The sequence below is a fragment of the Toxorhynchites rutilus genome, chromosome 3, assembly GCF_029784135.1.
Source record: "Toxorhynchites rutilus septentrionalis strain SRP chromosome 3, ASM2978413v1, whole genome shotgun sequence".
Taxonomy (NCBI): domain Eukaryota; kingdom Metazoa; phylum Arthropoda; class Insecta; order Diptera; family Culicidae; genus Toxorhynchites; species Toxorhynchites rutilus.
In genome coordinates, this window is record NC_073746.1 from 203790591 (window position 1) to 203893889 (window position 103299).

General features: G+C 40.3%; 2 protein-coding genes and 1 long non-coding RNA gene across 3 annotated transcripts; 2 read left to right on the top strand and 1 right to left on the bottom strand.

Moving 5' to 3' along the window:
- Positions 1–2927: 2927 nt before the first annotated feature.
- LOC129779473 (uncharacterized) lies at positions 2928–4687 on the bottom strand. Its single transcript, XM_055786957.1, has 3 exons — positions 4163–4687; positions 3762–4096; positions 2928–3598 (listed from the first exon to the last, which is right to left on the bottom strand). The coding sequence occupies exons 1-3, from the start codon at positions 4319–4321 to the stop codon at positions 3190–3192; spliced, it is 903 nt and encodes a 300-aa protein (XP_055642932.1). The 5' UTR covers positions 4322–4687; the 3' UTR covers positions 2928–3189.
- A 10427-nt stretch (positions 4688–15114) lies between these two features.
- Positions 15115–17099, top strand: LOC129779474 (uncharacterized). Its single transcript, XR_008743673.1, has 4 exons — positions 15115–16199; positions 16261–16392; positions 16462–16656; positions 16718–17099. It is a non-coding gene; the product is annotated as an uncharacterized LOC129779474 (long non-coding RNA).
- A 1739-nt stretch (positions 17100–18838) lies between these two features.
- LOC129776927 (uncharacterized) lies at positions 18839–96496 on the top strand. Its single transcript, XM_055782872.1, has 11 exons — positions 18839–19077; positions 19132–19542; positions 19600–19857; positions 19921–20088; positions 67492–68419; positions 68483–68644; positions 68700–68761; positions 68825–69078; positions 69150–69364; positions 93530–93660; positions 93726–96496. The coding sequence occupies exons 1-11, from the start codon at positions 19060–19062 to the stop codon at positions 96351–96353; spliced, it is 5235 nt and encodes a 1744-aa protein (XP_055638847.1). The 5' UTR covers positions 18839–19059; the 3' UTR covers positions 96354–96496.
- The last annotated feature ends 6803 nt before the right edge of the window (positions 96497–103299 follow it).

Genomic DNA, 103299 nt, shown 5'->3' on the forward strand with positions numbered 1-103299 from the left:
CTCTGAATAACTTTCAAATCTTTAGAAGACTGTTTCCTAAGTATTAGGGGCGTCTATTTACCTGTATGACAACGAGAGCAATACATCTTAAGTTAGCGCAAGATATGAGTTCGGATTCTTTCATTATATGTTTCCGCAATTTGCAAAATTATGGCCCAGATAGGGAAATTATTACCGTAGATCAAAACTATAAACTCTCTAATATAGAGGTTGGAAAGTTTGTTTTTCAACGTTTGTAATATGTTGATATTCTTTATATCTATATAAAGTATAGAAAATCTTAAGCTAGATAAAATATAAAGACGAAAATCTTAAAATGGAAATTTAACAAAACTGTTAACTGAATTAATTAGAAAATATTTTTAGGCAAATGATTTGCTTGAAGTTCAGCAAGTGAGCTGCTGAAAGACTTTAATACAATTTAAGATACAATTGTTTCGTTATAAAATGGACCCAATAAAATGATAACTTGTAAGGTCCAAAATATCAATTAGAGCAAAAAAGAAGAGACTGTCTGGTCAAGCGTCAAGCATTTGGAATGCTCAAAACATTACTCTGATGGGTTAAAAGTATAGCAAGTATTCTGCTGAAAAATATACATTGACCACTAAAGAAAAAATTATGGCGCAGCAAGTGATATGCTGAAGCCAGTTTCTATACGAATGATTGGCTCAAAGCTCAGTAAGTGAATTGCTGAAAGGAGCGATATCAACTGTAAATTAGTTGATGGTAGAAAAAATTAAAAATACAGCTATGAAGAATTTGGAAGACTGATTTGTTAGCAAGTGGATTGCTTAACCTTCAGCAAGTGATTTGCTGAAGGGGTCAAAACCAAAAGTTTCTTTTTTAAGCAAGTGAATTGCTTAAAACTCAGCAAGTGGATTGCTGAGAGTAACAACATCACCAGTAAGTCGGTTGATGAAATACAGCATGTGAGATGCTGAAGAAAGATTTTTTAAACAAGTGGTTTGCGAAGCTCAGCATGTGAGTTGCTGAGAATATGATCAATGCATTATTCAAATGAATATTAAAAGCATAGCTTCCAGTCTTAACTGAGGGAAAGATTGGAGATGGTTAACTATACAATGTAGATGACATTATGAGTTATTTGAATACAAGTAACAGGAAAAAAAAATTGAATGAAATTTTTAAATGTATTTCAAAGTATATCACACTATGAGAGCATGAGTTGCATGCATAAAGAAAACGACTTGAAAAAGTTTATGTGAGCTACGATCAGTCGTATTATATGATTAGTCGGAACAGTTACATGAGAACTGAGGCTTTAAAATTGGATTTAGTATTCAGAGACAAACTTTAATGTTAATACTTGCTGAAGGAACGGTAATTGTACTACCAAAAGATTAGCACATTGACTAATTATTTCAAAAGGATGTTTTGAGAAAAACAATATCAGCAATGTAACAAGACAACTAGCAAAGGGATGTTGGATTCAAGATTCCTTTCTTGGCAACGAGATAACTTAGCATTAAAATGGAACGTTGTGTTTGATGAAAGAAAATCTTATAAGAGAAAAGAAAAATGTAATTTGCATTTCCTTTAATGGAAAATATTATATAACACTGAACCTCAATGAATAATTTTCCAAAAAGAAACTTGAAGTTAGTTTATATAATTAACGGTTATATCAAATTACTAGTGAGAGCAATTATTCGAAATTTACGAATGTTTACGATTAGTTTGCATAACTGTATGCAGAATAAAAATGAAACAAAAAATACTATTATTAATAAAACAAATAATAAGTTATGTTTTCTAGTATAAACTTGTAAGTGTAAGTGTAAGGAAAAGATAATAATGTGAGTGAAATCAAATCACACAATAAAACACAGAATAAAGCGATACAGCTACAGATGGAAATATGTTCAAGCAAATGTATATGATTTAGAACATGTAGAACGACTATCAAAAATTTAAATTAAAATGTAGAAAAGAATGATAATACTGAAGAATTTGGTAAATCTATGTAGTAGATTTACGGAGTCCGGAATGTTACGGACAGCTGAGGCTTATCGCGAATCGAGTTAGAGATCCATAAGATAAGCACTATTTGAGATTATATTTAGAAAAGACCTCCAAGCGAGGTATAGAAACGTTCAGAAAGGACCAATGTAAGGCAATTAAAAGATGTAAGAGCTCAAGTGTTTTGTTAGGCTAGAAAACGCTTGTAGTTCGAAATTATTGCCGGTCATAAATTCCGAATGGACGAATATTTAAATAGCGTCCGGTAAACAATTTAATGCATGCATCATTTAGGATGCATTTTTATTACCCTTTTCCATCCCTAGCTGCGCTCAGCCAGATACACCAGCAGGGTGTAATAAAATAAAAGGATGTTATTTAGAGCGAAGGATGGAAAGGGGAAATCCAAGAATAAGATAGGCGCACCGACGAGGTGCTATAAACTTAAGGTATTTTCTTAGGGTAGTGCAGCCGTCTCAGACTGCACGTTACCATACGCTAGAAGAAGGGACAAGGAAGGTAGATGATCTAAACGAAACCGATATGTTATCGGTTTTCAAGAGAGAGAGAGGAGATGTTCCTCGTCAATCTTAGTTTAAGGAACCATGTATATATTGTGAAACTTTTGAATAAATTTTTTAGTATTGTAACAGAACTCACGCGAAAGCGTTAAAATTTTTCTTTCAATAGAGAAATTTTTCAAGGATAGACAAATAGGGATCAGGTAGAACACATGGCAGGGATAACTAGAATGACGCAGGCAAAAGAGTCTGGTACCAGACAAATGAGAAAAGGCAACTCTCATTTGTCTGGTACCAGACACTCTCACGCGCCAATAGGTAGAGAAATCTTCACAAAAACAAAGGGTCTAAAATGTTTAGTCACCAGATAGGACCTTAAATATGTTGACGACAGCTCATACAAAAGATTGTTTTTGTTGTTCAGGCAGCTTATCGTTATGCGTGGCGAGGGTAGAATTAAGAACTAGGAATAAGTTTTGTATAAAAATCCGAGATAGCACAAGAATAAACTCACTCTCAATTCGCCCGAAGTGGAAGCTTCTTTATTTGTGAATTTCACCAGAGGAGCCGAATCAGGTGACTCTAAATAGGGTTCATTCCCTATTTAATACATGGTTTTCTGCGTTACAGCATCATGAAATTGTTAATTTGCAGATTGCTCTCGAGCATTTTGATATCGGTGCTCTCAAAAATTCAAATTGGCAGTACTGTCAATTTGAGGATTCCGTGATCTTACAACAACCAAAAACCATTTGCAAAAAAACGTATAGATCTTACCGCTGTCAAAATGTATTTCTTGAATCCTTCGCACTAACGTACGGACACTTGGTAGTGCTACATACGGCAGTTTAAGCAACTGTTCGTATCCAGCCCCGCAAGCAAACCGCATCCGTAATCCTTCCGTAATGGTTTCATTAGACCACTCTTTCACCTGTTTCACCTTCCCTGTTACTTTGGAGATCTGATCCGGTCGAAATTTCCCTTTTAGTACTTCTTCGGTATCAACTGCTTCCTCCAAAGCACGAAACTTGGCTTTCCATGACAACGCTTCTTTCTTCCACTTGATTGCAAGTCCTTTCCAATTCTTCGCATATCTGATGAAAAATTTCATAAGTGCGTTATGCAGGACATTGATTTTTTAAATATTAATAATGTTTTTAATATATTCCGTTACCGACTTTTCTAGACAGTGCTTCAAAAAATTACCATATTTTTTTAAACACCGTCCAAGGGATCGGTAACGGAAAGATTAATCACCTGTTACTGATCGATCGCTTCCTGACTCTTTTGGTTTTGTGGACGAGACTAATCGGTTCACCTTCACTACCAATCAATTCGATTGAACCTTCAGTTGTACTACTGCCTTGATTAGCGACTTGCATGGCACATTTCAAATTTGCATATGAATGGTCCACCAGCGATGGGCAGGAGTATAACGGCAAGTACGTCGAAAGACTGATAGGATCATTGTCATCGCCATCCGAATCCCGATCGCTGTCTATTAAAAATGCAGACACAGTTGGTACGGCATCCGTTTTTCTCAACCTATTATTATTTCCATCGTGTACAAAAGCACTTTCCTCAAAATGCACCTGTAAGAAATCAATGTTGGCACATTTCATTGGCGGATTAACGCTTACTCTATGTATTCTACATACGCTGTATATTCGCATTGCTCCAGATATAATCCAGTCGTCCCCCACATTGCAAAAATCGATCCACTGAGCTTGCAGCAATAAATCAACCGGGAATCGGTGAAATGATATGTTGGGGTGAGATTTCTTGCTCCTGCCACATTTCCTCACTTGACATTTCATCTTCGCTGTACCGAATTAAATGTCGGATCACAAAAGGCAAACACTAATCGAAACTGTCCGATTACGATCACGAAAAACCAAATCGCGGATTAAATAGCACAAATTATCTCACAAACAAAGTTTCACGTCAAGTTTGAACAATTTTTCTGAAAATGAACGACAACAAACCGAATGACAAACGGAGCTGCTAACTTGATTGAAATTGTCCGATTAGAATTTTTATGATGAAAACCCGTAAGAAGAATAAGAAGAAAACAAACTATCTGTCAAATCAGCTGGCTCCTCTCTCAGGTGAAAACTATAAAAATGTTGACAACGGTTGAATTAAAGAAGGAAATTCGAGAGCACAATCAAACACAAGTAGAAAAATGCACGATTCCTGCATGTGAGAACTACCTTCGAAAGCGCGGAAGTAAAATATACGTGATTTGTTTTTGAGTTTTAGGTTACATTAGCATCATTTTCTTAAGGCCCATTTATACGTTGCTAGTAGCTGACTTGAGAATTAGTAGCTACTGACCCGGTGAACTCGCTTGACAATTGGTTGACTCGCCTTGTCCGTTCACACAGTGTGAGATGCTGACGCGAAACTAGATACTGCAGCATTGGCTTACCAGGGATGCCAGATGATTTTTGAAATGTCCATCAAATAGTCAGAAACAGCAATCAGGTCCGAATTTGACAGATGATTGATCTGAATTCGACTTCTCTATAGGCAGTATTCGTCTCAGGTTTTCAGATGAATATATTTTATTTAGTTGCACAATTTTATAATAAAAATACTTTGTGCTGAATTTCTTCGAACTGAAGGTACTATCCGAAAAAGCAGAAAGGCGAAATGATTTGGGCCAGGAATTGAATGCAAGGAAAAGGAGCAATAAAAAAAATATGGAAGGAACTCTTTGATGATGATCCTCTGGAGTACAGAGCAGTGTTGAGAAAAACACCTGAATTAGAGGAAACACTGTTGGATTCCATTGGTCCAAAAATACAACGCCAAGATACACTCATGAGGGATGCTATACCTGCAAGAGTGAAATTAAAAAACGACATTGATGTGCCTTGCTTCTGGAATATCGTTCAGATTGTTGTCGATATTTTTTAGAATCTCGAAAGCATTCATAGCTAAGATAATTCCGGAAGTATGTGATGCTATAAATGACAACCTAAAAGATTTTTTTTAAATTTTATTTAGTTTGCCTTGCCAGCAGCTTCGTGTACCAATTTTTGAAATAAAAATGATGGTAGATTTGCAGGTGGAATAAATACGCGTCAAAATTGAAATAATGAATGAAAATGTACTTTTTAAAATCGGATGTGTATTATGTTTTTAGAACAATACTTTCTTTGCAAGTTGTGAGTAAATTTTGAATTAAAATTATGCCTGATAATGATTCTATATTAGAGATTCTCAAGAAAGCTATCTCAAAAAGAAAGCGTGCCCAGCCAGCGTGCATATCAAAATAACAACGATTTCGTTTAGAAACTATGAGGGTTTTATTTGTTTTTCCAATAATTTTCAAGTCTATAAATATCTTCGCATATTTTCAAATACCTTAAAAATAGAGACATGTCTTTACATTTGGCATCCCTGATTCGGAGGCTAAATTCTGTTTTTGACGTTTTGAGAGTTGCGAGTGCGAGTGAATTCAAAAAACTTTGAAGTAGCTCGCACGCCGGATTACACATGACACTAACTGGCATGATGTGTTCACACGGTGTGAGTAGCTGCACTGCAGTAACTGACTAGACCTACTCGTATGCTTACTCGCACCGTCTGAACCCGGCTTTAGTTCAAAAACAAAATCCAAATGTCTCACCAATCGTTTACGTTTTGCGTTAGGTCGCCAATTGACGAATTTACGTTGGATTTACAACCAAATGGCGCAGCGAGTAAAATGAGGATGTTTTGTTTTTTTGGTATGAAATTCGTTCAAATTTTCTAGAAAAATCAGAATTTATCTTCAAATTTCCCGGTTTCATGTATTCTTTCCTCGCTGAAAAGGTTAGAAAATCATCATTTTACAAAGTGCTATATATATTACGAGGAATGGCTTGTTATAAGTATTGTAACTTTAATTTTTTTTCAACTAAGTAAACGATGAATAGGGTGTTTTGTGCTAAAAATACTGCAAATCGTTCTCGTATCGGCCCCTACATAATCAATGATATCAGCCAATTTGATATGATATCGATTTCATCGCAATTATCCATAGTATCAATAACCGGTATGCATTGTCAAACTTAAAATTTTCGAAAATTATTTATGACTTTGGTCAAATCGCGTGTTGAAACCATCGTAAATATACAAAACTCCAACTTTCTTACCATATACTGACGACATTCAATGGCTGAAATGAATCTAAATTGAAATAAAATAAATAATCACCACCGAAACTTGCTTTTCAGTGCGTAAAATAAACATACACCCTCACTTTTGTGGTTCTGAGCTCTAATGTAGATGTCGCATGAGCTGATTCAGCTTTGCGTAAATTCGTCGTTTTGCGTTAGATCGTCAATTGACGAATTTACGTTGGGTTTACAACCAGATGGCGCAGCGAGTAAAATGAGGATGTTTTGTTTTTTTGGTATGAAATTCGTTCGAATTTTCTAGAAAAATCAGAATTTATCTTCAAATTTCCCGGTTTCACTTTTTCTTTCCACGCCGATAAGGTTAGAAAATCATCATTTTACAATATGCTATATATATTACGAGGAATGGCTTGTTATAAGTATTGTAACTTTAATTTTTTCCAAATAAGTAAACGATGAATAGGGTGTTTTGCGCTAAAAATACTGCAAATCCTTCTCGTATTGGCCCCTACATAATCAATGATATCAGCCAATTTGATATGATATCGATTTCATCGCAATTATCCATAGTATCAATAACCGGTATGCATCATCAAACCTAAAATTTCCGAAGATTATCTATGACTTTGGTAAAATTGCTTGTTGAAACCATCGGAAATATACAAAACAATAATTTTCTAACCGTATACTGACGACATTTAGTGGCTGAAATGAATCTAAATAAAAATAAAATTAATAATTACGACCGAATCGCGCTTTTCAGTGCGTAAAATAAACAAACACCCTCACTTTTGTAGTTCTGAGCTTTAATGTAGGTGTCGCATGAGCTGATTCAGCTTTGCGTAAATTCGTCAATTCAGTTGGGTCGGTTTTTGCACCAGAAGGCCGACCTGACCAAACTGTTGGTTGACAGAAAGTCAGATATGATAAAATGTCTTCATTTTGTAAACACTTGAATTGTGAGATCGTTCTTAATCTGTGAACATGGTAAATGGAAAGCCCTTAACGTAACGGTTTCATTATATGCATTATGTAAATTAGAATGAAGTTATATGATTTATCGAACAAAACGAAAATAATACGTTAACAACTCAATTTTTATTTTCATTCGACGAGTTCGATTGTGAAGATATTTATGAAAATTATCTGGCAACCATCATTTGCGTTAATTCGCGCCAAAACACTCAACAAACAGTTTCGCCGCATTGAGATCCGCATCGCATTGCATTTACTATGTCAGGTCAGGGCAATTTACATCTGATTTCCGCTTTCGTGAACGATAAAGCTTTCCCGCAAACGAGTCAGCGCACGCGCCCGCATCGCATCGCGTTCACTATATCCTCGGCCTCACAGTTAGGGTAAGGTGACATTGCCTAGGAGTACGCACGAAAATATGATTGTACGAATAGAAACAAACAATTTTGTTCGATAGAAGCACTGGATGCAGAAAAGTGATCGTACGAATTGTATGCAATAGTGAAGCTAAACAACCACATTGAGTTGTATTGGTGTGGTTACATTGCTTCTTCCTTGCTTCGTTCGTATTCGTCAGCTTCTATCGAACAAAATTGTTTGTTTCTATTCGTACAATCAAATTTTCGTGCGTACTCCTATCCAAAGTAACCTTAGCCTTAGGCGACCATACGACCACACCTCCTACCCAAGGCGCCTAGAAGTATATCCTAAGGTGCGGCCGTTTCGTCACTAGGTGGGTTAGGGAAGCGGTATATGAAAACAGTACAGAAGAAAGCAGGAGAATTATTTGCTTGAAGCGTGAAAGAGACAGACTGATCACGAGCGAGCTTCGGCACTAGCATATTGTGTTTTGTTTACAAACAAAACATAGTAGACTTCCAGAATGGCTGAAGAGTGGTTTCAGCAAGTTGGCCCACCTTAGGATATACTTCTAGGCACCTTGCTCCTACCATGTATCAATCAAGGCACCTGAAACAATCATATGAAATGCACTTTCAGCCATATTAAAATTGCTGTCGGTATTATTTATAAACAGCTCTGGTAAAAATCTCTACCCGGTCGGAAGAACAGGAAAATCATCAGAACGCTGCCGGCGGCTCTCTACAAACTGCTACGAGGCTTATTTGAACGATGCCTACTGTGTTCAGCTTTCGCGTATTTATGTGAAAAAGAAGGGACGATTTTGTAGAATTTCATGCTTATCCAGTTCATCCACTACTCTCGCATGTGAAAATGCAAAAAATGTGTATCCTAGCAATAACAAAACAAACAACCCCCGCTCCACAAACCGTAATCCTCTTCTTATTGAAGTGATGATGTTGCTTTACCTGTTATACATTGATATAAGCGCCTTGGTACCAATCTTGGTCCATAGGAATCTAGTACTTGACGCGTCCGTTCGCATATCCGCGTTGGCGGCATTGAGCTTCGTATTAGGCAAGGCGCAAATTGAGACGCATATAGCGCGAGTAACTTGGCGCGATATAGCACCTGTTTTTGTGGCTAATGAAAACAGATAGAACGGCGCAAATTGGCCAGATGACGCGAGAGCACTCGTGAGACACGACTTGCGCGACGCTGTGGCTGAACCACAGTTTCTCGTGCTGGTCATGCCGGTTGTGGTAGTTGTGTTGGTGAACAATCATATAGCGCCGTGGGTTTGACACTGGATGGCTGTACTGGTCGGGTGATTGTGTTAGTAAATAAATATATCGCGCAACTCTGTGTTAATCAGTCATTGTATGCGAGTGGCATGTTATTTACACCAAACTGCGACTCAATATGCGCTCCACCACGCTACGTTTGTGGCACGTATGAGTCGTGTTGGTAGTCTCACGCTCGCTTACGAGCGCTATACGCTTCTCAATTTGCGCCTAGCCTTACGGAATGGGGGAGTTGGCATGACAATAAGGGTTTGCAGAAGAAACGAACACACTTTAAAAATAAAAATTATGAATGAAAATATTTTTTCCCAAATTAAATTAGTATTCTATATAAATGAAAATCACTTTTGCTTGAAAGTAGTGAAAATATCATACAAAAATAGTGTCTAAAGATAATTTTATATTAGGCTGTCAAAAAAGTCCTGCGGTATTTCCGCGAGGTGTCGTTGTAAGCACGTAGTTCTAGTTGTATTCATTTTATCGAGTCATACTATAGCTTGTTGGAAAGGTATTTGTTTGGTGTTTTGTTTGGTTAAGTCGTTCGCGAGTTATAGTGTCGCAAATATGGAGCAAAATAAAGAGAAAATCCGACATATTTTACAGTACTACTATGACAAAAACAAAAATGCATCTCAAGCTGCCAATAAAATTTGTGCAGTTTATGGACCCGATACAGTTTCCATTTCCACCACATAACGATGGTTTCAACGTTTTCGTTCTGGTGTAGAGGTCGTCGAAGATGCGCCACGCTCCGGAAGGCCTGTCGTCGAAAATTGCGACAAAATCGCTTAATTAGCCGAGAAAGACCGGCATAGTAGCAGCCGTAGCATCGGCCAAGAGCTGGGGATAAGTCATCAAACCGTTATTAACCATTTGAAGAAGCTTGGATTCACAAAGAAGCTCGATGTATGGGTGCCACACACGTTGACGCAAAAAACATCTTTGACCGTATCGACGCATGTGAATCGCTGCTGAATCGCAACAAAATCGACCCGTTTCTGAAGCGGATGGTGACTGGCGATGAAAAGTGGGTCACTTACGACAACGTGAAGCGCAAACGGTCGTGGTCGAAGCCCGCTGAAGCGGCTCAGACGGTGGCCAAGCCCTCATTAACGGCCAGGAAGGTTCTGCTGTGTGTTTGGTGGGATTGTCAAGGAATAATCTATTATGAGCTGCTTCCCTATGGCCAAACGCTCAATTCGGACCTGTACTGCCAACAACTGGACCGCTTGAAGGTAGCACTCATGAAGAAGAGGCCATCTTTGATAAACAGAGGCCGCATTATCTTCCATCAGGACAACGTCAGGCCACACAATTCTTTGGTGACGCGCCAGAAGCTCCGGGAGCTCGGATGGGAGGTTCTTTTGCATCCGCCGTATAGTCCGGACCTTGCACCAAGTGACTACCACCTGTTTTTGTCCATGGCGAACGAGCTAGGTAGTCAGAAGTTAGCCACAAAAGAGGCCTGTGAAAATTGGCTATCCGAGTTTTTTGCCAATAAGGAAGCGAGCTTCTAGGGGTATTATGAAGTTGGCATCTCGTTGGGAACAAGTCATCGAACAAAACGGCGCATATTTGACTTAAAACAGATGATTGTAACTAATTTTATGAACAAACAAAAAGTCAAAAAAAATACCGCAGGACTTTTTTGACAGCCTAATATTCTAATGGAAAGTTTTGGTGAGAATATTTGAAAATTCATAGAAAATACTTTAAATTGGGGTCAGAAAAACGTACTTGGTAGGTAAATAACGCCAAGAAAAAATTCTCATACACATTTTAGCAATTTAAAACTGTCTTAGGACCGACTAATCTGATAGAGAATAGTTGGCTTCATACAAACTAATGTTGTATCCAAGGCGCCTCTATATATACCAGGTGAAACAATCATATGAAATGCACTTTCAGCCATATTGGAATTCCTGTCGGTATTGTTTACAAACAGCTGCCGGCGGCTCTCTACAAACTGCCACGACGCTTATTCGAACGATGCCTACTATGTTCAGCTTTCGCGAATTTATGTGAAAAAGAAGGGATGATTTTATAGAATTTCATTCTCATTCCCACTACTCCCGCATGTGGAAATGCAAAAATGGCGTATCCTAGCAATAACAAAACAAACAACCCCCACTCCACAAACCGTAATCCCCTTCTTATTGAAGTGATGATGTTGCTTCACCTGTTATACATTGATATAAGCGCCTTGGTCGTATCCAGACGTCGACACCATTCCGCCGTCAACGCGAATAGTATTGGGCCAAGGAAAGTGAAGTGGAAGGTAAAACGTAATGTTAGAATTGCCGTTCGGACGTATCCCGTAAGTTTGAACTTATTTATTTTTATTTATTTATTTATTGTCCAGTAGTATAAAGAATACCTTTTTAAATCACTACTTCCGATGGCAATACTGTGATGAAACATAAACAAGACTTATACAATAAAATTCAATCTAACTAAACTATTCATTCATAAACTATTCCAGTAGCGTGAACAGTCTCCTAAAAATTGCTTCCGATGTTGAACGCTTTAACTCGGATGGTAACATATTCCAGTTTACAACCCCTCTGATGAACAAAGAATTAGCATAAACAGATGTATTGTTTGCAGGGATAACCATGTTTTGCACACGACGACCTCGGAACGGAATCAGTCTCTGATGCAGAGTAATTTGCGTACAGTTTGTCAAAATCTTCCTGATGAACATGCAAGAGCGATATGCATACAATCGTTCAAACGGGCAACCCACAAGGTTTTGTTCCAAATGACTCACTCTAGAGTAACGGTTTAAACCATAAACGAATCGTACACAACAGTTTAGTGCAACGCGCAGCCTATCCAATGATCCTACACTCGGATTTACATGAAACACATCACCAAACAAAAAATGCGGAAGAATCAGGTTCTTAAAAAGTTTCAGGCGCGTTGTGATGGGAGCACATGATGCACTGCTGTACAACGTTCGCAAACTACTATAAATTTTACCGCATTGCTGGCGTATGAGTCCATCCCATTGAAGATCATTCTGGAATACGAAGCCGAGGTTGCTTGCTTTATCGGTCCACTGAATCACTTGTCCATCCATAATTATATTCGGCAACAAACTGAGCTGTGATATGCTTCGTGATCTTGTCCTGATCAACAGAACCTTACATTTAGCATGGTTGACATATAATCCATTACGCTGGGTCCACTGCGATATTCTTCCAAGGTCTTCATTTATCATTCTAATCATCTCACGGGTACTCGGGCCTAAGTGGCTAATGTAAAGCTGAACATCATCTGCGTATAGTTGTATGGAACAGTGTTGGAGAACGTTCGGGAGGTCGTTGATGTAGCAACAAAATAACAGTGGTCCTAGCACGGAACCTTGAGGTACATCTGAAGTTACATCAGCACTACTGGAGCGTCGGTCACCGCAGAAAACAGTTTGCTTCCTCTCAGCAAGGTACGAGCAAATAAGTCTTGCTGCGCCAGAAGAGAAGTTGAACTGCGTTTCCAGCTTACTGCACAATCTGTGGTGTGGAATTGTATCAAACGCTTTTGAGAAATCAAGAAGCAGCAAAATAGATCCTCTTTTCTATCAAATGCTACCGCCAGGTCGTCATATACACGTATGACTGCTGTTTTAATACTATGGCCCTTCCGGAAACCAGCTTGATACTCCGATAGCAAGTTGTTTTCTGTTATGTAGTTTGACATTTGCTTCTCGATGAGTTTTTCGAAAACTTTTGATAATGAACAGAGAACACTAATCGGCCTCAGGTTGGTAAGCGCATTCAAATGTGGCTGTTTTCGAATTGGCAGTATTTTTGCATGTTTCCAGCATCGAGGAAAAACACTGTTCCTTATCAAGAAATTGAACTTATATGTGATATCATCAGCAACTAATGGTAAAACTGTTTGAATAAATTTGATCGTCAAACCATCCAACCCAACTGCATTAGATGTTACATCGTAAATGGCATTTACAACTTCCCAATACTCTAAAGGTCGGAATGAGAAACAGATCGATGAATACAACTGCGTGTGTCCAGTTCTCCAGACATTATCCATTTGAGCAAAGTTTGACACAAACATTCGATTCACTTCATCAGGATCAAAACCACAACCAGAAGACGTCTTCTTTTTACCAACGCCTAAATTTTTGATACGTTTCCATAGGACTTTGGGAGGAATACGACTGTCCAGAAAACGACTCATATACTCCTCTTTAGCACTCGATATCAACGTGTTAGTTCGATTTCTTAGCCTCTTGTACTGTTGCCATGTCTGATTCTTGCGTTCTGAAGGAGCTCTACGCCAGTCTCGATAGGCCATGTCCCTTTCTATTATAGACCTGCGTACGTCGAAATTAAACCATGCGTTCGATGCTCTTCTCCTCTCCACCGTACGAAGTGGGAAATATTCGTTGTGGATATTTGTCATATGACTATTGAAAAACTCCGCAAGCTCATTGGGATGACCAAAAGTGTAAAACTGATGCCAAGGAATAGAGTTGATTTCACTAGCAACAGCTTGTGCGTTAAAGTTAACGTAGTCCCGATATGTGTGAAGTATCTCCTCAGATGTAACGTCGAAATCCAATGTGCCAAAAATCAAATCATGCTGAGAAAGTCCAGGGAAACTGACTTGGTTGAAGCATAACACTTTTTCACGGCCGCTAGTAACAAGTAAGTCCAGCTGAGAGCAACCATCCCGATAGAAAAATGTAGGTTCCACTCCAATAGACGTGAGTGACAAGCCTAGTTTGAAACTGGGATCGTTTTCTGCTCGGTCGAGATAAGTCGGTGTTGAAGTCTCCTATGAGAAATATGCTTTCGTATCGAACAGCGAAATTTGTAAGCTTCTCGTACAAAAAGTTTGAGCAATCATTTTCTGGAGGATTGTAAACACACATGAACAAGACTCGTTCACTACCTAATCGAAGTTCAACAGCCAGGCACTCAGTTAGATCATCGGACGCTGATGACAGTTCGGTACTAAACACCTTTGAGCAGTGCAAACCTTCCTTGATATATGTGACTATTCCTCCTCCACGTCTATAAACTCGATCATTGCGAAACGCGGTGTACCCGGGAATAACAATAGCTCGACTACTAGTTTTAGATGTCAACCACGATTCAGTCAAACACGCCAGACTAACTTTAGAATCTTTCAAGACCACCTTTATACTTCATCCAACTTGCTGAACCTACTTGCACAGAGACTTTGAGCATTTCCGTGACAAACATTCAACTTCCCTGAAATCAGCGCTGCGTTCAATACTGCACCTGGGATGTTCATCGAGGTGTAACTGGCCAAGGAAGCCATCAAATAAAAAAAGGAAAGCAATTTTTGGAGAGCTGTTTCGACAGAGAGAGATGACAACTATTGATCCTTATCATTATATTATAATTTCAATCACGGCGTGTACTATTTTATAAAAATTACAATAACAATCAAACATAAGACAAACAATCTTCAAAAAATGGAGTTTTACAAATATTAATATTTACGGAACTATGTGAGATCATTCAGTAGATGTTCGGTGTGGACTGCAACGATCGGCCCTCCAGTTGTTGTTTTCACGTAGACAGTTCCTAGTTTGGTAAATACCGATGACAACTTGCCCTCTTTCTTCTTACGCAGCGCTGCTGCTTTAACTTTGCACGCTGAAGACGTCAAATTTTCGTTAACATAAACTCTGCGCGTTGAATTTATTCCGATGTGGTTCAATATTAGATTCCGATCACGTAGGTAGGCACTGTAGAACCGATCTCGGACATTCTTCAAGCCAAACTGCACCACGACCAAACTTTCATCGCCATCCTTTAGTGTTCCAGATTTCATACGCCTTATGTCGACCAGTGGAGTTACGGAATCGCCGAAGCCTAATTGGCTGCAAATCGCCCTGAAGTACGCGCCCAAATCTTCACCATTCATAAACGGAATTCCGCTGATTATCAACTCATTACGGTTCTCAAGATTGTCGACAGCCGAAGAGATCCTGTCAACCCGCTCATTCAGCACGTTCAGAGCCACATCGTTGTCATTGAATTTCGAAGCATGCTCCGTCCTGAGCGTATGAATTTCCTGTGATACAGCATCCAGCCTACCGTTCATCTCGCACTTCATGGAATCAATTTTGTTATGCAAGTCATTACGCAGCACATCAAACATGCCTTTGATTTCGGTGAACTGATTCATAAGAAGTTGTACAGCAGAATCCAACGACAGAGCACTTCCACTCACTTCATCATCCACTCGTGATCGTTTGGATACGGTTGTTTGGGTTGTTTTGATAAGCCCAGACCTAGGGGGGGTTCTCGCTAAACTTGACATTACGATAAGAAACGACAGAGTGCAAGTTATCCGTGTATAGGTGTTGAGAGCGAAAACAATCGTTTTATAGCGTTGAGACGTGTTACAATAAACCGACGATATAATGGATGGTCCAGACTAAAACTTTCGATCTCAAAATCTACCGATCAACGACAAGATCACTTCGGATAACACGTACAGCGTAGCGGTGGATGGTCAAATTCACGATATCGATAGTTCCATCGATGAAGATGAGGGATAAACTCCAATTACGAAGCTTGTTTTTACGCTCCACAAACGACGCACTCCAGTCTCATCATCACTTTATAGCACGAACTTATTTACATAGATGGTATCCGAACAACACTAAACACCCAGATTCCTATATTTTCGAGCGGTTATAAGCACAGTGTCGACCGAGTGACGAAAAGTGCTACAAAAGTGCCGGAATTTTACCCCGCTTTGCCACCCGCAGGCAGCACTGCCCTAAGCTTCTGCTATAATCACAATAAAACTACACGAATTGAGCGATTCGCCATCACAGCAGCCTATTTTCTCACACTGGACTGTCACTCATATAAATAAAAGCGAGAGAAGTGAACGGAGTAAACAATTTTCTTGAGCAAGTAATTCTTCCCCAATTTACAATTATATATCATATTTAACGCCTTTTTCTTCGAATTTCAGTTGACACTGATGTGAGGGATGCGAAACAATGGACAGACTTTAAGGATAACAGTACCAACGACTGCTGCAATGTACTATCCACGCACTAGGAGGGAAGTTCCAGTTATGTGTGTTGAAAACCGGCGATTAAACGTGAGTCAATAGCAGCTAAATTTGTATATCAATTTAATAATTTGTTAGATAAAATGCATTTAATTTCAGAGTATGTCGCAGTTGTGGAAGAACGTCTGATACCATGCATTCAAGGGTCCATCGCAACAGTTACCGATCCTCAAATTGGCACCTCCTTCATCGGCAGCTGGTATTGGACCCGTATTTACATTTAACGATTGCATCGAACACATCAATCGGTGATGCTATCAACATCCCAGAATTTAGCTGGATAGGGTTGTTCAGGTAATACTCAATTGCACAATTCATAGCAATCAAAGTATTTATGTCTGCATATACATTTCAGTTAAAATGTTATTCGTCCACATCAGCGAAATGCTGCATAACATTGCGTCATCTGAAATGAAGCTGTACTCTAGCCGTACCTGATAGTTCTACAGCATATACGCCATTTTGTCAGTGTTAGTAATCTGCATTGTAAATAAATGAAATAATTTCTAGCGACGGTGTTTTTTAATGTTTATTTCAACTTTTATGAGAACAAATGATGCTATAAACAGAGCCGAGCAGTTTTTCAATCGGTCGACGCGGTGCCAGATTGGCACAGTGTTGGCTCGTAAATGGTAATCGAATACGAACTGTAGGTCGACATAATCATTGCAAAATGGCACGACATCGGCACCGTTGTCGACACCATTTTTTGGAACCGATTTGACACAACAAAGTAGACTGGGTATACATTTCAGTTAAAATGTTATTCGTCCACATCAGCGAAATGCTGCATAACATTGCGTCATCTGAAATGAAGCTGTACTCTAGCCGTACCTGATAGTTCTACAGCATATACGCCATTTTGTCAGTGTTAGTAATCTGCATTGTAAATAAATGAAATAATTTCTAGCGACGGTGTTTTTTAATGTTTATTTCAACTTTTATGAGAACAAATGATGCTATAAACAGAGCCGAGCAGTTTTTCAATCGATCGACGCGGTGCCAGATTGGCACAGTGTTGGCTCGTAAATGGTAATCGAATACGAACTGTAGGTCGACATAATCATTGCAAAATGGCACGACATCGGCACCGTTGTCGACACCATTTTTTGGAACCGATTTGACACAACAAAGTAGACTGGGCATTGACTGCAGTTTCGCCGGCACGGTTGATTGCCGTTATGAACCAGCACAAAAAACAGCTGCAAATTATGTGCCAGAGGCGGTACCACGATCAAAGCATCATATTAGCCGAGCCAGCTGGCGGAAGCATATGCATAAAGGTTACTAGGTTACTATTTTCAACGACAACTGTTTATTTATTATACTGCTTCGAATACCTTCGACGAAATCAAATGTAACCATACCAACGTAAGTAATAACATAAACAAATTCAAACTTTTCGTCTTGCCATCCATCATACGTCTTTTCTAAATAGTGTAAATTACGAGCCACCTGTTAACTCCACCATCTGGGTATTGGGCTACGTTCTCAAACGCGAATTCCGCATTTCATGATTTCTAGCCGGTAGAGGATCGCATTGAAACTTGTTGAAGATTGTGTTACCCTGATAGCGAATGTATAATTCAATGTGGGTTTTGTCATTATTGTTGTAGCATTATATTCAACTCTTGCAGTGACTAGTGATCCCCGATTTTTGAAATTAATCGTTCATCCACTAATCGAATACTTCTCAGCAGTTTGTTATTCGATACGATTAATCGCCCCAAATAATCGATTAATCGATTAATCGTCATACTGAGAGAAATAATTAGTTAGACTAATATTTCTCAATTGTTAGAAAGCCATTTGGAATCAAAAAAGTATTCATCATCGCCTGAAAATCAATTATTATCTTCTACACTTCCCTAAACTCGTAAACGAAGCTCAACTCGCGTTGACGGCCTTGAGCTTCGTTTAGGAGTTTAGAGGAGTGTCAAAGATAATGATTGATTTTCAGGATAAAACCACAGCAGCCGTACGTTTCTTTGCTCTGGGTTTGGATCGATTAATCGACGTAAATTATTCGTTCGCTTCGATTATTGGTTGTGTAAGGGTGCTCATACACTGTTTGACCGAAGCCAAATATTTGACTTTTTTTGACAGATAAAATTTGGTCAACGTGTACTGATCAAATATATTCTACACAAAACACGACAAGCAAATATTCAATTATTGGATGCCTAAAATATTTTTTCAGTCTGTTCTTCGAACCTGTCGGTACATGGTTAGGTTATCTTGAATATTTCAGTTGATTTTTTCCATGTTCGGTGTTTGATATTGTTAACTACTGTTGAAAATTGAAGAGTGGCAAACAAAATAGTGTTTGTGCACATATCAAATCAAACCTTATCTGTCAAAAAATAACAAATATTTGACCTCCGGGCAAACAGTGTACGGCCACCTTAATATTCGTTCGATTAATAATCGATTTCTGTAGGAAGCATTCGATTAATCGATTAATCGAACGATTATAGGGGATCACTAGCAGTGACATCCGAACAGCTTATAAACAAAGTGTGATTGCACATAGTTTTCCTTCAGATATTTCGCGGTGGAAAGTGTTAAAATATAAAAATAATAATTTTATTCGTTGTAACAAGGATATTTAGCGACATGTACATGTGAGCACTGCAAAAGCGTTCAAAATATCGTTCGTTGCAAAAGGCACAGCGAATAAGTAGATTGTATGCCAAGATGTCATCCAAGCCAAAAGTAAGTAATTAAAGTATTGAAGTTCGGCTGTCAATTGTAAATTTTGGTATTCAGGAACATCCACATGAACTCATGCAAAAGATGCATCAAGACATTCAAAAGAAAATGAGTAAAATCAACCAGTATTCTGAAATGGAATCAACGAAAGGCGCATTGTCCGTTCAACAGCAATCGTATCAAACGCCGGGCAGAAATCCCCATAAATCGCATCCAATTGTTCCACCCATTAGACCACAACCGATTGAGAAAAAAACATTCGAGCAAGCGTATCGAGAAGCGGTTGAGCGCCTGAATGCGGCTGCAATGGGCAGATCCGGATCGAATCAAAACTCAAACAGTTACCACAAAGAAAATACTTCAATTCAGCGGATGTCCACGAATCCAAGTGCTGGTTCAAATAACGCAAAGTCAACTCATTCGTACGTAAATCCTCTTAGTTCTCCATCTACGTCATCTACACTCCAGGTTTTTAAACTGTTTATTTTTCCTAGAATAATGTTCTAATGTTTTGTTTGTTCACAGAATCAATATAAAACTACAGTCTACAATATAAATACGATTAACCTGGCAGAATTGCTGAAAGGACAAGGGAGAACATCGGAGTCTCCTTCCGGAAGGTCCAATTCGAACCTACCAAATACGTACCTGACCGACAGCAACATGCAAATGGCAAACAGCAACGCTGCTCGCATAATGATCGAAAATAACAAATATCAGCAAACATTTTCCAATGCCTACGCCAATCATTTACTGCAAATGACGAAGAGCGCCGTAAAAAAAGTATGTTGGGTGTGATTTCACCGGTAAAACTTGACATTAAAAAAAATATTTTCTTTTTCTTAGACTACTGAAAAACAGATGCCTGTGAGCAATCAGCGGGGGCCACCGGCAGCGAAGAAAGCAAGAAAAAATTGTCCTCCTGACTATTTGATGAATAATGAGGCGAACGGTAACGCTAACCACGAGGGAATGGCACCGTCCACCTCTAGGAAAACTAATGGCAATGTTTTGGTAAGTATTAAATAGTGAGGGACCTATTAAGGATTTTTTTGTTGTGATTTAGTTTGAACCATTACACCGATATTTCTATGGAAGGGTGTCCTTGTAGTCAAACGGTTGCGAGTTGTGTTCGAGTGAACGATCGTGAGTTTGAGTCTCAGAACCCTCCATTAATTTATCCTATGACCTTTTTCAAGGCATTTTGCAGTGAACAGCCTTTATACCAAAGTTTCCACTTAGGGTTTTATTGCGTGAGTGAACTTATAGGAGCGGGTAGATTCAGCTGATTCATTCTCAAATGTGAATCAGTCTCAAATATGGGTTTCGGTTAAAAAAAAAGCTGAAATTCGGTCTTACCTCGTAATCTGTTGACAAGATCGTGGACGTGAGATATAGGGTATCAGCCAAGGATTGTACCAAGCGCCGACAAACGCCCACACATCTCACTTTTTTTCACTTTTTTTTAACAATGAAAAGGGATTGTCCAGCTGCTACCCGAGGGGGACATATTTCTACTTCACGGATGATTTGGAATTCGTTTCTTGCTGCTTGATTTTTTTTTATTGAAATGGATTGTTTCCGGAATCTAATGAAGATCAATAATTTGTAAGGGAACGAGATGTGACCTTCATCAATATTGAATAGCACTGTTTTCTCTGAGAGTTTTGGAGGCAATAAATTTAGAAAAGTTAAATTTCTTCCATGCGAACTCTTATATCTGATTTGACCATTACTATATTTCTTTATTCTTTATTTGAGAGGTTTTCAGCCTCCTGGGCTGGTTTGCCACTTCATTGACGGCATTGCCGCAAGTTATGAGAACAAATTACTGCACATAAAATTATTACATAAAAATTGGACTTTAAATGACACAAAAAATTAAACACGTATAAAAACAATTTTTTTAAACATAATTTACCAAAAAAATTTGCTGTTTGCTTGCTGGACCAGATGGCAAAGATGTCCTCGGACCATTGAGGACTATTGGGCCGTTGAAGATGCCGAAGTGTTCGTATCGTGGAGGGGAAGGAACAAGGATCTTCTTGACTGATCCATTGTTCAGACACTAAATCTTGAAAAATAGTTCGACATCTTTTAAGTTGCAGAAAAGCGCCGCTACTCTCGCTGAATCTTCGCTCAAGACATCTCGTATACTCCCGCTAATTCCATGGAGATTTCGCAGATCATCACATTTGGCAGTAGTCGCCTCCATGATGATTTTGTTAAAAGTGGCAATGGTGGTTGGATTGTCCCTAGACAGTAAACAGGGATGATTTTTGGGTCCTCCAAGCCTGTTAACGCCTCAAGCAGCTTCCATTGTAGTTCCGGGTTCGATATGATGCAGTTCCCACGCAGTCCCTCGAGGAACAGACGTTACCGCCCTTGTGCGTCACGATTTTTGGAGCTGGTCCCACGTGGTCCTTCGGGGAACAGGCGTTGCCACCCTTGTGCGTCCCGAGTTCAGGTACAATTCCAACATAGTTCGTCGGGGAACAGGTGTTGCCACCCTTGTGCGCCCTGAAAGCTGGTTTATAGAATACTGCATCTCCCTAGCGCCGGGGGTAGTTCGCCAGTACCGAACGTCCGCACTGACGGTGCCTTGACTACCAGGAACTATCGCTGGGTTCCGTTTTTCATCGATGTTGGTTTATCTCTTCGTCCGCAGGCTCGGACGAGGTTGTCCAGCAGTTCCGGTGCTAGGGCCCTACTGTTTCGGTCAGCAACAGTTCGCGGCGAGGGATGCCGGAGGTTGTCCGTCGATTCCGGTGGGGCTGTAGCGTCCGCATCTACGGGGCCTCGACTATCCCTACCGGATCCCTACCTGATCGGTGGAGTAGTGGCTGACGACAGGCGAGGTTGGAATAGGACGAAACACTATTTGGGTTGTCGGTCCTTACCATTGGTCGGCAGTGGGTAAAGAGAGTCTAATCATCTCTGACGGATGTCCTTCGGTGGTTGGGTAAGCGGGGATTCGGGTTTTCTTTTATTCGAGGGTGTTGCATTTTTTTTTTATCCAAAATATATATTTTTATTAAGGCTCATATGGCGTGAGCCTTATGGGTGTTGCATTTGTAGTGGTTCGATTTCCAGGCTGGACGGTATGTCGTACTGATGTAGGCGGAGAGGGTGTTTTCGTAAGCGTGTCGTTTAGTTCGTTGGATTCTATGTCGGAGTCGGAGGAAACGATCAAGCTGGAGTTTTGTAGTTTCCTTTCCTTCGGTGCGGTTTGTGGAGATGAAGTGAATTTGGCCGGTCGGGAGGATGTAGAGGTATTTATCATGGAGGTGTGGCTGGAATGAGCGTATTGTGTTACCCCGGATGTTTCGACACTTTTTGTTTGGGATAATGATGACCTGGCTTTAGATATCTCCTTATGCTGTAGATTTATGATTTTGTCCTTCTGTGCCAATCGTTACTCCATGGCAGCTAGAGACCAGAGACTTGAACATTTCCGTGTTTTTCAACGCCTCGATGCGTTGTGACTCCATTGAAGCGGCCATGTTCGCGATGGTGAGGTCTTTTTCTCCTATTTTTTTAACTAGGTCATTTTGTCTTCGATCCGGGGCTGCCTCCTTGTTTAGTATGTGGTCGGGTGCTCGCTCTTCTCTGTTGGCATTTGGGACCTTCCGCCGGAATCACATGGTTTACGGAACAATTACCACAGGTTGGCGAGTTTTGTCTACACTTCGTTTTTGTGTGACCGAACGCCCAGCATTGGAAGCATTGCATGGGCGACGGATAATATGGCCTTGTCCTGACTCGAAGATAGCCGAAATAAATGAATTCTGGTGTACATGTGCCATTCATTATCAGGATTAACACGGGAGTGTTTTCTACCGTTTCTAGACCGGCCAGCCGCTGTTACTTTTTGATCTTTGAGGCAGTCCACAATGTCCTCCTCCGACATATTAGTTGTCTGTGCGCAGCTGACAACAAACTTGGTGCTGTTCAAGTGTTTGTGGTAGGTGACCTTGACGTTTGCTCCATCAGTTAGATGTGTCAGCTGTAACAGAGCCTCTGCTTTTTTTTTTATTTCGAACCTTAAGAGCATAAACCGCCCCATTACTCTCAGGGAAACTTGTGTACGGCACTGTAACCGCACTGGCGCTAGCTACATAACAAACGTGAACAGTTGTTCACAATGCTACCGGTACACACGATATTCGCGACGGATGAACGGAGAGTACGAACACAAATTCACGACGGTAAAACTCACTTCAACGGCCTGCGTAGTGCCCCGTGAATTTACACGTACAATACTAAACAACGTTAGACAAAGTAAACGTAAACAACGATTATTCGCAGCGGGAGAAACAGCTATGTCTACTCGCTTGCGATATAACAATGGCGAGGATGATTACTATATTTCTGTTTCTAAGCAGTATTCAGAATGAAATGGTATTGGCGATCTAACGTACAAATCTACACCTAGGCGGCGCTGCAGTGAAAGTGATGATGATTTTTAATTTTGCCATGTGAGCTTATGGAAGGTTTGTAGTTCTTTCCATAAATTACAATGTTGTAATCATAAAAGATTATTTTATTGCGATGAGTTTGGAGGAAATTTAATTCTGCGCAATTTTATATATACCATGTTATTTTATTACCTCTTTCAGTAGTGAAAACTGTACAAATGTTGACAATGGTTGAATGAAAAAAGGAAATGCGAGGGCACAATCAAAAACAAGTTGAAAAATGCATGGTTCCTGCATGTGAGAACTACCTTGGAAAGCCCGGAAGTAAAATATACGTGATTTGTTTTTGAGTTTTAGGTTACATTATCATCATTTTCTTAGTTCAAAAACAAAATCCAGATGTCTCACCGATCGTTTACGTTTTGCGTTAGATCGCCAATTACAATCTATATTTTTCTTTTGTTTGTATGTTGCTATGGAAACTTTTCTTGCTACTAACTTGTGTATGCGTACCCTAGGCTTGCTATGTGGTGCAAGCGCGCCTGCAGCCAGGTGGCAGCTAACGATGAGTTTTCTCGGTTATCATCTCAGGTTTCCCAAAGATGACTTTCCGCCGTCGCGGGAAGATTTCTATAAAACATAGGCGCGATGAATAACTGAACAGCGGCGGGACGATTGGTTTTAGTGTTCTCTCGTTTGCCTTCTCAGGTTTCCCAAACATAACCCTCCGTCGCTGCGATTGAATACAGAAACGTGCATTGAATAATATACACTGACATCGCTTTTTACGCGGTTGTTTTTATACGCCGTTTTTTTACGCGGTTTCGTTTTACGCGGATTTCGGAATTTAAGCGGATTTGCTAATTTACGCGGTTTCTCTTACGCGGCAGTTTTTTTGAAAATCGACAAACCACCCCAGGGGGGGAGTAAAGGAAATCGGGGTTTCGAAAAAAAACAGGAAGTGGGTTATATCTATGGTATAACCGCAAGGATGACGTAGGACTCTCGTTGATATAGAGATCATTTGTATGAAGTTGAATCTGAATTCATTCTGAATGAATGAATATTTGGAGAACTTCGAAAACGAGAGCGTTACGTTGGAGGCACAAGGTTTTATGCATCCAATATTGGATACGGAAATATCCTACTGATGGGGAAGAATAATCTTCAGAAGCTATCCTGTTGATTGCGATTGATTGAAAAACCACAAAACCAAATGTATTTGGTCACAGTGTTACATGGATAGAAAATATTCAATTAAACTCTTTCACATGAATATATTTTGAAAATTCCCAGAGATTGGCAGATTATTTTCAGTAACGATTAGTTATTTCCACATTTTCCTCGATACTGGAAGCCCACCAGTGGTTAATACCAACTCGATAACCACCTGTTAATAGCACTTGATTGAAACATATTTGGTCACAGTGTAACATGGATAGAAAACATTCAATTAAACTCTTTCACATGAATATATTTTGAAAATTCCCAGAGGAACTGGCAGATTATTTTCAGTAACGATTAGTTATTTCCACATTTTCCTCGATACTGGAAGCCCACCAGTGGTTAATGCCAACTCGATAACCACCTGTTAATAGCACTTGATTGAAACATATTTGGTCACAGTGTTACATGGATAGAAAACATTCAATTAAATTCTTTCACATGAATATATTTTGAAAATTCCCAGAGGAACTGGCAGATTATTTTCAGTAACGATTAGATATTTCCACATTTTCCTCGATACTGGAAGCCCACCAGTGGTTAATGCCAACTCGATAACCACCTGTTAATAGCACTTGATTGAAACATATTTGGTCACAGTGTTACATGGATAGAAAACATTCAATTAAACTCTTTCACATGAATATATTTTGAAAATTCCCAGAGGAACTGGCAGATTATTTTCAGTAACGATTAGATATTTCCACATTTTCCTCGATACTGGAAGCCCACCAGTGGTTAATGCCAACTCGATAACCACCTGTTAATAGCACTTGGTTGAAACATATTTGGTCACAGTGTAACATTGATAGAAAACATTCAATTAAACTCTTTCACATGAATATATTTCGAAAATTCCCAAAGGAACTGGCAGATTATTTTCCAGCAATGATTAGATCTTTCCGGAACTTTCTCGATGCTGAATGGCATCCTAACGGAAAGAGTTCTGCGCGTGTATGTGTCGATCCTTCGCCGTCCACCTCCTCCAGCACGTTAGGCAACGATGTTGTCTTGTCGATGTCCTCACGAAAAATTAATGTGTCTCACCACCAGAATATCGCTTAAGTATGCTTTTTGTGTGTGATTGAATCGAGAGAAGGTGTGGTTTACGATGGCAATTTGGAAGGCAAACTAGAGGGGAATGAACTCTCTGAGCTCGGAACTTTCGGCGACTGAGCAATAATCGATTGCGGGCGCATACAATATTGGATACGGAAATATCCTACTGATGGGGAAGAATAATCTTCTGAAGCTATCCTGTTAATTGCGATTGATTGAAAAACCACAAAACCAAATGTATTTGGTCACAGTGTTACATGGATAGAAAACATTCAATTAAACTCTTTCACATGAATATATTTTGAAAATTCCCAGAGGAACTGGCAGATTATTCCCAGTAACGATTAGATATTTCCACATTTTCCTCGATACTGGAAGCCCACCAGTGGTTAATGCCAACTCGATAACCACCTGTTAATAGCCGCGCGTGTATGTGTGTGTAGCGATGTCTTCCCAGGGAACCGTTTGTGGCATCACTCTCCTCCTGATAGATTCCCTTCTGGCCTAGGGTGCACAAACAGGCTCTTGGTGACACCGTTCATCCGCGCTTTCATGATAAATAAAGAGCTTCACCGCAACAGCGACAACATGCTCCAATCGCTGTTCAATTAGAACTGAGTGGATTTCCGAGCGGCGCTCGCTTATATACCGATTGGTGATTTCAATAGCCTGTTTTGAAAGCAATTTTAAGACTATTGAAACAAGTTTTTGGATCAGAAGGTAACAAGTATAGAACGCGTAGACATTTTATCTATCGAATGAAGTGTTTATCATACCATTTCGTTCAGTTGTTTAGGAGCTATTAACGATCAAAATCTCGGTCTCCGGCGTAACGCTTTCGTTTTCGAAACTTTGATTTTACACCCCGGTATAGAAATGAAAGACGTAGTCCTACGTCAAAAAAATAATGCCAAATGTTGTTTGAACTTTTCTTTCTGAGTTCCTTGAAGCTACTCGTTTCTTTTCAGGTGAGATTAGCTCAAAACTGGAATGTTTATTTTCAATATTGAGTACAAAATTCAGGTTATATCAATAAATTACTCACAATTCGTCTCATTCATAGATAAATACATTCTCTATCGGTTTCCAAATTAAATATAAATTTTAGCTGATTTTGTCTTAAATCAGCTGTAAGTTTAGTGAGTCTAATAATCAGGAAATATAATTCAATTCACCTCAAAGATTCGAATTCACGCTTTTCATCAAATGATAGCAATTCTATTTTTTGATTTGTTGCTCTTATCGCTATCTATTGACAATTCTCCTCATACGTTATCTACGCCTACCAATTCTGCCGTATTTACTTTATGGCTGTACAAGGGGTCTTTGAGCGGAATGTTTCACCGCAACATCCTCCCCCTCGTGACGCTCGGACCATGGTTCGAGGTCACCATCTCTGCCAACCTCTGCTTTGACTGCATTGTCTTCATGGTCTCCTGCCTCAACACCATCTTCTCCACGAACATCGAGAACTGCAAGCTTACAGACGGGCCTCTGCATAATTCCGCCAGATGTCTCCACGTCTGCTGGCCGAACCACTCCATCTTTCCCTGGATATGTGCGGATTACACGACGGATCCACTGATTGCGAACTCTTTCGTCCACTATCAAAACCAGTGCATTCTCTTTGACCACTGGGACGTCTTGGAACCATGCAGTCCTCCGCGAGATTATTGGCAAATATTCCATTATCCATCGACGCCAGAACTGGTCCAGCATATGTTGAATCATGTTCCAGCTCTCTCCCACGGCTTTCTTGGCATCCACCGGATCCTTCACCAGTTATCGAACTCCGCTAGAGTTGAGCAGCAGAAAATGATTCGGTGTCAGCGACTCTTTTTCTCTATTATCCAGCGGTAGATATGTTAATGGCCGTGAGTTGACCATATGTTCTGCTTCACCCAACAACGTCATGAATGACTCGTCGTCCAATTTCCGTAACGTAGGCATTTCTCATAGCGCTGTTTTCACTGATCGTACCATACGTTCCCAACATCCTCCCATGTGTGGAGCAGCAGGTGGATTGAACCGCCTTTTGGTGTTAGCATCAGTGAAGGTGCTACTCATCTTGATGCTGATTTCCCGTATCTGGCCTTCTACCTCTCTGCTTGCGCCAACAAAATTCGTTCCGTTGTCCGTATATATTTCCTGTGGCGCTCCTCTGCGAGCGATAAACCGCCGTATGGCCTTCTTGCACGAATCCGTTGTCAAACTGTAGACTAGCTCCAGATGTATTGCGCGAACTGTCAGGCAAGTAAAGACCGCAACCCAGCGATTGACTGAGGCTCGTCCGACCGTTACGAAGTAGGGGCCAAAATAGCCGATTCCTACAAACGTGAACGGTCGTAGGAACGGCGTCAATCGGCATAATAGATGTATACCCATTTTTGGCGATTCTGGTTTGGTTTTATACACACAGCACCATAGGCACCGATATTCTGCAGCTCGTACTTGAGTTCTGAGCTGAGGAATGCGGAATCTCTGCCGAACTTCGTTGACAATGGTCTCGTAATTGCCGTGACGAAATTTGCGGTGGTACCAATCCAGCAATAAATTGGTTACCGGATGTTTGCGCGGCAGAATTATAAGGTATCTTGTGTCGTACGTCAAGTAGTCTGCAGTCGAGATGCGGCTGTCCATCCGAAGAATTCCGTATTCATCGAGTATAGGAGACAGAGTAGCTATCGAACTGCTTCTCTCTAGTGCCTTCTGCTTTTCTGGTCCCACACGTGCATTTTGATTCAGTGTGACTATTTCGTCCGGATAGCTCTCTGATTGTGCTAGTCGCCACATGCTTCGCTCTGCTCTTACCAACTCTTCACTGGTGACATTGACCTCACCATTCTTCGGCTGTTTTTCGATACGTTGCAACAACTTTCCGGGGGTCTTCGTAGCCACTTGGTTACGCGTTCGCTTACCAAGCGATCGATCGTGAGTTCAAACTCAGGGCCCTCAATTGACCATATTTGTGTTGTTATAGAATAACTACGTCCACGCAACCATCATCAGCGATGGAGAACGATCCACGGTCGAAATAAGATCGATTCATCCATACAACTGCTCTGCTCTGCAAGAAACATCGGGCTGCTGTTCTATAAATAACCCAACAATGATCAATATCAACTGTCTCCGCTGTCCGGTCTGCTGAACAATGGAAGGACAGATAGAATACCCTTACGCCTAAATGGCTACTACAGTGTAATTTACCATAATGTAATGGAACAGAAAAACCTAAAAACGCCTAAATGGCTACTACTACTACTATGTAATTTACAATTTATAGAAACATAAACATATGTACATGTACACGATAAAAACCCGGCTCTGTTACAGATAAAATGCTAATTAGCCTGAGAAATAAATAAATGGGATAAAAAAAACAACTTTCCAACGAACCGGTACACATACGCCATGCTCCGCAACAACCGCTCATATTTCGAGAATCGTGACACGTCTACTAACGGCACTGATATGAAGTGACTGCAGACATATGCCACACGCAGCTCTACTTCGGCTCTACTCGCCGTCGTGGCTTTGTTTGTCGGCCAATCATTCTTCTCCTGGTATAGAAAGGCGGGTTCACGCATCCATCTGCTGTCAGGTTTGCAGTTCGGACCTTTACCCCACATCGTAGCTTCATCGGCAACGTTTATCTTTGATCCCAGCCATCGCCATTCATTGGTTTTTGACAGAGATAGAATTTCGTTGAATCTGAATGCCACGTATTGTCGATATCGTCGAGTATCCGACTTGATCCACGAGATTCCGGTGCTAAAGGGTGTGTTACATCAAATTGCATCACGGAAAAAACGCTGTAGAAATTTAATTTTTAGGAATTATATCTTCAGCTTTCGCTTATAATCAGATAAGAGTGTATAGATCACGTTGGCCATGCTTCACTGTCAATTTTTCGTAAATTTGGAAAAATGTCGTCGAACGAAAAAGAGCGTCGTGAATTAATCCTGTGCACTCATTTCGAGAATCCGGAGTTGTCACATCGGGACATCGGTAAGATGCTGGGAATCGTCCAATCCACGGTCAGCAGAGTACTAAAACGATACTTCGAGAACCTAACCATCGACCGGAAGGTGAAGAACGGCAAAAATGGATGCTCCGTCAGTGAAAAAGATCACAAGCGCGTAGTTAAGCAGTTTAGACGTGATCCGAGAAGTTCGGTCCGGGATGTCGCCAATAAGCTGAATTTGTCAAGTTCATTCGTCCAGCGGACCAAGCAGCGGGAGGGCCTGCGTACATACAAGGTTCAGAAGGCTCCTAACCGCGACGAAAGGCAAAACATGGTGGGGAAGACGCGAGCCCGGAAGCTGTACACCGAAATGCTGACGAAGCCGCATTGCCTGGTAATGGACGACGAAACCTACGTCAAAGCGGACTTTCGTCAGCTGCCGGGCCTGTTGTTCTTCTCCGCAGAGGACAAATTCAACGTTCCGGAGGAGATTCGCAAGCAGAAACTATCCATGTTTGCCAAAAAGTACATGGTGTGGCAAGCGATCTGCTCATGCGGAAAGCGGAGCGCCCCCTTCGTGATGACCGGCACGGTAAACGGGCAGGTTTACCTTAAGGAGTGTCTACAGAAGCGCTTACTACCACTATTGAAGCAGCACGAGGGCCCGACCATCTTCTGGCCGGATCTCGCTTCGTGCCACTATTCAAAGGACGTGTTGGAGTGGTACGAAGCCAACGGGGTCACCTTCGTGCCAAAGGAAATGAACCCGCCCAACGCGCCGGAGCTTCGCCCAATAGAGAAATATTGGGCGATTATGAAGCAGGCCCTCCGGAAGAACCCAAAAGTTGTCAAATCGGAGGCGGACTTCAAGAGAAAATGGATTTCTGTTCAAAAAAACAGGAAGTGGGTTATATCTATGGTATAACCGCAAGGATGACGTAGGACTCTCGTTGATATAGAGATCATTTGTATGAAGTTGAATCTGAATTCATTCTGAATGAATGAATATTTGGAGAACTTCGAAAACGAGAGCGTTACGTTGGAGGCACAAGGTTTTATGCATCCAATATTGGATACGGAAATATCCTACTGATGGGGAAGAATAATCTTCAGAAGCTATCCTGTTGATTGCGATTGATTGAAAAACCACAAAACCAAATGTATTTGGTCACAGTGTTACATGGATAGAAAATATTCAATTAAACTCTTTCACATGAATATATTTTGAAAATTCCCAGAGATTGGCAGATTATTTTCAGTAACGATTAGTTATTTCCACATTTTCCTCGATACTGGAAGCCCACCAGTGGTTAATACCAACTCGATAACCACCTGTTAATAGCACTTGATTGAAACATATTTGGTCACAGTGTAACATGGATAGAAAACATTCAATTAAACTCTTTCACATGAATATATTTTGAAAATTCCCAGAGGAACTGGCAGATTATTTTCAGTAACGATTAGTTATTTCCACATTTTCCTCGATACTGGAAGCCCACCAGTGGTTAATGCCAACTCGATAACCACCTGTTAATAGCACTTGATTGAAACATATTTGGTCACAGTGTTACATGGATAGAAAACATTCAATTAAATTCTTTCACATGAATATATTTTGAAAATTCCCAGAGGAACTGGCAGATTATTTTCAGTAACGATTAGATATTTCCACATTTTCCTCGATACTGGAAGCCCACCAGTGGTTAATGCCAACTCGATAACCACCTGTTAATAGCACTTGATTGAAACATATTTGGTCACAGTGTTACATGGATAGAAAACATTCAATTAAACTCTTTCACATGAATATATTTTGAAAATTCCCAGAGGAACTGGCAGATTATTTTCAGTAACGATTAGATATTTCCACATTTTCCTCGATACTGGAAGCCCACCAGTGGTTAATGCCAACTCGATAACCACCTGTTAATAGCACTTGGTTGAAACATATTTGGTCACAGTGTAACATTGATAGAAAACATTCAATTAAACTCTTTCACATGAATATATTTCGAAAATTCCCAAAGGAACTGGCAGATTATTTTCCAGCAATGATTAGATCTTTCCGGAACTTTCTCGATGCTGAATGGCATCCTAACGGAAAGAGTTCTGCGCGTGTATGTGTCGATCCTTCGCCGTCCACCTCCTCCAGCACGTTAGGCAACGATGTTGTCTTGTCGATGTCCTCACGAAAAATTAATGTGTCTCACCACCAGAATATCGCTTAAGTATGCTTTTTGTGTGTGATTGAATCGAGAGAAGGTGTGGTTTACGATGGCAATTTGGAAGGCAAACTAGAGGGGAATGAACTCTCTGAGCTCGGAACTTTCGGCGACTGAGCAATAATCGATTGCGGGCGCATACAATATTGGATACGGAAATATCCTACTGATGGGGAAGAATAATCTTCTGAAGCTATCCTGTTAATTGCGATTGATTGAAAAACCACAAAACCAAATGTATTTGGTCACAGTGTTACATGGATAGAAAACATTCAATTAAACTCTTTCACATGAATATATTTTGAAAATTCCCAGAGGAACTGGCAGATTATTCCCAGTAACGATTAGATATTTCCACATTTTCCTCGATACTGGAAGCCCACCAGTGGTTAATGCCAACTCGATAACCACCTGTTAATAGCCGCGCGTGTATGTGTGTGTAGCGATGTCTTCCCAGGGAACCGTTTGTGGCATCACTCTCCTCCTGATAGATTCCCTTCTGGCCTAGGGTGCACAAACAGGCTCTTGGTGACACCGTTCATCCGCGCTTTCATGATAAATAAAGAGCTTCACCGCAACAGCGACAACATGCTCCAATCGCTGTTCAATTAGAACTGAGTGGATTTCCGAGCGGCGCTCGCTTATATACCGATTGGTGATTTCAATAGCCTGTTTTGAAAGCAATTTTAAGACTATTGAAACAAGTTTTTGGATCAGAAGGTAACAAGTATAGAACGCGTAGACATTTTATCTATCGAATGAAGTGTTTATCATACCATTTCGTTCAGTTGTTTAGGAGCTATTAACGATCAAAATCTCGGTCTCCGGCGTAACGCTTTCGTTTTCGAAACTTTGATTTTACACCCCGGTATAGAAATGAAAGACGTAGTCCTACGTCAAAAACTACAACCTGACGTTGTACAGAACCTTATGGACGGAGTAAAGAGGAAGGTGCGAGCATACGGGCTTGGGCTCGAAGTATGAATAAAAAGAAAATGCCAAAAGATGTTGTTGCGGAGCAACAGATGAAACAGATTTCCGAATTTTTTTTAAATTAATTTTAATAATAATTAAAATTTTCCTGCAGGTTTACAATAATAGGTTAGGTTACATTGAATAATTAGTTTGTATCAGGACTCACGTTTGTGGGTTTCTCGTGACTTCGTACCCAAACTGGATAATGTAATTACCGCGATCCCTTAATATTTCCTAAATACAAATATTATATAAGTATGGCCTTCAATCGTGATATCTACGATAACTACCTTTCAGCGTATTATATATATATATATATATATATATATATATATATATATATATATATATATATATATATATATATATATATATATATATATATATATAGTACAAAGTTAGATTACACAGAGTTTATCAAGTGAGTAGAGATAACGTTTCTTCAGGATAGTTCAACTTGCATTGTCCTTTTCCGATCAAAAGAAGAAGAAGTTGAGCTGTTTTAGGAAACGTCAAAAAAGGCTTTTCAAGAACCTGAACAAGGTGGATTTCAAAGCTCTCGCAGTTCAAACGTCAGCGCGTTGCTTCTCATCAGGGATGTACGCAACAGCCCCCCCCCGGTGGCCGGATCCTTATCCGGTTCACTCTTCTCTGTGCTGACGTCCAACACAGCTAATCTAACCGCTGGTCGTTCGTACACTCCGGAATTGGTTTGTACCGTAGCGGACCTTACCTGACCGTCATTGGAAGGTTTCGTGACGATCACGCGACCTCTTGGCCAGCAATTCCTTGGAAAGTTCGAATCAATGATGATTACTTCATCACCTACCTGAATTGGGCGTGCTGGTTTGAACCACTTTGACCGTCGCGTAATTTCGGGGAGATACTCAGCTAACCATCTCTTCCAGAAGATATTGGCTAACACTTGTGATGATTTCCACGCTGCTCGAAAGGCCGATCCACTGTCGTCGTAGGTTACCAATGGTTTTAATCCGTTTGATGAACCTACTAGGATGTCATTGGGCGTTAAGGCAGGGGAACTTTCATTGTCGACGGCAACGTACGTCAGCGGACGAGAGTTTATGATATTTTCGATCTCGACCAGGGTGTTTCGGAGAACTTCATCTGTTGGGTGATGCGATGTTGGAAGGATTTGAATCAGGATCTTCTTTACGGACTGAATCAATCTTTCCCAACTCCCTCCCATATGGGGGGAAGCTGGGGGATTAAACGACCATCTCGTTTCTTCGGTTGTGAATTCGGACATTAGGCGATTTTCGTCCACCTGTTCCAATGCTTTCTTTAGCTCTTTGCTCGTCCCGACCAGATTTGTCCCACGGTCACTAATTATTTCGATTGGGACTCCGCGTCGAGACATGATGTTCCGCAAAATCATAATGCAAGAAGCCGTCGTCAGAGTATGTGCTAACTCAATGTGCACTGCACGGGTTGTGAGGCAAGTGGCTAAAACACCCCAACGCTTTTCCACACGGCGTCCGACAGTGACTTGCATGGGTTCGAAATAGTCAAGGCCCATGTATGAAAATGGCCTGATGAACGCTGCTAAACGAGCTCTCGGTAAGTCGGCCATCGCTGGTAGATCCGGCTTGGCGAGAAGTATCTGGCATTCCTGACAGTTTCGTCGCACTTTTCCGTAGACTACGCGTAGACGAGGGACGTCAAACTTGCTTCTAATTTCATTGAGCACGGTTTGATGGCATTGGTGGTGGAAATCCTCATGTACCTGTTTAACCACCAGATGAGTAACCAGATGCTGCCGTGGTAGAATGATGGGATGTTTCTGGGTTTCATCAATGAGGTTGCACGCGCTCAGGCGACCTCAAAGCCGTAATACACCTTCATCGTCGACAAATGGTTCTAGCTTGAACAGTGGACTTTTCTTAGGGAGAACTTTTTTAGCATTATCTGGTTTAGAGTATGTGAGTAGCCTCCATTCTTCCGGATAGATGTCTTCCTGCGCTTCCCGATAGAGATAGTTTGCTGCTTCACGTAGATCATCACGTGTTACGGGTCGTTCTCCGAACTACGTACTGCTACTGTGCCTTTGGAAGATCGTAGCGCACGAGCAGTAGCCTGTAAAAGCGTTTTCCATTGAGTGTAATCATTCAGCGTCACAATGCATTGTTTTTTTCTTCTGTGTGATGAAGCAGCTTCGGACGAAGTTCTTCATTTGTGGGTCCCAACGATGGAAATTCTGGCCATCGGTCTTCAGATTGCCACAGAAAATCTGGTGCTTTAAACCACCGACTGTCGAAGTCCAAATTTGGCACTCGCTTCCACTTCGTGGCTTCATCTGCCACATTCAAACGAGTGGGAACCCACCGCCATTCGGAAAATTCAGTTGACTCTAGCAGCTCACTAACGCGGAAGGCCACAAACGGACTGTATCGTCGATGGTCGGACTTGAGCCAGCATAGGACATCGCGAGCATCCGTCCAAAAATAGCGTTTGTTGATATTATACGTGTGACCTTGTTGGATATTGCTCGCCAATCGGGAACCAACAACAGCAACAGAGGAGCGACTCGACTTTTTGCTCCAATTAGAGCACATTCCACTTGACCGCGTTCCTCGAACCGGAAGTAGCACACTGCAGCGTAGCCTTCTTCACTGGCATCTACGAAAGTGTGGAGTTGGATGTTGGTGCAAAGACCAATTGAGAGAGACAGCCGATAGCAGCGTGGGATCTGCAACGATTCCAGGTTCGGGAAGAAGCGCAGCCAAGTTTGCCACTTTTCCCATTCTCGATCCGTTATACACTCGTCCCAGGACACGCCTGATCTCCACACGTCCTGAAGGAGTACTTTCACGAACATTAGGTAATGTGCAATCATTCCCAGGGGATCATAAATTGACATCATGGTCCGCAGCAATTCACGCTTCGTTGGACGCTTTCCTTCCAGAAGAATTTTCTCATTGCGTTGTGTAAACATTTTGTATGTGAAAGTATCTGAGCTCGTTGACCACCACATACCCAAGACCTTTTCGTTGGCCATCTCAGAGGCGATATCCATGGATTTCTCCGAAACTTGCTCTTCGCCCATGGCTTTGAGTACTTTGCGGGAGTTAGAAACCCAGTTTCGCATTTCGAAACCCGCATGAGAGTGAATTTGTTTCACTTGTTGGGCCAGTTCGATTGCGTCATCTTCCGTCTCTACGCTGGTAAGCATGTCATCCACGTAGTGGGCTTTCTGGATAACATCAACTGCTGCTGGGAACTGCGATCGAAACCTCTCGGCATTCTCGTTCTTAACGAACTGAGCACAGCTTGGAGAACGTGTGGCTCCGAACGACATCACGGCTAGAACGTAAACATCAGGCTCATCTTGCGCATCCTCGGTGCGCCAGAGAAAGCGTAGACAATGTTGATCGTCTTCAATCATCTGCACCTGGTGGAACATCTCTCGGATGTCCCCACCAATGGCCACCTGGTGCTCGCGAAACTTATACAATACTGATGGGAGCTCGGTCAACTGATCGGGACCTTTAAGAAGAAACGCATTCAGCGATACAAACTATCCGCAACTTGCCGGGCTTGTTCGGGTTGAACACCGGAAAGATCGGTAAATACCAAATCTGATTGCGTGGCTGCTCCAGTTCTTCAAAGGTCAACTTTCGAGCGTATCCCTTTTCCACATAGTCGTTCATCTTATGACGGAGCGCCTTAGCTAGCTCTGGCTCCCGTGCCATCCTCCGCTCTAAGCAAAGAAGTCGTTTCATCGCCATGCTCTTACTGTTCGGCATCCTCACGTCGTCATACTTCCATAGCATGCCCGTCCGGTAGCGGTCTTCTCCTAGCGTGGTTAACGAACGCATCATGTATAAAGCACGCTCGTCGTCACGGCTGATTATTGGTTTTTCGGACTTGATGATCCCCAAACTATCCAAAGAAAAGAACTCCTTTACAGATTTGTGCAAGTCTTCATCAGTTTTAGAGGAGCCACAATTTATGTGGTAGCTGTAATGTACTGAAACCGGATAACGACCACTAGAACACGTTCCGAATACCATCCAGCCCAAGCGTGTCTTCGCTGCGATGGGTTCCGCTTCTTTTCCCTCTTTGCCTTCGAGTACGTGACCAACACGCCAGTTGTTGATCCCAATGAGAATTCTTGGTCGTACGTTTTGGTAAGAATCAACGGGGAGCCCCTTTAGGTAGCGATACTTTTCCGATAATTCGTCGAAAGCGAGAGTTTGCGATGGAAGCTTCAACTGCTTAACGGTGTGCACATCTGATAGAGCAAACTTTGCTTCCTTGTTTCGAATGCTGGATATCATGATCGAAACCCGACGGGATGAATCTTCATAACGACATTTGTCACCCGTCCACTGAAGGCAGATTGGATGAGGACTTCCTTCGAGGTTTAACTCGTTTGTCAAGGCATCCTCCAGCAGAGTCAGGGAAGACCCATCATCCAAAAAGGCATGTGTGTGCACCTTGGTTCCTTGGCCGTATAAGACAACGGGCACATATCGAAACAGCACAGATTTACAACTGCTACGGTGAGTATGGCAATTGTGCCCACGAGATGACCCAGCTTCCGGAATATTCTGTTCCTCGGTCGACTTGGGAGAGGTTAGTGGATTTGGTGGCTTCGGAGTAGATGCAACGGATGAATATTCGGGACCTGATGTATTGGTTGGGGGTTTAGCCAAGGGATTATGCAGCAGGCGATGGTGCTTGAACGAGCATCCATTAACTCCACAAGCTGATGAGGATCTGCAAGCACCACGATGATTTTTTAAACAGCGTCGACAGAGTTTACGGTCTCATCGACCAACGTCCAGCGTGGTCCAATTCGAGGAACTTATTGCACTTTTCCACTTTGTTACACGTCCCCTCACACACACAGCAAGCGTTGGGACAGGAATCAACAGCGGACTTCCTTTCCGGTGGTGGAGATTGTTCACGGTGTGCGTTTAAGTACCCATCGTCTTTCTTGCCACGATGTTGCTTGTGATCAGCTGAAAAAGTGGATGGAATACTCACGGAGCTTGCAGCTTCCGCCACGGAATACAACCAGTCACTGAATGAACTCAGGGTAACACGAGTATTGGCAACCTGGCGATGCATGGCCCAATTGAGTTTTATCATCGCTGGTAAACGATCGACTAGCTCCTGCAACAGCGACACGTTGTACAGATAATCGTCGAGTTCGCAAGCTTGTACGGTTGCCACCATGTTCCGGACCGCCACGGCAAAGTCGATCAATGATCCTAGTTTGTCCACCTTCGGGGCTGGCAGCGCTTGGATCTTCCGAATGAGAGAATGAATCACAATCTCCGGACGTCCGAAAAGCATTTTGAGGGTGGCGATGACACTGTTCACGTTCCCAGGGTACAGCAGCTGACTTCGTACAGAATCCTTCGCTTTCCCACGCAGGCACTTCTGTAGCCTGACCGCATTCTCTTCTGGGGTGTACCCGCACATCCTAGTGGTACTTTCGAATGTGGCAAAAAATAGCGGCCACTCTTCGGGGTCCCCATCGAAATAGGGTAGTTCCCTGGAAACAGCTTGCCTCGCTGCTATTTGGCTCCTGTTTAACAGCGTTTGATAAAAACCGCTCTGCTCTAAATCAATGGCCTGCTGGCTAGGTCGCGGATGGAATTCCTGCGCGTCAGGACGGAGCGGTGTGTGCGGAGACGAATGGTAATGAGGACGCCCAGGTGAGTTTATTTCACCTTCAGGAAAACAACTTGCGTTGGTTTCCATCAGGATCTGGCGCCGTCTCGCCATATACTTCATTTGGAGAGCGTGCTCCTCCTCAAGAAACTTCAGCTTCATTTTCTGCGCCAGGGTGAGATTATCACTACCGGATGATTCTCTTATCGCGTTCGACGTCTGTTCCTGGGAAGTTCCCTCATGTGCATCGGGGGCCACCGCACTGTTTGCGGGTGGATCTTGTGGCTCGTAACTCTGTTGTGCTGCTTGGGTAGCGGTGACATTTGTTGTGGATATCAATACAGTTCGTGCTGATGTGGTCGGTTGTGGCGATTTTGACCTGGATTTGGCTGCTCTGGCTAGTACGCACTTCTTACAGCTCCAGTCTATTTCCTCCACGTCTTGTGACACACCCACGCATTCGTAGTGGTACCAAGTATCACACTCGTCACATGCGACCATGCGACTGTTGTCCATGGACTGACAGGCAGCGCAACTTGACTGCGGTGGCGGATCTTTTTTTCCTTCTCTCGGGTCCTTCGGCATCTTCACGGATAGATCCAGTCCAGGAAACGAAAATTTTAAATAGTTGCGGAGCAACAGATGAAACAGATTTCCGAAATTTTAATATTTATTCACGGATGATTAAAATTTTCCTGCAGGTTTACAATAATAGGTTAGGTTACATTGAATAATTAGTTTGTATCAGGACTCACGTTTGTGGGTTTCTCGTGACTTCGTACCCAAACTGGATAATATAATTACCGCGATCCCTTAATATTTCCTAAATACAAATATTATATAAGTATGGCCTTCAATCGTGATATCTACGTGAACTTCCTTTCAGCGTATTTATATATATATAGTACAAAGTTAGATTAGATTACACAGAGTTTATCAAGTGAGTAGAGATAACGTTTCTTCAGGATAGTTCAACTTGCATTGTCCTTTTCCGATCAAAAGAAGAAGAAGTTGAGCTGTTTTAGGAAACGTCAAAAAAGGCTTTTCAAGAACCTGAACAAGGTGGATTTCAAAGCTCTCGCAGTTCAAACGTCAGCGCGTTGCTTCTCATCAGGGATGTACGCAACAGATGTTTAATAGTTTTTATTTTACTGTCTAAAATTTTCAAAAGGATCGGTCTACTGGGCGAATTTCTACAGCGTTTTTTCCGTGATGCAATTTGATGTGACACACCCTTTACCTTCGTCTTGGAGGAAACCAGCGCGCATCGTATATGTCCTCGATCTCGAACACGGAAGTACGCTGCCGCAGAGTAAGCTTGTTCACTGCCGCCCACAAATATGTGAAGCTCCAAATCATCGTAACAGGCAGGATCATACCCCGGAAAGTAGCACCGGGGTATCCGAACATTTTCGAGTTCTTTCAGAACTTGCAGCCACTGCTTCCAACGTACCAACAGGTCCTCAGGTATGCGATCGTCCCAGTCAAGCCTTGCTCTCCAAACGTCCTGAAGAAGGATCTTACCCTGGATCACTAGTGAGCCTATCAACCCCAGGGGATCGTAGATTTTCATGACGAAGCTCAGCATCGTCCTTTTCGTTGGCACGAAGTTACTGCCTACTAGCGATTTCAGCTCATCTTGCGCATTAATCGTAAAGGAGAAGAAATCTTCACTTTTAACCCAGAATGAACCTAGAACACGTTCCAAACCACCATGACTATTCATCGATAGGTCATTCACTGCAGCCGGGCTCACTTCTCCGACAGCTTTTAGAACCGAGAATCGGTTTGAAACCCAGTTGCGAATACGGAAGCCTGCTGTTCGGTGAACTTCCGCCACTTCCAGAGCCAGTTCAATTGCCTCTTCCTCTGTATCGACACTGTCCAAGTAATCATCGACGTAGTGCTTCTTCTTTATTGCCGCCGCTGCTCTTGGATACTCTGCTTCATGTTCCGTTGCATTCAGGTTCTTGACGTACTGAGCCTGCGCTGGAGAACAGGAAGCCCCGAAGATTGCAACATCAGATACCATCGTAACCATAGGTTCAGACGGCGAGTTACGGAATAAAAATAAAAGCGCACTCCAGTCCTCGAATCTGATTCCTAGCTGCAGGAACATTTCCTGGACATCACCAGAAAAAGCCACTTCACGTTCACGGAACTTGTACATAACAGAAAGTTGAGGAGTCAGCAAATCAAGGCCTTTCAGCAACATCGAGTTTAATGAGATCCCATCAACCTTAGCAGCTGCGTCCCAAATCACCCTTATTTTTCCAGGCTTATTGGGATTTACGACTACTCCAAGAGGAAGGTACCATATACGGTTTGGATCGAAAGCAGCCATTTCCGATTCTGTTACGGCGTGGATATAGCCTTTGGCCACAAACTCTGCGATTTGTTTTCGTACGCCTTCGTAAAGTGCTGGATTCTTCTCAAGACGCTTCTCGAGACATTTCAGTCGAAGTTCAGCCATTGACCTGCTATTTGGGAAAACGATTGAGTCTTGTTTCCACAGGAGCCCAGTCTCGAACCTTCCGCTTGGCGTCCTTACCGTCGTTTCTTTGAGAATCCGACGAGCTCTCTGATCATCACTTCCTGCCATATTTGGTGCTACCGAACTCCTAAGCTTTCTACAGAGAAGAATTCACGCACGTAATCGTGCAGATCAACCTCCGCTACTTCTGCGCACATGTGCATCTGCCGATGTTGGAATTGAATATCTCCCCCTCGTAGGCTTCCGCAGATTACCCATCCGATCCGAGTTTTTGTAGCGATGGGCTCTTGTTCCTCTCCTTCACGAAGCTTCGATGTTGCCAAGAGATGAGAGTTGTTTAACCCGATTAGCAGTCCGGGTGTGGCTTTTTGGAAACTTTTGACTGGCAGGTGCCGGAGATGCTTGAACTGCTCTTTCATGTTATCGAAATCCATCGATTGCTCCGGTAACCCCAAGTTTTCGACTGTGTATACCTCCGTGACATCGTACCGCTTTCTGGAACCAAGTCCCGAAACTTCTAGTTTTGGTAATAGTGTGCTTACAATCTTTTTGTTGATCCCGCTGGTCTATTGAATGCACTAGGACTGCGGCTTTCCTCCAGTTCCAAGTTTGTCTGCTATTCCCTTCTCTATCAAGGTAACCGATGATCCATCATCCAAAAAAGCGTAGGTATTAACGGAACCATTTTTACCGTACAACGTTACCGGCAATATTTTGAATAAAGTTTTGGACACAGGCTGTCTGTGAATGGTGACGATAGCGTTGGTGGTTGCCCCGGATTGTTCGGAGGCAGGCTCATAATGTAGAAGTTTGTGATGTCGTTTCTGACATCCGTTGATGCCGCAAGCTTCACCTTCACATGGCCATCGAATGTGTGACACGAGACATCTGCGACACAGCTTGTTCTCTTTCACCACCTTCCAGCGCTCGTCCAATGATAGTTTCTTGAACGATGGACAGCTAGCAACGATATGATCTCCAGCTTTACACGCTGAACAGCGCTTATCTCCATCGCCTTCTTTTCCCCTGCTGTTCGCCGGTAACTCCTTACGTAAACCTTTCGGTTGATTACTGGATACTCCATCACTCTTCCGGTCGTATGCAGCATGCGCGTTGATGTACGCCTTTCCCTTCTGTTTCGGTTTCTCGTCTTTCGGACACCTTGCTGTCATACATAGGTTAGTGACCCCACTGGTAGTGGATGTCACTTTAGCCATGTACTCTCCGAGGGTGTTCAAGTCAACGTTCGGTATATGCTCTTGATTGAGTGCCCAGCTAAATTTAATGGCTGCTGGCAGCTTATCGACGAGCTCCTGCAGCAAGATGGAAAATCATCTCCATTCCGACTGCCTTTAGATGCCCGCATAAATTTTGAACGACTAATCCAAACTGAACTAATGTTTCGAGTCTCTCCGCCTTCGGCGCTGGAGTCGCAAGAACTTTGCTCACCATGTTGTGTACAATTTGTTCTGGCCTTCCATACAAAGTTTGTAGCGTTGAAATAATTTGTGGAACCGTCGAAGGGTGAAGAAGAAAACTACTGACCGATTCCTTTGCCGTGCCTTTGAGAGAACGTTGCAATCGCAGCAGATTTTCAGAATCTGAATAGCCGCAAGCTTCACTGGAGTGCTTGTAGCTACTTATAAAGAGTGGCCAGTCTATTGGATCCCCGGAGAAAACGGGGAGTTCTTTCGGAATAACCTGCCTGGCAGCCAAATGTTGCTGCGTTGGACCGTACAGTACTGGTGGGAACTGAACCGGTGGAATAAACCCCGGAGGGTGATACTGATTGATTTGCGGTTGGCCCTGCGGACCTACTTGATACGGACCTAATGGATTGAACTGAGGCTGACCTTGCTGCCCTACGAAATTGAGTGGTAGTTGATTCTGTGACCCTACATGAGAGTTGCCTAACGAGTTGTATTGCAACTGATTCTGTGTTTCTAATTCCGGGGGTACAGGGAACAAATGAGGGGTGTTCACTCTGTTGATCGAACTACCAACGTTGTGACAGGGTGTTGGAAACGAAACGTATTCATTTATTCCATCAAACCCTACCTGAGGAGCACGATTCGTACTCACATGTGGAATCGACTGATTCGACGCCACTGGTGTAACTTGTTGCGGCTCTGTCGCTTGATGTGAACAAGTCTGTTCTCGTTGACGTTGAAGTGCTTCCTGGCATTTGGACACTTCTAGCTCCAATGACCGGATTCGTTGACGATCGTCATCTCTTTTTGCTTGCTCTTGTTGTCTCGCCGCCTTCAGGTCCTGGTACAATTGACGACTCATTTCAAGCTGGTGTTGCAAATCCTTTTCCACCGTAAGTAATCGGTTCTTCTCTTTCGCATGTTGCTGTTCTATCTGTTTCAATTTGTTGACAAGGTCCACTTCACGTTGACGCTGCAGGTTGTTCTCTTCCTGATGCTTCAGCGTTAGATCACGTTGCTTCCGCAAGACGTCTTCCAACTGCAGCAGCCGCCGTCGTTCCACGTCACGTTCCTCTTCCACAGGCTTGAGGCGATCTTCCAGCTCACGCTCATGCTGCTCGTGACGCTTCAGTTCAATTTCATGCTGACGTTGTAACTCAAGACATTGTTGCTTCCTCCGCTCATTGGTTTCCTGTCTCCAAGCTTCGTATGGAGGATGATTCGTAGGCTTAGGAAGGATCTTCGGTATCGTCCCAGTTTTGGACTCACTTTTCAACGGAGCGGAACTAGAATCCTCCAGCAGGCGCCTGTACGGTTCCATGTTTAGCAATAGTAGCAATAGTTTTGAAGAAATCAGCTTGTTCGACGAAGTCGGATATGGATTATTCTCGGAATCTAATTCATTTTCCATACCTTCTCCGATGATTACGCTGGTACGAGAAACGGAAACATCATCTCCGTTAATCTCCGATATACCGCTGGTCATCAATGGAGTTGACGTTCCGGCTGGTTTCGATCCCGTTTGTACGATGCTACTAGAGTCAACTTCATTCGCTTCCACACCGACTTGGTCCCCTGTAGCAGGCTTAACATGCTCCTGAACCCATGCTTCTACCTTCTGGATACTATTACGGCTACTGTGTTTACTTCCTGCAGACGATCTTTCCTCGTCATGCTGCCGTAGAAGCTTACGAGTTTACGAGCGATATACTCCTTTTCTCGATCCATCTTGTCCTTCATCGCTTTATCGACCAACAGCTTCTCAATCCATAGTCGTTCTTCCTGTACTTTCTCCTGTGCCCGTTTTTCCTTCTCCAATTGTTCTAGCTCTCGGGCTATTTGAGCTCGCCGTAAGCTAGAAACACTGGACCGTCCAGTAACAGAACTCGCAGGTGGGGAAGGCAGCTTAGTGGAACATTGCACACAGGAAAAATCATTACGCGAACAGCGTCCGCATTGGACCATATACAGCTCGGCATTGTTGGGCCGTTCACACACCGCACAACCATGGTCACCTCCGTGCTCCAAATCGATCGCCGACGGTACGAAGCTATCATGCGTTGTCGTGTCCGGATCATCCATCGTCACACAAGCGCCGTCGCCAGATTGTTTGCGATTTCCAGCAGCCTCTTGAGTAGCCCTGATTTTAGAGCGGGTCTGACGGACAAATGAACGGTTCATTCTGACGATAATTCTTTGAGAATGTTGTTTGAACATTTCTTTCTGAGTTCCTTGAAGCTACTCGTTTCTTTTCAGGTGAGATTAGCTCAAAACTGGAATGTTTATTTTCAATATTGAGTACAAAATTCAGGTTATATCAATAAATTACTCTCAATTAGTCTCATTCATAGATAAATACATTCTCTATCGGTCTCCAAATTAAATATAAACCTGGCCAGGTAAGGGAGTGAAAAGTGCCCCCAAACCAAATCACTAGCTGTATGGTAAATATTGTAAAGGATATTAAATAAGAAATTTTGGTGGTTTATTTGAACCCCTATGTGGTTTGACGTAGGATCTATAGTGAAAAACGTACTCTTTCGATTATTTCACGCCATCCTCAAAAGATCCGAGGTAAAAATTTGAAAAAAATACTGAATGTGCATCTTACTACGGTGTATCAAAAAAAAATTATCAAAAATTTTAGTACTATTGAAAATATTGAAATTTAGAAAATTTTTTTTTTTGGGATCTAGAGATTCAGTACTACTCTAATTCATATTTTAATGTATTTCTACGGCTTTTCTAGATATGTGTGATTTTTTCAGATTTTTTTCAGTGTTGCGCAGTATCAAAAAATATTTTTTTTATATTTCCAAAGAGTGGTTAGGTAAGGGAGTAAAAAGTGCCCGAAAACCAAATCACTAGCTGTATGGCAAATATTGTAAAGGATATTAAATAAGAAATTTTATCGGTTTATTTGAACCCCTATGTGGTTTGACGTAGGATCTATAGTGGAAAACGTACTTTTTCGTTTATTTCACGCCATCCTCAATAGAACAGAGATAAAAATTTGAAAAAAATACTGAATGTGCATCTTACCACGGTGTATCAAGAAAAATTATTAAAAAAATATTTCATCAAAAATTTTAGTACTAAAAAAATATTTAAGTTTTGAAATTTTTTTTTGGGATTTAGAGATTCAGTACTACTCTAATTCATATTTAAATGTGCTCTTACGGCTTTTCTAGATTGATAAATATCTTCAAACTGTTTTTTTCAACTATCTAATAATAAAAAAAATAATACACAGTACAAAAAAATGTTATAGATTTTCTGGCATTTCGAAATTTTGAAAAAAAATATAACTTTGTGACCACAAATCCGATTTGTTTTTTTTATTTTAATCTTTCAATTGAAAACCACGAATACAATAAAATAATCGATTTCAAAAAAAATAAAATAATAATGGAGACGATGAAGAAAATTATTTTTGTGTCACACAATGCTCTTAAAAATTCAGGAAAAATTACGCCACATGTAGAAAAAAGACACATACGAACGCATTTAAATAAAAATTTGAGCAGGAGTGGGTCTCAATGTTATTTTTTTCAAAATTTCGAAATGCCAGAAAATCTATAACATTTTTTGTACTGTGTATTTTTTTAATTTTTTTTTAATTTTAATTATTAGATATTTGAAAAAAAACAGTTTGAAGATATTTATCAATCTAGAAAAGCCGTAAGAGCACACTTAAATATAAATTAGAGTAGTACTGAATCTCTAAATCCCAAAAAAAAATTTCAGATTTAAATATTTTTTTTAGTACTAACATTTTTGATGAAAATAATTTGGTTTGGGGGCATTTTTTACTCCCTTACCCGGCCAGGCCCTTTTAGCTGATTTTGTCTGAAATCAGCTGTAAGTTTAGTAAGTCTAATAATCAGGAAATATAATGTAATTCACCTCAAAGATTCACGCTTTTCATCAAATGATAGCAATTCTATTTTTTGATTTGTTCCTCTTATCGCTATCTATTGGCAATTCTCCTCATACGTTATCTACGCCTACCTATTCTGCCGTATTTGCTTTATGGCTGTACAAGAGGTCTTTGAGCGGAATGTTTCACCGCAACACCAAATGTCTTAAATGTCTTGATTTTCGGTGATTTTTCGTTTTTCAAAAAAACTCAAATTTTAACGTTTGAGACACCAGTAAATGAAGTCTGAATAAGTCAATATTTTGCATAGGGTATATTATCGAGCAAATCAACATTTCGTAGCAAGTTCCGAATGAAAAATCGAGATAAGGGGCTGTCCACATATCACGTGGACAACTTTAGGGGGGGTAGGGGTTATGAAAATGTCCACGCTTGCCCACGTAGAGGGGGGAGGGGGTATAGACTTTGTCCACGTGGAAACGAATAACAAATACTTTTACAAATATGATCACCGGTACATTCTAAATTAAATAAAAACTGTTCCATATTCAAGACTATTCCGCCAAACCTGAGTATTCCGTATTTATCAATGAACGGATTGAGCTGCTTGAGAGTGCTTCATATAATTTTACTAATATCATTTTTCTTAATTGAAATACATATTCTGAAAATAACTCACGTAAACTGTGAACGACCCAGCAATTTCCTATGATCCTATGACTTTTATAGATAAGGGTTATGCTTTAACGTTCATAGTCCAAAACTATAAAAATTAAACGATTCCATTATGGTTGAGTTTTCATGCTATTACGCATGTGGCTTTTTTCATCAAATATGATTTTATTTTATATTTTGTTCTATCTCGAGAACAGTTGGTCTTAAGATAATAATGTCTGTATAGTTTTTCGTGTAAAGTCATTTTTTTTGTATTTCTTTTTTCGAAAAGTTGCAATTTTTCGAGGTAATTTTCTGCCAAAAATATATGATAAGCTTGTTTGTTTCTATCAACAAAATGAAGCTCTTTCCCGCAAAATTTTCTCATCTTTCAAATGAATGCCATTAAAATAGTTCTAAGCAACGTACTTTTTAATTTGGGTCAATTTAAGACATAAAAATAGGTCGCAAGAAATGTTCAATAATTCTTCCATAGTTGAGATTTGAGCTTGATTTCATAGTTGGAAATGAATGAATGATAAGTTGTCTGATGTCACTTTTCCCCGGGAGCACTTTGAAAGTCATCACAAAGCAGAATGTTCGATAAGGACCCTTAGAAAATTTTCCGAATTATGGCGGAAAAGGTTTCGTATTGTGCTACCGACTAAAGGTGAAGCGGAGATACAGAGTGAATATGTCAAAGCAATGACTGGATATTGTATAGAACATAATCATCATAATCAATCTAAAATCATGCCTTTTCTGTCCACGTGGTATGTGGACAGCCCCTAACTATTTTTACTAGCACCCAAAACCATACTTCTCGTTTCGTATTCCGAAAAAAACTAAGCCCCAGAGAGCCGATTTTTGACAAAAAAAAATTCGAGATGACACTAGATCTCGACGTTTCATACAATTTTAAGACATTTGGCATCAGATTTTTTTTTCGAAAATCCCGATTTACTCAAACTTTGACCGCCACTCTCCCTTAGGTGCGGTTGAGCTGGTATTTTGCATAGAGTGTTTTTTCAAGGTTTCGAGGAGAGATTTGCACGATAATATACCCTATGCAAAATATTAGCTCATTCGGACTTCATTTACTAGTGTCACGTTATCGCAAAACATTAGACCAGTATTATTTTATTGTTTCGTTATGGCGATCATTTCCATTTTAGGGTGGTCCAAAAAATCAACTTTTTCCTATTTTTTCATCAAATTACATTTTTCAAAAAATCATAACTTCTGAGCCACCGAACCATATATCAAATTGAAGGCAATGAGCTAGCCTTTTATTAAAAAATTTTGAACTTGCAAAAAAATGGATTTCATTTTCGCTATTATTGAGTGTAGTCGTTTTTTATTGTTTTGATGGCTTTGGACTAGAGGGCGCTATACTTTTTCTTGAAAGCTGAGGATTTTTTACATAACATAACCTCGATATCAGAGATGCTATTTTTGTATTATTTTTCGTTTTCGTGTCATTATTTTGCAAATTTAACACGTTTTAAGTCTTCGTACAATGTTCCTATGTGTCTAGACTAGACCTATGCGACTAGAATTTATACTTACCGGAAGTGTGAGATTTTTTCAAAGAAGGTTAGCTTATTTGCTTGAATTTAATATGATCATCTAAATCGGTTCAGTAGTTCTAATGGTAGGATTTTTTGCAAAAAATCACTTTTGGATAAAAGGGGAAAAATTATTTTTCCGACCACCGTTTAACTTTGAAAAATAACATACCAAAAACGAAAAAATTGTATCTTCGATATCGAGATATGTTATGTAAAAAATCCTCAGCTTTCAAGAAAAAATATAAAAAAATATATAGCCATCAAAACAATAAAAAACGACTACAATCAATAATTACGAAAATAAAATCCATTTTTTATGCAAGTGCAATATTTTTTAACAAAAGGCTCACTGCTCACTGGTTTCAATTTGAGATATCGATCATCAGAATCGGTCTCGTAGTTCAAAAGTTATGCATTTTTGAAAAAAGTCATTTTTGGAAAAAAAGTGAAAAAAACTGTTTTTTCGGACCACCCTAAAAAAAAATGGTCACTCTAACGAAAAAAAATAAAAAAATACGGGTCTAATTGTTTGCGATGAAGATTAAATCTACCATTTTTCACGAAAACCTGAGAACCACTATATCGGTTTGGCATGGAATGGTTGTATATACTCGTACAGTAGGGTGACAGCGACAATGGTCATGTCAAATTTCAAAAACCGACCATGTACATTTTGTTTATTGGCCCAAAAAATGACCTGTGCAAAGTTCAGCTGAATCGGACATCATTTAGGGGTGCCCCAAAGCGCTCAAAGTTTTGATTGACTTAAATGACTTAAAAATGCATGAAACATCGAGATCTGGTGTCATCTCGAAAAAAAAAATTGGCCGAAAATCGACCATTTGGGACTGAGTGGCCAAAAAATCAAAACTTTGAGTGCTTTGAGGCACCCCTAAATAATTTCCGATTGAGCTGAAACTTTGTACAACAAAACGTGTATAGTCGGTTTTTAAAATTCGATAATTATTTTTTTTGCATACTTTCATTGCTACATAGGCTAAGTCCAATAAGGTCGATTTTTGGCCAAAATTTGGCTAAAATACAAATGAAGCATAAATGTGTGCATAGCTCAAGAACTAATCAAGCAAACAGAGCCAAATTTGGTATATGGTGGTTTTAGGGGGCAATAAATGTTTCTATGGTGGCTTGACACTCTGAATAATTCCAGAACTAATCAAGCAAATGGAATCAAACATGGCATATAAAGGTTTTAGGGATCGATGAACGTTTCTATGTTAGTTCGACTCTCCTCGCCTCTATCTAATTGGAGGCTACCTTACAAATGAAACACAAATTTCTGCATAACTCAAGAACTAATCAAGCAAATAGAGCCAAATTTGCCATGTGGAGGTTTTAGGGGGCAATAAATGTTTCTATGGTGGTTTGACATTCCTCCCCCTCTCTAAAGAGGGGGCACGAAATAATTCCAAAACTTATCAAGCAAATGGAATCACACTTGGCATATAGAGGTTTTAGGGATCGATAAACGTCTCCATGGTGGCTCGGCACTCCTCCCCCTCTCTAAGGAGAGTCTACCATACAAATGAAACACAAATTTCTGCATAACTCGAGAACCAATCAAGCAAATCGAGCCAAATTTGGCATGTGGAGGGTATAGGGGGCACAGAACTTCTTCTTTTTCTTTTTAATTGGTACTCACGTTCCTAGAGGAACTTCGCCGTCTCAACGTAATATCACTTGCATCATTTTTATTAGTACTTAATTGAGATTTCTATGCCAAATAACACGCCTTCCCTCCTCTCTAAGTGGAGGGCTGCCATATAAATGTCTTCAGGGATGGTAGTCTGAGAGAGGGTTCACTTACTTCACTACAAATCAACATTATTACGGTCGGCGACAAATTCACTAAGACTAAACGGGCCTGATCACGAACGTCACTTCACGGTGTAAACAAAGTGAGTTGTATACAACCTTATTACGACTGTCACCGTGTGTGTAGAATCCAGAAGAGTTCATTCGTCGTGACAACTTTATGAACTCGGTGTTATTATGAATACCACGATACTGTCATGTCACGGAGAAAAACAGGTATATTTGTCACTTGTGTTTTAGATGGTGAAAGCTAGTCACGCGGAATGCAGTCAGTTTAATTTCGTATTTATTTAGCTTTTTTGCTAACATATTGAATATTGTCTTGTTTTGTTTAAGAAACGAAGGATAAACAAACAGCAATTTACCCGCCTGGTGGCATTTTTAGAACGAAATTCTGACGTGTCCAGAGGACGTAAATATGTTTATTTGGATTCGGTAAATGCGCTATGGGATGTAACTAAGGATTAAAAATGTAGTTCACGTAGACCCATTGAAACATGGCGAACATTCACAATTGGCGGACCAGACCAGAATCAGGATGATAGTTATAACTTTTTACGTTATAGAGATTTTAAACGGTATTGTTTAGAATACATACTTTGAATGAAAGAATATTAAAAAAGTGATAGTAAGTTTCAAACAAGGAAAAAATGAGTATCGTTGCAAAGCATTCACAAGATACTGTTTTTAAATTGTTCTCTAGTTCTTTTTCCATAGTTTTGATATCCGTCCAAAGAAAATCTGAAACACTTTCCGCTTTCGTCAAATTCCTTGAAACCCATCAGATGTTTTCTATGAGGATTATGCTTCTGACCGACGCTGCTGACCAGTTTCTGTTTAAATAAATCAATTAAACCTCATGTCCCGTTTATCAAATTACACGAGAATGGGAAGGATAAGAGGATTAAACTTCAGAATCCCGTATGGGAGTAGCTCAGATTATACTGATCGTGAGGTGGATAAATTCGGGTTTGTTCTGAGATATTTTATTATTATTCATCAAAATTGTAGAAACGGTTCATAAAAAATGATTCTAAATATTTCTCACTATTCAAACGAGTAAGACAGAGCTAAGTACAAGAGTATGCGAGATTTCGATTATTAAACATAATAGTCATGTTTTATCTCTAGTTCAACAACTACATTATTCCCGAGCAACCAAGTACTCCTCCTCATCTTCGAGCCAGCATTTGATTCAGCAAACTAATCATCGAGGTATAATCGCAAACTTATCATTCTAAAATATACGATTAATTAAATGGAATATTATCTCATACGCTGTATTAATTTTACCTACATAACGTTCAAACCCCCGACATTATGCAACCGTACATGGCAGTGATGTTCGTGATCAGGCCCAACAACTGGCTTGGTGGAGAAGTGCGTTGGGCTTTTATATATTCGAGGAAATTCTACATGTTCCTGCATCAAAAAACAGGGTGTCGACTACCTTGAAAATCCTTGAAAATCAGGGAATATCAGGGAAATCAAACAATGTCAGGGAATATCGACACCAATGAAATTCCGCCACTTAGACTTTTGATTATTGCAGTAATTAGAAAGTTAAAAACACAAAAAAAGTATTTAACTAATTGGACTTTCTGTAGGTTTTCAGTACATATATGTTGTTTGCTTTTGACTGTAGGTGAGCTTAGTCCTTCCGAAGGGTAAAGAGCACAAAAGTAGACAGCTTTTACGTTCGCGCTATTTTTACTGGCATTTGGCATAAGTATCTAAAGTTCAGTTTCAACAAATTACCCTCCTTTTTTCTTCGAAAACTATTGATAAATCCATTTTTGAAAATCATACTATCAAAGCTATGATCCTGTGGTGTCTGGAAACAGTTATGTGTCACAAATCACTCCGCACTGCTGAAGAAAATGGTTGTATTAAAAAGAATGTTTCATGACAACCAGAAATCTGAGAAAGTCTAACTAGGGCGTGGTAAAATGAGCTTTATGATGATGTTTGGCACGATGGAACTTTGTAAGCTATGCATTGTCGTTGGTTTCAAGGAGTCTTTGAACAAGACCACAAAGAGACTACAGATGGAACTATGAAATCCACATTTTCTTACTAAGTGAACGTTAGTGAGTCCAATCACTGAACTCTTCATTGATTGATTACCTTTTGACCCTTAACAATTTCCTTTCACTATAAATTATCTAGTAGTTCTACAAAAAATCGTCCTTATAATATAAAATTATTTTCAGATACAATTCTTCAAGCGTTTGGAAATAACATGTTTCTCCGTTGCATGGAATATATGTTTGATACAGAGAATATTACAATATAAAGACAGCTCAAATCGGACCATTCCTTTCTCGGGTTTAGGGCACACCAACACATTTGGCCTTCCATTTTTGTTTATATAGATAGAAGATATAGGAAAGCGTTATTCCGTCTTAAAATCCTTTTCCACTTTCGAACAAAAATCAATTTCGTTAGCGTCAACATCAAAAGGACTAACAATGCTTAGCTAATTGTAGAACATATGGGAATTCAATTTTCCGAATTTTTCGATTTTTCTCTACGCTATATTGATCTACGGGAAGAGACGAATACAACGAAATATAGATGACTCAAATTGAACCATTCCTTCCTCGGGTTTTGCGCTTACCAACACATTTGGCTTTCCATTTTTATTTATAGATATAAGATATAGTAATGCGTTATTTCGCCTGAAAATCAATTTCCACTTATGAACAAAGATCAATTTCGATAGCGCAAACATCGAATAGACTAACAACGCTTATTATGATGTAATTTTCGGACATGTGGGAATTAAATTTTCCGAATTTTCCGACCTTCCTTCAGAGTTTTCCGAAAATTTTCAAATATTTCTCTCCACTATATTGATTTACGGGAAGAGACGAATACAACAAAATACAGAAGGCTAAAATCGGACTATCCCTTCTTCGGGTTTTCCGTTTCCCAACAGATTTTGTCTTACATTATTATTCATATAGATATAAGATATGGAAATGCGTTATTTCGCCTGAAGATCCATTTCCACTTACGAACAAAGATCAATTTCGACAGCGCAAACATCGAATGGACTAACAACGCTTATTGTGATGTAATTTTCGAACATGTGAGAATTCAATTTTCCGAATTTTCCGACTTTCCTTCAGGATTTTTCGAAAATTTTCAGATTTTTCTCTCCACTATATTGATCTACGGGAAGAGACGAATACAACAAAATACAGGAGGCTAAAATCGGACCATCCCTTCTTCGGGTTTTCCACTTACCAACAGATTTTGCCTTACATTTTCTTTCATATAAATAGATTAAAGTGACCAGTTGCGGCACTCAGTTGTGATTTTTCGGTGGTTTAGATTTTGTTTACGCCCGAAAATCACTCGCTCAATCATAGCATTTACGCCTGGCAAGCACGATTTAAATTCTACAATTATCTTCAAATTACCGAATGGAATGCTCGAAAATTCCAATTCATTTTTCATCGATTTTAGTGTTAACGTATACATTCAAAACAATGGACTAATTTAGGATGGCGATAAAAGATAATATATAGGAACAAATGTTCTTTAAATCTTACGTTTATTAAGTCTACTGCAAAAATGATTCAAGGCTGTTGATTCGCAGCAGTAGCACTGTCAAGCAACTTGATGATTTTTCCATACTGCAAGCTCCACCCCACAGCGAAAGAGTTGGACATCCTGAGGCGCTTTGTGTCCGCCAGATGTAGCCGATCTGGTATTTACAATATCATCCCTTTGCCGCTCCACGTCGATATACATCTTTCTATCGGCCATGGTTCGGTTTCGGCCAACTCCCGTAAGACCCCCCATCGCTTCATTTACGATACTTCATCAAATAACTCTGCCTCTTCCTGTCGAGTATACATTAGTTCTTCCGGCTTATTTAAAACGTTAAGCCCTGACCGAGCTAGGGGACCAAAGATGAATTTTTCGTCTGACTCACGTTGGTCCCTGCGGATCAATAGGGGACTTTTATAAAAATCATTTTCCAATTTTGTTGCTTTCGCTCCCAGTTGACACTCTCTAAACAAAAATCCCAATGTCGGTGCGATGAAACCGGCTCAACTTATTAATTTTTGAATGCATTAGAAGCACTCTTGAACAGTCTGCCAAATAAAAATATTTTTTTTGGTTCATCCATTTGAGAGAATCAACATGATCAAATTGTGATATTGAAATATATTGATATCGCGGGACATTTCCGTTTCTTTTGCCAAATGCGGGACGTTTCGCGGGACGGAATCTTAAGCGGGAAAAATTGTTGAAATGCGGGACGTCTGGTCATTTTAAAATAGATAGATATAAGATATGGTAATGCGTTATTTCGCCTGAAAATCTATTTCCACTTACGAACAAAGATCAATTTCGATAGCGCAAACATCGAATGGACTAACAACGCTTATTATGATGTAATTTTCGAACATGTGGGAATTCAATTTTCCGAATTTTCCGACCTTCCTTCAGGATTTTCTGAAAATTTTCCAATTTTTCTCTCCACTATATTGATCTACGAGAAGAGACGAATAGAACAAAATACAGGAGGCTAAAATCGGAAGAAGGGATTTTGGGTTTTCCGCTTACCAAGAGATTTTGCGTTACATTATTATTTATATAGATAAACGATGGACGGTTCAACGTGGATTAGTCATATTACGTGAGCTGCAACTGGTCATTCAAAATGTAGAAAAAAAATCTTAAATTTGGGTAGCTTCGGATTGCATATTTTATTCTTTTCATCCTTGATTCCGATAAACAATTGGAGGGAAAACGATTCGAGCTTTTGACTGTTGACTATTTTAATATTTGACGGATTTTGGACGCATCAGTGGATATATATATATATATATATATATATATATATATATATATATATATATATATATATATATATATATATATATATATATATATATATATATATATATATATATATATATATATATATATATATATATATATATATATATATATATATATATATATATATATATATATATATATATATATATATCCACTGATGCGTCCAAAATCCGTCAAATATTAAAATAGTCAACAGTCAAAAGCAAGCAAAAGCTCGAATCGTTTTCCCTCCAATTGTTTATCGGAATCAAGGATGAAAAGAATAAAATATGCAATCCGAAGCTACCCAAATTTAAGATTTTTTTTCTACATTTTGAATGACCAGTTGCAGCTCACGTAATATGACTAATCCACGTTGAACCATCCATCGTTTATCTATATAAATAATAATGTAACGCAAAATCTCTTGGTAAGCGGAAAACCCAAAATCCCTTCTTCCGATTTTAGCCTCCTGTATTTTGTTGTATTCGTCTCTTCTCGTAGATCAATATAGTGGAGAGAAAAATTGGAAAATTTTCAGAAAATCCTGAAGGAAGGTCGGAAAATTCGGAAAATTGAATTCCCACATGTTCGAAAATTACATCATAATAAGCGTTGTTAGTCCATTCGATGTTTGCGCTATCGAAATTGATCTTTGTTCGTAAGTGGAAATAGATTTTCAGGCGAAATAACGCATTACCATATCTTATATCTATCTATTTTAAAATGACCAGACGTCCCGCATTTCAACAATTTTTCCCGCTTAAGATTCCGTCCCGCGAAACGTCCCGCATTTGGCAAAAGAAACGGAAATGTCCCGCGATATCAATATATTTCAATATCACAATTTGATCATGTTGATTCTCTCAAATGGATGAACCAAAAAAAATATTTTTATTTGGCAGACTGTTCAAGAGTGCTTTTAATGCATTCAAAAATTAATAAGTTGAGCCGGTTTCATCGCATCGACATTGGGATTTTTGTTTAGAGAGTGTCAACTGGGAGCGAAAGCAACAAAATTGGAAAATGATTTTTATAAAAGTCCCCTATTGATCCGCAGGGACCAACGTGAGTCAGACGAAAAATTCATCTTTGGTCCCCTAGCTCGGTCAGGGCTTAACGTTTTAAATAAGCCGGAAGAACTAATGTATACTCGACAGGAAGAGGCAGAGTTATTTGATGAAGTATCGTAAATGAAGCGATGGGGGGTCTTACGGGAGTTGGCCGAAACCGAACCATGGCCGATAGAAAGATGTATATCGACGTGGAGCGGCAAAGGGATGATATTGTAAATACCAGATCGGCTACATCTGGCGGACACAAAGTGCCTCAGGATGTCCAACTCTTTCGCTGTGGGGTGGAGCTTGCAGTATGGAAAAATCATCAAGTTGCTTGACAGTGCTACTGCCGCGAATCAACAGCCTTGAATCATTTTTGCAGTAGACTTAATAAACGTAAGATTTAAAGAACATTTGTTCCTATATATTATCTTTTATCGCCATCCTAAATTAGTCCATTGTTTTGAATGTATACGTTAACACTAAAATCGATGAAAAATGAATTGGAATTTTCGAGCATTCCATTCGGTAATTTGAAGATAATTGTAGAATTTAAATCGTGCTTGCCAGGCGTAAATGCTATGATTGAGCGAGTGATTTTCGGGCGTAAACAAAATCTAAACCACCGAAAAATCACAACTGAGTGCCGCAACTGGTCACTTTAATCTATTTATATGAATGAAAATGTAAGGCAAAATCTGTTGGTAAGTGGAAAACCCGAAGAAGGGATGGTCCGATTTTAGCCTCCTGTATTTTGTTGTATTCGTCTCTTCCCGTAGATCAATATAGTGGAGAGAAAAATCTGAAAATTTTCGAAAAATCCTGAAGGAAAGTCGGAAAATTCGGAAAATTGAATTCTCACATGTTCGAAAATTACATCACAATAAGCGTTGTTAGTCCATTCGATGTTTGCGCTGTCGAAATTGATCTTTGTTCGTAAGTGGAAATGGATCTTCAGGCGAAATAACGCATTTCCATATCTTATATCTATATGAATAATAATGTAAGACAAAATCTGTTGGGAAACGGAAAACCCGAAGAAGGGATAGTCCGATTTTAGCCTCCTGTATTTTGTTGTATTCGTCTCTTCCCGTAAATCAATATAGTGGAGAGAAAAATCTGAAAATTTTCGGAAAACTCTGAAGGAAGGTCGGAAAATTCGGAAAATTTAATTCCCACATGTCCGAAAATTACATCATAATAAGCGTTGTTAGTCCATTCGATGTTTGCGCTATCGAAATTGATCTTTGTTCATAAGTGGAAATTGATTTTCAGGCGAAATAACGCATTACTATATCTTATATCTATAAATAAAAATGGAAAGCCAAATGTGTTGGTAAGCGCAAAACCCGAGGAACGCTTATTATGATGTAATTTTCGAACATGTGGGAATTCAATTTTCCGAATTTTCCGACCTTCCTTCAGGATTTTCTGAAAATTTTCCAATTTTTCTCTCCACTATATTGATCTACGAGAAGAGACGAATACAACAAAATACAGGAGGCTAAAATCGGAAGAAGGGATTTTGGGTTTTGCGCTTACCAAGAGATTTTGCGTTACATTATTATTTATATAGATAAACGATGGACGGTTCAACGTGGATTAGTCATATTACGTGAGCTGCAACTGGTCATTCAAAATGTAGAAAAAAAATCTTAAATTTGGGTAGCTTCGGATTGCATATTTTATTCTTTTCATCCTTGATTCCGATAAACAATTGGAGGGAAAACGATTCGAGCTTTTGCTTGCTTTTGACTGTTGACTATTTTAATATTTGACGGATTTTGGACGCATCAGTGGATATATATATATATATATATATATATATATATATATATATATATATATATATATATATACGGCACTTACGTCCATTTTCCGGATACAATTTCGGATTCTTGTAGTCAGTTGCTTCGTGTCCTTGGCCCTCCAATTGTTTTTATACACTAGGGCACTGAGTGAGCCAAAGAAATCCTCTATTGGGCGGCACTGGGGCAAGTTTGTTGGGTTACGATCTTTCGGCACGAACGGAATCTTTTTCTCTTCAAGATACGCCAGCGTCTTCTTGGCGTAATGGAAAGACGCCTTGTCCGGCCAGAAGACGTACTTCCCATCCGCGTGAAGCTCGTTCAGGAACGGCAGCAGGATTTTATCGAGGCACTCTTCTCGATAGATTTGTTGGTTGATTGCCAGACCGCTCGGCTTAAACCAAGGCTTTGAAATGCCCCGGTCGGAAATGGCGATGTACAACATAACCTTTTTTTCAAACTTGTGCTTGAACTTGTATTTCACTTCAGGCGGTGTGGATGACTTGTCGCTGGAGTAGTAATTATCATTTCCTGGAATATGCGTTTTGGCCAGCGGAAAATAGCTTTCGTCGTCCAGAACGAAAGACGTCCAGCGGTATTTTTTGGTCATCCATCGACACTGTGATTTAACCGTCCCAATCTGCTCCTCCGTGTACTCCGGCGACTTCGTCTTCTTCCTGCAGACAATTCCTTCCATCTTGAGGGTCCGATGGATCAATACGAGGGAGCTGCCATATTTCCGACCGGCGTCACGCAGGCTGGTTGCATCCTTGTTGTCAAACAGCTTCTTTAACGATGTCTTCCTCTGCTTCGTCATTATCGTCACCGGACGACCACTTCCGACCTTCCGCTCTCCGTTCAGGGAACCCAGGACACGATATACCGTACTGACAGGTACATTTTCTTCCTTAAAATGTGCCACCGTGAACTTTTTTCCTTGCTGGAAATGCGTTTCGTAGAACCGTACAATGCGTTCGCGGAGCACGTGCTGTTTCGACGCCATCTTTGCTTTGACTAAATTCAAACTAGCAAAACCAAACACGCCTACTGTTTCTAGGGAGCCCAAAGAGCAATTTTCTTGGAGAAAGAAAATTTTACGCTCTTCATTTGAGTTACTGAAAGGTAACTTTGAAAAAATTCTCATTTTTTGAAAAAATAACGGGTGTTATATAAAACATTCTCATTTTTTATATAACACCCGTTAGATATCCGGTATTCGACCGGATAGCAAATATTGGCCGGATACAGGATAGTTACCGGATATACGTTTCATCTCTAGATAAAACGCACTCCTATATCTTCTTCTATCTATATAAAAAATTGGATCACCGAATGTGTTCATAATAGCAAAACTCGAGAAAGGAATTGTTCGATATAGGACTGCCTTTATTCTATCATATTTTCTGTATCAAACATTTATTCCATGTAACGGAGAAACATGTTATTTGCAAGTGGTTGATAAATCTTCGAGAATTGTGTCTGAAAATAATCTGATATTATAATGAAGAGTTTTGGTAGAAGTACTAGAAAATTTATAGTAAAAAGTAATTTTAAAGGGTATGTACTATAACTATTTTCGATGATGTATTCTAACTATTTTAAATTCCAATCTCTCTCAAGAGATCAAATCTTCAAATCCTTTCAATAAGAAATTCAACCCATTTTTCAACGTCACATATTTCAAAACCCGTTAGCTTACTCATTTGTATACTTCCGCAAATGGCATAATAAAAATAACGAAGCGACAGTAACATACATGTTTACTGTGTCGCCCAAATATTGAAACTTCAACCAGAACACTTGTGTTTACAAGCGTTACTAGGTCAACTCATTTCCGCGTGCGCAGCAAACTTCATAGAACGCTCAGCGCATTTTGCAAGCATGTTTTCATTTATTTATGGTTTCGCAACTGGCGTACCATTCGCGCGTTTGATTGTATAACTATGTTTTGCTTACCATTCATTTCTGATTGGATGGGCAGTAAATAACTAAAGCTTCTAAGACAACTCCCACTTTCTTCTGCCATATATTTTTATTGTAGTACTAGATTTAAGGTATGAAAAATGAGTTAATAAAATGACGAACAGAGTCGGAGAAACGGAGACTCGAAGAACAACTCTTGTTTGAAAACCGATATGTCCGAAAGCCAGGAAGCCCACTAAATGGCGACCGCGATTCAAATCAGTAATCTTCGGATGGTGAAAATGTGTGTTATAAGTGAAGTTTAAAAATGCTCCGATAAAAAGTGCCGAACAATTTGTGTGTTAGCGAAAACCAGGAAAAACTGAACAATAAGTGAATTCTAGAAATGCCCCGATGTAAGGTGCGGAGCAGATAAGTGTCGAAAAATTGTGTGCACACGAACAGCAAGGATAATGTGTTGATCCTATTGACTACTACTGAAGAACGTTATGAAAGCATGTGAAAGTGAACTCGTAAATGGAGATATTTGATCCTATTGGCTACTACTGAAGAACTTTATGAAAGCATGTGAAAGTGAACTCGTAAATGGAGATATTTGATCCTATTGGCTACTACTGAAGAACTTTATGAAAGCATGTGAAAGTGAACTCGTAAATGGAAATAATTGATCATATTGGCTACTACTGAAGAACGTTATGAAAGCATGTGAAAGTGAACTCGTAAATGGAGATAATTGATCCTATTGGCTACTACTACTGAAGAACTTTATGAGAGTATGTGAAAGTGAACTCGTAAATGGAGATAATAGATCCTATTGGCTACTGCTACTGAAGAACTTTATGAAAGCATGTGAAAGTGAACTCATATTTTTTTACATTGCTGATTTTTTGTACGATGTCCGGAAATAATAGAATGGATGACAATGAACTTAATGAATTTATGGAATTTCTAAATGAAATAGGAAGAGGACATGGATCTGGAGCTTTCGCTCCTCTAGAAGTAGGTTACCCCTTGACGTGGGAAGAACTGTTGAAGAGAATTAGAGAACTTCCGGGGGATGATCCCATTACATGGTTACCCCTAGAAGACAATTCAAAATTGTAAATCACAATTTTTATCACAAGTCAAATAAAATAAATATCATACCTCTATACTAGTTTTCAATATTTTTTTTTTGCCAAGTAATGACAAAGTATGATGACATAAATGAGGATTTAAAAATTTTATTGCAGCTAGATGGAAATTTAAAAAAGTCTATTTATAAACCTTTTAAGCTAGCTACATTACAAACAAAGTTGGAGTATGCGAAGGAAATATATAAAGATATACAAGCAAAATTAATACTGCACGAAGACGACTTGTCAAGTACAGAGTTGAGTTTCATAGCAAAAGCAGCAAGAAACTCATTTTTTTCTATTAGAAGCATTTTAGAGAGTAAAATAGAAAATTTTAAAATGACTACCCCTCAACCGGTACCCACGAACACTTCGTTCGACATAAAGCAAGCGACAGCCATCGTACCAATGTACGATGGCTCAGCAGGTAATTTAGAAGCGTTCATTGGCTAAATTTCATTGTTCATTGTTCACTTGACAAATTTAGCAACAGTTTTTGACAGATTAAATAAGTACAATTTGAAATTAAACGCGAAAAAGTGTAAATTCTTTAGCACCGAAGTAACGTATTTAGGTCACAAAATAACCGACAATGGTATTCTGCCTGACGACTCGAAATATGAATCTGTACTGAATTATCCGGTACCTAAAAATAACGATGATGTAAGACGATTTGTTGCTTTTTGCAACTACTATCGCAAGTTTGTGCCAAATTTTGCAATAATAGCACACCCATTAAACCAACTACTAAAGAAAAACGTTCAATTTATTTGGTCATTGCAGTGCCAACAAGCTTTTGAAACGCTTAAACAGTATCTGATGTCACCGACAACATTACAATTTCCAGATTTTTCAAAAAAATTTATTCTCACTACTGATGCATCCGATGTTGGATGTGGAGCAGTGTTATCTCAAAATATAAATGGCAATGATCTTCCAATAGCATTTGCTAGTAAAACTTTTACAAAAGGCGAAAAAAATAAAGCCGTTATTTTAAAAGAACTAACTGCCATTCATTGGGCAGTTAATCACTTCAAAGCGTATCTTTATGGTAGAAATTTTTTAGTAAGAACAGACCACAGACCTCTAGTCTTTCTTTTTGGAATGAAAGATCCCACATCAAAATTAACTAGGATGAGGCATGATCTATCAGATTACGACTTTACAATAGAATATATAAAAGGAAAATCTAATGTTTGTGCTGATGCGTTATCACGGATTGTAACCTCTTCGGATGAGTTAAAACAACTCTCTGTACTCAAGGTTAATACAAGAGCAATGACGAGGAAAAATAAACAAGATATTACTAAGGAAAAAAGTGTTAAAACTAGCGAGATTGATCACCTTGCTATGTATGACATCGAAAATCAAACTAAAGTTAAACGTTTACCTAAGCTTATGGTTAAAGCACACAGAAATAATCTCAAATTTACAATATACTATGGAGCGCCGTACACTAAACACCCTACATTCGTGTATGAGTTTGAAACACAAATATACAATGGAAATCAAACATTAGAGTTTGCCTTTTCAAAACTTGATAATAACATGAAGAAAATGAATATTGAAATAATAGCGCTACCATTTGACGATGATATATTCAACATTATTCCGGCCGGAATTTTAAAACAATTGTGTAACCGTGTACTTAAAAATATTAAAATTTTAATTTTTAAACCAGCAAAGTTCATTAGTGATCCTTGCGAAATACAAAGAATTCTGAGGGAAAACCATGAAACACCACTCGGAGGACATAGTGGACAGCATCGACTGTACAGAAAACTTCGAGAATGGTATACATGGAAAAATATGAAAAAGACAATTGCGCAATTCATAAGGGCCTGTGAATTGTGTAAAATCAATAAAATAACAACACATACTAGAGAAAAATTAGTTATTACAACCTCACCTTCGAAACCTTTTGAAGTTGTCTCTATAGATACTATAGGACCACTTCCAAAAACTATTAAAAACAACAGATATGCTATTACCATACAATGTGAATTAACCAAATATATTACATTGATACCAATACAAACTAAGGAAGCAAACGTTATAGCAAAAGCCTTAGTAGAAAATTTTATCCTCATATATGGTACATTTTTGGAATTGAAATCAGACCAAGGGACTGAATATAAAAACGAAGTGCTAGAACAAATTTGCAAATTACTCCAAATTAAACAAACTTTTGCAACAGCATATCATCCACAGACTATGGGATCACTAGAGCGAAATCACAGATGTCTCAATGAGTATCTGAGATCCTTTGCCAGTGAACACCATACAGACTGGGATGATTGGCTTCAATTTTATGCTTTTAACTATAACTCAACACCTCATTCAGGACATGGATTTACTCCATATGAATTAGTATTTGGAACAAAACCAATAACACCAAATTTACAATGTTTACAAACAGGAAGAATTGATCCAATATATAATTTTGAACTATACAGCAAAGAATTGAAATACAAACTACAAAAATCACATGAATTAGCGAAACAAGAACTTATGAAACAAAAATTTAAACGAAAAGAAGCAATTGATAAAACAGCAAATCCAATTGATGTAAATCTAGGAGATACAGTTTATTTAGAAATTAACAACAGACGAAAATTAGATTCATTTTACAACGGACCATATGTAGTAAAAGAAATAGAAGAACCAAATTGTGAAATAATACATCAAATATCACAACAAGCATTTAGAGTACATAAAAATAGGCTAATAAAAATTTAAGAAATTGTGTTATAAAAAAATGAAAGATGGCAATAAATAATTAAAAATTATATTGTAAAATATATTAAATAAAAAGAATTTTTTTTTTGTAAGAGTGTCTGAAGCAATCTTTGATTTTTTTTTCCAGAGGCATTGTTAATGCTTTTGAATGTTTCCACTATGTTACATCATTCACCTAAAGGGGGATGATGTACTATAACTATTTTCGATGATGTATTCTAATCTCTCTCAAGAGATCAAATCTTCAAATCCTTTCAATAAGAAATTCAACCCATTTTTCAACGTCACATATTTCAAAACCCGTTAGCTTACTCATTTGTATACTTCCGCAAATGGCATAATAAAAATAACGAAGCGACAGTAACATACATGTTTACTGTGTCGCCCAAATATTGAAACTTCAACCAGAACACTTGTGTTTACAAGCGTTACTAGGTCAACTCATTTCCGCGTGCGCAGCAAACTTCATAGAACGCTCAGCGCATTTTGCAAGCATGTTTTCATTTATTTATGGTTTCGCAACTGGCGTACCATTCGCGCGTTTGATTGTATAACTATGTTTTGCTTACCATTCATTTCTGATTGGATGGGCAGTAAATAACTAAAGCTTCTAAGACAACTCCCACTTTCTTCTGCCATATATTTTTATTGTAGTACTAGATTTAAGGTATGAAAAATGAGTTAATAAAATGACGAACAGAGTCGGAGAAACGGAGACTCGGAGAACAACTCTTGTTTGAAAACCGATATGTCCGAAAGCCAGGAAGCCCACTAAAGGTAGATTAGAAGATCAATCAATGAACAGTTCTGCGATTGGACCCATGAACGTACGCTTAGTAAGAAAACGTGAATGTGATAACGAAAAATAAATTTTAAGCAGGACGAAGTTTGCCGGGTCAGCTAGTACTAGAATAAAAAAGGTAACAAATGCGTTGAATTAGCAATGAATTTATCTTAAAACCTAGTGTCCTTGAAAATAGGTTACAGCTACAACTAGAAACTAAGAAGAAATTATCTACATCTATTGCTTATTATACTACGTTAAACCTACAACTAACCATATCGGTGAGAATTGAACATTAAACCTAAAGGGTGTGTCACATCAAATTGCATCACGGAAAAAACGCTGAGAAATTCGCCCAGTAGACTGATACTTTTGAAAATTTTAGACAGTAAAATAAAAACTATTAAACAACTTTTGGCATTTTCTTTTTATTCATACTTCGAGCCCAAGCCCGTATGCTCGCACCTTCCTCTTTACCCCGTCCATAAGGTTCTGTACAACGTCAGGTTGTAGTTTTTTTTAACAGAAATCCATTTTCTCTTGAAGTCCGCCTCCGATTTGACAACTTTTGGGTTCTTCCGAAGAGCCTGCTTCATAATCGCCCAATATTTCTCTATTGGGCGAAGCTCCGGCGCGTTGGGCGGGTTCATTTCCTTTGGCACGAAGGTGACCCCGTTGGCTTCGTACCACTCCAACACGTCCTTTGAATAGTGGCACGAAGCGAGATCCGGCCAGAAGATGGTCGGGCCCTCGTGCTGCTTCAATAGTGGTAGTAAGCGCTTCTGTAGACACTCCTTAAGGTAAACCTGCCCGTTTACCGTGCCGGTCACCACGAAGGGGGCACTCCGCTTTCCGCAAGAGCAGATCGCTTGCCACACCATGTACTTTTTGGCAAACTTGGATAGTTTCTGCTTGCGAATCTCCTCCGGAACACTGAATTTGTCCTCTGCGGAGAAGAACAACAGGCCCGGCAGCTGACGAAAGTCCGCTTTGGCGTAGGTTTCGTCGTCCATTACCAGGCAATGCGGCTTCGTCAGCATTTCGGTGTACAGCTTCCGGGCTCGCGTCTTCCCCACCATGTTTTGCCTTTCTTCGCGGTTAGGAGCCTTCTGAACCTTGTATGTACGCAGGCCCTCCCGCTGCTTGGTCCGCTGGACGAATGAACTTGACAAATTCAGCTTATTGGCGACATCCCGGACCGAACTTCTCGGATCACGTCTAAACTGCTTAACTACGCGCTTGTGATCTCTTTCACTGACGGAGCATCCATTTTTGCCGTTCTTCACCTTCCGGTCGATGGTTAGGTTCTCGAAGTATCGTTTTAGTACTCTGCTGACCGTGGATTGGATGATTCCCAGCATCTTACCGATGTCCCGATGTGACAACTCCGGATTCTCGAAATGAGTGCACAGGATTAATTCACGACGCCCTTTTTCGTTCGACGAAATTTACGAAAAATTGACAGTGAAGCATGGCCAACGTGATCTATACACTCTTATCTGATTATAAGCGAAAGCTGAAGATATAATTCCTAAAATTAAATTTCTACAGCGTTTTTTCCGTGATGCAATTTGATGTGACACACCCTTTATTATACAATTCCTTATATTATTATATTTACTTACATTATATATTTACAAATTCACAATATAGGGCAAATTAGGAATATTGATATACACTCGAATTATTATGTTGAAGAGGAGTTGAATTAATAATTGAATTAAGTGAATTAGATTCGAGGTGATATATTTAAATACTGATTGTATCTATCATTCCTGTAGGAATTTATAACTCGATATACTCTCAGTAATAAAGTTCATGAATTCGGTTAATTTTTGGCGACGTCCGCGACTATTCTTCCAAAAGTGGCATTTATGGGGTTCCTCAAACAAACGATTCTTCTTGGATGGCACTAACATTCCAGTGGAACTTTTGCCTTCTCAACGTAGCATCACTTGCATCATTTTTATTAGTAATACTTGGTTGAGATTGCTATGCCGAATAACACTCCTTGAATGTACTCTGGACTGGCAAGCTCTAGAATACACAGTGCGAGCCGGAAGCATTTTCTATGACGGAAAATCCCCCGGCTAGAACGGAAATCGAACCCGAACCCCCGGCATGATAGTATGGGACGCTAACCACTCGGCCACGGGAGCAACGATTCATTTGATCTATTAGCCCAGAAGAGTGGCCATAGCGATCATATCCAGGACTGCCGGTTTCTTATAGGAAACCAGCGATAGGGCGACACCACCACCTGACCGAATTTAGGAACACGTGTCAATACAATTTTGGTTTGGGATTCAATTGGGGTCAATAGAGGCGACCCTGGGTGCGAAAATCATACTAACAATGGGCTTTTCCCTCACTTCAAATAAATAAATAAATAAAACATTCCTTCCCTGCTCTTGTTGGTTGTAAGGATGTTGGTGGCTTCGCTATTGACTATTTAAAGTTCGAATCTCCAATACTTGCACAATGAGAATGGTTTGCTACTCCCAAACATTATTCTGTGTGTCCTTTGTGTTATTTCCTTTCTTCGTAATTTCGCAAAATATTTGTAATAAAGAACATAATCCTATTTTAGTGTGAAAATCGATAGGATTGGGATGGGCTGGTATTGGATCGAATTGGGGAATTTTCAACAATTATGTGAGGAAAGATGTGTCATTCTCAAACGTTCGTGTGTGAATTCAGTATCTAACCTTTAATCAAATGTATCTAACTCTGAATGGAAAATGTCTTATATTATATGTAAAACTTTCATGGCCCTAGGTAAAACTTGATCGCCATACTGCACATAATTCAAAAGACTCGAACGGACCAGGACCATCCGCTTCGTACGCATCGGAAATCATCGAAAGCAATGTTTTATCGATTATGGGAGCGGCACCAAACGATCAGCAACTAATTAAACATGAGCAGAATTATCGAAACACACACAACCAAATGGTGACAGGTTCCCAGGAAAGACCAAGTATGGGTTTGTTTCCGAAAGTAACACAGGATATGAAGAGACCCTACCATGCTATAGCTGACATGGGAAACCGGCCAGAGTTGACAGTAATAGTAAATAAACCAAGAATATCATCACCAGCCCCGGCTCATGTTTACGGGAAGCCTACAGATTTGCTACCAATCAGCACTGGCTTCACAGAACGTGCAGTGCTTGGTTCCAAGGAGAAGATCTACGAATCAAATCCAAAACAAAATTCGATTCACCCTGGAGTCGCAATTGCAGAACCACCACCGGCACATTCGGTTCTATCGAAATCACCGCTGCTCGCAAATTTGATACATCCTTCTACCAATTTGTACCCTTCTGTCTCTACGGGAATTGATCGACCAAATGCTACTGGTATTAGACCTGAACCGAATAATCGAAAAAGAATGTCTTCTGGAGAAGGCGCATTAAATTTGGATATCAAAGATACAACAATAACAGCTCCTTCCTCGCAAAATGTTGCAGGTTACAGCTACAACACACCGTCTCGCGATGGTACAAATCAAATACCCTATTTCCACAGCAATCAGAAGGTTGCAAAAATTGAAAAACGCGTGAACTATGATAGCAAAACTTGTAATTCCGATACTACAATAGCTAAATATCACCAAAACTTGGTTTACAAAGAACAACCATCGATCAAATCAGAAAACCAACACAACGGCAATACCGGTATTAACGAGCAGAAGAAAAGACTACGTAAGACAAATGATGTGAACATTTCAATAAAATCGAACTGATTGCGTTTCCTTAATTTTTCAGTGGAATTACTACATAATGCAAATCTGCAACAGCTTTTCACTCAGGTTCAAGCACATGCACAGATGCAATCCAAGTATATGCCGAATTCTCCAAGATTTCCAGGGATCAACAGTAACACAGCAGCAGCTTTCGCAATACAAATGAGAAATATTAGTCAGATGAGTAAGTTTAAACGTGGGTATTTTAAAGGAATCTCAATCGAATAAGTTCTTTTCAGATATGGAACTATACAAGTATCGCGCAGCGAGTCTGAACACCGTAGACTACAACAACACACAGGTACTAGGGACCATACTCCCAACAATGACGTAATCTTACCATCTTTCATCGTTCTTTTCCCAGCCGAGAGATCCGTTAGAAATAAAACCAGAAATTATCAGGCAATTCAAGCGAAAGGATCACACAAGAAGATTGGATGCCGTTAGAAGGAGAAAACCGAAGCTAATACGTTGTCAGGAACCATATCTACAAAACGGCCCATGCTACGAAGTGGCTCCGAGGCTGCCACGCTGTCGTGAATGTGGTCGTTCTGCGGCGGCTCGATCAAGGGACGCTGCAAACATATTCTGTCGCTTCATAGCCTTCCGGAAGCTGAAGTGCGTAACAAAAACACCTATCGTAATGCTAGTGTTGCATGAAATCACGAAACGGATTGTACATTTTACAGGTATAATGAGCTGGGGCAGATGGAAGTTGTCGGGTTTGCAGATCCTGATGTCGATCCCCAGGACACCGATACGCGCTTGTGGAATGCAAATCTTTCGGAAGTACCGATTGACTTGTCCGTGGAAAAATCAAAGTTTTTGCTCGGACAAGTGGGGTATAAGTTTTGCGAACTGTTTCACCAGGAGAAGGAGGCGTACTTCGAGCACATGTCCGCAGGTTAGTGTACTCAAATTATTTTTTTTAATTTGGTCATGTGTAATCAATTTGGCGTGGGAGAAAAGAAGGGAAAATGTGGGTGAGATGATAGGTGAAGGTTGAACATTTTCTGGAAACCTTACTTGGCCAGAACCAGATTTATAAAAGCTACTGAGGTAACAAGCAAACGCTGAACGACACCTCAAAAATTGCATTTTCGTCGTATATCTGAGTTAACTACCGAAAGGATTTCGGACTAAAAACTAGCGAAGTTAGACAGTTGGACTGGTTTTCTGGAGTTTATCAATGAAAATCAGTTCTCTGCGGATTTTTGGCGCAGAGTAAACACACTAAATGGGAAGAGAAAGCCACACAACCCCATTCTCCAAGTGGATGGTGTAACCTTCAGCGATTCGGTAGATACTTCGAACAAACTCGGGGAATATTTCGCGGGATTGTCCTCGATCTCCGAATATGAGCCCAATTTCATCCGTCGACAGGGAGCGGGTATTCGGTCAGCAACATTGTGGTCCCTGTGAGTCGTCCTAATAATCCTCTTAACCAGAACTTCACCATCGAGGAACTTTCTGTCGCCCTACGTTCCGCAAAAGGTGAGTCAACTGGTCCTGATGGTATCGGCTATAAAATGCTGAAACAGCTGTCCTAGCTCGGACAGTCCACCCTTCTCAGCATCTTTAACGATCTGTGGAGTACACACGAATTTCCCGAGGGTTGGGGACACAGCCTAGTAATACCTATACCTAAAGTCGGTCAAAGCAGCAACAACGTGAAAGGCTACCGTCCAATTTCCTTAACCTCCTGTTCATCCAAGATCCTGGAAAGAATGGCGAACAGATGCCTGGTCATTTTGCTAACCAAAAAAAGAAAATTGGACTATCGACAGCTTTCCAGTTTCTGCCTGGGGGAGTCTTCGTGATTGTCTACGCGGACGACATTTTTCTGATGAAATCTGTGAAATCTGAAATTTTTTTGAGATCTGTTAAAAACCATTTCCAAATCGCATCGGAGCAACGAAAGAAATATCCGGCTACGGGTGGTCAAAACTATCATCAGCAGCCGTGTTTGGCTGGAGACAAGCTCCCAAAAACTCTGGCACCGATCTACAACAAAGCAATACGGACTGTCTTCGGTCTCCTGTCATCAACACCAGCTGCCTCTGTCTGCGCTGAAATTGGAGATCTAATCATAGACTCGGCGATCGAAGCCAGGACTGCCAATTTCTTGTAGAAAATCTGCGGTAGAGGAGAGACACACCTGACAGCCCTTAGCAACACGATCCTGCAGCGGGTGGCGCATTCCAACCTCCCCCCGGTGGCAAAACAATCCTGGTTTGGTGCGAACGACTGGAGGTTCCCAACTGTTCTTCATCTTCCAAGCCGTTGTTGGTCGTCTCCGATTCGGCATCGGTGCGGCCAGGTCCAAACATCCATGGGTACAGGCCATCAGGAAGTACATATTGCCCGACACTGTGCTCATGTGGGTCCCTGGAAACAACGGCATCGCAGGGAATGAAGCGGCCGACCGGTTTGCCGGAATCGGTCAAACCAGACCGTTTCTCACTCGGTATGTGCCGCGTGACGACGTGAAGTTGTGGATCACCAATTCTTTTCAAGGGCTCGACTATCAGGTTCGACGATGTTGAAGGAATGAGAGAACAACGAATCCTGTCAGACTGAGAACCGGTCACTGCAAACTTCGTCCTGACCAAATGGATTGTTAGTTATCAATACTTTCAAACATATACGAGGTTTGTTAAAAACGTATCGCTACTACCAAATTTACGCGGGTTACGTATATTTGATTCTAGATTTTTTGTGGCATTATGTTGGTATTCATGTCTCTCACCTATGCTGACAAGTACGGCTATTTTGTATGTTCAGTTAATTTTTGACAACTGCTTTTCTTACACGTGTTTTCGTTCTTTTTCGATTTTTGCATATTTCCTACCTCTAGAGAAATCCCTTCATAGTGCTGAAGCAAAATCGGTGATGGCTATGGATATGCTTATTGGAATGGGATAGAGTAGACCACTTTATCTACAAGAGCTGCTCTAAAAGTATCACGATTTTTGTATACCCACGGATTACTTATATTCGATTTCAGTTGTTTACGTGCTCGGGCCTCAGGCACGCTTTGCGTCGTTCACATCTTTTCGACCTTCCGAGAACATTTTTTCGAACTCCGATAAACGTTGTTTCGCTTCAAGGCAGGTTCATCATATGTCACAATCAACATTCGGAATGTGTTCACGCATTTAATTTTGTTTTTCACACAAAATTTGATACAGATTTTTTGATCCATTTTTGCAATAGGCAAAAATCGAGGATGAACCAAAACACGTGTAAGAAAAGCAGTTGTCAAAAATTGAAGGAACATTCAAAATAGCCGTACTTGTCAGCCTAAGTGAGAGATATGAATACCAACATGATGCCACAAAAAAAATCTAGAATCGAATATACGTAACCCGCGTAAATTCGAAAGTCGCGATACTTTTCGAACTGACCTCGTAAATAAAAACACGTTAAATTTATTTATTTAACATATTTCTTGGGCGATCCATGCGGTGAAAATACTTCGGAACCCGAAGTACAAGCCACGGGTATGAAACGCAAGATCTCCTTCTGCAACCCAAATTTTCTGAGCGGTTGGATTTCTGCATCTCATAGTTTAGCATGGATTTGGAATTGGATGCCAATCGGATATTCTGTCAAGGGCCTGTCCACATACCACTTGTATAGAAAAAGCATAATTTTATATACCCCCTCCTCCTCCGTGCACATTCCTGATACCCTTTCCCCTGTTGCCCACGTGAACATCCCTCCATTTTTAGAGAGAAAAATTTAGTGTTCTATTGGTAAAAATGTTTGCTATCATTACAGGGTCTTTAAAATTAAACGCGTACGCAAAAAAATCGAATAGCTCCTTATGAATTTTTTTTTCGCTACGTCGATGGTAACACTGCTTTCCCTACTTGGGGACAATAATATTCGGCTACTCGTTCAGTCTGATGGGATGGTTTTTAGTGTCAAGATGTACAATTTACAAGAACGTGTATTTTAAGTGAAATTGTGTTACTCGAGCAACCGAAGCCTTAATGAAACTTTGTCCTCTTATGGTAAGAATTTCAACATTTCTCGTCGTCGATTATGTCGTCGATGGGGGTATGTGAAGGACCGTTGCTATGTTAAAAAGCCACAAAATTTGGTGGAACTAAAAGAAGAAATGACTCGATGTTCAACAGCATCGAAGGCGTAATGTTAGAGTTGTGCATGACGAATTTTGTTTACCGTTTAAAACGCGTTATCGAAAAAAGGGGTGATCACATCGAAAATGTCCTAAAATAAGCTTTATTTTCGTTTTTTAAAAATCAAAATCGGTTCACTTTTGTAGAAATTATAAAAGTTTGTTGCGTGAGCGTTTAATCTGAAAGACCCTGTATTAAATGGTTTGCTCTCATTTTTTTATTTTTTACCGAGCTCGGGAAGTCCATATGAAAATATTACTCATGATTTCGCACATTTTTATTAAAAGTCGGCGCAAGTTTGCTGAGTTCTTTGAGCTTTTTCTATGCATCATTTATTTTATACAACACTAGGTTGGGTAGAGCATGGCGGCTACAATGATCATAGTCAAAACAAAACACCCTCAGTATCATCGTGATTGATTCATCCACCAATATTTTTTCTGTACAACTTCGTTAATCTTAGGAAATTTTAGGTTGCCGGAAAAACTCTTGCCGATTTTATGAAAAACAATCAAAAGTAACAGCATGTCTATAAACATGCATTTCATCGATTATATACAAGGTATGGCTATGAAATAACGAGACTGCGCGCCTGGAGAGCGCCCTAGAGAGGTGGGGAGAAAAAAGAGAGGTGGAAAGGAAAAAGCGACGCGGCTTTTGAACGCCATCACAAAAGAAGAGTTTCAGCACTACTTCGAACAATGGAAAAAACGCATGGAAAGGTGTGTGAGGAGCTAAGGGGAGTATATTGAAGGGGAACTTATCGTTATACCGTAATTTTCAAAATATAACCCTTTTTCGTAACAGTCTCGTTATTTAATAGCCATATATGCTATCTGGTGAGCCACAGTTTTTACAGGATACTGAACAAGTGATAATCTAGTGAATACGGCGGGGGGAGTATTTATTGACGTAGGACTACGTCTAACCGGAAGATATAGGGGGTGAAATGGAAATCTAGGCACTGAACAAGTAGGAAAAAATGCAAGATTTGGAACGCTTATAACTCGAGCATTTCTCAATAGATCGCAAAGGTTTTTGCATCAATTGATAGGAAATATATCTACGCGTCTATCATAACGAATAACATTTCATTTTTCTTGAGATAAATAATTGAATAATTGTGAAATACCAAGCATTGTTCAAATGCACTATGTGCCCATCTTTGATTGGTCCATTTTGTGCTCCTCAAATCGTACCGACCAAAACGGGCAACCAGAGCAGCAGCGAAATACAATGAAGCACGATTGGAAAGGAAAAACAGGAAGTGGGTTATATCTATGGTATAACCGCAAGGGTGACGTAGGACTATCGTTGATTTAGAGATCATTTGTATGAAGTTGAATCTGAATTCATTCTGAATGAATGAATATTTGGAGAACTTCGAAAACGAGAGCGTTACGTTGGAGGCACAAGGTTTTATGCATCCAATATTGGATACGGAAATATCCTACTGATGGGGAAGAATAATCTTCAGAAGCTATCCTGTTGATTGCGATTGATTGAAAAATCACAAAACCTAATGTATTTGGTCACAGTGTTACATGGATAGAAAACATTCAAATAAACTCTTTCACATGAATGTATTTCTAAATCCCTAGATGAACTGGCATATTATTTTCCGGATCTTTCTCGATCCAAACGGAAAGAATTCCGTGCGTGTATGTGTGTGTGTGTAGCGGCTGCTTCGAGATCTTCCCGGGGAACCGTTTGTAGCATCACTCTCCTCCTGATGGATTCCCTTCTGGCCTAAGGTGCACAAACAGGCTCTTGGTGACACCGTTCATCCGCGCTTTCATGATAAATGAAGAGCTTCACCACAACAGCGACAACATGCTCCAATCGCTGTTCAATTAGAACTGAGTGGATTTCCGAGCGGCGCTCGCTTATATACCGATTGGTGATTTCAATAGCCTATTTTGACAGCAAATTTAAGACTATTGAAACAAGTTTTTGGATCAGAAAGTAACAAGTATAGAACGCGTAGACATTTTATCTTTCGAATGAAGTGTTTATCATACCATTTCGTTCAGTTGTTTCGGAGCTATTAACACTCAAAATCTCGGTCTTCGGCGTAACGCTTTCGTTTTCGAAACTTTGATTTTACACCCCAGTATAGAAATGAAAGACGTAGTCCTACGTCAAAAGAAAAAAAAGGCGGGTGGGTAATGTCGGTGACATAACCGGAGTGACGTAGGACTATACAAAGGGGACAGCTTTTGTTAAATATATAATTTAAATATATTGTTTTATTTTCTTCTCCTACGTGAATACCTACCTATCTACCTGAAAAATGGATTAGTTTACTGTTTACTCTTTATGAATATGTTGATGGTTCTGAAAAGATCCTTCGGTGTTGTGTTTTTGTTATCACTCGATATTCCCATCTTGTTCGGTTAAACCTTCCTGTTTAGCTATTGCGTTTGCCACTCGTCACAGCTTTCACAGTTGGACAATTTCTTCCCATCCAGCTTGTGACATGTTGTTCAGTAAATTACATTTAATGCGACGTGCCGGAGAAACACTTTGCCACTCACTGAAACTAATTGTTGCCTTGATGAGCGCCGAACCGAAGCTGCTCTGTTCTTGATGCGGGTTTTCTGATTGTCGTGAGCAGCTTTGCAAGCCAACTCGAGCACTCCGACGGTCGAAACTCTATAATCGCTGTTAGGTATACTGGTGCTCCGGCACCAATCCGTTCGGCCTAGTTACCCTTGCGGAGCAATCAGTGAATGCGACCAACAGGGAACTGGAGACCTGCACGGTTCGAGTGAGACTTTGCCTTTCCCTTAACTTGTCTTCCTTTGTTACGTCCACGATGCCGATGCCGTACAACCACACGGGTTTATGGTTTGAAAGAAAATAAGATATTTTTTTGGGGTCCGCGTGTTTTATACTCTAGCGGTTTTTTTGCCACTCGCCACAGCTTTCACAGTTGGAAAATTTCTTCCCATCCAGCTTGTGACATATTTTACAGTAAATTACATTCAATGGCACGTCGCATTACCACCACTCAGTATCGGATTGGAGGTAATTTTAACCTGTAATTGAACATTTGCGATGACAGTGGTACAGTGTCGACTTTCAATGTGGGGTCATAATTTGGACCCCGAACTCTATGTTTACAAAAATGTCCAACTAAATATGTCGCATTGCAGGTCCGTCCAATTAGCTAAATGTCGAGATAAGTGTAAATTACTGTACTTTCAATCTAGAAGCAATTTAAGAATTGGTGAAAATCAATAAGCTCAGAACAACTGCCAAATTCACATACTCATCATATCCTGGCAAACAAATTATGAAAAAATCAATTTGTGTTTTATAATTATTTTGGATATGTTTTAGAAAGCATTGAACTGTATTTCCTAAACTCTTTTTTGAAAGGTTTAATGGCCCTGAAAAGCGCCTTATTTTATGGAATGGTTCCAATTTAGAAAACTTAGTACTCGTGGTTTTGAAAAAAAATCATTTCGATAGCCCTCGATGCCGCCTTGTTCTGGATTTGCCAGCAAAGCAGTTTGTATAAAGAACAAACTTTTTTCTTCTGCTACCTGCTGCCGTTTTGCGAATGCGTTTGCCACTCACTGCAACTGCCTGTTGTTGTCTTGATGTCCACCGAACCGAATGTGTTCTGTTCTGAATGCGGTTTTTCTTATCGTCGCGAGCAGCTTTACCAGCCAACTCGATCACTTCGGCGGCCGAAACTATATAACGCCGGCTAGGTAGACTGGTGCACTGGTACTAACGCGCTCGGCCTAGCTACTCTTGCGGAGCAATTGGCGAATACACCTACGGGGAATTGCAGACCAACACGGTTCGAGCGGGATTTTGCCTTTCCCTTAACTTGTCCTCCTTTGTTACGTCCACGATGCCGATGCCGTACAACCACACGGATTTACGGTTTGAAAGAAAATAAGATATTTTTTTGGGGTCCGCGTGTTTTATACTCTAGCGGTACACACTCACAGGATAGAGACAAATCGGCAGACTCAGCCAGAGGGGCGAGTACAACGAGACGAACGAATGAGCGTTAAAAGGGAGCGATGGCAAAAAAATACATTCATTACGATTTTTCGCTCGTTGGATTCACATGCAGGCTAAAAAGGGTCCTTTTCAGGATCACAAAATTATCTTCAATATAAAGAGTTTATTGTTTTGTTATCACTCGATATCCCCATCTTGTTCGGCTAAACCTTCCTGTTTAGCGATTTGTTGCCACTCGCCACAGCTTTCACAGTTGGAAAATTTCTTCCCATCCAGCTTTGTGACATGTTGTACAGTAAATTAAATTCAATGCGACGTGCCGAAGCGCCACTCAGTGTCGCATTGGAGGCGATTTTAACCTGTAATTGAACATTTGCGATGACAGTGGTACAGTGTCAACTTTCAATGTGGGGTCATAATTTGGACCCCGAACTCTATGTTTACAAAAATGTCCAACTAAATAAGTCGCATTACATGTCCGTCCAATTAGCTAAATGTCGAACTAATTGTAAATTACTGTACTTTCAATCTGGAAACAATTTAAGAATTGGTGAAAATTGTATAATCAGGAAAGTCCCCAACTATCAATAAGCTCAGAACAACTGCAAAATTCACATACTCATCAGATCCTGGCAAACAAATTATGAAAAAATCAATTTGTGTTTTATTATTATTTTGGATAATGTTTTAGAAAGCATTGAACTGTATTTCCTAAACTCTTTTTTGGAAGGTTTAATGGCCCTGAAAAGCGCCTTGTTTTATGGAATGGTTCCAATTTAGAAAACTTAGTACTCGTGGTTTTGAAAAAAAACCATTTCGAACGCCCTCGATGCCGCCTTGTTCTGGATTTGCCACCAAAGCAGTTTGTATAAAGAACAAACTTTTTTCTTCTGCTACCTGATGCCGTTTTGCGATTGCCTTTGCCACTCGCCACTCGCTGCAACTGCCTGTTGTTGTCTTGATGTCCACCGAACCGAATGTGTTCTGTTCCGAATGCGGGTTTTCTTATCGTCGCGAGCAGCTTTGCCAGCTAACTAGATCACTTCGGCGGCCGAAACTATATAACGCCGGCTAGGTGGGCTGGTGCACTGGTACTAACGCGCTCGGCCTAGCTACCCTTGCGGGAAACTCCAGATCAACACGGTTCGAGCGGGATTTTGCCTTTCCCTTCACTTTTCCACCTTTACCATGTCCAGACATGGCTGCTTGGGTTGGTTTGTTGATGTTGATCGTTACGGCAGCGGAACGGGGATTTTTAAGCTGACTGGCTCGAGAATTACGCATGTGTGAGACTGCGACCAACGTTTCGTTCATTTTTTTCTTTTTCCTTTCCAATCGTGCTTCATTCTATTTCGCTGCTGCTCTGGTTGCCCGTTTTGGTCGGTACGATTTGAGGAGCACAAAATGGACCAATCAAAAATGGGCACATAGTGCATTTTGACAATGCTTGATATTTCACAATTATTCAATTATTTATCTCAAGAAAAATGAAATGTTATTCGTTATGATAGATGCGTAGATATATTTCCTATCAATTGATGCAAAAACCTTTGCGATCTATTGAGAAATGCTCGAGTTATAAGCGTTCCAAATCTTGCATTTTTTTTCTACTTGTTCAGTGCCTAGATTTCCATTTCACCCCCTATATCTTCCGGTTAGACGTAGTTCTACGTCAAAAATGAACGAAACATTAGTCACAGTCTCACATATGCGTAATTCTCGAGCCAGCCAGTCAGCTTAAAAATCCCCGCTCCGCTGCCGTAACGATCATTCTCATTCAAACCGTACACCACATCGGTTCGCATCACATCACATCAACAAACCAACACAAGCAGCCATGTCTGGACATGGCAAAGGAGGAAAAGTGAAGGGAAAGGCAAAATCCCGCTCGAACCGTGTTGGTCTACAATTTCCCGTAGGTGTCCACCTAGTCGGCGTTATATAGTTTCGGTCGCCGAAGTGTTCGAGTTAGCTGGCAAAGTTGCTCGCGACGATAAGAAAACCCGCATTCAGAACAGACCACATTCGGTTCGGTGGACATCAAGACAACAACAGGCAATTGCAGCGAGTGGCGAGTGGCAAACGCAATCGCAAAACGGCAGCAGATAGCATAAGAAAAACGTTTGTTCTTTATACAAACTGATTTGGTGGCAAATCCAGAACAAGACGGCATCGAGGGCGTTCGAAATGGTTTTTTTTCAAAACCACGAGTACTAAGTTTTCTAAATTGGAACCATTCCATAAAACACGGCGCTTTTCAGGGCCATTAAACCTTCCAAACAAGAGTTTACGAAATACAGTACCCCAAATAATAATAAAACACAAATTGATTTTTTCATAATTTGTTTTCCAGGATATGATGAGTATGAGAATTTGGCAGTTTATCTGAGCTTATTGATGGTTGGGGACTTTCCCGATTATTCAATTTTCACCAATTCTTAACTTGCTTCTAGATTGAAAGTACAGTCGACATTTAGCTAATTGAACGGACCTGTAATGCGACATATTTATTTGGACTTTTTTGTAAACATAGAGTTCGGGGTCCAAATTATGACCCCACATTGAAAGTCGACACTGTACCACTGTCATCGCAAATGTAAGGTTAAAATCGCCTCCAATGCGACACTGAGTGGTGCTTCGGCACGTCGCATTAAATATAATTTACTATACAACATGTCACAAGCTGGATGGGAAGAAATTTTCCAACTGTGAAAGCTGTGGCGAGTGGCAAACGCAATCGTTAAACAGGAAGGTTTAGCCGAACAATATGGGGATATCGAGTGATAACAAAACAATAAACTCTTTTTTTTTCTTTGGGGGTCTTCGTAGCCACTTGGTTACGCGTTCGCTTACCAAGCGATCGATCGTGAGTTCAAAACTCAGGGCCCTCAATTGACCATCTTTGTGTTGTTATAGAATAACTATGTCCACGCAACCATCATCAGCGATGGAAATCGATCCACGGTGGAACAAAGATCGATTCATCCATACAACTGCTCTGCTCTGCAAGAAACATCGGGCTGCTGTTCTATAAATAACTCAACAATGATCAATATCAACTGTCTCCGCTGTCCGGTCTGCTGAACAATGGATGAACAGAAAGAATACCCTTACGCCTAAATGGCTACTACTGTGTAATTTACCATAATGTAATGGAACAGAAAACTTAACGCCTAAATGGCTACTACTAACTACTGTGTAATTCACAATTCATAGAAACATAAAACATATGTACATGTACACGATTAAAACCCGGCTCTGTTACAGCTAAATGCTAATGAGCCTAATAAATAAATGGGATAAAAAAAAATAAACTCTTTAGATTAAAGATATTTTTGTGATCCTGAAAAGGACCCTTTTTAGCCTGCATGTGAATCCAACGAGCGAACAAATCGTAATGAATGTGATTTTTTGCCATCGCTGCCTTTTAACGCTCATTCGTTCGTCTCGTTGGACTCGCCCCTTTGGCTGAGTTTGCCAATTTGTCTCTATCCTGTAAGCGTGTACCGCTAAAGTACAAAACGCGCGGATCCGCTGAAAAATATATCATTCTCTTTGAAACCGTAAATCAGGGTGGTTGTATGGCATCGTTTCACATCACATCGCATCAACGGATTGGTGCCGGAGCACCCGTAGTATACCTAATAGCGGTTATAGAATTTCGGCCGCCGGAGTGCTCGAGTTGGCTTGCGAAGCTGCTCACGACAATAAGAAAACCCGCCTACAGAACAGAGCACATTCGGTTCGGTAGCAACAACTAGTTTCAGCAAGTGGCAAACGCAATCGCAAAACGGCAGCAGGTAGAAGAAGGAAAAAGATTGTTTATACAGACTGATTTGGTGGCAAAACCAGCCACCGTAAAACACGGCGCTATTCAGGGCCATTAAACCTTTCAAAGAAAAGTTATTAAAAGCTTTTCACAATACCAATGCATTCTAAAGTGACATAATATGACATATAATATAAACTGATTTATTTTGTTTATGCTTGTTCTTGAACTTATTGGTGGTTGGGGTCTTTTAAGTTGATCATTCAGTTTTCACAAACCCATGCATGGTTCCCGAATTAAAAGTGGCTTCAAATTACACCACATGGTATGCAGGATGGCATTAACGAATTTTCTCGGTAGCAAGAACTACTTTCTTTGGTTGATAACTGATGTTGAAAATTGACTGACGTTACATCTGCATTGCATAGAGAAATAACTAAGGAGCAACACGATGAGCTATGTATTTCCTGCTGCTCTGTTCTTATTTTAAAGGACTTTAATCCGAAGGTCATCCGTCGCTGTATTTACTGTTGGTTTTTCAGAACGCTTATAACTCGTTTATTTCTCGACAGATCGTAGAGTTCGTCTCCAAAACCTCAGTTCTTTTTCATTTTTATTTACTTTGTTTGCGGAGACTACAAATCTTACAATTCATTCGTCTCCGAAACCACAGTTTAAGGTACGGTAATGTGGTCAATAGTGAAATATGTGATAGTGAATGAGCTGATGACCACCTATGCATTCCTTATCACAGCCATCATTTTGATTGTAGGATATGTGCATACGCCGAAAGATGCCCGGCGTTGAACATTTAATAAGTACAAAGCCTTCAGAAAAAAATCAAGAATCAAGTTTGTAAAAAAAACGCAAAAACACAACACTAAAGGTTCTTTTCAGAACCCCAACATGTTCATAAAGAGTAAACAGTAAACTAATCCATTTGTCAGGTAGATAGGTAGGTATTCACGTAGGAGAAGAAAATAAAACAATATATTTAAAATATATATTTAGCAAAAGCTGTCCCCTTTGTATAGTCCTACGTTACTCCGGTTATGTCACCGACATTACCCACTCGTCTTTTTTTTATTTATTTCATCTGACTTGTGTTGTCATATTGAAAACGGATGGGGAAAAGCCAGAGTGGCGTAAAAACCTCATATCTTGACATAAAACTTTGTAAAAAAAAATAAAGACCAACAATAATGGTGGTCAAAACATCGATAATAAAAAAAAAGAACAAAAAGTTGGCATAGTTCATCGTAGGAAGGGTCCGGCAATCACTCTTGATCATGTAGTCCTCGATGAATCCGACAACGAAAAGATTCAGCAGATAGGTTGAAATCGGAGAATCCATAGAATGAATTGAATTGAACTCTCTCAGAAGCATAAATATTCAGTTCCGCGAGAATACCAGGACAATCTATTTCACCCAATAGCACTTCAGCTGTAAACATCGCCTGGCTAACTGGCTAACTAATCTTCTGGAATCAAGTGTTTCCAGTCTTAGTAACTGACATCGAGCTTCGTAGGGTGGAAGATTGATTGGATCATTCCACGGAAGATTACGCAGGGCATAACGGACGAATTTCTTTTGAATGTATTCGATCCTAGCAATCCATAATATGTGTTAAGGACACCAGACAACCACGCCGAATTCCAGAACTGATCGAACAAGCGTGCAGAACAACACTTTCAAACGGTTCATTCATAAACGGGTCCACTGGCTTCGGCATCTTCGATGAAAATTCCAGTGCCTCTTTCAAACTCAAAGATCCTTGTTCCGTGTATGTCGCTGAAATGGGTGCGATATACTATGCTCTAGGGATCATTGAAACACTGCCCATCAACCATTATTTTATTTTTTCAGACAGTCTCAGCTCAATAGAGGCAATCCGCTCAATGAAAGTTGATAAACGCTCATCTTATTTCCTAACAAGAATAAGACAATTATTGAGTGTTTTGGTCGAAAAATTATTCAAAATTACCTTAGCATGGGTTCCCTCTCATTGTTCGATTCCGGGGAATGAGAAAGCGGACTTGCTAGCTAAGGTGGGCGCTTCAGAAGGCACACATTTTGAAAGGCAAATTGCTTATAACGATTTTTTCACATTCCTCGTCAGCACACACTCGTAAGTTGGCAGCGCATGTGATGTGATGAGTGATGAGTTCGGTCGTTGGTTACACACGATTATCCCTAAGGTTTCGACGAGTGCATGGTTCAAGGGATTGAATGTAGGTCGTGATTTCATTCGCGTGATATCTCGGCCTCGGACTATGTCCAATCACTACAACCTAAACGCGCATCTCTATCGCATTGGGCTCGCAGCAAACAATCTTTGTGATTGTGGCGATGGCTACCACGACATCGAGCATGTTGTCTGGTCGTGTATCCGGTTCCATGCTGCTCGCTCTCAGCTCTCTAGAGCACTGAGAGCACAAGGCAGACAATCGGATATCCCCGTCCGGGATATCTTAGGTAGCCGTGATCCTGATCTTCTGCTTCATCTATACCTGTTCCTCAGAAACGCCGATGTCAACGTTTAATGATGTTTCCTTCGTTTTGTCCCTGTTTCATATCCCTCCTATCCGATCTATAAACTTTTACCTAGTCGCGGAAATACATACACACACATTCTTTACAGGTACACGGACCGAAGGTTGTGCAGTCCACTGTTGATCATTCAACAAGAGCCAAAGGTTCTACCGCTCATGACAATTCTACACGAGCTGATGATTGCGCCGGCTAGTGACCATTCTATCCTGGATTCCTCGAGTCGAGAAGACGCACCACGCTAGATATGGGGTACAGACTAGGGGGCGTTACTGATTAATGGTCAGCTGCATTCCAATAGGAAGCATCCCGTGTCGGGCACATGTATAGAGCAATATATATTTTGGAAAAAAAACACTTTCAAACAGGTTGGATCGCGAAACTCATCGGAGATTTTGAACATGAATCCGAGTTGCTTATTAGCCCTGGTAATTATGTCCGAGTAATGACATGAATGGTCACCAGGTATGGGCAAAATCGCATCAAAATTCGTTCAACAACACTTATTCACAGATAAAACTCACCCACAGATAAAATCACCCTTCTATTCTCCGTTTATGCCTCACTTTATTTGAGACAGAAAACATTCACCTATCTTCTTCGCAAAGTTCATTCTCGATTAGAACGGAAAATATTGTCTCGATTCCGCTCATCTATTCTCAGAAAATTTTGCATTCTCTTTTTTGCTTCTCGGGATGACGTTAGATAGTGATAGAATCAAATTGGAAACTTTTGCTTGCGTCTGTGCAAAATCATTCGTTTTTCACTCAAATAGCAAACATTGAGCCTCGATCGCGGCAGTAAAATATAGGTAGATAGTTGAAAACGAGTTATTTCCTGTGCAGTATTGCAATGTCTTTTTTTTTGTTTCTAGTATGAAACGATCTAAGCCAACGCAAAAGACCATATTAACGCAAGTTATTGGTGAGCGGGAAGGTGCGGGTGTGTACTTGAATGCTTACAAGGAAAAGAGTATAAGGGAAAATAAAATCATACATACACGCAGTTTCAGTCTATTTTGACTCATTTGTTATTTTGTTTCGTGCGATTTTTCCAAAGGAGTATTCATTCATTGAATGTTGCTTTCCATTCTTTGTTTTGTTATGTTCACTATCGGTTCCGAATGAAGATGGTCGGGGAATGTAAAATGATTAATCGTGCAATCTTACGATTGCTTGCTGCATTCTTTTCGCCAGGATTATTCCAAGCAGATACGAGAGTGATTTATAATTATGTGTGGAGAAATGAGCGAATGAACTTTTCCATACTTGAATGCGACTTAAACGTTAAGGCAGAGTCAAGCGTAATTCCAAGATCAATATTTTTTTCCACACGTAGCAAAGGTTGAAAATCGATCATGTATGTAAACGTTATTGGCTTGAGTCTTCGGTGAAATGTTATAACGTTACATTTTGGGACACTTAGTGTGAGATAATTTCTTGTGCACCACTCTACAAAAGTGTTTATCAGATGCTGTAGGCGTAAGCAATCAGCTGAGCTTCGAACTGTTAGATACATTTTAACATCATCCGCATAGAATGATCGATTACCAGCTGGGAGGCTCAATCCGATCTCGTTCATGAAGATGGAAAAAAGCAACGGTTCAAGGCTGCTGCCTTGAGGTACTCCTGAGCTGTTGGTAAAATTCTCCGAAAAATCAGATCCAATTCGTACACATATTTGAGTCTCGGAGATACACCAAGCTTCTCAAGTTTAGCAAGCAGTATGGTGTAATCAACCCTGTCAAAAGCAGCCTTGAGGTCGGTGTACACAACATCCACCTGCGCTCCAGCTTCCATACTCGTAAGAAAAAAAAGATTTCACGATACGTGGTGAAGTGAATCGCTAATGTGAAAATTGTTTTTGTCAAATAATATGTAACCCATCCGTTGCAGCGTTTTACGAAACCATTCTTCACCAGGTGCTAATAAACGGTGGTTTTAGATATATGTAGTGAATTTGTATTGCATAAAAATACTTCATTAAAAAAGAGCATCGATGCTAGGAACACATCTCCAGAGATATGGCCCATGCATCAAAGAATATGTTATATGCCTTCCTTTTTCGAAAAATAACCTCGATAAATAGAAGAGAAGGAGCGGAAGCTGAATCGACACCCGCACCTAAAAAAATAATGTAGTACTTCCGATACATTCGACGACAAAATAGAGATACAAACCTTAAAGTCGAAGTTTTTAAGTAATTTTTTAAAATACGTGAAAAATCGACGCATGAATATGGAATATAGGTTCATAACAGTTCGGCTGAAAAGTTTATAAGGTAACACAGAAAAGCAAAATTCAATTTTATTACGCATCATAATTGCCTTCGAGGGTAATAAAGGGATTAAAGCGATCTTACAACTTTTCGATGCCATTTTTATAGTACTCTTTCGGTTTTTCCAAAATCGGCCTCAGTTTTGGTAATCACTTCATCATCGGTCTTAATTAATTTCTTAATTTAATTAATTAATTTTCTTAATTTAATTTCTTGCCAGCGAGCATTCTCTTCAGGTCTGCGAACAGAAAATAGTCGCTGGGAGCCAGATCTGGAGAATGTGGTGGATGCGGAAGCAATTCGAAACCCAATTCATGCAATTTTGCCACCTTTTTCATTGATTTGTAATTTTTCCATTTTTTCACAATAACAAAAGTTGCCTCACTTTCAATGCTGTAACTCACGAACCAATCGACCGATTGTTGTCAAATTTTGACAAGTATGGTGCTTTGTGATAGTCAAGTAGATTTTTGCAAGAAGCGTCATCTAGACGTCAACCTTATGAACTTTTCAGTCGAACTGTTATGGCGGGTTTACATTAGGGAGATCTATAGCTATAGATGGATTTATTCACGTGAAAATAGGTGTATACGGGTTAGAATAAATATGATACACTTATTCGAGGTATATATAACTTGAATAAATTCAGCATATGTAAACGCTTGTGAATTTCTCACTGGTGAGAAATCGCTAAAGTTGGATGCAGTTCTATTTTAGGTGAATAAATTCACCGAAAATATGAATATATTCATTATATAAGTTCACGCTAGTGTAAACGGTTGATGCGATTTCTATAAATCTCATCATATTTCTTCACATGAATATATCACTAGTCTAAACCCACCCTTAAAGACGGCTCAAATCGGACCATTCCTTCTTCGGGTTTTGCGCTCAGCAACACCTCCCTTTTTTATTTATATAGATATAAGTGCATAATTTGCCCTGAAAATCCATTTCCACCTTCGAACAAAGATCAATTTCGTTAGCCCAAATATCGAATGAACTAACGCTTATCAAGATGTCAAGGTATTTTTGCGCGCTATAATATAGTCCTTGACAGTGTTTTGTTTGGTTAAGTCGTTCGTGAGTTATAGTGTCGCAAATATGGAGCAAAATAAAGAGAAAATCCGACATATTGTACAGTACTGCTATGACAAAGGCAAAAATGCATCTCAAGCTGCCAATAAAATTTGTGCAGTTTATGGACCCGATACAGTTGCCATTTCCACCGCACAACGATGGTTTCAACGTTTTCGTTCTGGTGTAGAGGTCGTCGAAGATGCGCCACGCTCCGGAAGGCCTGTCGTCGAAAATTGCGACAAAATCGCTGAATTAGCCGAGAAATACCGGCATAGTAGCAGCCGTAGCATCGGCCAAGAGCTGGGGATGTCATCAAACCGTTATTAACCATTTGAAGAGCTTGGATTCACAAAGAAGCTCGATGTATGGGTGCCACACACGTTGACGCAAAAAACATCTTTGACCGTATCGACGCATGTGAATCGCTGCTGAATCGCACCAAAATCGACCCGTTTCTGAAGCGGATGGTGACTGGCGATGAAAAGTGGGTCACTTACGACAACGTGAAGCGCAAACGGTCATGGTCGAAGTCCGCTGAAGCGGCTCAAACGGTGGCCAAGCCCTCATTAACGGCCAGGAAGGTTCTGCTGCGTGTTTGGTGGGATTGTCAAGGAATAATCTATTATGAGCTGCTTCCCTATGGCCAAACGCTCAATTCGGACCTGTACTGCCAACAACTGGACCGCTTGAAGGTAGCACTCATGAAGAAGAGGCCATCTTTGATAAACAGAGGCATCCGCCGTATAGTCCGGACCTTGCACCAAGTGACTACCACCTGTTTTTGTCCATGGCGAACGAGCTAGGTAGTCAGAAATTAGCCACAAAAGAGGCCTGTGAAAATTGGCTATCCGAGTTTTTTGCCAATAAGGAAGCGAGCTTCTATAACAGGGGTATTATGAAGTTGGCATCTCGTTGGGAACAAGTCATCGAACAAAACGGCGCATATTTGACTTAAAACAGATTTTTTTTTTTTATCCAAAATATATATTTTTATTAAGGCTCATATGGCGTCAACCTGACGGAGCCGGGAGTTCAATATTTCGACAATGTTTGCCTTATAACTATGTTAGTAATATGTAACCGATTACTCGCGGTTGGCTCGAGGTTAGTATTACAAGTGTTTTCGTAATTGTGATGTTGCTGTCTCCAATGCTCTGTACCTGTGCCCGACACGGGATACTTCCTTTTGGGATGCAGCTGACCATTAATCAGCAACGCCCCCTAGTCTGTACCCCATATCTAGCGTGGTGCGTCTTCTCGACTCGAGGAATCCAGGATAGAATGGTCACTAGCCGGCGCAAACATCAGCTCGTGTAGAGTTGTCATGAGCGATACAACCTTTGGCTCTTGTTGAATGATCAGTGGACTGCACAACCTTTGGTCCGTGTATCTGTAAAGAGTGTGTGTATGTATTGCCGCGACTAAGTAAAAGTTTATAGATCGGATAGGAGGGATATGAAACAGGGACACAACGAAGGAAACATCATTAAACGTTGACATCGGCGTTTCTGAGGAACAGGTATAGATGAAGCAGAAGATCAGGATCACGGCTACCTAAGATATCCCGGACGGGGATATCCGATTGTCTGCCTTTTGCTCTCAGTGCTCTAGAGAGCTGAGAGCGAGCAGCATGGAATCGGATACACGACCAGACAATATGGTCGATGTCGTGGTAGCCATCGCCACAATCACAAAGATTGTTTGCTGCGAGCCCAATGCGATAGAGATGCGCGTTTAGGTTGTAGTGATTGGACATAGTCCGAGGCCGAGATATCACGCGAATTAAATCACGACCTACATTCAATCCCTTAAACCAAGCTTTCGTCGAAACCTTAGGGATAATCGTGTGTAACCAACGACCGAACTCATCTTCACTCCACATGCGCTGCCAACTAACGAGTGTGTCCTGACGAGGAATGTGAAAAAATTCATTATAGGCAATTTGCCTTTCAAAAAGTGTGCCTTCTGAAGCGCCCACCTTAGCTAGCGAGTCCGCTTTCTCATTCCCCGGAATCGAGCAATGAGAGGGAACCCATGCTAAGGTAATCTTGAATAATTTTTCGACCAAAACACTCAATAGATGTCTTATTCTTGTTAGGAAATAAGATGAGCGTTTATCAACTTTCATTGAACGAATTGCCTCTATTGAGCTGAGACTGTCTGAAAAAATAAAATAATGGTCGATGGGCAGTGTTTCAATGATCCCTAGTGCGTAGTATATCGCACCCAGTTCAGCGACATACACGGAACAAGGATCTTTGAGTTTGAAAGAGGCACTGGAATTTTCATTGAAGATGCCGAAGCCAGTGGACCCGTTTATGAATGAACCGTCAGTAAAGAACATTTTATCAGATCTAACTTTCCCATATTCTGCCGAAAATATCGGCGGAATAGAATCGGAGCGTAGATGATCTGGGATTCCATGGATTTTTTGTCGCATGGACAGATCAAAATTGACAGAGGAATTGCAAAAGTATGGGAAGCAAACTTGGTTGGAGATGCCCGGTGAAGGGTGCACTTCATGGGTAAGGAAATCATGGTACAAAGACATAAAACTTGACTGAGGAGTCAGTTGGAGTAGATTTTCGAAGTTATCAATCACCAATGGATTCATGATCTTGCAACGGATGAGAAATCTGTAGGATAATTCTGTGAATCGAAGAGTAAGCGGGGGTACTCCTGCCAAGACTTCGAGACTCATCGTATGTGTCGAATGCAAACACCCCATTGCTATACGCAAGCAACGATATTGTATTCTCTCCAGCTTGAGAATATGAATCCTGGCAGCTGATCGGAAGCAAAAACTGCCATATTCTAACACTGATAATATCGTTGTTTTGTACAACTGAATGAGGTCTCCTGGATGGGCGCCCCACCATGTTCCGGTTATTGTTTGGAGAAAATTGATTCTTTGCTGGCATTTCTGTTTCAAATACGCAATGTGTATTCCCCAGGTACATTTAGAGTCAAAATATACTCCAAGGTATTTGAAAAACATCGAGTGCCTGATCGCTTTGCCAGATAGGTGAAGCTGGATGGGCGGGTTCGTGCTTCCTAGAAAAAACGACCATTTCGGTTTTCTCCGTAGAGAATTCGATACCCAGCTTGAGAACCCACGTGAACAGGTTGTTCAGGATATCTTGCAAGGATTTTTGCAGAACGGCGGGATTAGTACCGGTGATGGAAATAACTCCATCGTCTGCAAGTTGTCTCAGCGTGCAGTTTCTAGTTAGACAATCATCTATATCATTGACGTAAAAACTATACAAGAGGGGGCTTAGGCAGGAGCCTTGTGGTAGGCCCATAAAACTGTATCGAGAAGATTTCAAGCTGCCATGATTGAAAAACATGTGCTTTTCTGAGAGTAAATTGTACAGGAAATTATTCAGAATTGGCGAAAGTCCACGATTATGAAGTTTCTCTGAGAGAATTTCCATGGAAACTGAATCAAATGCCCCTTTGATATCGAGAAAAACGGAAGCCATTTGTTCTTTACGAGCAAATGCGATTTGGATTTCAGAAGATAGCAGCGCGAGACAATCGTTCGTCCCTTTACCTCGGCGGAAGCCAAACTGCGTATTTGACAGCAAATTGTTCGCTTCAACCCACTTGTCCAAACGAAGAAGAATCATTTTCTCTAACAATTTACGAATACAGGATAACATTGCAATCGGCCTATACGAGTTGTGATCGCAAGCCGGCTTGTTGGGTTTTCGTATGGCTATCACTCTCACTTGTCTCCAGTCATGCGGGACAATATTCAGCTCCAGAAACTTGTTGAACAAGTTCAGCAAACGCTGTTTCGCCAAGTCAGGAAGATTCTTCAACAAGTTGAATTTAATCTTGTCCGACCCCGGAGCTGAATTGTTACATGAGAGGAGGGCAATTGAGAATTCTACCATCGAAAAATTCTCATAATCGCATTGGAGCGGAATGTCGCGTACGACGTTTTGTGCAGGAACGGAATCGGGACAAACCTTTCTTGCAAATTTGAAAATCCAACGGTCAGAGTATTCCTCACTTTCATTTGTATGGTTCCAGCCACGCATTCTCCTAGCCGTATTCCAAAGAGTGCTCATAGCTGTCTCCCTTGACAAACCATTGACGAATTTCCGCCAATATCCTCGCTTTTTTGCTTTAATCACACCTTTTAGTTTGGCTTCTAGAGCTTGGTACTTTCGAAACCATTCCACTAATCCAGTTTTCCTGAATTTTTTGAAAGCGGATGATTTTTCAAGGTAGACCTTTGAACACTCCTTGTCCCACCAAAGTGATGGAGGACGACGTCGGAAAGTGGTAGCAGGAACACGTTTCTTTTGAGCTTGAAGTGCGCTTTCATAAATCAAACTCGATATAAAGTTATACTCTTCGAGTGGAGGAAGTTCATGCATTGAAACAAGTGCTTCAGATATTGTTTCTGCAAATTTTCTCCAGTCAATATTTTTGGTGAGGTCATACGCAATATCGACTGACTCACGAGAACCTGATTCATTGGCGATCGATAAAATTATTGGCAGGTGATCACTACCGTGGGGATCTTGGATTACCTTCCACGTGCAATCCAGGGATAACGAAGAAGAGCAAAGTGATATGTCTAGCATACTTGCCCGTGCAGGAGGGTTGGCTATCCTAGTTGCTTCCCCTGTATTTAAAACTGTCATGTTGAAGTTGTCGCACAGATCATAAATCAACGTGGCACGGCTGTCATCGTAGTGTGACCCCCATGCTGTTCCATGGGAGTTGAGGTCACCTAAGATTAGCCGCGGCTCCGGCAATGCCTCGATGATATCAAAAAACTGATGGCGGCCGACCATGGTTCTTGGAGGAATATATATCGTGGCAATGCAGAAGTCTTTGCCATTGATTTGTGTCTGGCAAGCGACAACTTCAATGCCTGTCATCGATGGGAGAGTGACTCTATAGAAGGAGTGACATTTTTTGATCCCCAATAGTACGCCACCAAACGAGTCATTTCGATCGAGGCGAATAATGTTGAAATCGTGGAAATTCAGCTCGTCGGCTGAAGAAAGCCATGTTTCACAGAGGGAAAATACATCACAGTTAGAACTATGAACTAAAAATTTAAATTGATCTAGTTTAGGGATGATGCTTCTGCAATTCCACTGTATTACAGTGGTCAAATCCTTGACCTCTTGCACTGAATTAGGCATCGAGGGAAATGAACGCTGCTAAAAAACCACATTTTTCTTTCAAAAATGTTCTCACAATCGGAAGCAAACATAATACTATGCTTTTAAGAGGGTCATTTATATTTAAAGCATTTAAAATGTTGTCCACCAGGTCAGAAAGCGCAAGCAAACCAGATTGTGGCTGTTGCCTCGACCGCGAAAAAGGAACAGACGGGGTGGGTGCTGCTCCGGGAAGTGCTGAGGACCCCTGGTGCGTAGAAGAACCGCTTAAACCAGGAGGTACTTGCTTCGGTCTATTCTCAGCACGTTCAATTCGAGTTTTCATTCCAACTTGGGAAGTTTCGGTCGTCTTTCTGGGGAGTGATGGAAAAGAAGTAATTTTTCTTTTCCTGACGGCACCCTGCGATGTACCGGAACTTCCTGCATTGGGAGCGTCAGCAACAGGCTCGTCGTTCTGCAGAATGGAGTAGGGATTGTCCTGATTCGTTGGTACGGAATTCTTAAGCATTTCTGCATAAGTCCGCTTGGAACGTTCCTTTAAGGAACGCTTGATTTTCTCCCCTCGTTGTTTGTACACCGGGCATTGGATAAGATCATTAGGAGTCCCGCCGCAATGAAGACACTTGTGCTTTTTCGCGCAAGGATTCTCATCATGGCTGTCTCCACAATCTGCGCAACGTTTTTTATTGCAACAATAGGCGGCCGTGTGACCGAGTTGCATACATTTGTTGCATTTCATTACCCGGGGTACAAACAACCGAACAGGTAAACGAAGTGCACCTATTGCAACGTAGTTTGGAAGGGCGGAACCCTCAAAAGTAACACGAAAAGAGTTTGTCCGATTGAGAACCCTTTTGTCATTTTTGTCATTTTGTGACACAGATTTCAGTCGATCGCATGCAAGAATCTTCACAGTTTTTAGTGATGAGTTCTTGAAGCGACCGACACCATCGATAATCTCTTTTCGAGTCAAACCCTTTTCGGTTATTACGCCGTCTATTTCGACGTTGCAACAGGGCACGTATACGCGATACTCAATCGCAAAGAGGTCGCAGCGCGTGATTTCGTTCGCTTGGGTCCTGCTTGAGACGACAACTCGTAGTTTGTCTGGCCCCATCCGTGTAATCTCGGTAACTGCAGAAAACTTCTGAGTAAGTTCCTTCGAGATACGAATGACATTGAGAGGTTTAGATTTTCGTCTAAAGTATACAATGAATGGGCCTTTGGAGCCTTCATGGTATTCTTTTGGACGAAAATCCTGTTTTTCGTCAATGTCCTCATCTTCGGAACTTCCAATTTCATATACAGAAGTTTCTTCCTCAACTTCTGCTTCATCTTCCTGCTCTTCAGGAGGAGGATCGGTATCGGAAATATTCAATGGCGTCGATGGGGGATCCTTCCCGCCCTCAGCCATATAAAAAAAATCGGTCAACTGTTCGATATGAACAGAATATAATGATTCAAAATAAATAAATGAGTGAAAAAAAAATATTTTTTTATAAGGTTATGATTTATTTTATGTCAAATAAAATGCTAAAATGAAAAAAAGTTCCAATAAAAATTCAACGGTATATAAGAAATAATTATCACCCCTAATGCCAACGTTTGCCGATTTGGTTAACACAAAGTTGAACAATGGTGTATATCGTGCACAGAAGGAAGAAGGAATGATAGGGAAACAAAAGAAAAATAAATTTCTACTTGCCGCGGCTGTGTGGCGTGTGTGATGAATGTGTCTGATTTGGATGCTCAGCGCGCACCACTTTAAATTTCGCTACACTCGCAAGCGCAACCGATGAAAAAGCACACTATTATTCGATGTGAAAAAAACACCTTTGTTGGATCGATTAATAACTTGTCCGATCTGCTTGCGAGTTGTCGAACCAATGAACTTAAAACAGATGATTGAACTAATTTTATGAACAAATGAAAATTCAAAAAAAATACCGCAGGACTTTTTTGACAGCCTAATATAACAATATAAAGATGGCTCAAATCGAAACATTCCTTCTTTGGGTTACACACTTGGCCTTCCATTTTTATTTATATAGTTGATTTAGTATGACAAATTTGTTTCGCAATATGTAACAAATATTTATTTTCCCTGTAGATAAAACTATTGCCTGGAAGCAAGCCGTACAAGGTGTACGTGAAATGTGTGATGTATGCTCTACTACCTTGTTCAACTATCATTGGGTTTGTTCTACTTGTGGTTTCGTGGTGTGCATTGATTGCTACAAGGTAAGGATTCGAATAACATTCCCCAAAGGCTGTCAGTATTTTTAATAAATTATTTCAAAATGCAGGGTCGTAAACATGGTACCTGTAAGAATGACACAATCATGAGAGACCGCGATGGATACATGTGGCTGAACTGCACAAATAAGGAGCCCCACCTACCGGAAAAGCTCATGCTTACACAAATCATCCCTAGCAACAGCTTGTACAAATTAGTAAGACAGATGCACGGAATATGTGCTTTGCTGGAGATTCCTCTGAACTGTGAATGTCCTCTTAGCAAGGAATCATTATTCAGAAAAATCAAAGACAAGTTGGAGTTTATCCTTCCAATTACAATTGATGTTGGTAAGGATGCTAACGGAGCAGACAATAACACTAACCCGATGAAAATTAATAACATCAATACGACGAAAATGATATCGATCACGATAAAAAATATTCAAAGTACTCTCAGCAGGGATACCGATGGAACCATCTGTTGTAAGGTTATATTTGGCAGAGAATTGAGTGCCGATAAAAATCAAGAGAATGAACTCATGAATCGAAGAGAGAAACAAAGCTATAGTTTCGAAGGCTTCCAGGAAGATATAAAGATTGAAAGTCTGGAGGATTTCATAAAAGACGGCGAATTGACGGATGACGAAAAGACAAAAGGAAACGATGAAAATTCAAACGACATTGGAGCAATGCAAACGACGACGACGGACGACGATAAAACAGAAATGAGCGCTGAAAATTCAACTACAGCAATCCAAACAATGATGAGTGACGAAAAAATAGTGGAGAACGATGAAAATCCAACAAATATTAAACCCAGCCAAACGATGGCGAGCGATGAGAAAACTGAAGAAAACGCCGAAAATCCGATGGATGCTAAAACAATTCAAACGGCGATGACCGACGAAAAAACAGAAGAAAACGTTGAAAATTCAACAGATAACAAATTTATTGAAACAGAATCTTCTACACCACGTGCAGAACCATTGGAAGATCAAGAAAAGAAAGAAAACAGCGATGATAAGATGGTCAACAACATTAGTGGAAAAGTTGAACCTACAGATAACGACGACATACTCGAAGTCGTTGCCGATGGCAGTAAAATACAAGGCGAGGGAGTATTGAAGGAATCCAATCATCCCGAGGAGAAACCATACAGTGATAAACATCGGTTCAGGCCATCGCCGAAACTCGACTGGAAAACGTTTAACATGATCGTGAAGCAACTGTTAAAATTCGACAAATCGATAAATATATCTGGTCTCTTTGAAAAACACCTGACCGAAAAATGTTCGGAATCGGAATGTTTGGTAGACTTCACGGCTGACATTCAAGTGAACCATTCAAACATTCAGAGTTTTTTGCATGATTTTCTGGACGAGTTCGTATTCTTGAAAGGTCAGAACAGCTCGGATAATCTAACGGACGACAAACAAATTATGGAATACAACAGACACATGAAAAACAGTATTGAATTTCAAAACAAGGGCGAACGTACCATGAACTTACATATCTCGGAAAGTTTGTACCCAAATGTCGCTCACCAATGGCTTTGTAATGGTCGTTTGTTGCGGCTCTTGGACCCATTGGATAACAATAACTATACAACTTTTCATGACCAGTGGGAACGTGGTCAACCAGTTATGGTGTCACACGTCTCAAATGCGTTAGATATGAGTCTCTGGTATCCACATTCATTCGGGCATGACTTTGGTGACGAGGACAATGATCTCATCAACTGTCTCAATGGTAAGCTGGTAAAGAGCCAGAAAATGAAGATCTTTTGGGAAGGATTTGAGCGAATCGGACGGCGTCTGTTGGATGAGAGAGACAGACCGATGGTACTGAAATTGAAAGATTGGCCGCCAGGGGATGATTTTGCGGAGATGATGCCAACCAGATTCAGCGATCTGATGAAGTGTCTTCCATTGGCAGAGTACACGCGCCGTGAAGGACGTCTCAATTTGGCAAGCAGATTGAGCAGCTTCTTTGTGAGACCTGATCTCGGACCGAAAATGTACAGTGCATACGGTTCTGCATTACACCCATCAAAGGGCACCACAAATCTTCATCTGGATATATCGGATGCTGTAAACATTATGGTTTATGTTGGAGTACCTAAGGATGTGGATCAAGCTAAATATGCCCAAAAAGTGTTGGACGCCATCGACGCAGACGAATATGATGCTGTCACTCGGCAAAGAATAAACGAGAAGGATGAATTGCCGGGTGCTGTTTGGCATATATATCACGCAAAAGATGCTGATAAAATACGATCGTTGTTGAATAAGATAGAAGTCGAGAAAGGCGGTAGCATAAAAACTGATCACGACCCAATTCACGACCAGAAATGGTATTTAGATGCTAATCTTCGCAAGCGACTTCTGAAAGAATACAATGTAGAAGGTTATTCGATTGTGCAGTGCTCTGGAGATGCCATATTCATTCCCGCCGGAGCGCCACACCAAGTACGCAATCTGCACAATTGTATCAAAGTTGCGGAGGATTTTGTTTCCCCAGAAAATATTTCTTATTGTTTCAAATTAACTAATGAGTTTCGACATCTTACACACACCCATTCGAATCACGAGGATAAACTGCAGATAAAAAATATAATTTACCACACAGTGAAAGACGCTGTGTCTTGTTTGACAAATCCTCTCATAATGACTAAGGATAAAATAGATGTAGCATAAAGGTGTTTTTCTTTTTTTGAGGGAAACAATCCCATAAAACTGCAATGTCATTTAGTAAACACGAAAACCAAGCAACAAAATTAGACGGTGAAAAGTTTGTAATCGATCATTTCAAAATAAATTGCAAGTAGTTTCTACCAAGAGTTAACCCTTTGAAAATTGAACAAAAAATAAAATTCATCCGAATTCTCCTGAAAAGACTATGAACTTAATAGACTGTTGCATTCATACTACCTATAATGATGGGAAATGTTTTGCACCCTTTGGTCCTAATTTCAACCGGCAAAAACATTATTTTTCCTAATTTGAAGGAACATGCGACATATCGAGCAGTGTGTTATTTTAAAGAACAGTAAGTTCGACTCATGACGGCGCCAGTGGTTGTATGGTTAGCGTAACAGCCTCACAATCCGATCGGCCTGGGTTCAATCCCAGCTGGCGTCGTTGGGATTTTCTGAGGCGAAAAATCTCTGGTTACGTCTTCCTTCGGAGCGGAAGTAAAAGAAGTTGGCCCGGCTCATGAGTTGTTGAGTCTGATAGGTAGGAACAGGTGGAGTCGCCTCCCTGATGTCGGTGATTGGCACTAAAGTGGCGGAAATAGGCCGACGAAAAATAAGCGAAGATAAAAAAAAAAAAAAAAGTTCGACTCACACTTTTTAATCCCATCTGTTTATTTTGCTAAAGCTAAAAAACAGAGCCGAATTTATTCGTGTACATTTTTCTCTGAAGATGGTTTTTGTTATATATTAGCTGACCCGGCAAACTTCGTCCTGCTTAAAATTTATTTTTCGTTATCACATTCACGTTTTCTTACTAAGCGCACGTTCGTGGGTCCAATCGCAGAACTTTTCATTGATTTATTCTCCAATCTACCCTTTAAAATTACCTTTTACTATAAAATTCCTAGTACTTCTACAAAAACTCGTCATTATAATATCAGATTATTTTCAGATACAATTCTCGTTCAAGATTTATCAACCACTTGCAAATAACATGTTTTTCCGTTACAGATATGATAGAATAAATACAGCCCTAAATCGGACAACACCTTCCTCGAGTTTTATTGTTATCAACACATTCGGCGATCCATTTTTATTTATTTTTTGAATTTTTTGGATTGAATTTTCCGAATTTTCCCATTTTTGTTCAGAGTTTTCCAAAAATTTTCAATTATGATGTTTGGTTGAAATATGTGTATTGTAATAATGCATTGGAGCGAGGAGTGTCATACCATCATAGAACATAGAACATTTCTCGTATCCAAAAACCCTCACATCCCAAATTTGGCTCCATTTGCTTGATTAGTTCTCGAGTAATGCAGCATTTTTTTTCATTTGTGTAGGAGCCCTCCACTTAGAGAGGAGGGAAGGGCAAGTAACCACCATAGAAACATTCCTTGCACCCTAAAATCTTCACATGCCAAATTTGGTTCGTACTATCACACTGTTGATACTTAGTTTGAACTATTTAACTTACATTTCAATTGTGTTTTTTTGCTGCTTACTTCATAAATAAATAAAAAAAACATAATAAAAAAGTTTCACATCAAGGACTAAAACTGCATTCCTCTGTTCCGTTTATCGTTTAAATGCAAGAACATATTACTCATGACAGTATGGAAGCTTTACTGACGGAAAATATTAAAATTGCGTAGGGTAACAGGGGGTGATTTGGTCATATGGGGTGATTTGGACCACCCCTTTATCTCAAAAATTACGGCTCAACTTGGATTTTTTATTATGCCATTTCCTACTATTGTTGAACCGTATGTATCTAAAGTAAAAAAACCTTTGGTAAAACTTTACAAGTAGAGGGAAACGGTAGCATAAACACAGCAAGCTTTCCCGCTCATTGAACAAACTTTTCATGTATTGTGCAGTACAGTTCTGTTCGCCTACAGAAGAGGAACAATTTGATGTAGCGAAACTGTAAGAAGGAAGGAGGAGCAACACAGGCCATCGAGAACGGATTTTCTTTGACCAAGCATCAAAAGTGTTTAATTGCCTATAACGAATATGGCGGATAACGCAATATAAGACTAAACATGAGGTGCAAACAAAAAAAAGATATTTTAGCATGAAAAATATGTTTCATCAATACGGAAATTATTGAACTATCAATCTGTAAGATCGTGTACATCAGTGATCAGATAATGTGAAAGCCATGACCAAAACAAAAAAGCAAGACACTGACACTCACTGACCTCACTGACGAATTTCGGGAAGGTTTATAGATTTATTAGGGAACTCACTTTCGCGGATAATCCGCACCGCGGTCGGTCCTAATCGAGGTTCTACTGTATAACATAATATGTATATCATATAAAACAACATGTATCCATTGCTACCCTATAATACATATACGAGTATATGGATCACAAAAAAAATTTCAACTTGTTTCAATAGATCAAGACTGCTTCGAACGCGAACATAGCAGGGCTCGGCATAGTCATAGTCAACTGTGGATAGTCAGCTGACTATCTGACTGACTATATCCGTATTCAGTTGGAAATGACTTGGCTTCTTCGCGCAGTTTCTCCGGCAAAACGACTAAATAGTCATTCGGGTGTTTAGTCGCTTTCCCTCTCCACGACTCGACTATCTTATTTCATTCTTCCCAGTCAAATTATCTTCATTGCATTTTGAAGTGACTTCCCCCAAAACGAATTCGTTCCTCTCTCTCCCATGTATCTTGTATGCATGTATCGATGTTTGAGTTCAACGTGGTTTGACATACGCTACAGTTGAGCTAGATTTTTTTGTATCGTACACGAAAAAAACTCATACGTATAAAATAGAATGAAGAGGGAGATTTGTATTCATTAGTCGCATCAGTTATAATAACCACTGACTGGAATAGTTCATCAGTCATCCTCGCTAGTCAACGCTAGTCAATTCATTTTCTAGTTAATTCACTTCTTGTTGCCGAAGCAGTTCTAGTCGAAGCAAAGCTACTGAGAATAGAGTCGGTCCTCATGTTTCACCTTCGAAGATTTCGGGCCCTGATGAATAGTGATAGCTTCTTGAGATTTCATTTCAGTCTCGATTGGTCTGAGGTTGATGCATGATGCATATTGCGTCGGCTAACCAACCTCTGTTCGTTTCTCTTTTGCTGTCGTGATGAACGGACACCCAAAATCAGTTGCTTGTGAACGCACGCAAGGGGTGAAATATGATTTCGCACACATTTGGGTAAGTAACTAGGTGTTCCCGTGATTATTTTTTATATTACGGAAACGATATTTCGGATGTACGGAGGATTCAATAAGCTTGTTTGGTGATTTGAATGTCGAACATCAAAAAGAGACCACAAGCGAAAGAATATTAGTTCGTACATATTTGAACAGATCACAAGACAATTTCAAGGGAAAACAAAATATCCATCATCCATTTATTGAGAATTGATTTAGATGCGGTTATATCACAAATGGAACCCACTCCTTGTTTTTTCGTTTTGGTTGGGAAAAGCTGCAGATTCAAATAACACCATTCTTCAACAACTGAAAGGTCAGAATTTAGTTATCATGAAGTCCCGTACGCAGGCTATCGACCGCTCCAACCATGTCAAGATCAAATCAAGGAAGTTCCTCTTCGAGTACACCTCACCTCACAATTTGGTTCGATCAGCAGCCGAACGAGCCGAACTGTGTAAATTGGAACAGGAACGACGAAGAAGAGAAGCGATAAGAGAGCATTGTTCATTATTTCTAACAAAAAATTCATATTAATAATTTGATTTTTCTTCTGATAGATGGCTGGACAAATCAACATCAACGTGCAGAGTGATTTTGATGGCGACTTTCGAGGAATGCTTGTAAAACCCACTGTTGGTGTATGTGTTCCTAAATCAATTCGATTACGAAGCTGGATTAAACGCGATTTTCAGTTATGCCTCTGAATATATATTTCTCCGCATATCACCGATGTAGACTCCAAGAAGCAAAACTTGTTTGTGGTTATAGTTGACGTCATCGTATATAAAAGGCGCATTCGTTAGGTAGTGACCACGAGAGGCGAATGAAATGAAAAGTTTAAAGCCTCTTTAATTCAACATCATCGTCATCATATTGACCACGCATAATCACAGAAATTTTGATAGATATGAAGCAAATCAGAATTTCCTGAGACGAGATGATAAAATTATGTTATTAAATAAGTGATATTATAATTTTAGTGACATATTATATTTGATATAATATATCGGTTTGGGGAAAAAGAAATGTCGTATATTGTCAATATATGGCAACACTTAAACATATCTTGTGTTGTACTTGTCGCATCGGGTCATACTATACGGCTATTTAAAGACGACAATTTGTGCTACAAGTGTTGTTTTGATAGTGTTGTGATTGTCCTTTTCAGTCTCAAGTTATAGCGCGTCAAAGATGGAGTCCACCAAGCAAGAAGTTCGCCATATTTTACGTTTTTACTACATGCGAGGTAAAACTGCAACGAAGGCGGCCGAAAAAATTCATGTAGTTTATGGACCCGATACTTTAACGATTCGCACAGCACAGCTTTGATCGTTGGTTTGATCGATTTCGTTCTGGTGTAGTGGCTTTTGAAGATACACCCCGTACTGGTAGGCCAATCGTCGTGGAAACCGATAAAATCGTTGAAATCATCCAAGTAGACCGGCATGTGAGCACTCGCTCGATTGGCCAGGATCTGGGTATAGACCATAAAACCGTTTGGGACCTTTTGCAGAAGATTGGATTCCAAAAAAAGCTGAATGTATGGGTGCCACACGAGTTGACGCAAAAAAATCTTTTAGATCGAATCAACGCCTGCGATGCACTGCTAAAACGGAACGAACTCGACCCATTTTTGAAGAAGAAGGTGACTGATGAAAAGTGGATCACGTACGACAACCTAAAGCGAAAAAAGTGGTGATCGAAGCGCGGGGAGCCAGCCCAAACCATCGCCAAGCCCAGATTGACGACCAGGAAGGTTTTGCTGTGTGTTTGGTGGGATTGGAAGGGAATCATCCACTATGAGTGGCTCAACTATGGCCAGACCCTCAACTCGATTCTCTACTGTGAGCAGCTTGACCGTTTGAAGCAGGCGATTGACCAGAAGTGGTTAGAAATGATCAATAGGAATGGTGTTATTTTCCACCAGGACAACGCTCAGTCTCACACATCTTTGATGACCCGCCAGAAGCTACGGGAGCTCGGATGGGATGTCCTATTGCACCCACCGTATAGTCCGGACCTGGCTCCAAGTGATTATCATCTCTTCCGATCCATGCAAAACGCTCTTGGTGATACTAAGTTGGCCTCAAAAGAGGCTTGCGAAAACTGGCTGTCTGAGTTTTTTGCAAATAAGAAGGGGGGGGGGGGGGGGAAATGAAGTCCTGTATTCGTAAATTGTTAGAGAAAATGATACTACTTCGTTTGGACAAGTGGGTTGAAGCGAACAATTTGCTGTCAAATACGCAGTTTGGCTTCCGCCGAGGTAAAGGGACAAATGATTGTCTCGCGCTGCTATCTTCTGAAATCCAAATCGCATTTGCTCGCAAAGAACAAGTGGCTTCCGTTTTCCTCGATATCAAAGGGGCATTTGATTCAGTCTCCATGGAAATTCTCACCATTCTTCACCAGGCATCTCCAACCAAGTTTGCTTCCCATACTTTTGCAATTCCTCTGTCATTTTTTATCTGTCCATGCGACAAGAAATCCATGGAATCCCAGATCATCTACGCTCATATTCTATTCCGCCGATATTTTCGGCAGAATATGGGGGCATAGTTATATCTGATAAAATGTTCTTTACTGACGGTTCATTCATAAACGGGTCCACTGGCTTCGGCATCTTCAATGAAAATTCCAGTGCCTCTTTCAAACTCAAAGATCCTTGTTCCGTGTATGTCGCTGAACTGGGTGCGATATACTACGCACTGGGGATCATTGAAACATTGCCCATCGACCACTATTTTATTTTTTCAGACAGTCTCAGCTCAATAGAGGCAATCCGCTCAATGAAGGTTGATAAACGCTCATCTTATTTCCTAACTAGAATAAGACAACTATTGAGTGTTTTGGTCGAAAAATTATTCAAGATTACCTTAGCATGGGTTCCCTCTCATTGTTCGATTCCGGGGAATGAGAAAGCGGACTAGCTAGCTAAGGTGGGCGCTTTAGAAGGCACTCTTTTTGAAAGGCAAATTGCTTATAATGAATTTTTCTACATTCCTTGTCAGTACACGCTCGTAAGTTGGCAGCGCATGTGGAGTGGAGATGAGTTCGGTCGTTGGTTACACACGATTATCCCTAAGGTCTCGACGAGTGCATGGTTCAAGGGATTGAATGTAGGTCGTGATTTCATCCGCGTGATATCTCGGCTTATGTCCAATTTTTTTTTTTTAAATTAAAAATTTGGTTTATTTCATTGTTTCGTCAAATCTATTTACATATATATTGTATTATTAAAATCCAACTCTTAAGTTGAACTCTAATTCATTTACATCTACCACATTGTCGGAATTCATTATGAATATTACGTAATTGATGAAAATTTTCATTATTTTTGTTTTCGTTTGTCCATTCACACCGCTCAAAGTTGGATGTATCAAATCATCATATGAAAGTCTCCTGAGGACGTCGAGTGTTGTTGCTAATATCCTCTGTAGAAGCGTCCATGCCATTGTTATTCGTTGACATTCACTCAGTTTATGCTTAAGTGTTTCTCGTGCAGCGTTGCAGTGTAGGCATTGCTCGTTGTCTACTCGTCCAATGGTGTGCCAAAGAACACGATGCTCCATTTTTTCGTTAACTAATAGGTACCAATAACTACGCTGGGCTGAAGTTAATTTGTTGCTTCCGATGTTAAGCCACACACACCTCCAATTTACTGTGGGATGACGCAGCTCCACTCTCGGTTTGGCTGTCTGATCAATGAAAAAACGGTGAATTTGATCGGAGGATGGATTTTGTTGAATTTGAGAT

What these genes read in the sequence shown, in the direction of transcription:
- LOC129779473 (XM_055786957.1), bottom strand. Translation starts at nt 4,321, where the DNA reads ATGAAATGTCAAGTGAGGAAATGTGGCAGGAGCAAGAAATCTCACCCC. An exon ending in GAGCAATGCGAATATACAGC is followed by an intron (nt 4,097 to 4,162) that starts GTATGTAGAATA and finishes GATTTCTTACAG; the next exon opens with GTGCATTTTGAGGAAAGTGC. An exon ending in AAGCGATCGATCAGTAACAG is followed by an intron (nt 3,599 to 3,761) that starts GTGATTAATCTT and finishes ATTTTTCATCAG; the next exon opens with ATATGCGAAGAATTGGAAAG.
- LOC129776927 (XM_055782872.1), top strand. An exon ending in GAGAAATATTAGTCAGATGA is followed by an intron (nt 68,645 to 68,699) that starts GTAAGTTTAAAC and finishes AGTTCTTTTCAG; the next exon opens with ATATGGAACTATACAAGTAT. An exon ending in TGTGCATTGATTGCTACAAG is followed by an intron (nt 93,661 to 93,725) that starts GTAAGGATTCGA and finishes TTCAAAATGCAG; the next exon opens with GGTCGTAAACATGGTACCTG.